Source organism: Artibeus jamaicensis, unplaced genomic scaffold (genome assembly GCF_021234435.1).
Source record: "Artibeus jamaicensis isolate MK-2021 breed Jamaican fruit bat unplaced genomic scaffold, CSHL_Jam_final contig_718, whole genome shotgun sequence".
NCBI classification, from domain to species: domain Eukaryota; kingdom Metazoa; phylum Chordata; class Mammalia; order Chiroptera; family Phyllostomidae; genus Artibeus; species Artibeus jamaicensis.
Genome location: NW_026521936.1, coordinates 2831603 through 2951261, shown reverse-complemented (window position 1 = coordinate 2951261; position 119659 = coordinate 2831603). Strand labels below are relative to the sequence as shown.

Here is a 119659-nt window from a genome sequence, read left to right as displayed (position 1 = left end):
TCTGGAAGGAGGAAGTCGAGCAGGTGACTTGGGGCTGCTAGTGATCATCTGCTGTGGGCCTTGAGTCCAGTCTTTCAGAAGGGTCTCAGTTCCTCATTCAGAAAGCACAGGACCCAGGTCTGGAGCCAAATGGGGTCTACCCCATTGGGAGGCACGGGGAAGGGAGGAAGGGGGTTTGGGGAAAAGTCCCTGTAACCACACAGCCCCTCTGGGTTTTCCATATGGACCTTGCCAGCTTGAACGTGCCCCAGGGTCTGACAAGTACGGATGCTCCCAGGGAGCAGATGCAATTCCCCTCCCACCCTTTCTGCCTTCCCCCACCCCAGGCCCAGATGGAGGCACCTGTCTGAGGTTCACCCAGCAGACAGATGCCACAGGCACTGGAACCCGTTTCCAGTGAGAGGCGGGCTGCCAGAGCTCTCACTGTGCACACGACATTCCAGTCGTCTGTTGTATCACCACTAAATATTGGTTTTTATTATATATTTTGGTTCAACACAATGAGCTTTTGATGGGTCAAATCTTAAGCTTTCGGGTAGGTACTAGGAGGACCAGATGTGTCAGGAAGTAAGGGACAGTAGGATGGCTGCCCGTGGAGGGAAGCAGCAAGATTTGGAAATGAGGGTCTTCATGACATGTCATTGGTCTGAAGTGTGAGACGAATTGTTGGAGCTAATGACTCAGGTCACCGTGAAGGGCCTGGTAACAGTTTCCTGACTTTCAACAGTGACACAGAGCAGGACCAGCTTTGACATTCGCCATGTCTGGCACAAAAGGAAGAAGCCACACCCTCTGTTCAAAAATCATGAAAAATTTCAAGAAGCATTGACAGTGCATCATCCCATGTGAGGGGCCCCTCTCAGCACAGGGCACTGAGCGGCCCCACAGGTCACTCCCCAGGGGGCTGACCCTGACCCAGCTGCACAGATGTCACTCAGCAGCACAGCCAGGACTGTGTCTCTTGCTCAAACTGTCTCCCCTTGGCCCAGTCTCAAGTCACTTTCCACGGTCCCTGAGTGAACCCTGTCCTGCAAGGAGCTACCTTGCATGTTTTCCTGGGGAACTCCTTGCTTCTGCAGGAGTGACACTCAGGTGCACAGTTCAGTCCCCCAAGGGAAGAGGGAAGAGGCTGAGAGAATCCACAGATGCCGCAGGGATGGGACACGGGTCTGGGATGGGAACAGCCTTGAGGTCATTGGTCTGGAGGAGCCCTTAGAACACGGCAGCCCCAACCTGACCCCGACACCAGGGGGATCCCCCTTTAGGAGACTGTGACAGAAGGAGGGTGGTTTCACCTCTACCCTGACCGTTCATGTGGCCAGGCTCCTCTTCATGAGGGGCTCCTGTCCACTTCCAGCTCTCCCTTGAGCTGCCTGTCCCCCTGCTGCTGGTCCCCACCTGTGACTCCTGAAGTTGGTGTCCCACTCCCTGGATGCTGCTCCTTCCCCACTGTCAGAGCAAGGACATGAGTGTGAGGAAAGCCGCAGCTTTTGTACGGTTTCCTTTATTCTTTTTCTGTTTATTATTTACATCATATGCACACACGAGTGGATGTATATGAATTTTTCAATGGTTGGGTTATGAAAAATCTTTTCTGCATGTTTTATCAGGGGCCACCTTGTGGAGGTCAGGTCATTTTAGCTGTTGTGATCTAGATGAATTCGAAGTTACAACCTACTACAGCATCGCAGAAATAACAACAGGAAGTGAAAGGAATGGCCGCTCCCACTGTCCTGACTCCTCCACAAATGAACAGTCAGCCTTAGTGTGTCTGTTGATGCCATAACAAAGTGCCAACAACCTAGTTGCCTAGGACAAAATGAATACATTCTCTTACAGCTCTGGGGGGCAGAAGCCTCAAATTAGTCTTACAGAGACAAAATGAAGGTGCCATCAGGGCTGGTCTCTCTGGAGGCTCCAGGGCAGACTCCCTCTCACCTCTCCCCCCTCTAGAAGCTGCCAGAATTCCTTGGCTTGTGACCACTTCACTCCAGTCTGGGCTGAGTCATCACATGGCTTCTTCCTCCTTAGATCGTCCTGCCTCCTCCTCTCAGGACCTTTGTGATTCCATGTGGGACCCACTCAGAGAGCCCAGGACAACCTCCCTGTCACCCCATCATGAATGAACCTCATCTGCAAAGACCCTTTAGCAATAAGGTAACATCCACAGGCTCTGGGGATGAGACACGGCTTTCTTGGGGGTGGGTGAGTTAACCTCTCTTAGCTCCCATTCCTGATGGTAAGATGAGGAATTTACTAGAGAGCACACTGACAGCCATCTGAAGTAGTGGTAGAGCCAAGTGGATGTTGGGATGGATGGATTGAACCAAAAATAAAAAAATAAGAAAAAACTCATGGATACAGACAATAATGTGGTGGTTTCCCAGGGGAGGGAGGAGGGGGACATGGAGGCAGGTACAGGGGGGATAAAAGGTGATGGATGGAGACCTGACTTGGGGGGTGATCACACAATACAGGGGACAGATGACACGTTGCAGAATTGTACACCTGACACCTGTATCCTTGTGGTTCCCATGTCACACACAATAAATTCAATAAAGGGACTGAAAACATAACAAAATGTGTGACAAGGAGCTTTTCCTTCAGTGGGTTGGTGTTGGTTCCAGGAAGTGGGCGCTGCTGTAAACAACACCCACCCTGTGGACTGGCTGTGGGGTTGGGGACCCACAGGCACTGGGGGACTCAGAGAAGCAAGGGAACAAAGGTGGAGGTGGCCTTGACTGTGCTGGGAACACGATTGTTAAAGGTGAGATCTCAGATGAGAGTGAGGACCCTGTCATTGGAGCCCTGAAGAAAGGGGGAGGGGTTCCATATGGGGGAGAGTCGGGGAGTCATGTCTGCTGTTGGAGGGGAGGAAAGGGGTTGTGAGCGATGGACTGGAGTGTTCAGCTGAGGGGTGTCCAAGCTCAGCGTGGTGGGGGGCTGCCTGGTTTTCCTTGTCAGAGGAGAAAGACAAGAGATCTGATCCTAGCAGCCTCCAGCTAAGGACTTCCAAGGGCTGCCAGATGCCATGAGAAACTGGGAACCAGCCAGCAAGGACCCTCCTCTGAGCCTTCAGAGCAAACAGGGTTCAGCCAACCTTATGATGTGAGACTCCTAGGACCAGAAGTTTCTGTGGCTTTCAGAGACACGATGTGTGGGACACTGTTTCAGCCGCCCTCGGACTCTGCAAAGACCCTTTAGCAATAAGGGTCTTTGCTAAGAAGACGCCTTCCTCCTCTCCTCCCCGTCTCTCCTGCCTCCCCTATTGTCCCTTCCTCAGCACAAGCACAGACCCCCTCCCTGTGTGAGTGCACTGTGACTCCAGGGTGGCCCTGCCAGTGGCACCCACACACCTGGACCAGGAAGTGCTGTTTTCTCAGAAAGACCATGAACTCTGCCTCACCCTGTGCTTTCCTCCCACATCCTCTGTATGTTTACCCTTTCAGATATGAGCCCCCACAGAGAAGTCTGTGGTTGTCCTCAAGTTATACAACTTGAAAGCAAAACCAAAAACAGTTTTGTTTCGTGAGAGACAGAGGAAGTGAGAGGCTCCTGAACCCTTAAGTGCATGGGCCACCAGCCAGGCTGCAGTGGGCTCAGCAGGTCCTGAGACCCCCTCTGGGTGACAGCAGCTCCAGGCCCACCAACCAGAAGAAGGAGTCACACAAAACCCCACAGACAGGGACACAGCGGGGTGCTCACAGGGGGAAGGAGGGGACTGTAAAGGATAAAGGGGGTCAAAGGTGAGGTGACAGAAGGAGAGCCGACTGTGGGTGGTGGGCACACAGTGCAATACACAGATGATGGGTCAGGGAATCGTACACTGGAAACTGTACAATGTTATTATACAATGTCACCCCAATAATCTTAATTTTTATAAGAAGAATAAAAGTTTTGTCTAAAACACAGAGAAGGCACTATCCCTTACAAAATAAGACAACACCAGTTTCCTGCATTGAAACACACAGGAGACCCCACCTCTACTGACCACAGGATGACCAAAGTGTCTGACATCGTGTCCCCTTCCCTTAGCCCAGTGACACTGTTTTGTTCCCTGGGCTTCACAGCCACCTGTCAGCACAACAGCTCAGTGTCTGCCATTAACCTGAAGTGCAGTCAGGAGAGGTAGGTGGCTCTGACCAGCCACTCTCAGGATCAGAGGCTTTGGGCACAACCACCCTCCTCTGAGCCCAGGTGACTTTACAGATGGAAGACAGGGGCTGTCAGATTACTGAGTCCCATGCCTCCCAGGGGGTGACATCACAGGACAATGTTGGGCCCTGCCCCATGAGGACAAGGGCACAGACCCTCCCAGGGGTGCGAATCCTGAGCCCTGGCCACACACCCCCACTTCTTCTCAGATGTTGGTTGGTTGTAGTGATAAACCTGAGACAACAAACAGTGTCCTCCAAGGGAGCCCACGTGGGGGGACCTGTCCTGGGAGTCTTGGCGTCAGGGGTCTGGTGTGAGGAAGCACTATTACTATGGGCCCCCTTCTCCCATGCTTTGAGTCCCCAGGGCCATCAGAGGAAGGGAAAGTTACAGTGACAGGTGTCAGTCACTGTCCATTCACCACTTGGCACCAGATGCCAACAAAGCAAGAAGCAGGGACGCAGGTGAGCTTCCCCTGGTTCCTGCCACTCTCAGCCCAGCCTCAGGCCCCTTCCTCTCTGATCAGCCAAGACTGGTCCATCCCCTCCCACCAGGACCCACAGGTCTGTGATCACCCGCCCTGAATCTTCGCCATCCCGAGGTACCAGGGGCAGAGGGAGAGGCTGAACAGGCACCAGGGAAGAATTCAGAGGTGGCCCGATCCCTCTGGTGGCATCAGGCCCTTGCCCTGTTTCTGGAATTTTCAGTTTGGTTTGCACAATTTCCGATGTAATCTACATTTCTTTCCATTTATTTTGACATCTTTTGTTCCTTCAATCCCAGCCTGTCATAAACTGATGTTATTTTCTGAAATTTTTACTTATTGATGTGAGAGGGGGAGAAACATTGTCCTGTTGTTCCACTTACCAATGCATCACTGGTTGATTCCTGCACGTGCCCTGACCTGGGATCAAACCCACAACCTCCGTGTATCTTGGTAATGCTCTAAACAACTGAGCTACCCTGCCAGGCCCAAAGAGAATATCTTCAGTACTTTATTACTAGTGGTAAATGCTGTAAATAGAATTGTATCAAGGAGCAAAAGGACAATTTTAATGTGTATCTCAGCAGGAAGCACAAAAAGTTTCGTTTTTCTTTCTCATAATCTCCTCATTTCAGAGAAACGAGCTACAGGATGTCTGCTTGTGAATTCATTTGTGCACAGGAAGGTGTCTGTCCTGCCTGAGCCACAGCCCTTTCCTGCCTCACGTCCTCTTGAGACCTGACACTTAGAGCTGTGGTCACAGCATAGGCTAGAGTTTGGTGACAGAACCCACATCCCTTATTTGTACCTGCTGTGTGTTCAGACAAGTGAGAGGAGACAGATTGGGCCAAGAAGATTCCTCCCTGTGGACACCACACTGACCTGTGCTCAGGACCCACCTGGATCCTCTCAGGCTGCAGCCCCCTGAGGATGGGGTGTGGGAGTTTTCCCGGGAGTATCCCACCCACACCAGGTCTACATGCAGGGCAGGGATGACCCAGAACACAACCCCGAGCACTTGGACTCTGAAGGGAGCCCCACAGCGTGCCCTCTGCCCCACGTTGGAGCAGGTGGGCCCAGGTGTTGCTGACCTTCAACCTCCAACAACACAGCTCTCACAGCTACATGGTGAATGAGCAGCTGAGCAGCCTCACAGTTTCCTAGTGTTGACAGTCACGAAGCAGCATCACTTGAAAATCAGAACAAAGGATGCATGTGTCCAAGCTGTGCACAAGCACAGAGGACTCTGTGAAAATGCGAGGAGACCCCAGCAAGTCTCTGATCCTCTGCAGGTCCCAGGTCTGCCTCAGGTGGAAAGCCAAGGGCTCCAGATGAGGAGGCAATCTGGAGGACAACGGCAGCTGTCCCCGAGGTTTCCACTTTGCAGTATTTCCTTGAACGCCAGGACAGCACAACTAGAAGGGGAAGCCAACCTGTCCCTGCGACCTGGCCCTCTCTGAGCTCTTTTTTTAAGCCAAATAACTGTCACTGCTTTTGCCTGGTTTCCACTGACTTCAAGCTGCCACCACATGTTATGGAATCTGACCCCAGCTCCCCACGGGACCAGGGTCAGGCCCCACCCAAACCCTCAGTTTATTCCCACTGGTTTCAGTTGACCATGAACTGAGTGAATAAATGCACTGGATGTTCACATCGTGTTGTCCGACATCAGTATTTGTAGACGTCAGTTCATCCTCCTGTTACACGCATTGAACAAAGGCACTGCTCTGTCATCCCCAACCCACCTACAAAACCACACTCACACCCAAGTGCAGGAAGACACACACACACTAGGGTGTGTGCCCACAGGAAGAGAAGACCCTGAAGAACTGTCCCTCAGTCACTGCAGGGGACATCTCCCCCGGGGAGTCTGTGTCGCTATCATACCCCTGGGCAGTTTGAATGCACAGGCTGCTGAAGCCCAAGGAAACTTGAACTAGAGACTCAAGTCCCTGGGTGTCACAGAGACTCTGAGGAGAGTTTACTTCCCCAGAGGACTTTCGTCACTGGCTGGCACACTCATTGGAGGGGTGTGCTTTTCCATTTAGGAGTAAAGCCAAAAAAATTAGGAGGGTTGGAAATTTGTATTCCAATCTCATAATAAAGGGCACACAGACCCTGGTGGGCTGAGCACTGGTGACACCATGGTGGGCAAAGCATCCATCCCACTGTGCCATGCAGATCCGGGAGGGTCAACTCTGGGCCCAGGTAAAATGAGCCAGGTTCACCAGGCTCATCTCTGCACCCACACTGGCTCTGCCCAGGGTCTCCACCCTCACACACAAACTCAAGCTCACCCCAGATCCTACTGGGTCCCTATGGTGTCCTCTGCCCGGTGCTTCACAGACAGAGAGTCCCAGGTCACTGATGCCCTCACATCACTGAAGAGACACATCAAAGGGAAAATAATCTGCAACAGCTGAGCACCCAGTGGAGAGAGAGGCCCACATCCCCCCCCCCCAACCACTGCCAACATGAATGGGAACCCAATGGCAAGGTGAAGACTTGGCACTTCCTCTGCTGCCAAGGTCACTCTGCTTCCAGGGTCATGCACAGTTCCCAGTAGGGGGCCTGATGAGGAATCTGGATCCTGGTCTTCTCCACTTTCAAAATCCTTTTCCAAGGAACAAACAGGAAAAGGCTACCATTGTCCCTTTGCTGAGATGGGAGATGGTCAGTGGTAAACAAATGAGAAAGAAAGAAAAGAAAAGCATCCAGTGGGAGCAACAAAACACGTGATTTTTGCCCTTTGGTTGGGAGGGAGGGAGGGAGCCCAGGGGTCCCCCAGGGACAGTGATGGAGCTTCTGGGATGTAGGGAGGAGCCCTCGGGGGTTTCGTTACTCAGCATACAGTCAGGTCTTGCCTTAAACCAAACCTGACTGTCTTATAAGGGGAGCATTTGATAATTTACTTCTAACACAATTATTGATATGGTTGGGTTTAAGTTCATGGTCTTGCTACTTTTGTCTGATTATCTCACCTGTCCTTTTTTCCCTTTTTCCTATCTTGGCTGACCCACAGAGGCTGCAGATTGTGGAGTGGGTGGTCCTACATTCACACACAAATAAACTGGGAGAAACAGCTAGAGAGCAGGTTGGTCTGTGCAACCCAGGGTCCCAGTGCGGGGAAATAAAGCCTCCAATCTCTGATTGAAAACACCTATGGGGATTGAGGAGGCACTGGGAAAAACTCCCAGCCTCATTGGAAAGCTCATTAGAGAGACCCACCCACATGGGAATCAGCACCAGAAGGACCCAATTAGCTTGGGAGAAGTGGGGAAAGTAACTGAAATCCGGCAGAGAGCAGAGCAAGTGCCATTGTTCCGCCTCAGGTCCCTCCCCCCACGTAGAATGCCGCAACCCCCTGAGGTTGGTTACCCCAGAGTGAACACCTAAAGGCTCTGCCCCTCACTATGTAACAGGTGAATCAAGACAAAAAAGAAATGGTCCAAATGAAAGAACACATCAAAGCTCCAGAAAAAATACAACTAAGCAACAAAGAGACAGACAACCTCTCAGATGCACAGTTCAAAACACTGGTAATCAAGATGCTTACAGAATCAGTGGAATTTGGTTGCAAATTAGATGCAAAAATGAAGGTTATGCTAAGTAAAATAAAGGAAAATGTACAGGGAATCCATAGTAATGGGAAGAAAACCGGGACTTATATCAACAGTTTCGATCAGAGGACTTCAGCCAAGATGGAGGCGTAGGTGGAAGCACTGTACCTTCTCACACAACCAAGTTTAAAAACAACACTTTTAGCACAAAAATGCAGCCAAACCACAGAAACTATACGGAAGTCTCACAACAATGAACCCTTCAGCCAAACCTGTAAGAGGGGCAGAGCCAGGAGCACAGCAGGGTCAGGCAGGAAAGATCCACCAGACAGACCCAAGTGGAAGATCCAGGCCCACAGGCAGGTGTGGGCAGATCGCAGGTGTGGAGTAGCAGCAGGCGGAGCCACTAAGGGCTGACCTCAGTCACACTTTTGCACATATAAACTGGCGAAGGACTGAGCAGGGAGACGGACTGCGCAGGCCCCAGCTGCGGGAAGCAGCAGAGGGGACCGCTATTGTCCCTCTCTGACCCCGCCCCCACATACAGTGTCACAAACCAGCAACCTGTGTGGCCCCTCTCTGACCCTGCCCCAACATACAGAGTCACAAACCAGCGACCTAGGTGGTTCCGCCCTGGTGAACACCTAAGGCACCTCTCCTCATACGTAACAGGCATGAACAGAGCAAAAAATTATGGCTCAAGAACAACTCAAAGACCCAGAGCCCATAACTCTAAGCAATGAAGAAATAGCCAAACTTTCAGATGCACAGTTCAAAACACTAGTGATCAGGATCCTCACAGCACTGGTTGATTTTAGTCACAAATTACAGGAACATATGAAGGCTAAACTAATTGAAATGAAGAAAAATGCACAGAAAACCAATAGTGATGGAAAGGAAACTGGGACTCAAATCAAGGGAGTGGACCAGAAGAAAGAAAAAAATGACCAAACAGAAAGGGATGAATAAACGAGAATTCAAAAAAATGAGGAGAGGCTTAGGAACCTCCAGGACATCTTTAAACATTCCAACATCCAAATTATAGGGGTACCAGAAGGGGAAGAAGAACAGTCGTGAGTGGAAACCTTATTTGAACAAATAATAAAAGAGAACTTCCCCAATCTGGCAAAGGAAATAGACTTCCAGGAAATCCAGGAACCTCAGAGAGTTCCAAAGAAGTTGGACCCAAGAAGGAACACACCAAGGCACGTCATCATTATATTAGCCAAGATTAAAATGAAGGAGAGAATTCTAGAAGCAGCAAGAGATAAGGGGACAGTCACCTACAAAGGAGTTCCCATCAGGCTGTCAGCTGATTTCTCAAAAGAGACCTTACAGGCAAGATGGGGCTGGAAAGAAGTATTCCAAGTCATGAAATCCAAAGACCTACATCCATATTGCTCTATCCAGCAAAGCTTTCATTTAGAATGGAAGGACAGATAAAGTGCTTCTCAGATAAGTCAAGTTCAAGGAGTTCATCATCGCCAAGCCGTTATTATATGAAATGTTAAAGGGACTTATCTAAGAAAAAGAAGATAAAAAAGATGAACAGGGAAAGGACAGCAAATTCACAGTTATTAACAACCATACCTAAAACAAAAGCAAACTGAGGACAGCTAGATCAGGAGTGAAAACATAGAAATGAAGATCACATGGAGGATTAGCAACAGGAGAGTGGGAGGAGGGGAAGGTGGGGAGAAGGTTCAGAGAATAAGTAGCATAGACGGTAGATAGAAAATAGATGAAGGGAGGGCAAGAATAGTAGTGGAAATATAGAATCTAAAGAACTTGACACACGAGGTCATAAACTAAAGGGGGGAATGGTAGGGGGTGGGCAGGGTGGAGGGGAATGAAGGGGGGAATAGGACAACTGTAATGGCATAATCAATAAAATATATTTTTAAAAAAAGAAATGTCATTTTTATCTACTATGGGACAGGATCTCATATACACAAACGAAAGTGCCTTAAAACTTAGAGGAAAGAAAGGGAAGAGCCGAAAGAAGAGAGGGATGAAAAGGTAAGAGGACATCTGTGCGCTGATTCTCATGATGTGCAGCATCTTCAGTGAAGTTTCTAAAACTAGAAGAAAACACTGAACATGAATAATTGGGCATAAACACCAGTTTAAAAACCGAGTAAAACTGCTGCACACTGGGCTCCAGAGTCCCGGGCTGAGGCAGAAACGTGCAGGATTTCCCAGGAAGGAGGAAACAAAAAAGGCTGAGGCCAGAGGACGGTGAGCCCCTAGAGGCAGCGGGGCGCTCTGACCTCTTCCACACTGTGCCCCCTCGGTTTGGACAGAACGTCACGAGGTTGTCAGGGAGAAGGAGACACTCACCTGACAGGTGACTGACAAATTTTAAATCGAGGGTGTGGGACATGTTGGAGATTGGGCTATAATTTTCTAAAATATATTTTATTCCTGGCTGGCATAGTTCAGTGGATTGAGCACAGGCCTGCAAACCACATGTTCGCCGTTCGATTCCCAGTCAGGGCACATGCCTGGGTTGCAGGCCAGTTTCCAGCAGGGGACTCATGAGAGGATACCACACATTGATGTTTCTCTCCTTCTCTCCTTCTCTTTCTCTCTAAAGTTAAATAAATAAAATCTTAAAAAAAAAATCTCGACTAAACAATCTAAAAAATAAATAAATAAAAAATAAAATAAAATATATTTTATTGATTATGCCATTATAGTTGTCCTATTCCCCCCTTCATTCCCCTCCACCCTGCACCTCGCCCACCATTCCCCCCTTTAGTTTATGTCCACATGTCTCAAGTTCTTTAGATTCTACATTTCCTCTACTATTCTTGCCCTCCCCCATTTATTTTCTACCTACCATCTATGCTACTTATTCTCTATACCTTCTCCCCACTTCTCCTCCTCCCACTCCCCTGTAGCTAACCCTCCATGTGATCTCCATTTCTATGGTTCTGTTCCTGATCTAGCTGTCCTCTTAGTTTGCTTTTGTTTTAGGTGTGGTTCTTAATAACTGTGATTTGCTGTCCTTTCACTGTTCATCTTTTTTATCTTCTTTTTCTTAGATAAGTCCCTTTAACATTTCATATAATAAGGGCTTGGAAATGATGAAATCCTTGAATTTGATCTTATCTGAGAAGCACTTTATCTGTCCTTCCATTCTAAATGAAAGCTTTGCTGGATAGAGCAATATGGATGTAGGTCTTTGGATTTCATGACTTGGAATACTTCTTTCCAGCCCCATCTTGCCTGTAAGGTCTCTTTTGAGAAATCAGCTGACAGCCTGATGGGAACTCCTTTGTAGGTGACTGTCCCCTTATCTCTTGCTGCTTCTAGAATTCTCTCCTTCATTTTAATCTTGGCTAATATAATGATGACATGCCTTGGTGTGTTCCTTCTTGGGTCCAACTTCTTTGGAACTCTCTGAGGTTCCTGGATTTCCTGGAAGTCTATTTCCTTTGCCAGATTGGGGAAGTTCTCTTTTATTATTTGTTCAAATAAGGTTTCCACTCACGACTGTTCTTCTTCCCCTTCTGGTACCCCTATAATTTGGATGTTGGAATGTTTAAAGATGTCCTGGAGGTTCCTAAGCCTCTCCTCATTTTTTTGAATTCTCGTTTATTCATCCCTTTCTGTTTGGTTATTTTTTTCTTTCTTCTGGTACACTCCCTTGATTTGAGTCCCAGTTTCCTTTCCATTACTATTGGTTTTCTGCGCATTTTTCTTCATTTCAATTAGTTTAGCCTTCATATGTTCCTGTAATTTGTGACTAAAATCAACCAGTGCTGTGAGGATCCTGATCACCAGTGTTTTGAACTGTGCATCTGAAAGTTTGGCTATCTCTTCATTGCTTAGAGTTATGGGCTCTGGGACTCTGAGTTGCTCTTGAGCCATGTTTTCATCTGTTTGTGCCTGTTACATATGAGGAGCAGAGCCTTAGTTGTTTACCAGGGCGGGGCCACCCAGGTCGCTGGTTTGTGACGCTGTGTGTGGGGGCTGGTCAGAGAGGGACAATGGCGGTCCTCTCCATTCGCCTGGTCCATCCCACAGCTCACCCCCACCTGTTTATGTGAGCGGAAATGTGCAAGCCCGCCGCCCTGCGCCGTGCAGTCTCAATGCTCACCTCTTCATCGGTTTATCTGCATGCAAATGCTCAACCGACTGCAGACAGCCAGCCACGCCTCTTCCTTGTGTCCACCCATAGCTACCCCGCACCTGGGATCCGTGCCTTCGGCTGCCTGAGCAGCACCCCAGTCAGGGATCTTGTTGGCCAACCCACTCCGCTGCTGGCTTTGTCCCTCTTACCGGTTTAGCTGAGCATTTCATTGTTTTCGGACTCTGTATTGTCGATTTTCTATGTGGCTTGGTTGCGTTTATTGTTGTTAAAACTTTATTGTTTTTAGATTTGGTTGTGCGAGGATGCAAGGTGTTTCCACCTACGCCTCCATCTTGGTGGAATTCCTCAGTAGAATTTTTTAATTACTAATTTAACCTCCTTACATCTTACAGGGATATTCAGATTTTATTTCTGCATGAGTCACTTTCAGTCCTTTGTGTCTCAGTAGGAATCTAACCTACAGCATTGAAAAGCAAAAGAAGATGACAAAGTGTGGCTTTCTGCACAGCAAGGGGACAGCCTGCAGCTGTGACGCTGTCACGACCCAGCTTAGATTCTGAGCAGAGCCCAGCCTTCCCAGGTGGAGCCTGGAGAAACACCTAGTGCAAACCCAACCCATGTGGCAATGGCTCCGCCTTTGCCCCACAATTCTCTGGGTTGTCCTGGGCTGTGTCAGAGCTGAGGATCTCTTTGTCCAACACAACAGTCTCTTCTCTTTCCAAACATCAGCTCCGCAGCAAGGTCCAAGTCTTCCTCTGTCCCACTCTGCTTCCGCCCCTGTCTGTAGCAGACACTACTCCACCCCTGCCCCCACCTCCAATAAACTTCTTGCATGCCTCAAGCTTTCTCAGCAAGTGCTTCTTGAAGGAACTAACATAACAGTATTGTCATCCCTACCCCAAGACTAGTCCTAAAGGATGGTGGAGATTTGCTACCTGGGAGAAGATGCCCACACATACCCAAACACACCAGCTCCTACGTGACATGCTTAGCCATGGGGGCACCCTGGGTGAGCTACCTGCCTGTAAACAGAAGGGAAGTTCCAGGAAGAAACACAATTGCCTCTAGACCTTGCCTCCCATGTACCTGGTTCTAATTTAGGTTACCCTTATTCATCCTCACTACAGTGAAGTGGGCAGAGTGGTACATTCCTGAGCTGGTGCCTAGCAAAGTGGCTGTCACCTGTGATCCAAGGCCCCAAGCACCAAAGATGCAAAAACTTGCCAGAGTTGAGGTATCTACTGCCTCTCTGAAGAGATATGCTCTTCCTCAAGACAGAAAACTAAATCAGGAGCACATGCATTCATGATATAGTTCATCTTTATTATTTCACAACTGAGCATACTGAAACACATATTCTCCAGAATTTATGACATAAAGGGTTATGCAAGGTACAAAAGTTAATAGTCATAGCTGGTACTCTTACAAATGGCTCAATCTTGAAGGTAAGCTGATACTTACAAAATCCACAGGACACGGATCCTGTCCCCAAAGCATCTATGGAGTGGTTATTATTGGAGTCGTCTGGCCCTTTAGCTGCTGGGAGAACATCCTGTAGTTCTCGTCTCACACAGCACCTCCAGCAGGCAGCGCTCACCCTTATCTGCTCACAGCTCAGTAGGACATCACCCACCCACCACCTGGGACAGAGAGGCAGCCTGGACTGCGGAGGCGTCACAAGAACAAGGCTGCACGGCTGGCTCCACACCTGCCTCAGCTGCGGGACCCCCGACAAGGGACACTGAAGCCCCTAGAGTGTTAGCTGTGACCATGTGAGTCCTCTGAGTTTTAACCTGATGCCGAACCCTCAGAAGGACAGAGAGAGAAAAGTGAGAGGGAGCCTTCTATACCCTTTGCTAGAGGAAATCTAGAATTATACTCAGAATCTTAAACCTTTGCCAGGTGGGCTAACCTTGGCAGTTCTACTGCACCTCTGAGTTTTGTTCCAGTCTGTTCACTCCATGTGATGACTTCACAGTACAATGTGTTCAAACCTCACAGAGTCATCCTCACACCCTCAGGGACAACAAAGACGGGGTGACTGGGTCCCTGTGCACTCAGCATTGAAAAGGAGGCAGCACCAGGGACAGCCACCTTGTGAGGAAAGGGCAGCTCAAGGGGCCAGCAGACCCAGCAGGCAGTGGGCCACCCAAGGAGCCCAGGTCCTCCTCCTGCCTCACGCTCCCATACCTGGAAGCCCTGGTTCCTGTGTAACTATATGTGTTCTGGCCACAGGCTGGCCTTGGCCTTGGTCCTGGTGTCTGTCCTGACTCCAATCTACCTACACAAGTAGGAGGAGGCTGGTGACTTGATTCAAACTGAACATCAGCCTCACCTCCGAAGCCATCTCCTTCCTCACTTCTCCTTGCTCCTTTATACTTCCTGCTGCTTGCCCCAGCCTGACAATGCATTTATATGGAGAGCTGATGCATCACAGGGTAAGGGCACTGACCCTCAGCCCCCAACATCAGGAACCCTCTTCCCACCCAGCAGTCCTCCCCTCTCCCACCCTCACCCCCACCCTCAGTGGGCCACTAATTGGAGACCCCAGGCATTTCACCCAGCTATGACCACCCTGTCTTTTCAATTCCTGAGCACTGGAAGGGAAAATTTATATTGCCAGCACCTTTGGCATTTTTTTGGCTGATGGTCCCCATGTACGAGAATATCCATCCCCTTTTTTATGGTTACCTATTAGCTCCCTGGCCATTTTCAAAAGGACTGCTACTTGGTCTTCCCTGGCCTGGCCAGTTGCATTGTTATTAAAAGCACAAACTCGCTCCGCTCCACACTTTCCAATTATCCCCTTCACAGCTCTGTCATCTGTGTTGGCACAGTAATAGTTGATGTCCTCGGCCCCCAGGTCTTCCTTCCGGGTGAAAAGCACAATCATGCGTTTCCTGACATCCTTTCCAAAGTGGTACTCCAGCATCTTCACCGCCTTTTCGTCCTCGTGAACGACCCGTCCCAGCTGGAGCACCAGGACCAGGACTGTATTCCCTCCACTGGTAGCCACATGGCGGCGGACCATCTCCAGCTGCAAAGCATCACGGGACATCAGGCAGAGCCCGGGGGTGTCCACCACCACGACGTCCTGCTCAGCCCCTATCCTCCTGGCCTTCTGGCACGTCTTGGTGACTGGCTGGGCTTGGAGCCGAGAGAGGAAGGCAGACCGCCCGAGGATGGTGTTCCCGGTGGCACTCTTCCCGGTCCCACTCCGCCCCACCAGGACGATGGTCAGAGCCCCTGTCACAGGAAAGCAGGAGAGAGCCATGACCTCAAGTGGATCCAGGTCCCCCCCTTCAAAGCCCTGCCACACACAGCTGCCGAGGATGCTCGGGAGCATCAGGGCCAACTCCCACCTGGCAGGACCAGCCCTGGCACAGGGATGGCTTCTTCCAGACACACACAAACTAGAAGCAGGACTTGGACCATAGTCCCTGTCTGGTGCTCACACACGGACATGCCACTGCTCCTCTCTCTCCATCTGCTGTTTTCTAGCAGCTTCCTTGACTCCCTGGCACCCTGTGGGTGCTTTGTTACTCTTCAGCAGTGCACCTGGGTCTAGACTGCTCACCTCACCTCTGTCTCCTGTTCCTGCTGTGACCGTGCGCCCCCACTGCCAACTAATGCTGACTGTACCATAGTCTCCAGGATGCGGTTCAGACATTACTTCACAGCATTACTTTTCGTGAAGAGGTGGCGACTCGTGCCCCCTGCCAGATGGAGCTAAAAGCCATTTCTCACTACATCCACTTTCAACTCCATCGGCCTTTCATTGGCATCCAAAGGCGCCTCGTGGTTATAGTGACAGTGCCCGCTGGCACTGTCCCGTGTGCCGTGAAAAGGTGGACCATAAGTTTCCCCACAGGTGGCGTCACAGGGGCCATATCATGTGTTTCCCGGTGGCGTCTCTCTGCCTTTGCCTGCAGAGTCCACGCGACCTTCTTCAAAGAGCATAGAACCTGCTTTCTGACGCGGCTTACCTTCCTCTGCAAAGCGGCAGGGCTGGTCTCCATTCTGCTGTGCCATGCACACCAGCCTCTGCAGGAGCTCGTCCACCTGGCTCTGCTCCTCCTCTTCTGTGGCCCTGCGGTGGAAGACGCTGAACCGGCCCCCACACTTCACCAGGAGCTCACGGAGGTCTGTGTTGCTGTTCAGAAACGTCTCTACTCCCTGGCCCCCTAGGTCTTCTTCCCTGGTGAGGAGAACGGTCATGTACTTAGTGACTTCGCCTGCAAAGCTGCTTTGGAGGGCGGCCAGCAGCTCCTTGTCTCTCTCCCCAAAGGAGCCCAGAGGGGTCACCAGCAGGAAGGCGTGGGGGCCCTCTGGGGTTTGTGTCCGAAGATCTGATATCAGGCCCTTTGAATAGGACAAGTCTGGACCATCGATGATCGTAATGTTCCTCTTCCTCCACATTCTGCTCTCGGACTTAAACTCTGTGGTTACCAGGAGGTCGCTGAACTTGGTCTCAAAGACATGCCTCCCCACCAGGCTGTTTCCGACTGTACTTTTCCCGGCACCATGCCTCCCAATGAGCAGGACCTTTAGTTCTGTCAGCCTGGGGCTCATCTCAGACCCCGTGGCCAGCGCCAGCTGCTCCCCTGGGCCTGTGGGATGAAAGGACACATTCTGAGTCTCTTCTTGCAGCTGGGCACAGAGATGGGGACTGTATGCTGGTCTCTCTTCCCTCTCAGTGTTTACAGAGAACAGTGTCAGTCCTGGGACTCAGCACAACCCTCGTCCTGGTCAGAGGCTGCCCTCCCACATGAAAGCTATGGAAGGGCCTGTGAACAGATTCACAGCTACGTCAAGAGTTGGAGATGGCCCAGGAAGATGCAAATGTGAAACTTGGCCTTCACTGGCCTTGGCCCTTACCATTCCTCTCATTTTGCAGCCAAAGATAAGTCCTGGGCATGCAGTCCCTAGGCTGAGGCAGGACCTGGGAGAATGTGCATTTACAATGAGCCTGAGCGGTAGACTCATTAAATCAGAGAATACAACTCAGAACTTAAAGGAAAATAGTGACCTACAGATACACAACTTGGCTGGATCTCCTGAACACGCTAAGTGAAAGAAGCCAGATACATAACCACTTGCTATATTAGCACATTACGTGAAGGTAAACTGATACCTTAAAAACACAAAGGACATAGGAAGTGTTCTAGCTGGTGTGCCTCAGTGGATTGAGCATGGGTCTGAGAACCAAAGGGTCGCTGGTTGCATCCCAGTCCAACCACATGCCTGGGTCGCATGCCAGGTCCCTAGCAGGGGGTGTGAGAGAGGCCAAGTCATATATATGATTTTCTTTCTCCTTCCCTTCCCTTCTTTCTAAAAAATTACCATTTTAAAGGGGAAAAAAGACAAATAACACGATCCTGTCCCCGAAGCATCTATGGAGTGGTTATTATTGGAGTCGTCTGGTTCTTCAGCTGCTGGGAGAACATCCTGTAGTTCTCGTCTCACACAGCACCTCCAGCAGGCAGCGCTCACCCTTATCTGCTCACAGCTCAGTAGGACATCACCCACCCACCACCTGGGACACAGAGGCAGCCTGGACTGCGGAGGCGTCACAAGAACAAGGCTGCACGGCTGGCACCACACCTGCCTCAGCTGCGGGACCCCCGACAAGGGACACTGAAGCCCCTAGAGTGTTAGCTGTGACCATGTGAGTCCTCTGAGTTTTAACCTGATGCCGAACCCTCAGAAGGACAGAGAGAGAAAAGTGAGAGGGAGCCGTCTATACCCTTTGCTAGAGGAAATCTAGAATTATACTCAGAATCTTAAACCTTTGCCAGGTGGGCTAACCTTGGCAGTTCTACTGCACCTCTGAGTTTTGTTCCAGTCTGTTCACTCCATGTGATGACTTCACAGTACAATGTGTTCAAACCTCACAGAGTCATCCTCACACCCTCAGGGACAACAAAGACGGGGTGACTGGGTCCCTGTGCACTCAGCATTGAAAAGGAGGCAGCACCAGGGACAGCCACCTTGTGAGGAAAGGGCAGCTCAAGGGGCCAGCAGACCCAGCAGGCAGTGGGCCACCCAAGGAGCCCAGGTCCTCCTCCTGCCTCACGCTCCCATACCTGGAAGCCCTGGTTCCTGTGTAACTATATGTGTTCTGGCCACAGGCTGGCCTTGGCCTTGGTCCTGGTGTCTGTCCTGACTCCAATCTACCTACACAAGTAGGAGGAGGCTGGTGACTTGATTCAAACTGAACATCAGCCTCACTTCTGAAGCCGTCTCCTTCCTCACTTCTCCTTGCTCCTTTATACTCCCTGCTGCTTGCCCCAGCCTGACAATGCATTTATATGGAGAGCTGATGCATCACAGGGTAAGGGCACTGACCCTCAGCCCCCAACATCAGGAACCCTCTTCCCACCCAGCAGTCCTCCCCTCTCCCACCCTCACCCCCCACCCTCAGTGGGCCACTAACTAGGAGACCCCAGGCATTTCACCCAGCTATGACCACCCTGTCTTTTCAATTCCTTAGCACTGGAAGGGAACATTTATATTGCCAGCACCTTCGGCATTTTTTTGGCTGATGGTCCCCATGTACGAGAATATTCATCCCCTTTTTTATGGTTACCTATTAGCTCCCTGGCCATTTTCAAAAGGACTGCTACTTGGTCTTCCCTGGCCTGGCCAGTTGCATTGTTATTAAAAGCACAAACTCGCTCTGCTCCACACTTTCCAATTATCCCCTTCACAGCTCTGTCATCTGTGTTGGCACAGTAATAGTTGATGTCCTCGGCCCCCAGGTCTTCCTTCCGGGTGAAAAGCACAATCATGCGTTTCCTGACATCCTTTCCAAAGTAGGACTCCAGCATCTTCACCGCCTTTTCGTCCTCGTGAACGACCCGTCCCAGCTGGAGCACCAGGACCAGGACTGTATTCCCTCCACTGGTAGCCACATGGCCGCGGACCATCTCCAGCTGCGAAGCATCACGGGACATCAGGCAGAGCCCGGGGGTGTCCACCACCACGACGTCCTGCTCAGCCACTATCCTCCTGGCCTCCTGGCACGTCTTGGTGACTGGCTGGGCTTGGAGCCGAGAGAGGAAGGCAGACCGCCCGAGGATGGTGTTCCCGGTGGCACTCTTCCCGGTCCCACTCCGCCCCACCAGGACGATGGTCAGAGCCCCTGTCACAGGAAAGCAGGAGAGAGCCATGACCTCAAGTGGATCCAGGTCCCCCCTTCAAAGCCCTGCCACACACAGCTGCCGAGGATGCTCGGGAGCATCAGGGCCAACTCCCACCTGGCAGGACCAGCCCTGGCACAGGGATGGCTTCTTCCAGACACACACAAACTAGAAGTAGGACTTGGACCATAGTCCCTGTCTGGTGCTCACACACGGACATGCCACTGCTCCTCTCTCTCCATCTGCTGTTTTCTAGCAGCTTCCTTGACTCCCTGGCACCCTGTGGGTGCTTTGTTACTCTCACCAGTGCACCTGGGTCTAGACTGCTCACCTCACCTCTGTCTCCTGTTCCTGCTGTGACTGTGCGCCCCCACTGCCAACTAATGCTGACTGTACCATAGTCTCCAGGATGCGGTTCAGACATTACTTCACAGCATTACTTTTCGTGAAGAGGTGGCGACTCGTGCCCCCCTGCCAGATGGAGCTAAAAGCCATTTCTCACTACATCCACTTTCAACTCCATCGGCCTTTCATTGGCATCCAAAGGCGCCTCGTGGTTATAGTGACAGTGCCCGCTGGCACTGTCCCGTGTGCCGTGAAAAGGTGGACCATAAGTTTCCCCACAGGTGGCGTCACAGGGGCCATACCATGTGTTTCCCGGTGGCGTCTCTCTGCCTTTGCCTGCAGAGTCCACGCGACCTTCTTCAAAGAGCATAGAACCTGCTTTCTGACGCGGCTTACCTTCCTCTGCGAAGCGGCAGGGCTGGTCTCCATTCTGCTGTGCCATGCACACCAGCCTCTGCAGGAGCTCGTCCACCTGGCTCTGCTCCTCCTCTTCTGTGGCCCTGCGGTGGAAGACGCTGAACCGGCCCCCACACTTCACCAGGAGCTCACGGAGGTCTGCGTTGCTGTTCAGAAACGTCTCTACTCCCTGGCCCCCTAGGTCTTCTTTCCTGGTGAGGAGAACGGTCATGTACTTAGTGACTTCGCCTGCAAAGCTGCTTTGGAGGGCGGCCAGCAGCTCCTTGTCTCTCTCCCCAAAGGAGCCCAGTGGGGTCACCAGCAGGAAGGCGTGGGGGCCCTCCGGGGTTTCTTTCCGAAGATCTGATATCAGGCCCTTTGAATAGGACAAGTCTGGACCATCGATGATCGTAATGTTCCTCTTCCTCCACATTCTGCTCTCGGACTTAAACTCTGTGGTTACCAGGAGGTCGCTGAACTTGGTCTCAAAGACATGCCTCCCCACCAGGCTGTTTCCGACTGTACTTTTCCCGGCACCATGCCTCCCAATGAGCAGGACCTTTAGTTCTGTCAGCCTGGGGCTCATCTCAGACCCCGTGGCCAGCGCCAGCTGCTCCCCTGGGCCTGTGGGATGAAAGAACACATTCTGAGTCTCTTCTTGCAGCTGGGCACAGAGATGGGGACTGTGTGCTGGTCTCTCTTCCCTCTCAGTGTTTACAGAGAACAGTGTCAGTCCTGGGACCCAGCACAACCCTCGTCCTGGTCAGGGGATGCCCTCCCACATGAAAGCTACAGAAGGGCCTGTGAAGAGATTCACAGCTACGTCAAGAGTTGGAGATGGCCCAGGAAGATGCAAATGTGAAACTTGGCCTTCACTGGCCTTGGCCCTTACCATTCCTCTCATTTTGCAGCCAAAGATAAGTCCTGGGCATGCAGTCCCTGGGCTGAGGCAGGACCAGGGAGAATGTGCATTTACAATGAGCCTGAGCGGTAGACTCATTAAATCAGAGAATACAACTCAGAACTTAAAGGAAAATAGTGACCTACAGATACACAACTCAGCTGGATCTCCAGAACATACTAAGTAAAATCCACTGGATGCAAAATCACATGCTATATGGGCACACTATGAAGTTCAAGAACAGACCAGATTACCTGATGCTGGTAGGAGTCTGGAGAGGTGATGGAAATGTTCCACGTCTTTACTAGGGGTGTCCAACCTGTGGCCATAGGCCACATGGGACCCAGGGTAGCTAGGAATGTGGCCCATCACCACACCATAAATTTACTTAAAACATTATGAGGGAGTGAACCTGCTCACTCCTCCTCTGCTTCCGAAGGGTCCAGGCAGGGGGCGACGGCTCAGTGAGCCTTGGGATGAGTGCAGTGTTATAATAATGTGGCCAAGATGGAGGCGTAGGTGGAAGCACTGCACCTTCTTGCACAACTAAGTTTAAAAACAACAAAGTTTTAACAACAAAAACGCAGCCAAAACACAGAAAATTGAACTTCACATAAGTCTGACAACAACGAACCCTTCAGGCAAACCAGTAGAGGGGCAGAGCCAGCAGCAGAGCAGGTTGGGCAGGAAAGATCCACCGGACCGACTAGATCGCGCAACCCAGGTGTGCCAGCAGCCGTGGGCAGATCCCAGGTGTGGAGAAGCAGGCGGACCCACTGAGGGCTGATTAAGGTCACATATTTGTACGCAGATAAACCAGTGAAGGAGCTAGCAGTGAGACGGACCGCGCAGGCCCCAGTAGCAGGAAGCGGCAGAGGGGACCGCCATTGTCCCTCTCTGACTCCACCCCCACCTAGAGCGTCACAAACCAGCGACCTGGGTGGCCCCGCCCTGGTGAACACCTAAGGCGCCTCTCCTCATACATAACAGGCATGAACAGATCAAAGCATGGCTCAAGAATAACTCAGAGCCCCAGAGCCAATAAATCTAAGCAATGAAGAAAGAGCCAAACTTTCAGATGCACAGTTCAAAACACTGGTGATCAGGATGCTCACAGAACTGGTTGATTTTAGTCACAAATTAGAGAACATAGGAAGGCTAAACTAATTGAAATGAATGGAAATACACAGGAAACCAATAGTAATGGAAAGGAAACTGGGACTCAAATCAAAGGAGTGGACCAGAAGGAGGAAAAAAAATGACCAAACAGAAAAGGATGAAGAAACAAGAATTCAAAAAAAATGAGGAGAGGCTTAGGAACCTCCAGGACATCTTTAAACACTCCAACATCCAAATTATAGGGGTACCAGAAGGGGAAGAGGAATAGCCAGGAGTGGAAAACTTATTTGAACAAATAATAAAGGAGAATTTCCCCAATCTGGCAAAGGAAATAGACTTCCAGGAAATCCAGGAAGCTCAGAGGGTCACAAAGAAGTTGGACCCAAGAAGGAACACACCAAGGCACATCATCATTACATTAGCCAAGATTAAAATGAAGGACAAAATACTAGAAGCAGCAAGAGATAAGGGGACAGTCACCTACAAAGGAGTTCCCATCAGACTGCCAGCAAATTTCTCAAAAGAGACCTTGCAGGCAAGATGGGGCTGGAAAGAAGTATTCCAAGTCATGAAATCCAAAGACCTACATTCAAGATTGCTCTATCCAGCAAAGCTTTCATTTAGAATGGAAGGGCAGATAAAGTGCTTCTCAGATAAGATCAAATTCAAGGAGTTCATCATTTCCAAGCCCTTATTATATGAAATATTAAAGGGACTTATCTAAGAAAAAGAAGATAAAAAAGATGAACAGTGAAAGGACAGCAGACTCACAGTTATTAAGAACCACACCTAAAACAAAAGCAAACTAAGAGGACAGCTAGATCAGGAACAGAACCATAGAAATGAAGATCACATGGAGGGTTAGCAACAGGGGAATGGGAGAAGGAGAAGGGGGGAGAAGGCACAGAAAATAAGTAGCATAGATGGTAGGTAGAAAATGGATAGGGGGGAGGGCCAGAATAGTAGGGAAAATACAGAATCTAAAGAACTTGAGACACATGGTCATAAACTAAAGGGGGGGATGGTGGGGGAGGGGGTGTGCAGGGTAGAGGGGAATGAAGGGGGGGAATAGAACAACTATAATGGCATAATTAATAAAATATATTTTAATAAATAAATTAAAAAAAACATTATGAGATGTTTTTGTGATTTTGTGTAGAATATATTTAACGTGTTGCCAAAGACAACTCTTCTTCTTCCAATGTGGCCCAGAGGCACTAAAAGATTGGACACCTTCTAGATGGTGGTTGTAGATACGCAGATGTGTATGAAGTCCCTCAGTTGTGTACTTAAGATTTGTACATTTTACTCTATGTAAATTCTACCTCAACAAATTGCAGTAAAAACCTGCACCCCAAAGCTGTCTCTCCACACATCCCCTGTTCCCACCTGTGACCCTAGGTCAATGCCAAAACTACACACTGTTGAAATGGCAGAGTCAGCAGCTTCAGGAATAGTCACTGGGTCTGCATCACCCGGAGCACGGTGTGGACCAGCTTTGCACCTTGTTTGCACAACAACTCTGGAAGGGGAGTGAACGCGGCATTTAAAGAAAGCAGCTGAACTCTGGCTGGTGTGGCTCAGTGGATTGAACACCAGTCTGCAAACCAGAGGGTTGCCGGTTTGATTCCCAGTCAGGGCACATACCTGGGTTGCAGGCCAGGTCCCCAGTAGGGGGCATGCAAGAGACAACCTCACACTGATGTTTCTCTCCCTCTCTATCTCCCTCCCTTCCCGTCTCTCTAAAAATAAATAAAATCTTTAAAATAATACAGATAGGAGCTTAAAGTTTTTTAAGGGTCATCTTACCATATGGACCATCCATCTTCTGCAACGTGCCTTCTTCCGCACAGTCCTAGAAAATAAAGAGGAAAGAGGACAGGTGATGGATGCAGATCTCAAATCTTCTCTTAGCTCTACATCAACTCCAGTTCAAGCGTAAGCTCTCCAGAGGCGAGAGCTTGCATTCCTTGGTTATGAATACAGTTTTCATTCACGTTTTTCAGTCACAGAAACCAGGGGTGTCCAACCTTTTTGTGTCCCTGGGCCACACGGAAGAAGAATTGTCTTGGGCCACACATTAAATACACAAACACTAACGAACACTGATGAAGAAAAACAAGGTCTGTACCTAGTTTTCGTGAGATCCATCACCACAGATGAGCAGAAAGTCCTCACATAATAACCATGATTATGCAGCGAGCGGCCCTTTCGATAATCTCTTAACATCACTGAGCAAGTCCCAAGTTTGTGGTCACTATTATAGAAAGTGCACATATCTAAGCAATGGAATGTCACTAATTTTTTTAAATGTTTTTTATTATCAAAGTACAAGAAGAGAGGACAACCTAAAACTAGCAGGATGTTTGACACTTTATTTGAGAAATACCGCGTCAGAATCTAGTTTGATAGACGTGGTTGCAATTCTCAGTAAGCTCTCAGGGTGCTCATCAGATATTTTGTTTCTTACTTTACAATTGTCGTGTTTCATTCTTGAAAATAGTTGCTCGCAATGTAGATGCTGCCCAATAGCGATGACACGAGTAAGGCATGGTGGGGCGAGCACTCGCGCAAGTAGCAAGAGCAAACATGTTTATTTTATGTGACATTTGTGACACACAATCACAAGAAAATCTCACAATGTTTTAAGTAAATGTACAATTTTGTGTTGGGCCGTATTCACAGCCATCCTGGGCCACATGCAGCCCTTGGGCCATGGGTTGGACACCCTTGCCACAAATTGTCACTCTGGCTACGTAAAATGGATAGCGGAGTAAGAATGAATGACTTTGGTAAACCAGTATATTCGAGAGAAGAGGCTGGCTGGGACCAGGTGGTGGCCGTGGGCATGGAGTCAAGCAGGTGGGTTCCAGGTGCGTGATCACGCAGACTTGAGGATTTCCCAGACAGCAGGTGCTGGCTGGGCAGGGGGGTGAGGGGGGTCACAGCCACACCCAGGTTTGGGTTCAAAGAGTGTGGTGAGCAGCACATCCATTCACGGAATTGAGAGGAAAACACAAGCCTCACTGATTAAGAGGGAAAACTAGCCCTGGCTAGTGTGGCTCAGTGAAATGAGCACTGGCCTGAGAACCGAAAGGTCGCTGGTTTGATTCCTGGTCAGGGCACATGCCTGGGTTGTGGGCCAGGTCCCCAGCTGGGTGCATGCAAGAAGCAACCCGTCAATATTTCTCTCACACATTGATGTTTCCCTTCTTCCCTTGCTGTCACTCTAAAACTAAATAAGACTTAAAAAAAAACAAGAGGGGGAAACCAGAAGTTTAGACACATGAAGTCTGAGGTCCTATATGAGAGCCTGGTAGAGAAGTCAAGTAGCCGTTGGGTAAAGGACTCAGAACTCAGAGGAGAGACTGGACTAGAGCTACTAATTCAGAAACTGCTGGCAGTAGATGGAGCTCAAAGCTGCACAACGTAGCATCACCAGAGGATAGACTAGAATCAAACTGGGTGGATGCCAACTTTTAGAGCTCGTTGCAGGAGAACGAGGCTACCCCCAGAGTGGCCAGAAGGGGACAGGGGGCGGGGAGGCTGAGGGGACAAGAAGAAGACAGTCCTATTGAAGCCAGGGGCGTCTAATGAGTCATTAGTATCCAGAAATATGAGGGGTAAAGTCCAACAAGGACGCCGAGGTATCCATTAATTTACCAATAAATGATTTGTCCAAAGGCTAATATTGCAAGTGACCTACCGTCTGGAGCCTCATCATTGTAGATCATGTATAAACAGTCCTTTAAATAAAACCTGTTAAACTGTTCCCTTGTCTGGGCCCAGCTCCTTCCCACTGGCTCTAACCACAGAGAGACCCTGGGAGACCTTAACGGGAATTCTCACCCGGAATCTGCCGCCTTTGTTTCTGCAGTTCCTGCAATAGGGTCCTCCGTTCGCCTCCACCAAACGCTTGACCATGTCAATGAGCTCCGCCACCTGGAGGGCCCGCTCAGCCTCCCCCACCTTGTTGTTGAAAGCGCAGTATCGGCTTCCGTGGATTTCAACCAACTCTCGGACCGAGCTGTTTTGGTCAAGGTAATCCTGCATGGAGACATTCCCCAGATCCTCCTTCCTAGTGAAGATGATAATGGTGTGTCTCCTGGCTTCCTCTCCAAACACCTTCCTGATGCCCTCAATGGCCTGTCTGTCTTCCTCCGCACAGTGGCCGATGGGGATCACCAGAAGCAGGGCGTGGAGGTTGGGGGCCGAGAGCTCCAGGCAGCATTTCACGTGTCGTTGCTTGTCTTCGGCACAAGCTGTGGAGGAGAAAAGGTCGGGGGTGTCGATGACCACCACCTTCTCGCCCATCACGTCCCCGCTCTCTCTCTGGCAGGCTTCCGTCACCATCCGTGCACTGAATCTGGACGTGAACACATCTTTGCCCAGAATGGTGTTTCCTGTGGCGCTTTTCCCTGCGCCCTTCTTCCCCAGGAGGAGGAGCCTCAGTGCCCCCGGGGAGCATCCCTGCTCCTGCTCGGAAGCTTCCTCTGGACACAGACTCCTGCTGCACCTGTGGGGGCAAAGGGCAGCAGGTCAGGGTTCGACTGACAAGCAGGGTGAACAGAGGAACTGCAAGAAAGTGTGCACACTCTCTTTTATTTTTAACCCTCCCACAAGGACTTTTTCTCATTACCTTTTTTATTTTTTATTTTTGAGAGAGAGGGGAGAGAGAAAAACCTTCAGTGTGAAAAAGAAACATCAACTAGTTGCCTCCCATATGCACCCTTGACCAGGGATTGAACCCACAACCTAGGCATGTGCCCTGACCTGGAATCAAACCCACAACCTTTCAGTCTGTAGGACGATGCTCCAACCAACCAAGCCAGGCTGGCCAGGACAAAGTGCATGCTCTTTTTGACTCAAGTTCCACCTCCCCACCCCCGAGGATTTAGGCTACTGAAGTCCTAGACTCAGACTCGACTGGAACAAGAAACACTGTTTGCCAGGGTTGTGCTCATTTGTGAAATAAGCCCATAGTGGTCACATGTCCTTGTGGACTTCACTAAACCAACAACCCCCTTCTCCACTCACCTGATCCCCACTTACCTGCTGGGAGAAACCTAGACACGCTCTGTGACAGAATAATACCCCCGCCCCCAACCACCAGATGTCCATGTGCGAATCCCGGAACCTGTGATGTCATCGCCTTTAGTAGTAAAAAGGACTTTGCCAATGTGATTGGGCTCTTCTGATGGACAGAGAATCTCGGATCAGCCAGCTGGGTTCCACGTAAGCACATCATAAGAGGCCTTAAAGATGGAGGCAGGGAAGTCGGAGTGAGGGAAAGGAGCATGAGAGCGTGAGTGCTCTGGGGAGTCAGACAGGGAGAGATTTGAAAAGGGCACCCTGCCGGCCTTGGCGATGGAGCAGACTCTACAAGCTGGAAAAGCCAAGGACTCAGGCTCCCCCACGGAGCCCCCAGAAGGATCACAGTCCTGTTCCACAACTCGGTGTTAGGAATTCTGACCCCCAGAACTGTAAAATAATAAATTCGGGGAGGGTTTTCACGACTGAGTTGTAGCAATGTGCTACAGCAGCACCAGGAAACGTATATGCTCTATCTCCCAGCCAACCTTCCAAACAGGAGTGTCCATGTGACCCACATCTAGTTGGTGACAGTTGAGGGGACATTTCCTTGGGCCTTCTATAAATACTATTGTGCTGTTGATGCCAGGGACCAGCTTCACCAAGAGCTCCTCTTCCCTTTCTTTTTGCATGGAATTTAAATGTGATGTCTGGAATTGCAGATGCCATCGTGGGGCAATGAGGTAACAAATAAGATAATAAAAAGTCAGGTGTGAGCCATTCCAGCCAAAGGAGGGCAGAGCAGAAGATAACAGGATCCCCAATGACATCACTGAGCTACCTTGAGCCACCTCTCTGTTAAAGAAACACCTACTATTCTTACAATTTAAGCTGTTGCATTGCCAAGTGCGAGTCACCAATTACCAATATTGCCAGCAGCTGGGTTCCAGAGAGAACTGCAGAATGTCAGACCTCCCTCAGCCCTGCTGAATCAACATCAGCAACTCAACAACTTCCAGGTGGTTCCCATGAACAGCAAGTTTGAGAGTCTACAGGGTCCAGTTTCCCAGCACCGTCCCACTGAGCAGCCCCTCCGTCAGAGGCCAAGCACCCACGTGTCCCTGAGTCTGTCCCCAGCTTCTCTGTTGTGCCCACTGGACTCTTGGTCTCTTCCTGAGCCACGGTGTCTTCATCACTGAAACCAATGCGACTTCATCATTTACCCGATTGGTCTCATTTACCTGATCAAGTGGGTGCCAACCCCTTGCTGCTGTTCAAAATTCCCTCGCTAGTCTTGGCTTTCTAATCTCTTAGAGGGCTTTTAACACCAGTTGTCACTTTTTTGGAGGAAATCTTGATGAAATTTTGCACGACATTGATTGAATTCGTACTTAAGTTTGAGAAGAACCGGCATCTTCATGGTGTTGCTACTCCCTTCATTCTCCTTGTTGATCAGTTTTCAGTATGTTCTGATCTCAGCTGTCATTTCTTGGCCCATGAATTAAGACAAGTGATGATCAAATTTAAAAATGTGTGGGGAGACTGGCCACCATTGATTTCCAATGTTACTGCGCTGTGGGCAGAGAATATCTGTGTAAAATATGTATTTGTCATTGGCTGAGATTTACTTGTTGGCCCAATAAAGTTTTTGTCAATGTTTCATGTGGGCTTGAAGAGAAGGTGTAGCCTGTAATTGTGGGTGCTTTTCCCAGTTGAGGACCCTACCTTGTGCCTGCCACCTTAGCTCCAGACACCCAGAATGTCAGCCCGCCCTCCCCTGAACTCCTCTTCCCCTGCCCACCTGGAACACTCCTTCCCACTCTTCACCACGCCACTTAAAAGTCACCTCCATGCCAAGCCTTTCCTGATTTTCCCAGATTGAATGGATCATCAGCTCTTTTTTGGACTTTGGTCTCCCTGCTTCTAACCTTCTCCCAGAGTCTCAAACAAAGGACGAATGATAGCACTCATCAGTCCAAAGTCCCGAAGGGCTTCCCGGGCTGTGTAGTGGTCCAAGACCCCACCCAATCCGAGCCCTGGATGCCTCCCCAACCTCCTCCTCCGCCCCTTCTCCACCTCAGTTTATCACATCAGCCTCCCTGCTGTTCCCCAAACATGCGACCTTGGGGCTTTGTGCTGGCTGTTCATCTGAACTCGAACATTCTTACCCCCCGGACTTGTGTGAGGCAGGTTCACTTGCGATGCATCCCTACTGTATCACCCCAGTGGCACACAAGTCCTTCAGTCCCCTCTATTGAAGAGCACCCTGAACCCCAGCACCCACTGCCGCCCCCTTTCACATCGTGTGCTAACTCGACTTTCATTTTTGTGCAACCCCGCCCGTAGAAGGTAAGTTCCGTGAAAACGGAGACTTGCCTGTTTTGTTCAGCCCCGTTCCTACCACAGACATAAAGAAAGCACCCGACCAGCACTTGCTCGGGACTGAGCACGTGGCGTTTGACTTGAAGGACAAAGAAATGCAGCTGAAGAAAGCGAGGGATGAGAAAGGCCCTTTTCTGAGTTGTTGATTGATAGCTCAGACCTTTTGGAGAACAGTGGCCTGTAAAGGACGTGGTTGTCTAACCACTATGCCGTCCGCCTGAAACTAATAGAAAAATAATACTGCACGAAAACTGCAATGGAAATATAAAGAATAATATATTAAGAAAGACCTAAAAAACTATTCTAAGCAGTCCAAAGGAGGGCACATGCCCAGTTGGTCTACTTGTGTTTCGTAAAGGCAAACATAAAATGCAACCATTTCATTTCGTCATTCTTGCTGAGAACACTTGTGTGCGGTAGAGGAAGGGTGTGTTAAAAAGGGACCCATGCCACTGTCCAACACCCTGAGTGTATCCCCTCTGATTTTAAGATATGATGATGTGAGTATAAAGGCTTCGTGGCCCCAAACAAGAAGCCACCGAACTACAGGCAACGGCCCACCACAGAGGAACCTCACTGGAAGCACGGAGACAGAAGAGGTGCTGACCCTCCTTCAAGAAGCCCCACCAGGAAGGACCCACACCAGGCAGAAGTGAGGACACGTTCACCAGGGCCAGAGACTCTTCTCCAATTTTCTTTTTAAAATGTTAATCCTCACCTGAGGATATGTTTATTATTATTATTATTATTATTATTATTATTATTATTGATTTTAGAGAGAGAAAAGAAGAGAGAGACATCGATGTGATTGAGAAACGTTCATCAGTCGCCCTCTGCACAAGCCACAACCAGCATCAAACCCACAACCTAGGTCTGTGCCCTGACTGGGGACTGAACCTGCAACCTTTTGGTGCAAGGGACGATGCTCCAACCAAGCCAGCCACTCGCCTGGGCTCTTCCCTGGTACCTTCTGGTCCTCTCTGACATGACTCAAGATGCACAGCCCATCCGCCTCAGCCCAAAAATCACACCTCAGAACCATGACTCCAGGAGGAAGAGTCTCCTTCGTGGCCTATGTCCAATCACTGTTGGGGGTCTTCTAAGAGCATCTTCTTGCTCTGACACTGCCATATGAAGACACCCTTACCCGAACAGGAACAGAATCACAGAAATGGAGATCGTGTGGAGGGTTATCAGCAGGGAGGGCAGTGGGGAGATTGGGGGGAAAGGTACAGGGAATAAAAAACATAACTGGTAAGTACAAAATAGGAGGAGTTAAAAATAATATGAGAAATGGAGAAGCCAAAGAACTTATACGTGTGACCCATGGACATGAACTACGGTGGGGGAATGCTGGTGGAAGGGGGTTGCAGGGTGGAGGAGAATAAAGGAGAGAAAAAAATGGGACAACTGTAATAGCATAATCAACAAAATATATTTTTTTAAAAAGAAGAAACTCTGTTTCGCATGTGTGCAACTGTTAACTTACTTTTGCCGCATCCACTCCATAAACGGAGCGAGATGAGGGGCGCTGAGCGGGGTGTGAGGAAGGCAAGAGAAACAGTCTGTACAAGTGCAGGGACACTGATGTCACTTTGAACAGTAAAAGAGAAGTGACTTCCTGCTGTATTCCAAACCAGGGAAGTGGTATTATTTCTGTACATTATGAAAAAAAAAATAAAAACACTAGCGGACCAAGAAACAGAGACTTCCCACAGGTGTGGAGAAGAAAGGACTTTCTTTCCCAAGTAAACGCCATTGTTTACTTGGTCCCCATCAGACTGTGACTAAACGACATGGGCCCCACTCTTTCCAGCAGAAGATGCCACACGGAATCAAGATTCTTTCTCTCTCCCTCCCTCTCCCTGTCTCTCTGTCTCTCATTTCTACACTGCCCAACCCATACCGTTTCCTCCCAGGCATATAGAAAACCCTTTTAAGGACAAAAGGAAACCCCCCCTCCCCCCTCCCTCCCTGTTTCCTTTACCAGCCCCCCTGAGATCACCCCAGGCCACTGGGGAGACTCCGGCAGAGCTCCGGAGAGAAAGAGAAAGCAGCTCCCTCTTAAGCTCTAGTCGCGACTCTCGACAGTCTCCACCTTCTCAGCCGGCAGCCCTCGCAAAGCTGGGGGCTTGGGGCGGGGGACGAGGGCGCAGGATTCCTCCCACCTCCGCAGTTCACCGGCACGGAAAAGGTGGTCGGGGGAGCTTCCAGAGCGCGGCCTGGGGAGGCCTGGGTCAGGCGTCGGGAAGAAGTGAAAGTGTGTGGGGGCAAGAGCCCAAGCGGCTTAGATGGGGGTGAGATCAGAACTATGATTTCTGGCAAACCTCGACCACTTTCAGGGTTCAGGTATGGGAACCTGAGAGAGCAAAGGTTCGAGAATATTCAAAAACTGATTGTGGGAAATCAGAGTCCGAACTGCCGCCTTCGTGGGGAGGGGGGAAGGCACGCTCGGGGCGAGGCGCAGCCCCGAAGTCAGGGGATCCCCGAGGATCAGGGGACCCCGTTCACGTTCCCTCCCCTGCCCCTCCCACTAGGCCTTCATCCCAGTCTTGGGGGAGCAACCCTCCCAGAGCCTCCCCCGCCCCAGGAAGGTGGGAGCCTCTGCCCCCACCCCGCGGGGCTGGGACAACGAGAGCTGAACAAGGAGGAACCATTTCGGAGGTCCTGAGAGCGCACCCTCCATGCGGCTCCTGTCCCCTCTCTGGGTCCAGGGCCCAGGGGGTGTCGGCACACCTCTGCTCGCATATACCTTGCTCCTGTCTGCTGGCCTGTCACAGTCTCAGAACTTGCTCCTGTCCCCTGGCCTGTCACAGTCTCGGAACCTTCACGCTCGGCTGGCTCCATTCTCGCTGGTTGAAGCAGCTGCCGGGTGCGCTCCCGCCCTCAGAACCCTAAAGCAGTGGTGGGAGGGGCGGGGCCAGTAAGGCGGGGGCGGGGCCTGGGGGCGGGGCGGGGTCAGAAGAGTGGGGCGGGGCCGGTGAGAGCGGGGGCGGGGTCAGAAATGCGGGGGCGGGGCCAGCCCTGCGGGCCCGGAATCTTTCTGATCACTAGGGTTTCTGAGAAGGAAGTTTCTAGACACGCGTTTCACCGAAACAGGAAACAATTGCAACCGACAGGAAGCTCAGATTTAGTACTAGGCCACAGATAGAACAACGTCTGGGGCGGCGGGGTTAGGGAAGGACAGGCGCACACCTTCCAGGGCGCCGGCCCCCTTGGGCGTTCTCACAACAGCACGGCCCCTTGTGCAGCTACAGCATGGACGGGTGGGGGACAAACGGGAGGGTCGCTGGAAATGGGCCATTATGCCCTGGGCACCGCGAGCTGTCTGGGAGGCTTCCTGCTGCTAGGAACAGAAACGACGGCACCTTTAGGGGCTGCAATGAAGACGTCGTTCCCACCAGCAGCTCCCTGGCCTCTGTCCACCCTGAAACAACCTTGACAGTCGGTAACAATTCCTCGCCTCCTCTTCCAGGAAGCCAAACCCCCGGCCTGAGGAACCCTCAGACTAACGCTGCTGCTTCCTAGGCCAAGAATTCTTTTCCTGAGCTAGTAAAGCGCTTGAAATGCTGACACGTCCATGCTTTCAAGTAGTTCATCCAACCAAAGTCCCTTGGTGAGAAGCCAAAGCGTCCCAAAGCCTCCCACGACAGAAAGAAGCGGAACACGGAGCAAGACCTTTTCACATTGTATTTCGAGTGGTAAAAACAACACAAGACAAAGCAGGATAAAGCACATTACATGGACCATCATAGCCATTTTCAGGTGTGCAGTCCAGCGGCCTGAAGCTCCAGGACTCGTCCTCCCTGCCACGCTGGGAGACGCGAATTCCCCTCCCCTCCCCTCCCCTCCCCCCTCCCTCAGCCCTGGGAACCCCCTTCCTGCTTCCACTCCTAAGACTTTGATGACTTGAGATACTTCATACTGGGGCGAAATCAGACCGGGTGTGCCCCGTGGAGACTGGCTTTTTTTTTCTTAATGTCATGGCTTTGGGGTTCATCCATGAGAGAAGACTTGTAACTGGGATGCAGTGAGAGACTGGCCATTCCGTGAACTTGACCTCACGCTTTCACACCAGGCTTGGTCTTTGAAATGCCCGAGGTGCTGAGCTGTCTGAGACGTGGTCCAGGAAGGAGGGGCAGGCTTTCAGCCGCCGCACTGTCCCCAGGGGGCACCTTCTCCTGGCCTGGTCTTGTCTGGATGCTGAAGGGATGCTGCCACTGCCCAGCAGGGGCTTCGGGCTATGGCTACCCCGAGGGGGGACACTGACAAGGCCTCTCCTGTCCCCCACCCCATCTACTACCCCATTCATAAGAAGGTCCCCCAAGGCTCCCACCCTGGGGCATTAGGTCCACTTGCATTGACTCCATTCTGTGAAAGATAAGACCCCTGCCACGGTGGCTCACCCGAGCTGTGTCACTCCCAAAAGCAGTCGGTTCTGGGGCAGAGCCACAGGCCTGACCGGCTAGCGTGTCCTCAAAACAGACAACAGAGTAAACTAAGAAAAAGCACACTTCACCTGAGGACATTTTTTCATTGCTTTTAGAAATCGAGGAAGAGAGAGAAACATCAATGTGAGAGAGATACGTAGGCGCCCAAGCACCAGGGAATTGAACCCACACACTTTTTTCACGGGAAAATGCTCCAACCAACGGAGACACACCAGCCAGGGCTTACACTTGTTCTTAAATAAAATACGAAATTTTGAGGAGCACGCTGGATAAAACCAAAGCTTCAGTGAACTCCGCAATGATTGAGCAGGTTTTCTGTCCGCTGAGCTGACGGTTTTACTAAATGATCCTCCTGCACACAGATTTTGGGAGAATTGATGTTCCCGCATAGAAAGGCTGCCTCAGGTCCCTGCTGTGCCCTGATCTGGGGAAGGATGGAGGCTGACTGCCCCCTAGTGGCTATGTGGCTAATGACAAGGACAGGGCAGGGCTGGGAGCGCTGGCTCTGCAGGGACCACACCCGTCCTCCCAGCCCCTCCCGGACTCTCTGGGCTTCCGCGCGTCCTAACGGCCAGGAAGACCCAGGTGCTGCCAGCCACGTGGAGGCTGCCAGGCGCCGCACTTGACGATTCACAGCACCAATCCCCGACGCAAGGCGCTCCTCCGATGATGAGAAGACACTAGACCTGGGGGGCTGAAACAGTGTGGCTGGCGCATGGTCCTGATGCGCTCCAGGTGCCCTGGGGACGGAGAGGAAGCTCCGCAAGCCCCGCGAGATAAAGAAACAACGGAGTGGAGACAGACTCAGAAACAAATCCGTGGACCGCCGGGGACTGTGGCAGGTCCCACAATGGCGGGGATGACAAGGAAGAAGACCCCCCCCCCCCCCCGCCAGCTCCCCACCAGCCGTGTCTGCCCGAAGGCTGGGAGGAAGTTCTCCGTGCAGGACCCGCGGCAGAGGGAGAAGGGCAAATGCCTGGGCATCCGGGGTGCTGAGAGCAGCTTGGCCGGGGGGTGTGGGGGGTACAGAATTGGGCTGGAGGTAGGAGGACGGTCCAAGCTACTGCAAGAGTCTAAGCTAGAAACTCGGACGTGGACTCATATCGCGACAGTGACCATGGGTGACGGGAAAGAGAACCAATCTGTGACCTATTTAGGGGAGGGAAACAATCGTTTTTAAAAGAGAAACTCAGTGCTGCTGTGGCAATGGTTCAGGCTGCTGTGACAATGGATGAAGGGCACGCTAGTCACAGCTAGACAGTGTCACTTCAGAAAAGCAATGTTATTACATGTTTTACTTCCAAGACAAAAAAAAATGTATTTCCCACAGTTTGGGCAGATGGCAGTAAAGTGTGTCCTATAACTAAATGTGTATATTTTGACAGTTTTCTGGTAGAATTAAATGTCTTATTCAAACAGAGTCCTTCTTTGTTACAATAATTAGTCTGAACAAATGATAGGTTTCTTTTAAACTTTTGCCCAGGCTGGATGGTTCAGTTAGTTAGAATGTCGTCCTAATACATCAAGGTTGCAGGTTCGATCCCCAGTCAGGGCACTTACAAGAATCAACCAATGAATGCACCAGGACTATTGATGATCTTGCAATTAGAACAAGTACAGACAGTAAAGAACACTGATGTAGGTTAGAGTTTTCAAAAAGATTATGTACAAAACATAGCAAACGGCACGATGAATTCTGTAAACGTGTAGAAACAGTTCGCTCAGATTCATGTCAAACCTGCTGCCCCCAGCAGGACCAAAGAGATGCACTCTCCATTCTTGTCCCCCTCGGGGATGAGGAGAATTTAGAGGGGGGGGAATGCAGTAGGGACTGAATGGGACATTCCGAGAAATGAAAGCTCAGGTAGTGCTCTTGGGGACAGTGGAAGTGAAGACGCAGGCCTTGACATGAGCAGACAAGTCCGCAGTTATCGCGAAGACGAGCGAGAAGATTGGGCGGAAGGAGACGAGGCACCTCCCCCTGGGCCAGCGCTCACTGAAGCTGTGAGTGCTGCTCGGCCCAACATGGCCAGTTTCGGGAGGGCCTTGCTCGCAGCTACCGTTGGTCTCCTGTGCCTGACTTGGCCCTTCCCGGGGCTGGGAGGGATGAGAGGCTCCGTCGATGTCTGCTGCCGGCCTCCGCCCGCGCTGCATGGCAGCCGGTGTTGGGTGAGATGACCTCGGAAGCTGTCGGGATCAGAGCGGATGTGACTACATGCCCTGTGCCGGTGGCCTGTAGCCGCAGACGAGGGACAGGTAATAAATGAGGGAAAAGGAAGTGTGGGCTTCCCGTCTGGTTTCCCATAGGCTTCATTCCACTCTTCAGCTTGATAAACATAGCTGGTCCCCAAATTTTGTACAGATGTGTGAGGTCTGCATTTGAGCACTCTGATAAGTGACTAAACTCTGTTTGGTGTGTGTCTCCACTGATTAGCTTCATCATTGTTTTCCTGAAAGGAGGTGTTATGAACTGAATGTGTTCCTCTAAAATCCAAGTGTGGGACCTCTGACCTGCAGGGTGATGGGATTTAGAGGCCTATTGGAGCTAATTAGGTCCTGAGGCTGGGGCCCTCATAAGGGGATTAGTGGCCTTCAAAGAAGAAGACAGAGCCCTGGCTAGTGTGGCTCAGTGGATCGAGCACAGGCTTGCGAACCAAAAGGTTGCCAGTTCGATTCCCAATCAGAGCACATGCCTGGGTTGTGGGCCAGGACCCAGTAAGGGTCGCTCAAGAGGCAACTACGCACTGATATTTCTCTCTGTCTTTCTCCCACCCTTCCCCTCTCTCTAAAAATACATACATAAAATCTTTAAACAAGAAAAAATCCAGTTCCAGCTCCCAGGGCCTGTGCTGCAGAGCAGAGGCAGTCCCAGCTGTCGGGAGGAGCGGGGCTGGTCACAGGGCCGGGTGGGAGCCGAGGAGGGGGACGCTGTCCGGGGTGTCCGGCTGCACACGGGAGCTGACATACATCTCCCCAACCCCCCTGGTCTCTGCTTGTCACCACCCAGAGGTGACAGCCACCTCCAATCTGCTAGTCTACTTACCTGAAAGCCCTTGGGTAACCAGCAGCACCCAGAACCACCAAGGAGAAGACTCTAGGCATGATCTCTTATATTTGCAAGACTCTTAGTTAGACTAGTGTAGCTCAGTGGATTGAACACTGGCTTATGAAGCAAAGGGTCACTGGTTTGATTCCCAGTCAGGGCACACGCCTGGGTTGCCAGGTGCTCAGTAGAAGGTGCGTGAGAGGCAACCACACATCCATGTTTCTCTCTCTCTTTCTCCCTTTCTTCCCCTCTCTCTAAAAATAAATAAAATATTTTTTTCAAGATGCTTTGAGGGCGTAACCCTCACACCTACTGCCTGGGGTCGGGATCCCTAGAAGCAGAGCTTGAGACGAGGATGCTGTTTCAGGGGACCGAGGATGTCTTCAGGAGGTGCTCTCTGCAGAAGGGGAGCACCAGCCGGCGAGGAAGGAGCCAGGCGGGTCATCTGGTCCCTGGGGGGTGGGGTGAGCTAGGGCAGGTGAGCCAGTAGCAGCCGACACTCAGCTTGGAAAGGGCACCAACAGCCTCCACAGCAGGCACCCCCCTACTTGGCACTGTTACTGTGAAAAAAGTGAGCTTGGCGGTGCTTCATGGGGGGTCACGGGAGGGCGGAGAGGGAATCGAGGGTAGAGGAACTGCTCTGGGGGAGCCGCCTGCATTTTCACCTGGGACAGGCCCTTTTCTGAGTCTTTCTCTCCTGCTCTCTGCTCAGTGGTGAGAATAAATTCAAGTAAAGCCAGCCTCATGATTTGTGCTCAGTCCCCAGGGTGGGCGGAGTGACCATGGCCAGGACCCTGGACCGGTGGAGACACCATCTTGTCTCTACCCCAGGCCTGCCAGGTTTCATTTCCCCCCGCTTTGGGCAGCAGGGTCGGAAAGGGAGGTGGACCAGTGCCCTTGGGCAGAGCGTGCGCCCACGCGGGCTGTCTGGGGCTCTTGCTGAAATGCAGTAGCCGTCCTGGGGTCAGGAGTGGGGCTGCACTGGGCATGGAGAACAAGTCCCCAAGAGGGCGGCGCTGCTGGTCAGTCAGGAGCAGGGCTGTTGGTCTCCCACCCGGCTTCCTCTCACCTCCTGCGGCCTCTGCTTTGCCCCTGGTGAACTGTCCCTTCCCCACTCTGGATCCACGGACTCCAGGAGGAGCTGACCCCATGGCAGTGGCATGTACCGAGGCCTCACCATTCACAGCGCTGCAGTCGCCTGGCCTGGCGCAGCCGCCCGTCTGGTCATGGGCATGGACCAGTTCAGACCAACCGGAGAGGGGCCCTGCAATTGTTCAGGCGGCGAGGGGAGGGACCGAGCCCAGGCAGGCAGGGGCTGAGCTGCTGCCCACTTCTTCCTGCCCCAAGAGCTGGGAGGCAGCCGCCAGGAGGAAGAGCTGAGCCAAAGAAGGGCTGCGTGCTGGGTGTCACCGTCAAGTCGCTGCCCTTCTCAGTGTTGTGAGCTCCCAGTTCTCCTTCTTGGTTGGTCGGTTTCAGCAGAGCCAGGGTCCTGCCTGATTCACCCCCAACAGCACCGGGTCTCCAAGGCCCTGTCCTGGAGGTGCACCCCTCCTTGGCAGATAGACACAATTAAGGCAGCCCCAAGTCTGGGTCAAAGAGCCAGGCACAGAGGAAAGGTTCTGGAAGGAGCCTCCGCCAGGATCAGGCCCAGCCCCCAAGCCACCAACAGGAGGGAGTCCCTCACCCAGGCCCCAGGACCCTGGCGGCGGGCCTGACACAATTGCCTCGTCCAGCACCTTCTGCCCCGGGAGCCTCGTGGGAGGCGAAGCGGGTGGTCAGCTCAGCTCCAGGTGCACCTCAGGCAGCAGGACGCTGGAGACACTGTTGCGCTTTGCAGCTCACACAGCTCGTGCTCACTCAAGACTCTCACAGCTCCGTGGGGTAGGCAGAGCGGGACTGTTTTGTGTCACAGTCGGGGAGGTTAAAGTCGGGACAGGCTTCCTGAGGCAAAGGGTCCTCTAGCCGGAACCCCTCCGTGGCCCACCTCTCAGGTGCCCATGGGGACCATCTCGGCCTCACTGTGGGCTGAGCAAGTGGCTGGCACTACTCCCAGGGGACCCCACCCCGTATCCATCACCCAACTCCACACCGCAGTCAGTAAGCCAGGGAGATGGGGGGGGGGAAGCGCTGAGCTTATCCACTGCTCTTTTGAGCTAGGCTTCCTACCGCCCTTCCACACCATGTGACCTTGAACGAGACCCCTCAAGCAATGATGGAGGTAGCTGGAGGCCCCCACCCTGCTCCAGCTGAGCCCCGAATGACCACTCCTCACACCAACTGATATCAGCAGAACATTTATTCCACTCGGTCATCGCATTGGGTGTCAGTGACCAACAGGAATATCCAGCCTGGATGATCATTGAGGCGCAGTCTTGCGCAGCCTTGGGGGGGCAGTCCCTCCCGTCCCACTGCCCCGACTATGGATGGGACCTTCGGCGTCCTATGGCCATTATTGCCCCAGGGCGGGGAAGCCCACAGCCCAATGAAACGCCCCCCACTCTGAACTCACATACCCTCTCCCCTCTCACACCTCCCATGGCGAGAGACCCTTACGGCCTCCAGCACTTGGCCCATGAGCCAGTCAGCAAGTACATGCCTAGTGCTGAGCCCAGCCCTGCGCTAGACCCTGCGGGGTTCAAGAAGAAATGACGTGCCCCTTGCCCTCAGAAAGCTCACAGTGTAGATTTAACACACCCTCACGCAGGCGCACGCGCGCATGCGCGCACACGCACAGGAAGCTGGAGTGTAAGGCTGCATGCAGTCCCCAAGGGGGCGCTGGTGAGTTAACACAGACACTGCAGAGCAGGAAGAGAATGTGGGCTGGGAGTCTCGGGGAGGTGGAGAAGAGGGCGTGGTGGGCGGTGGGTGGGAGCGGTACATTTCAGAGCGATCTCAAGAGGCAGGAAGGGGGGCGCACAGGTACAAGCTGGGGGAGGGGAGGGATGAACAAACTGACAATCAGCAGGGGTGAGTCTGTGGGGTTCCCTCCACGTTGAAGCATGTAGAAACTCCGGGAGTTTCCCGGAGCATCAGGAATGCCCGCTCTCTCTGATCTCCCCAGAACGGCTTGTCACCCGAGGACAAGGCACATGGCAGACAGGCTTCCCGACAACCCTGACCACACCCAGCCCATCCCTGAGACCCGCGCCCGTCACCTAAACCCAAGGCTTATGAGACCCCCACAACTCAAAGCCGTGGGCTTTGATCTCAATCAAAGGCTGTGACGAAAGGCCTCTCCCCACCCGCAAGGGTTTCCCTAAACGCAACCAGCTTCGTGAAGTCTGCCTGTCGCCAAAAACCCACCCAGCCCTGGTGAGTCACACCTCTTCTGACGGGCAGTTCATACTAGGGAGGCCAAGGAGCTAGCTCCGGGCCAACTGCTCAGGCACAAAAACTGAGGAGTCTGACCTGTGCTGGTGGACACCCGGGGCACACAGAAGCCCCTCTGCCAGCCTCTCTCCCTGCCTGCCTGGAGCTGGCCAGCACCAGGAGCAAGACTGTGTCTCCCTCCCCAGCCTTCCCCACGCCATGCTTGGCTGAGGCTGAACCCCTGGGCATGGCTGCCGGATGCAGGATTCCTTCTTCCTGGGGCTGACTCTGCCCAAACTGCTGCTTCACCCAGCGTCCACACAAGGTCCAGCTTTCTCTACCTTCACGGTGAGCCAGAGCCCGGGGCTGTGCCGGGAGGCCTGCAGCCTGGTCCACAGAGCCAGCACCCCCAACGGGGAAGAGCAAGGCCAGGCCAGGGTGCCTCCAGCAACATCTGGGGAGGGATGGAAGCTCCACAACCCGGAGGCCATTTCTTAGATCTGGAAGAATAGAGTCATTAAGAGGGTCCCCTCCTCAGAGTTCTTTATTCCCAAACAAGGGAAGGAGGACCGGCGGGGGAGGGAAGAATGCTACTGTATGGTGGTCCCTCTGGGTCGGGTAAGGACAGGGTGGCAGGTTGGGGCCTGGGGCTGAGGTGCCAGCCTGGAGTCCAGGAGCTCCTGGTGTTGCTGGTAGGTTCTTGCATCTCTGTGAGTATGTGCAGTTTCCTGGGGAGCAGGTCCATAACCTTTGTCTGCTCCTCAAAGGGCTTCATGCCCCGAGGGGTGGGAAGAACCTCTGCTGAAAGGCTGGTGGAGGCCGCTCCTGTGGTTCACACTGCGAAGGCTGTGCCCGGAGAGCCAGGTCTGCTAGCAGCGCGCTGTGCGCTGTCAGGCCGGCCACCTCCCAGCTCTGGAGGGCCAGGCACGGGCGGAGGAGCCAGCTCTCCACACAGGCATGGTACCTGCTGCCACAGGAGAGTGGACGTCTGTGGCCAGGCGGCCAGGCAGCCAGGACAAGCTCTTCCCTGGACTGGACTCCCGGCAGGCTCAGGGGGTCAGTCTTCCCACCAGGGAACAGAACCTGCCCCCAATTCTGGGCTCCACCAGTCCCCTTGCTGTCACTGTGGGGCACCTCTCGAGGTAGGTCTTCTTAGGATGCGTGTCCTCATGCCGGGGTGCAGGCCCCCAGGGTCCCCACTCCTGGTGTCTGTGCCCAGGTGTGCCTTGCACACTGCCCAGAGGTCCTGCCCACTCCGCATCTGTTCACAGAGACAGAGGCCAGGGTCAGGTTCAGGGCCATGACCCAGCCCTGCCTGGCCAACCCCCTGGGGCCAGGAGAGGGCAGTCAGGTGGGACACCTGTACCTGTCCCCAGGCACCAGGATTACTAATCTGTCTAACAGATCAGGTGGCTTCACTTCAGGACATTTTGGTGACCGGCCCTGGATGTTCCCAGGGTGGCAGACAGAGGGCGATGGATCCCAGAGAGAAGCCCTGAGGGAGGCCAGAGGGCAGGGCAGGGCCAGGCCTGCAGCACCGAGCTCGAGCTCGGCACCAGGCCTGAGACCCGGCTCTGTGAGCACAGGTCCTCTCCCAGCCCCCGAGTCCTTCCTCCCCACCCACCACTGAGGGCGACATGTCCCCTTCAGGGCTGCCCCTCCACCCCGTGACGCCCCTGCCCAGGCTCCCCACGCGGTCCCTGGTCACATCCCCACCAGTGGGAGCCTCCCTAAGGGCGGTGGGGTGGAGATGAGGGTCTGGGGGTCCAGAAGACAAAATAGGGCCCGGGTTTGCACCGCAGACCCACTAAGTGCCTTGGGGCCAGTTGGGATGAGCCTCAGTTTCCTCATCCTCCGAATGGCTGGGGAGGCCTTCGAATGTCTCGGAGTGCCACAGCAGGCTCAGAGGCCCCAGGGAAGGCTGGCTGTGCCCGTTCTCACGCCCTTGGCCCAGCCTCCCGGATGAGGCCCTCAGGGGCTCCGACCCTCAAGGCTCCTGCTCGTCCCACTGTGGCCCAGCCTCGCAGGGCCTCCAGTTCTTGAACTGGTCATCTGAGGTCACTGCACCCATTTTAGTGTCTCCTGGCCCTGGCCACAGAGTCCTTTGCAGGGCAGATGCGACCCTCTGCTATCAGGGGCGGAATAGCACCCCTGCTCTCCCTGGGACCTCTCTCTCCATTCCCAGGACCTAGTTCCAACTAATAAATGGCCTTGGGTGACACCAGTGACTACCCCCACCCCTGCACTTTATAGTCTGTCCCCTATGATGGCCCTCATCCCCCTGGGTGAGCACCAGGTGTGGCACCTCCGGGGACAAGGCCGTGTCCGCGCCCCCCTCCAGAGAGCCCAGCCCAGCCCCACACAGTGCCTGGCACACAGCAGTGTTCAAAACTGGCTCTGGTCCAGCCCCATCCCCCTCTCTGGTCCAGTAACAGTGATTACAACCCTCCCCACGCCCCTCAGGCTTAGCCCCCACTTACAGATGAGCAGACTGAGACACGAAGTGAAATGACTTCCCACGGGTGCCAGATGGTAAGTTCCGGGGCTGGGAGACCTGGGCCTGGGCGCTGGGGAGAGTGGCCACCTCCACCTGGCTTTCCGCCCCGACAGCTCTGGGAAGGAAGGTGTAGTAAGACGCTGGTCACAGAGACCTACAACAGACCAGCGAGCCCCCTCCCCGCGAGTCTGACAGCGACTTTGACCCCAGTCTCACCTGCTCTTTCCAGGCCTGGCCATCCTGAGGAGGAAAACCAGCGCAGGGGCCAGGAGCAGCCCTGTGCGGCCAGCCCCAGCGTCCGCGTCTGCGGGGAGGAGCAGAAGAAGGCCACAGAGCAGGGCGGCCCGCTCCTCCACGACCCCCAGCCAGCCCTCCCCATCTCCCGGGATCCCATCCAGAGGGGGGACCGCAGCCCAGTGCCACCTCCAGGGCTCACGGATGCGGCTCGGGGTCGGGAAACAGCCGGCCCCAGGCCAGGCGCGCATCAGAGCACGCGGCCTAAATGGGCCGCCGCCGGGCCCTCGGCCCCGTGGCCGTGGCTTCGCTGGTGGGTCTTGAGCGAGCCCTCGCGCGCGAAGCTCTTGCCGCAGCGGGCGCAGAAGTAGGGCCGCCGCTCCCCGAAGACGCCGGGGCGGCGCGGGTGCGGGGCCGGCATGCGCGCGTGGGTGCGTTGGTGGTTGAGCAGGAAGCGCGGCTCGCGGAAGCAGCGGCCACACTGCGCGCACTGATGCGGCTTCTCGCCGCTGTGGATGCGCTGGTGCGTGAGCAGGTTCTGCTTGAGGCTGAAGCAGCGCCCGCACTCGGGGCAGGGGAAGGGGCGCTCTCCCGTGTGGGTGCGCTGATGCACCTCGAGGTTGTGCTTGACGCTGAAGGCCTTGCCGCACTCCGGGCACACGAAGGAGGCCGCGCGGCCTGCCCCGGCGTGCGCCTTCTGGTGCCGCACCAAGCTGGGCTGCTGCGAGAAGGTCTGGCCACACAGCGGGCAGCGGTGGGACTGCTCCTCCGCGGGGTGGTGGATGACCAGGCCTCGCTCGTCCCCCAGACCTTCTTCCCCGTCCCCCGTAGGGGACCCGCCCCCTGAGGACGCCAGCTCGGTCATGGACACTCCCAGTTGCAATCACCAAGCCCTGGGGAGGCAGAAGCAGAAAGAGGAGTCAGGAGGGACCCCAGCCTCAGGACAGACACTCCTCTGTCTTCGCTCCTACAGCTTCCAGCATCCACCCCTTCACAGTCTTGTTCAAGCCAGCGTTCCTCTGCTAGATGCCCTTCCTTCTCCTCTACCCCTCCGTCACATCCTGCGCCTCCTTCAGGCCCTTCAGGAGTGCCGCCTCCTCCTGGAAGCCTTCCATGACCCCACGTGGCCCTGTCCTGTGCCCCTCACTGGTCACACTGCATTTGTGTCAGGCCACCTTGTCTTCTTGCCTGTGATCTCCTCAAGGACAGAGCTGCCTCCGCCTTCATCCCCAGCACCACGCACTGCGCCAGCGGTACAGGCATTGCACAGATGCTGATGGGTACTATCCAGGGGCTCCTCGAATTACAAGGTACCCTGCACCTGGGTGCATCTCATCTCTCCACCCCACTTCTCAAGGAGCAGGCAGGGAGGTGCACCCCAACCTGGAGGGAAGGGTAGGGAATGGTTTAAAGATTTTTTTTTTTTTTTGCAAAGCTCAAAGGAACAAAACAAAAGCTCTTGAACCTGAAAGTAGACTCAGTTAAACACTCAAGGCAGCAGCTCTTTGTTAGCAAAATGAGGCCTGGGAGAGGCCCGTTTGCAAGTCACGGAACCAGACTGTGAGCTCTGGGGGGGCATCTCAGATCCACTCCTCTCGTGTCCCCACAGCAAAGCCTGGCCCAGGCCGAGCAGTGCTGGGTACCCGACAAGCGCCCCCAAGAAGTGCAGCTCTGTCCGTCCACGCTGGTTCTCCTAAGGGTTCTCTACCCCACAGCTACCGTGTGGCTCTTAAATTATTCCCCACTGTCCTTGCAGCAGCCCCGAGGAAGGAGCAGGGCTCACTGAACCCCAGTGTACGGATGAGGTGGGGAAACTGAAGCTCATTGAGGTCCACTGACTTGCCCAAGGTGAGGCAGGACTAGGCCCTCATTGCTTGACTCACAGTCGAAAGCTCATCTCACTGCTGGCTGCTCACCAAAGACACTCCCCTCAAAACAGACAACAAGACCACAGCCAGCATCCCGGCCACGGTGGAGCCATCGACACCCACAGGGCCACTGCTCCCATAGGGCACTGTCTGCTGCCACCACCCCTGCGCCCCCAAATACCCTGAGCTCCTGCTCCTCCTGCAGAGCACCGAGGGGTGCTCCATCCAGAGGGCGGGAGCTGGCCACTCCCTGGCCCTCCCCCACCCCAGCGGGGAAGCTGGCTGGCCCTTCCCCTGGACCTGCCTGCAGCCTCTGCACACTTGCAGATCCCACTGCTTCCTGCGGCCCCAGCGCCCCTCCCCCCTGCACCCTCAGGCCTGGGTGGAGCACCCCTGAGAGGGGCACAGAGCTACTTGCTGTAGACCCACCCCACCCGCCAGGGTTTCCCCAGGCGGCTGCACTGACATATATGCAAAGGCAGATCATCACAGAGCCCTTGGCCAGTCTCCGCCCGGCCTTGTCACTGGGCAGCCTTCGCTCTCTCCCCAGTTACAGCCCTAACCAAGACCCGGCCCGCCCAGAGGGTCCAAGGCCGCGCCCCCCCACCCCCAAGTTTCTCCATCCTGTCCCACACTCACAGCCCAGGCTGCGCCCCTGTTCCTCCGGTCTCCACCGGTGACTCTTTCCTCTAGAGTCTGCGCTGCCCAACGCAAATACGGTAACTCGCCCGCAGCGACTCCCGCGCCCCTTCTCCCTCGCCCCCATAAAGACGGCCAGCCTCCCACACCGCTGTTCTTATCAAACAGCTGCATGAATCAGAAGAGCTGACCCCACCCACCCGACCCCGCTTTCCCAGCGCACAACCTTGCCAACTCCTGGGGCCAGAGTGACCCCGGAGGAATATGGTAAACTCTGCGTCGCAACCCCACCCCTCTGAAAATACGTAGGCCTCCCACCCAGCTGCCGCAACCCACCCCACCCCGCTGCAAGCCCCGGCTCCCTTAGGGGATGAATGCAACCCGCCCCCACCCCCCGCACCTCCCACTCCCGCAGCGCTCCGGGGGGGATCACGCAACCCTGGAAAAATACGTAATTAAGTCGCAGCGCTCCCCACTCCCGGAAAGGGCCTGCGCAGCTCCCAGCAAATACGGTAGCGCGCCCGCAGTGACCCGCCCCCAAGGGTCCGGCACTGGCCTAGATAAATACGGTAACCTCCCGCCGCGGCCCCAGCCCCGCTGGCCCGGGACTCACGTGGCGCCGCCTCCCGAGCCCTCCTCTCCGCCTCCGCACCGCGGTCGCCCCAGTCGCTGCAGCCGCACAGCAGCCCCGTGAGGCTGGGAGGTCTAACTCGCCCACAGCCCGGCTGGCAGAGAAAGGAGGGCTGCGAGTCCTGCGCCCGCCGCCCAGGAGAGGGAGCCAGGTGGGGGCTGGTTCCGGGAATGTCACCCCAAGTTCCCCAGCGCTGAGCCCCAGCCATTCCCACTTCAGGATTCCTGAGGCCCCAGTTCACAGGCAGCGCCTCGTCCTGAGGCGGGGCTCCCCTAGCGGGGCCCACCAACTGCCCCAGCGCCTGGGAAAGGAGTTTGGAGGCTGGAAATAGAAGCCTTCCCTGGCAGGAGAGTGAAGGGGGTGAAGGCAGCCTTTGGGGCGCGTGAGGGGGGCAGGCGGCAGCTTTGCCAAAGCCTACCCCCTGTGTGCCAGGTCGGAAGAAATCACACCCCTATTTTCACCCTCCTCCTCAGAAGTGGGCCCAGGGATAACTCATACAAGACCCGGCCTAACGCCCAGGGGTGGCAGCTGGTGTGGGTAGAGCCGGGCTGACCGGTTCCCAACTGTCGTTAAGTACTGTGGCGCCTTACCTATGCACCCCTTGTGTTTCTACAAAGCCGTTCCCGGCTGTTCTCCCGTGGGAGCTACCCAACACCGTGTGCCGTCTAGGTTATACAGGTGTTATTTTCCCATTTCATAGATGGGAAAATACAACCAAACAGAGGCACCCAGTGGCTTCCCCACGGCCCCCCACAGCCGGGACCCAGCGCCCTGACTGGCAGAGCCCAGCCGGGAAGTCAGGCCCACCCCCTGCCCCAGCAAACTGTCCCCAACCACGCTGGTACCGAGACCCCAGAACAGAAACCTGCTGTGACACCTGAGATCGGAGGTGATGATCTTGTCCCAAGTGAGAAAATGCCCCAGGATCTGCATGTCGTGATGAAGAAACCGAGCCCCGAAGGGGAAGAGACTGTTTAAAGTCAAAGGCACTAGAGGGACATGAACCAGCCTTCTGCTCCGTGGCCCCTCCGTAGCTGCCAGGTACGAGAGCAGTTGGGGGTTCCGAGGGGCCCAGGCAGTTGGGATTCCGCAGGGCAGGGCTCCCAACAGCAGGCGGTGGTGTGGCCGTCCAGGCGACATTCTCCCAACCTCACGAGGTCCCCCACCCCCCTGGGAGCCTGGGAGCTGAAAGTCAAGGTCAACAGGGCAGAACACCACACCCTACTCCCCACCCCAGACCAGAAGGTCAGCATTCACAGCTTGCCCTATGGATTGCCTCTCCCAGAAAGTCCACCCTGGTCACCCTGAGCCTCCCGAGGCCGGGGGCCACCTGTCCACACTGCTCCAAAGGCCCCTGACCCAGGCATGTGGGATTTCATGAGTCAGATGCCCCAGGGAGACTAGAATTTCAAATTGAGGCACCAGAGGGAATTCTGGGAGCCCAAGACTGAGTCCAGCAGGAGGGATGGTGACCAGGGCCAAGGGTGGAGTTTCCGTGACTTCGACAGCACGACCCCTAACCACGGGTGACACCCGGGCCTGTGAGCACGGGCCTGTGCCCGGGTGCTGGAGCTCTGCTCATGGGACAGCCACCCTCCCAGCTCCAGGTCACCTCTGCTGCAGGCTAAATGGGGACACTTATAAGTGACCAGGCTTTCAAAAGCAAAACCAATAATACACCTGAGGATGTCGCCCATATTTTTAGGAGTATTTTCTAGATAAGCTGTGCCGACATAGAAAGGAAAGGCACGCAGCTGGGCGGGGGCGGGCCGACAAGCCCACCTGAAACTCATCCCCGCCCCAGTGGGGAAGCCAGGCCTGGCCGAGGGCTTCAGGAGGCCTCCCCGCTCTGCTCTGCCTCAGTGTTTCCACTTCGTGTCTGCGGGTCATACCCAGGCCCCCTCCCACGTCTCCCCTCCGCCCGTCTCCCGTGCGTTGCTGAGCACAGTAGAATGGCCACGTGGGAACGCAGCCGCGCTTCTTCCTACAGGCAGGGCCAGTGGCCAGCGTGGCGGTCACCACTGTTCCACAAGGTTCATGGACCAGCCGGACTGGGGGTCCCTCACAAAGGGAACAGATGGCCCGAGGACCCCTGGTGGACAGAGGGACCCTGCACTGTATCCCTCACCCCAAATGTGGGGGCACACCAGAGGAACAGCCACTGCCCTGTGTGCTCCCCCAGAAAGCCACTCCCAGCTGCCCGGATTGGGCCTGGTCACTAACATCCCTCTCCTTGTGCCGACTTGAGACTGGGATCCAGTGCCCTCTTGTCTTACCGCCAGGCTGTGAGCTTCAAAGAGCATGAGCTGTTTGCAGCATCTCTGGATCCCAGATGCCCAGCATATCTAGGCCCTCCGTCCACGCCTGCCAAGTGAGCGCACGCACGCATGTCTGCAAGCAACCCCGAGGGCCGGCCAGGGCGCTGATGCCCGGAAGGAATGAGAAGCAGCAGGCAGAACTGCACCCCAGGTACAGCTTCAGGCTGGGAAACCTGCAAAGACCCGGGGACAGGTGTGGGGCTCTGAGTGTGAGGTCACATCTGCTCCTAAGTTCTTTCCTCTCAACTCAGACCCCAGACATGATCCACACATCCATTCAGCCAAGCCCTTCAGCTTGCAGCAGGCCTACGGACCCCTGGGGATGGGGGATGGTGTGTTCCCTCCAGGGACTGAGCTCTGTTTGGGGAACCCCTTTCCTTCTCTGTCCACAGTACAACTCTCGCTTCTGCCAATGCTGTGCAGGCAGCAATAGTGACAAGGATGTCATCACCACAATGACAATGGCCACCACGTATTGAGTTCATGCTGTGTGCCGGTCACTGTAGGACACACTTTAAGTAGGTTACGTGACTGAGTCTGACAGCTTCGATGGCAAAGCCAGAGTCCAGCCCCAGAACTCCCTGACTCCATCCGCCATCCCCACTGACAAAAGAAAGCTCTTTCTGCATTTGGGGGAGGGGGAGGGAGGGGGCAGGGAGAGACATTTCTGCTACTTCTCAGTAGGAGCATAATTCCTAGGCCTACACTGTCCAATAGCCTCATGAGGCTGTTTGAATTTAAATTAATTCAAAGCAAATAAAATTTAAAATTCAGTTCTTCAGCTAATTAGCTACTTTTTAAAAAAAATTTTTATTTTAGCCCTGGCTGGTGTAGCTCAGTGGATTGAGCACGGGCCTGTGAACCAGACAATCGCGGTTCAATTCCCAGTCAGGGCACATGCCTGGGTTGCAGGCCAGTTCCCAGTAGGGGACTCACAAAAGGCAACCATACATTGATGTTTCTCTCCCTCTCTCCTTCCCTTCCCCCCTAAAGATAAATAAATAAAATCTTTAAAAATTTTTTTTTATTTTAGAGAGAGAGAGAAACGTCAATTTGTTGTTCCACTTATTTATTTATTCATTGGTTTATTCTTGTATGTGCCCTGACCAGAGATCAAGCCCCACGGGTGACCGGAGGCCATGGTACTGGACAGCAAACAGAAGACACTTCCGTTGTGGCAGAAGGTTCCGCTGGACTAGCAGGTCTAGCACCTCCCCCTGTGGACCTGAGTGACCTAGCAGACACCTTCCTCTCTCACCCCAGGACACAAGCTACCACACACCATCCATTCCCCTCTCTTCTGCTCGGTGGCCCATGACCCGTGGTATGTGAGGACATACTATTTTCGGCCCCAGTGCCGCTCCTCCTGACAGAAGGTCAAGGATGTTTCTTGACCAGACCCGACTACTTAGGAAAGAAAAAGTCTCAGCAGCACCCCTCACTCAGCGCAGGCGCTCAAGGCCAAGTCTCTGCTGGTCCCACTGTCTCCAGGTTCAGGGTTCCCTGAGGTGCTGGGCAGCAGCCCCTGGTCTGGGCCTCCAAGCCCTCTCCCTGGGGCTGGGTGGTGGCGAACCAATCCCTCCCAAGGAGGCTGACTTGAACTTCATGGTGTTCGCTAGAGCACAGCCGTTTCCTGAGGACCTAAGTCATTTGTTCGGCTCCCAGCCTGCCCTTAACACTGAATACAAGGAGGACACTGGCGGCCCCAGAGCCCCAGCTCACCAGGCTCACGGGCCCCACCGTAGACCCGCACCCACCCGGCCACAGACAGGATATAGGTCCTTCAGATTTTGATTTCTTTACTTGCGGCGGCTTTCTGTTCCCCTCGGCCACCTCTAATCTCAGCGCGCTCCTGAGAATTTTGAATTATGATCCGCCAGGATAGGTCCGACCTTCTTGTCTTTGATTTTACAACGTGCCTCTTCCTGAATATTCTGTGACCTAGTTTCATTATTTTAAAGTAAAAGGAAGTTGATGAGGCCAGGGCTCCCTTGGAGGAGCCTGTGATGGAGACAGTGAACAAGGCGAAGGCTAACGGGAGGCTGGGACCCACCCATCCACTGGCAACATGGCCTGGTGGACAGGTGCCACCGTCCCCATCCCCCTCTCCTGTATCACTGCCGCTGAGCTTGCTGCCCTGTGGGGCAGCTAAAGAGATGAACATGCCAGCCTCGCTGAGAGGGCCAGGGCCAGGCCCACCTGTTCAGGACCTGACTGTATAGATTATTCCAATGCATGTGTGTATTGAAGCGATTTTTGGTGAGGGTCTGCAGGCTCCTCCAGGGAGGAGACTGTGATTGCTACTGATGGAATTGCACCCCCCCCAAAATCCATATTTTGAAGCCCTGCCCCCTACTGTGATGGCCATTTGGCGGTGGGGCCTTGGAGAGGCAGTTAGGTGTGCATGAAGCTGCTCCTGATGAGATCAGTGTCGCTGTAAGAAGAGAGACCACAGCACTGTGGCCCAGAGCTCTCTCCCGCACCCCGCCTCCATGTAAGGACACAGAAAAGGTGGTCATCCTCAAGGCAGAACAAGCCCTCACAGGACCCAAACCTGCCAGCACCTTGGTCTGCGACCTCCCAGCCTCCAGACTGCGGTTTGAGTCAGCCACCCGAGCCGACTACCCCAGGGGCTCACTCTTCACTGCGTCCCGGGAACCTGACGCAGTGCCTGTCACGCACCAGGCTCGGTTCGTGGTTCAGTGCCACGTCATCCCCAACCTGGTCAGAGGGGCATGCACCTCAGTAATGCTTCATCCTGATGGATGTGGCCGTGTCCTCACTGTGACCCAAAGCACCATTTGCAAGAGGATCAGTCACCTGGGGTCAGGGACCGATCTCTTGACTCTGCTCAGAGGGGAAAGCTGCAATTAGGCCTCATGAACCCGGAGTCCTACCAGCAGGGTTGTTTGACGACATGACACGATGGCTGAATGCAGGCCACTCGCGGAAGATGACACAAGCTATGGCACAGAAACTCCCCAGCCTGTCTCTGCAGGACCCGCCGGCCCAGCCTCTCAGGCACCCGGTTGCACAGGCTCCGGTGTTTTGCAGGTCCATTTTTGCAACTGTGGCTCTCTAGAGGCATGGTACTCCAGGATGCCTTCCTGGAGGAGGTGGGTTCGTTCAAGTCAGCAAAGCAGCAGCAAATGACTCTTGAGCCTTCACCAAGGCTAAAGTGGGTTTTGATGAGGCCCTTGGCCTCTCTGAGCACCACAGGTGGTGAGGGGAGGGGCCAGGCAGGCATGGCAGAGAGAGAGAGGCGCTTCTAGGGCCGCTGAGGGTCAGAGAGGGGGCCTAGGAAAACCCTTCTGATTTAGCTTCCAGCTGGTCCTGAGAGCTGACCTCTCCAGTGGGCCACTCTGCCCAGCTATAAGGTGTCGCACACATGGTGTGTGACCTGAGATGACCACAAGTCGGAGCCCTGGCTGAACGCTAACATCTACCAGTGCCGTGCTACCCAGGCACGCTGGATCAGCGCCTCCACGCGTCTTTCTGTGATGCTGCAGGTGGAGCCCCTGCCGGCTGAAAGGGGCTGCACAGACCCTGGACTGGGCGAGCAGAGCCAGGGTGAAGACAGCTGCTCCTGGAGGAGGCAGCTCGTCTCTGGAGTCACAGCCCCTCCCACCCGCCGCCCTGCAAGCCCGAGAGGCGGGCAGACGCAGTTCATCCTCCTACAGAATCGAGGAACCCCCTCTTCCTCCCACCCACCCAACTCTGGCACCCCAACTCGCACCCTTCTCCACAGTTCCCGCCCCTCCTGAGGGAAGACACTGAAGCCCTGGGTTCTTCTGTCAGCACCAGGGCCCCAGCCGCCCCTGCTTTGGAAAAGCCTGAGAGGCAGTGGGCGGAGGAGTGTGTGGGAAGAGATCGCGCTGTGCAGGAAGAGGGGAGAGCACTGGGCACGGGAGCTGCTGAGTTCACGGCCAACGCTCTCTGTCCCGGTCCTGGGCAAACAAACGGACCCCTCGGAGCCCTCGCAGGCCCGGAGTTCAGGAAGGGAAGCGTAAAAAAGGACAATGAGACCACGTGAGACCATTCATCCTTCATTTTTCCCTCTGCAACACGGCCACTGATGCCAGCCAGCCATCTGGCGCGCCCCGGCCCACGGGGCGGAGCAGCACACCAGCTCTTCCCAGCTGCAGGCCCCTCCCCAGGCCACTGAACCTCAGCTGAGACCACCCACCTTGTGCCCCAGGCCCTGACCATCACACACACCAGTCCAAGGGTCAGGGCCACAGCACAGTGGGGCACTCGGGGTTGAGAACCAGAGAACCCCTGGCTCCTGCCAAAGCTCCATGCTGAATGGCCCCGGGCCCCCCCCCCCAAGCCGTTTCCTGTACCGAGTCTGTTGAGTCCAGCCCAGACGCCCCGAGCCATGCTGGTGTTAGAGCTGGCAGTTCAGACCCAGGCCATGTCACACGGGGAAGCCTCTCCCGGAGCCCCCAGCAGGCCCTCACCCAGGGCCTGGGGGCTGGGGTCCCACCTAGGAAGTGTCAAGCTAGCCCTCCACCCACATCAGGGACAAATCTGGCTCCAGGGTGAGGGATCTGATCTGATCCCTCACTGCCGATCTCACTGCTCCCTTGGCCTACCGCACCTTTCAAGGTTCCCCTTTGGGATGCTTCTGGAATTCTGCTATCAGGCCCTTGGACCCTTTGATAGGGTCGCACTCCCTGGTGCTGTGGAAGCCACCATTCTGGCCATTGCCCACAGGCACCCCTGCTCACACCCTTCACAGGTCCCCTTGGGTCCAGGTGCACTAAAGCTCCTCCTCCTTGACGCTGGGAGTGGGCGCCAGGGTCCCTCGGTGCACGCGCTGGTGCTTGAGGAGGTGCTGTTTTTGGCTGAAGCCGCGGCCACAGGCAGCACACAGGTAAGGCCGCTCGCCGGTGTGATTGCGCCGGTGCCGCGTCAGGTTGGGCTTCTGGCTGAAGCGGCGGCCGCACTCGGGGCACGGGTAGGGCCGCTCACCCGTGTGGATGCGCTGGTGGATGGTGAGCGCCGACCACCATGAAAAGCTCTTGCCACACTCGCTGCAGATGAACGGGCGCTGCTCCCCGGGCCCGGGCAGGTCTGCACGCATGCCGCCCCACCGCACGTCCCCGGATCCCCGGGCCGCTGGAGAGCTGCACGGTGGCGTCGACCGGCCTGGGACGACCTGGGTCTGTGGCTCGTCGCCCAGCACGGCGGGCCCAGGGTACAGCAGCTGGGCAGTAGCGGTACCCTCGTGTACACGCTGGTGGGCCCGCAGCGCCGCGCGGCTGGCGCAGGTCTGGCCGCAGCTGGGGCAGCGAGCCGCCTGGGCGCCGGGCAGGTGCGTGCGCTGGTGCTTGAGCAGGTGTTGCTTCTGGCGGAAGCTGCGGCCGCAGTGCGGGCAGGGGTGCGGCCGCTCGCCTGTGTGGTTGCGAAGGTGCCGCGTCAAGTTGGGCTTCTGGCTGAAGCGGCGGCCGCACTCGGGGCACGGGTAGGGCCGCTCGCCCGTGTGGATGCGCCGGTGGATGTTCAGCGACGACCACCACGTGAAGCTCTTACCGCATTCGCTACAGATGAACTGGCGCTGCTCACCCTGCCCGGAAGTGGGGGTGGCTGCCGGGACGTCGGTCTGGGGCCCCACCTGGCGCCACCAGCCCTGGCAGAGCCCCAGCCACGCCCACTCCGGGCGCCCCCGCGGCGTCCCAGGGCGCAGGCGACAGCCCCGGCGGGCCGCGGCGTCCCGGAGCAGCTCGGGCAGCCTGGCGCGGGCGCCCTGGCGGTCCCGGGCATGAGCGCGCTGGTGGATGCGGAGGCCCACCTGGTGGCGGAAGCAGCGCTCGCACTCCGGGCACGAGTAGGTGGCGGGCCGGGAGTGGGTCTTCTGGTGCTTGAGCAGGTGCTGCTTCTGGCTGAAGCGCCGAGCGCACTCGGGGCAGCAGAAGGGCCGCTCGCCCAGGTGCTGCTGCTGGTGGCGCGCCAGGTTGGGCTTCTGGCTGAAGCTCTTGCCGCACTTGCCGCACGGGTACGGCTTCTCCCCCGTGTGCGTGCGCCGGTGGATCTTCAGGGACGACCACCAGCTGAACCTCTTCCCACAGTCCAGACACACGAAGTGGCCCTCGCCGGCAGAAAAGGCGGGGCTCAGGGGGCCGGGGGCTGCCCCTGGAACGCGGGCAGCCAACCCCACGTCCTGCTCAGTGGCAGGGGTCCACCTGGGACCCCCAGTCTCCTCCTGTCCCACCAAGGACCGGGTCTTCCCCGTGGTCTGGCATGGCCGGAGGCCCAGGGGCCGCTGGAAAATGTTCTCCTTATCCTTCTTGGAAGGCGCGGCCGGCGGCGCCAGGGTCTGCAGCAGCCGCTCGGGCTTCTCTTGCTTGATCTTCACCACCAGCCCTCCTGCTGCCAGACAAAGGGAGAGAGGACGGGGAGTCAGTCCCTGCTCACAGAGGTGGGGGAATGACTCACCGGGAGGGCAGAGCACAGCAGAAAATAAGACTTGGGTGGAGAAGAGGAAGCAGATGGGAAGGAGGGAGAGCGGGACAGGGGCAGGCTGGGGCCTGGGGGGCAGCAGAGCAGGCTGGCCCTGCTCTGCCTGAGGTTCGGTGGGGTCTTTCCGCCCGAGAGCAGGCCATGGCCACGTTCAAATGTCTTGTGCTTTTTCTGAGGACTCACCGCACTAAAGTGAGCCTATGCCCAGCTCCTCTGTGGCTGGCTGGCCGGGGCCCACATCCATACCAGGCCCTCCCCGGGGCAGCAGCGGCTACAGCACCAGAGCACCTCACCTGCTTGGACCGTGGCTGCTTGGTGACCTCACTCTTCCTCAACAAAACCAAGAACGAGAAAGTCTGCCGGAAAGGCCTCAGCACCCTGAACAGGTGCCGCCTCATCCTTGTACTAACCCAGGCCCCTTACTCCCCAGCACCCTGCATGCAAGCTGCTCTGGTCTGCAGGGGTGCTCTGTCCACTGGCTCATGGACGTCGGCCTGAAGGGACAGGTCTGCCGCAGACATGAAATACATACCAAGTGATTCCTTTTATGCCAAGTTCAACAGCTGGCAGAACTAATGGGTGGGTCAGGTGCCAGGGCCGTGGGCCCCTCCAAAGGGCACTGTGATGGAAGGGGGTGGCGGGGGGACTTCTGGGTTCCGGTAACCTGCTCACGCCGCCAGTTCATTTCCCAGTCAGGGCACGTGCCTGGTCCCCGGTAGGGGCTGCATGCAGAGGCGATGGATCGAAGTTTCTCTCACACCAATGTTTCTCTCCCTTTCTCCCTCCTTTCCCCTCTCTCTAAAGATAAATAAATAAAATCTTGACAAGGGAGTATTTACTCAGCACTAAAATGAAATGAACTATTAAAGCCATGAAAAGTCATGGAGGAAACTTCGATGCATTTCACCAGGTGAAAGCCGACCTGGAAGCCCACCTACGGTGTGACTCCAACTACGTGACACCTGGGGAAGGCGGCCCCGAGTGGCCGGGCTGTGTGAGGAGGCCCTGGAGCCTGGGGACGGTGTGTGGACCCTGTGAAGTGCGTGGGCCGGGGCTTCCACTGGCACCTTCCCTTGGGGATCAGGCCTCAGCTGCCCCCGGCAGGAGCGGGGAAACAAAGGCAGGGCCTGCATCGTCAGAGAGAGGATCAGTGTAAAGCCATTCTAAATGGTGCGGATAAAACAGCGAAGTTTTATATGGGGAGCCATTGCTCGCTGAGTCCAGGGTGTCTAGGATGATAAAAAAAAAGTTCTGGAAACAGGCCGTGGTGATGATGGTACAACAACAGTGTGAATGAGCCTAACGCTGCTGAACTGCACCCTTAACGGTGGTTAAAATGGTACGTTTCATGCCCGTGTGTGTTTCATGCTGTTTCACCACAATTTGCAAAAAAAACGTAACACTGACAAAAAAGGGAAAGGGTACTTAATAGAGGTTACCTCTCAGAGATCTCAAAACTGTGGCCGTCCAGGAAGAGCCACGCCCGGGCCCGGCCAGCCAGTGGCAGGAGCCGCGGCTGCAGCCCCAGGGCGGCCCAGCCCCTGGGAGCCTCCCTCGGTGCCTCCAGGGTCCAGGCTGGTGTGTGCCTCTCTCCCTTGAGACCAGCGGGCAGCCCGGAAGTGCTGCAGAGGGGGGAGGGGCCCTGGCAGACTCGCCTCTCACCTACAAATCAGGGTTCCGCTCGTGGGTTTGCCTGGGACAAAGGCTCCTTCTGCTACAACAGCTGGAACCGACCCGGGTTTTACTGTAATTATGGTGACATCAGCATCTCTCACTCACACTCACACACACACACACACACACTGGTGCTCTCAGCAGTCACAGTGACAGCCTGCAGGCCATGGGTGAGGGACAGACAGACTGGAAGCCCACACAGCACGCCGCCCCTCTGAGCCAGCTGCCTCGCTGCTTCCTCACCCTGGCCCCCATGTTGGTCTCTGTCTCAGGTCCACGGCAGTGATGACCGTGGGAGGGGAGGGGCTCCGGGGTACATGGGCCACGACTCCCCAAGAGGAGAGGGGATGTAAAGGGACCTGGTTAAGTCGCTGTGCCAAGTGCTGGGAGGCAGGGATCCCGAGGAAGGACCCTGCGCCCTCTCCTAGGCCAGCGCCGCTCGGCAGCTGGCCCCCCACCCCCGGGTGTCAGGGCAGCCATGCCCGCTGGGCTGTGACAGAGGCAGTGCCAGATGCAGTGACCACACGGGACACCTCCCACTCACAGCAGCGCACGCCTGGAAGAACCACACCTGAGACAGCTGTGCGCCCTCAAGACAGGCTCTAGGTGGACCCACGGGTCCTGGCTGTGACCCTTGAGTGGCCCCCGGGCCCCTGGCCTGTTCTAACCCCTCGTCCGGCCCAGAGCCCTGGCTCAGTGTTTGGCCGTCACGACCACCATGAACGACTTCCCAAACACCTCACTTTCCACCTCAGGGTGTGTGTGCACCTGTGCATGTGTGCGTGCGTGTGAATGTGTGTGTTCCCTTGCTGCCCTTTGCTGTTTTCACAGCTCCCCCCACCTGTCTTTGTCCCGTTCTTCGATGTGACCCTTCAGGGTCCTGCCATTCAGCACTCTCTCCGCTACCAGTGAGGGCAGTGACTCACGCTGGGCTTCGGAGGGACACACAAGGCGGGCCTGGGGAGGGGCTGCGGCGGCTCCTGCCCTTCCAGCTGCTCTCACCTGCACTGGCACCGGCCAGGCCACTCTCCATCCCAGAGGCCCCTCGGCATCAGCGCGGCGCCCCGGCTCCGTCTGCGGGTGACATGGGGACAAAGGAAACAGAGTTGGCCAGTGGGGAGAAGATGGAAGGGCCTCCGGGCCCTCACAGAGCCCGTTCCTCCTTTGTCAAGAGCTTCCACACCTGCGACCTCCAATGAAACGTGCGGGAATTTTTACATCGCACACGCGCCTGCTAGGCAGGTCCCACGGCCTGATTCCCACTTTCCGAAGAGGAACCTGAGGTCACACAGGGCTGTGGACCTGCCCCAGGTCGGAGGCTCAGTGGTGAGGCGGGGCAAGGTCCCGGGCCTCTGGCTCCCAGAGCCCGGCCCAGGCTCTGAGCACCTGCAGGCCAGATGTAAGGGGCGCTGAGCAGGAGAAACTCCAAGGAGCTAGTGGCCTCACAGGCCTGTGGACCCCCAGAAGGTAGGACTGTCCCTACAAAGCCACATCCCCCCCAAGTCCCTGTCTGTGACCAGGCGCCGCCCCCCCCCAGGGAGCTCCCCCAGCGAGCTGCGAGTCCGCCTGCCAGGGCTCGCCGTGTTCGTCAGCACACCATCGGCCCACTCCCTGATGGGCTCACTGCCTGCCTAGAGCAGACCCAGGACAGGCCGCGCAGCTGGGGCGCCTTGGACTCTGCACTGGCTGCCCCTCTGCCCGGGGTGTCCTGCCCAGATCTCTGCCGGGGACCCAACCGAGGGGCCCCTGCACCTCATCAAGTCCGTCCCCCTTGTCCCACTCTGCCTTCCAAAAGATGTTAGTACCTAAAAATCACCTCAGGTGGCAGAAAGGCTTCAATTCTGAGTGATAAATTGACAAGGAACGACCAGGGCAGCCCCTCCCGCGTCCCCGAGTCACACGTGGGCTCACGAGGGCTCGTGGTCTAAGACAGAAGTGGACACGGAAGGAAGGGGACCGTCATGTGTCCCAGGGGAAGAACTAAGAACGAGAGAGCAGGGGTTTGTGGACAGGAATGGGGGGCAGACAGGCCACATCCTGGGGGGGTCCCCTCCACCTGTGTGCTCAGGTGGGCTGTCTGGAAAACAGGCCAGCCAGTGTCCTGCACACAAACCCGGAGACGGCCAAGCCCGGGGCAGTCCGTCCTCGCAGCTGCACCTTGCCAGGCCAGCTGGGCCGCCAGCTACACCCGCCCTGAGCTGTGCCTTTCCCACCTTCCACGCCTGCTCTGCCACCCCCCAGCCTCACCCCACCTGACGCACCACTCGGCTGACCCGAGACGCCCGGGGACCCAGCCAGCAGCCCACCCAGCACAGTGCCCCAGCCAGGGGACAGGAGGCCACAGGGGCCGATCCACCACCCCCCGAACTGCCCAGACTGAGCCTCTGAAGGCCACCGGACCCCACTCGCCAGTGACCTTCCCCTGCCTGCCCTGCAAACTCCATGGAGAGCGGGTCTTAGGACAGGGCCCTGTCCACCACCCCCTTCGCAGCCCCTGGCCCTGGGCCAACCCTTCCCACGCGGGGTCAGAGTGTCCTGGGGATGAGAGCCCCCTGGCCCAGAAGGCCACTGCTGGGGCAGTTGTCGTGACGACTGCCAGACCACACAAAGCAGGGACTGTGGCCTGTGGCAGGTGGGGAGGTCTGGGGCGGGGGAAAGGGACAAAGGGGCTTTGGTCTTAGCAGAAACTCTGGGGCGGGAAGGCGGCGGACAGCAGCTGGGCCGAGGAGAAAGGCCACAGTGCGGGGCCGGGTCCAGGTCCCCTCCCCACGCCCTCCCAAGCCTGGCCCCCGGACCTTCTCCACCAGCCTCGCACATCTCTCTTCCCAGACTCAGACCCCAGGTGGGGAAGAAGTGGATGGCACCTACTAGTCCTTTGTCACCTGGGCGGCAGGGACTGGCCACATGCCCTCCGCCAGGAGCTGACACTTTGAGGGGCGGTATCTCCCTGCACCCCAGCCAAAGGCCCAGCTCCTAGGCCCTGCTCGGCCATGAGATGCCCCACCCCCCGCAGGGCTGCCCCAGGTGTCCACCGTCCCCCACTGCTCACTTGTACCAACAATGCTGCCCCCCCAGGGAAACCATGAGCAGGAGACAGTCTTCCCCAGGGACCCCCCCCCAATCTCACTGACCCCCCTCTGCCCCTCGGTCCCCCGCCCCATCCGGGTTGCCACACTTCACTACCACTACCCTTCTCTCAACTACACTTCTCCCAACCACTGACTGGTGCACGCCACCCAGCCCAGGCGCCTCGCCCACCCTCCCGTACCCTGCTGCCTGCCGCGTGCTCGGATCCAGCCGGCCCACCCTCTGCCCGTCTCCTCGGTGGTGCCGGCTCCCTTGCCGGCAGGCTCACTTCCTCCGTCCTGATCCGCCAGGTGAACCCACAGGTCAGACCCCAGGCTGCAGCCCAGACCTGCATGGGCAACCTGAGGGGTTTCAGCTGACCCCCAGCTGTGGGGGTTCTGCTCTCCTACCTCATTCGCCGAGGGGAGAGGGACGCTCCCCTGACACCTGGACGTTGGTCTGCCCAGACCCCAACAGGGTCAGGGCGGAGCCGCCAGTGGGGAGCGTTGACTGTGCAACAAGCAGGCAGCAAGCATCACCCCTCTCACCCCTCAGAGCCCTCTCGGTGAAGAGCCAGGCTGTTTGCTCAGGGAGCAGGGACTGAAGGGGACCCCCGGATCCCCACTTTCAGGAGTCTGGTTTCTACACTCACGAGTGGTTATTTGAACTGATACAAGTGAAACTAAAAATTCAGGCTCTTGGTCACACTGGTCACATTTCAGGTGCTCAACAGCCACATGGGGCTAAAGCTACACGTCCACGATCACCAAGTTCCGGGGGGCAACGGGGCACCCCACAGCGCCCTGGTGGACACAGAAACGTACATCCACGCTGACAAAGCGTCCCCACGCGGCCTTGACCATCCCAACCAGCCCGCTGCCTCAAGGAACAAACTCAGGGAGGCGGGAGGTGGGAATGGCAGCGAAGCGCCCACAGTGAGCCGGGAAGCGGCCGGCAGAGGTCATAGGTAGTGCGATGGGGACAGTCACCTGCTGGCTCACTTGAGCTGGGGCCACGGGGGTGGCATGAGGCCAGTGCTGGGGGGGAGCCGGGGCAGGGGCAGAAAGCCCTACCAGCTCGGAGCAGCAAGAGACCCTCCCCAGGCCAGACCCACAGGGGTCAGCCCCAGGGGCAGTAGCCATGAACCTGAGCCCCCCCAGGGCTGGCTCCTCAGCCCAGTCTCCCCTTGGAGGTCGAGCTCAAGTTCCAGAGGTCCAGCCCACCTGTCCTAGGCAAGTCACGCCACCTCCAGGCCTCGGTTCCGGATGGTGAGGCTGAATGAAAATACCTGCTCCGCAGGTTGGTGTGAGCACGCGGGGAGGGCAGCCTGTGCAAACACCACCCTTCCTGAACCCCATAAACGGTGTCTCTTCCCTCCCGTCATCATGGCCTGAGAACAGGCCACACCCACATCTTCTAGGTCTCCAAACGCCTCCACTGCCACTCACTCTCCCTAAACCACAATTCTTCAAGCAGTGTCAGGGTCTTCAAAGGCCCCAGCACCCACAGAGTAACCCCGAACCCTGCCACCAAGGTGGACTGCCCTTGTGGGAGGACGAGGGCGAGGACACAGCTTTCACCGTTCGCCAGCCTGGTGTGGTGGGAGGAGGGGCTCCTCTGGACCCGTGGGGGTGCTCGACCAAGTGGAGACGCTGTGGCAAGGAAAACGCTAAGCCCAGGCAGGGTGGCTGGACTTAGAAGCTTCTGATGGCCAGAGGCTCAAAGGCTCGGCTCAGAGGAGTCACCACAGACTTTGGTGGGGGGAGGGGACCAGTGTAGCCTAATCTCCCAGGCCCATTCCACAGCCCTCAGGCCTCCCCCCACCCCCACAGGACCAGTCCCACACAGGCCCACCAGCATGCGGCCTGTTGCCTGGCTGGCCTCTGGACAACTGGCTCCCTCTCCAACCATCAGTCTCCTGTCCCCGGCCCCAGAGACCTCGCAGCCTCCTGTCATCCAGCATGTAGGACCAAGAAGGCCGTGCAAGTCAGCTGCCAAGTGGCTTTAAAAGGTTCTGGGAAGCACAGGGCAACTGCTGCCTGGGCCACGCTCATGGACACACGAGTAGGCCCGGAGGTCCTGCCAGGACAGGTGAGCATCACCCCACACCTAAAGGCCAGCCTCCATCCCACACCCAGCATCGGTCCACAACTCCCACAGGGCTCCCCGGCCCCGGGGTCCCGCCCAATGTTCCTCTCTGCTCCTCAAGATCAACTCCCTCCTCTCCACCTTCCTCGCTCTCAGAAAGGGCCCAGGATGGGGTGGCGGTGCTGAGAGCTTCTGGCAAGCCATGTGACCCAAGGCCAGCTGCTTTCCTTCCCTGGGCCTCAGTTTCCCCATCTGCAAATGCAGAGAATGCTTGCTCCTGTGCACAGAATTGTAATATCAAATGGGAGGAACACTCTGAAAAGACTCAGAAATGGTCCCAAGGTGCGAGATAAATTCTTTTTCGGCTGTAGCCACTTCCCTCCCCACTCCCTGCCTTGTAGGAACTGTACCGCCGGGTCTCCCCAGTAGGAAGGGCCCTGTTTAGTGACCTCGGTTTGCACCTACCCACCTGCCCAGGGAACCAGGTCCACGGGCAGCCCGGTCATCCTGCCGGACCACCTCCTGGAGGTCCCTGACTGGACTGCAGGCCCATCGCTGTGCCACCTCCTTCCAGGACTTCTGCCTCCACTGGCTTTACATGCAAACTTTTGCTGGTACCGACCCACCCCCACCTCCCTGCCCCCACGTCAGCCCCACACCCACTCCTTGTCCCCTTTAGAGGAGAGAGCAGCACCCACATTCCTGCACCCCGAGTCCAGGCCTCAGGAGCCTGCTGGGGCCTAGGACCCCCATTGCCTGATCCCAAGGCCAGGGACAAAACCAACTGCTCCCAACACTAAGCTGGCATCACATTTTGATCTACAAATACTTTCTTAGTCTCTGCTTCATTCAAAGGAGCTCGGGAAACGGAGGAAGCGCTTCCTCCTTGTCAGATGAGGAAAGCTGCCGGGAGGTGACATTCTCTGCCTCAAAGAGCTAGACGTCAGGTCTCCGCCTTCTGCACACCCTGAGCCTGCTCTTCCCCCCAGGCCCCTCTGCCCCAGGAAACCTGGGATTCCTCGGCTTAACCTTTTCCAGGGCAGGTGCGTGGGCCAGACCACCTCCACTGTGCTCTGCACTTGGCCTTGGACCTCCCTTGCCTCCCCAGAGGGGACAATGGGTCTTCATCAGCCCATCACCTTCTCTACCCTGGAGTACAAAACCCACAAGGTAGAGGTCACTAAGTCACACCAGAGCCATTTTAATACCTCCAGACCCCCCACTGCCCCTGCCTCAGGTCAGGCCTCCCCCCTTCTCCCCTGCACACTCTGCCCCTTTCAAAGCTTAGCTTGCCCGTCCAACCAGAACTCAAAGCGATTTTCCTAAAACTACAACTTGGACATGTTTCTATTTCACTCAGAATACTTCGTTCAGTGGGTCCTCAACACCTTCAAGGTCAGCTAAAACTTTCTTCTCAAGACCATTAAAAGCCTGGCCTCTGCTCACCTCTACTCACTGCACCCCAACCTGCCCCACTGTCCCACTCTGTGGCTTTCTGACCTTGCCATGTGGTGACACACCTGTGTCCAGCTCTGCAATAGTCCTGTCCGACCCGGATCAGGGATCACTGCGGCCAGGAAGCTCTTTGGGTGTGTCAGGCTCAGTGAGGGGCCCATCTCTGGTTGACCTGTTCTCCCACCACCTGGCACCATCCACACGGCACAGTAGTAAGTTTGTCTGTCTCCACAATAAGACTGTAAACACCTTAACACAGGAAGTGTTTCTCTCTCCCCAACACCCAGCACAAGGCTCCAAGTGCTGTAAACCATGGCTGACCATTTTCATAAAGGAACATTTAAATAAAAGAAATGTAAGTCTAAAACAATTTACAGAATCGCGGCACCTTAGAGTTGAAAGGAGACTGATATCCTCTAATGTCTTCATTGACTGATGAACGCAGGGGCCCAGAGAGAACTGCCTGGATGTGTCCTGTCCCTCTGTCCCCAACCCCAGCCTCTAGGGCTTTGACCACACCCAACACCGGCTCTGGCTGACCAAGACCCAACTCCAGGCTAACTCCAGGCTCCGTCCCGAAAGGCTGCAGCACGCTTCATCTCTATATCCTCCACCTATACGGGGAAGAAGCCCCCAGCTTCTACCCGACCCCAATGGCGATCTTGACTCTTGTGCCCATTTTCATGGAATGGAGGTTTCAAGGAGACCCCTACACACACGCTTCCAATTTCTGTGGTACTTCCCTCTCATTGTTCTCACCCCCATCCTTATCCGCACTCGTTTGCTGATTTATTAGGCGCCCATGCGTCATTCTGCTGCGAGCACTGGGATTCCTGCCCTGCAGAAGCTCGGTCTTCCTGGGAGACCATTAGGACAGTGCCCCGGTTTACCACCAGGTTCCTCCCGCCCTCGCCGGCACCCTCCTGCTCTCAGCCCCGGCCTGCAGCCCCTCCCATGCACAACCCGGGCCATTGTCCCCACGGGCTGTGTGGGGGTGGAGAAAGTTCGGCCGGAGCACAGGGGATTCAGGGGACCCCCGAGGCCGCCTCCAGCCCGGGACTGGGTGGAGGCAGCGCGGGAGGAGCGGCCGGGCAGCAGCCCCACAGCACAGTCCGTCCCTCCGCACGCCCCTCCCCGCCCGGATTCTGAGGGACTCGGAGGGAGGGGACGGGATAAATACCTTTGACTTTGAGGCTAAGGTTAACGGGAACTGCCACCCGGGGAGACCTGGGCACTGGGCTCCCGGGCCCCGCCAGATGCGGGCAGGAGGGACAGGCGCACGCTCCTGATTGGCTGGAGGGCCTGGCCATCCCCAGGGCCGCCCCACCATCTGATTGGCCGCGCCGCTCAGATGACCAGCGGGGCCCTACCGTAGAAGCCCTCGGGGCGGCCCCTTTGTTCTCAGAGCCAATAGCCGGGGTAGGCGGGCTGACCTCCCCTCCCGCGGGGCCTCGCGAGGCCCGGTGTGCTGGTGATGTGTTGGCCGGTGGGCACTAGACCCGAGTCCTGGGCTTCAAGGGTAGGAGGGGCGGGGAGGAGCCCAGGCACACCCCCACTCGGAGATGGGGGGGGGGTTCGTCCCGGCCCCGCAGACCCGTGCTCTGCAACCCTTCCAGCCCGTCCCACGCTTGCCGGTGCCAGGATCGGGAGTAGAAGCAGGAACCCCGCTCTGATGCTCACTCGAGTGTGCATGTGACGTGATGGTGGTGTTCGGCACTAGGGCACACTAGGTGTTCAAGTGAGATGTACGTGTTTCGTGTGACAGGAGAGAAATCGCCCTCTGCCCCTGCGCGATCCTGCACTCGTGGGCGCGTGAGAAGTGATCCCAGAGTCTCTCTGAAATTCAGACATCGTCCAACCCAACCCTTGCCTCCTCGTGGGGGAAACAGCGATCTGGCTGGAGGTTGAGTTCCTGTATCGCATGTCACTGCTGATTTAGAGGCATGGTCCAGGTGGCCAAGGAGGGTCTTCTCTTCCCAGAAACCTTCAGGAAGAATTTTCTAACGGACCCCGATTGGAGGGAAGTGTTCCTTTGTGTCAACAAAATTCCTCACACTACCACCTCCAAGGGAGCCAGCTACGTCAGCTCCCACTGGCAGGATGCTCTCTGCAGCTGCTTAGAAACCACCGTTGGGACAGGAGGTTGATACAAACAGAAGCTCAGCTCTGAGACTGCCCACAAACCTCACGGTTCAGCCGGTGGAGCCCATCCTAATTAATGTCCGCAGCTGCCTAGGCAGCATTTGCCCGGGGCCCAGCTGCTGTTTAGCCTCTTCACACAGTAGAAATGGGTGACCGAGATTCCAGCGGTTTGACCACACACACTGTACACACTTCTGACAAAAGTTCCTTGCCGTCTCTGGGCTTTGACTTGTTCATCTGCAAGAGTTGCATAGACAGCTTACTGGATTTCAGTGGGACGCTAATTGGCTCTCTTGTCTGTGAAGCTTTTGTAAAAACACCCTACACAGAAGCCAGGCACCTCTAAGCCATCTGCTCTTTAAAAGTCTCACTCATCTCGTTACTATTCTACAGCACCTAGCTGATGGGTTGGTGGGTTTGTGTTCTGGTCCCGGATCTTCCACTGGCTTCAAGTGGGAAAGTCGCTATCACTCTCTGGACCTGTTCCTTCCTCTACGGAGTGAAAGGCTTCCTCTAGATTGCCATTTCACGGCCAAGGTCATCTCAAGGGTAGGAGGGATGAAGCCTCACTGGGATCCTATTTCCATAAAGTAAAAAAGGGGGAGGCTATATCTGCAAAAGCACAAAAAACATTTCTGAACGACACCACCCTCTGGTTCCCTATATGGAGTCAAGAGAAACGTGCAGGGGGGAGACGGAGAAATGAAGGACTCCCACATTAAAAAATACATCGAAGCCCTGACCGGTGTGGCTCAGTTGGGCATCATTCAACAAGGTGACGAGTCGCTGGTTGGGGCACATGCCTGGGTTGTGGGTTTGGGTCCCCAGTCAGGGAGTTTATGAGAGGCAACTGATCAATGTTTCTCTCGCACTATCAATGGTTCTTTCTCCCTTTCTTCCCCCCTCTCAAAAAAAAAAAAAAGTGTATCTGCTTTTTTTTAATCCTCACCCAAGGATATGTTTTTTATTGATTTTTAGACAGAGAGGAAGGGAGAGAGAGAAAAACATCAACGTGAGAGAGAAGCACTGATGGGCTGCATCCGGCACGCACTCCAACCGGGTATCAAACTCATAACTTAGGTATGTGCCCTGACCAGAGATAGAACCTGCAACCTTTTGATGTACAGCATGACGCACCAACCAACTGAGCCACCTGGCCAGGGCCGCCTGCAGGGTTTAATGTTGACAACATTACTTAATACTTCTGTAATCGTAGAAAAAAATAAAAGCCCAGGGCTCTTCAGAACCCAGGGGCAGCTGCTGTCAGCAGGGCGCTGACGCAGGCAACCCCCGCAGTTCCTCCTTCAAGTCTGCTGGAAGCAGGAGCTGTGCTGAGCGAGGGCTGGGCCCCCCTAGGTCCCCTGCAGGACTTGGAAACCATGAGCTATTTCGCTCTTCTGCCCCTTTCTCTGACCCTCCGCCCCCTCCCCACCATCTTGACCCAAAAGCAGCAGGCAGCATAGCACCACAAGACACTCCACACCTGCCTTCCCCACACACCTGGCACATCCTTCAAAGGTGGTTTTTCAAACAGGACCCGGGTCAGGTTCCCTCTCCCTCACCCTGTTCTCCAACGCCCACCCCCAGTAGTAACTTTAGATGCCTGTGGACGTGTCTCCTGCTCCCTGACCATCACCCCAACATCTACCTACTTTTCTGATGCTCCCCAGCCCCCATAAAGCAGTGCCCCCTTCTCCTGAGGCCCCCACTGGCTCCTGTAGACACGTTTAAGCAAAACTTTCTTGATACAAGGCCCCTGGGTTCTGAATGCGAATGTGCCGCCAACTGTGCAGGCTTTTCCGTGGCCCATGACCCCATAAGCCGATGGGAAGCTTTGAGGCTGCCTGCTTCCTTCCTGCACACTTGGAGCCCCCACGCACCCCCATCCCTCTCTCTCTACTCATTACGTATGTACTCACATATGTCCACCCCAGACTTAGGCCTCCCGAGGGGAAGGATGGGGTATATCTTTGCAATCCCCCAGTTTCCACCCCAGCATAAAACCCAGGAGGCACTGAATACTTATCTTCACCCAAAACAGCAGGGCACTCCACGGCCATGGTCAAAAAGCACAGGTTCCAGGAGTCAGACCGACCTTGGGCAATTACTAGTCACGTGACCTGGAGCCAATGCGTTCACCTGTAAAAGAAGAGTGGCTACCGCACAAGGGTTATGCAAGATAATTCAGGAAAATTTCTTTGCAAGGTGCCGCTCGAACAGTTTGTGGCTTATTTTTGTGCACCGGACCATGCCAGGTGTGGGTGACCTCTTCAGAAATTACTCAGACTGGCAGGAGAAGGGCCTATGGACACCTGTCAAAAATAGGCCCCCATCAGTATGAGACAACAGTGCCCAGAAGTGTCCAGTCAGAATCGATTCAGAACTTCTCCCCCCGACCTGACGGCACAAAAGGCTGAACCCCCGGAGAACTTGCCCCACTTGCTGGTCGTGCCCGGCCTTCCCTGGGGAAGGGCTGGAAGCAGGGACACAGAGGCTCCAGTCGGGGCACTTGGCCTGCTACCAAGTCCCCCACCCCGCACAGCACCCCCCCTTTCTCAGAGGGGACCGTGCTGCCCCTCCCTCCAGCGCCGCAGCCCTCTGGGGGAAAGGAACACGTCTCAGCCGCCAGCTCTAAAACCAAATCTTTATTCTCTAGTGTGAAAAGAAGGGTATGTGGTGGTTCTGTTTAGCCCCAGAAAACAGAACAAGGCCCAACAGGTAGAAATGACAGGAAAGCAGATTTCATTCATTATAAGGAAGAACCTCTAACAGTTAGAATTGTCCTACAATAGAACGAGGGCCTCAGGAGGTGGGGACTCCCTGTCACCTACCCCTCCCTTCCCAGCAGCTGACCCCGTCGTCAGTGGGCAGTCCCTGCCCACACGTGGGGTCTGGGAGGTGTGAGGCAGGGTTGGGGAGTTCAGACGAAGGCCTAGACAGGAGACTGCTGGCAGCGGGGCGATGCTCTAAGTGCGGGCAGGGGGTGGATGCAGCAAGTCTGACGGGCGGGGGACGCCCCTCCCTGGGCTGATCTGCAGGGAGGAAGGGGCAGCCACGCAGCAGACAGGTGTCTCCGGGACCGGGCGCCAGAGCAGCGGCCGGGCTGGGCAGCGCGGAGCGGCGCGGCTTCACCCCCAGGGCTGCTGAACTCGGCCAGCAGGTTCCCCCAGGTGCCCCCACTGGCCCGCTTTGCCTCCCGAGCGCTCTTCACTAAGGACTGTACCACACCTACTTCCAAAACTGAGCTGCAGGAGCTAGCTCACGACGGACGGACAGGGACATTAAGGCGTTACCACCAGAGAGGGGTCCTCTGTCCACGGTGACCCCTCTAGTGGAGGACAGACACGAAGGGGTGGGTGCAGGTTCTATTGCTACTTCTCCAGGGCACGGGACAGTGAGGACGGAACCGCAGCCACCACTGGCTGGAGGCTGGGCCCCCGCACTCCACAGCAGGTCCCCCTGTTTCTCACAGGGGCTGCTCACTCCCCACCCCCCAGCCCCCGTTTGGCCGGCAGCAGGCCGGCGGCCCGGCCCCACCGCCCCACCGCCCGCCCCACTGAACTACGCCCCTGCTCTCAGACATCGTGCTTCTTCTGATGGGCCAGGAGCTTCTCCTCGTCGTCAAAGGTCTGGCCGCAGATGGCACAACAGAAGGCGCCGTCCCGGATGTGGCTCTTGCGGTGGGTGATGAGGTTGGACTTCTGGCTGAAGCTCCTGTCGCAGTCGGGGCAGGCGTAGGGGCGCTCGCCGGTGTGGATGCGCCGGTGGGACACCAGGTTGGACTTCTGGCTGAAAGCTTTGCCGCAGTCGGGGCAGACGTAGGGCTTCTCGCCGGTGTGGATGCGCCGGTGGGCGGCCAGGTAGGGCTTGTGGCGGAAAGCCTTGCCACAGTCCGGGCAGACGAAGGGCCGCTCGGGCGCGTGGTCGCGCCGGTGGGCTGCCAGGTGGCTGCCCTGGGAGAAGCGGCGCCCGCACTCCTCGCAGGCGAAGGGCCGCTCCCCTGAGTGGACCCGTGAGTGGGCCACCAAATGGGTCTTCTTGGCGAAGTTCTTCCCACACTCGGGACAGGCGAAGGGCCGCTCGCCCGTGTGCTGCCGCTGGTGGGCCCGCAGGAAGCGCTCCAGCCGGAAGCTCCTGCCACAGTCCTCGCAGCTGTAGAGAGAGGCAGGGACACCCCCCTGGTTCCGGGGGGCCTCCGGCAGGGGCTCAGTGGAAGGCTCCTGCGCCGGTCTCAGTGGAGCCTCTGGGGTGGGCTCTGTCAAGGGCTCCGAGGGCCCCACTGAAAGCTGGGGGCTCCCTGAGCCAGGGGCCCCCTGGGCAGACCCCTCTGATCGCTTGTGGATCTTGCTGTGAGACAGGAGGTTGGGTTTGTGGCGGAAGCGGCGCCCACACTCGGTGCACGGGTAGGGCTTCTCGCCAGTGTGGATGCGCCGGTGTGAGGTCAGGTAGGGCTTGTTGGTGAAGCGCTTCCCGCACTCGGGGCACTGGTGGGGCCGCTCGCCCGTGTGCACGCGGCGGTGGGCAATCAGGTTGGGTTTGTGCCGGAAGCGCTTGCCACAGCAGGCACACTGGAAGGGCCGGTCCACGGCATCGCCGCCAGGCCGGGGCGCAGTCACTGCCGGGCGGCCCCTGGGCCGAGGCCCAAGGGCCTTGGCTGCTGCCTCCTCCAGGGCCTCGGCCACATGGACCCGCTTGTGAGAAACCAGCTGGTCCCACTGGGCAAAGCTCCGGCCGCAGTTGCCGCATATGAAGGGCCGGGCCTCAGGGGCAGGGGGGTGGCACCGCCGCACATGCGCTCGAAGCTGCTTTCGCCGCCAGAAGCGTCTCTCACACTCGGGGCAAGCAATGGGCCGCTTGGCAGCCGAGTGGGCCCGCAGATGCAGAACTAGGGGCACCCAGCCCCGGAAGCTCTGCCCGCAGAGGTGGCAGGCAAAGCCCAGGTCTGGGGTGGCAGCGGCATGCACCTGGCAGTGCAGGGCCAAGAAGGGGGCGTGTCGGAAGCGACGGCTGCATTCGGGGCAGGCCAGGGGCAGCCGGGCCTGGCAGTGCCGGGCGTGAAGCCAGAGGGCCACCCAGCCCGGGAAGTGCCTGTGACAGTGGGCACAGCGATGGACCCGACCTGGAGCTTGGCTGCCTGGCTGGGCCACCGAGGTGCCTTGTAACCCCAGCCCGCGGGGCTCCTTCTCCAGGGTCTGGGGCGACTCCTGGGAGGGCCCAGAAAGGAGCTGGGGCCGGGCCGGGCCCACGGCCAGAGGGCCCCGGCAGCGACGTTCCAGCATCGGTCCTTCCTCTGCTGCGGGTGGAAAAGCACAGTCACGCTAGAGGCCTACTCACCCTGCCCTGGTCCTCCCACCACCCCCGGCCCAAGGGCACTCGGCCCTCTGGGCTCCTAGAACCCTCGAGTCTAGGCTACTCTTCTAGACTAGCTCAACCTTGAGCTCCTAGACATACTTTTCAAGTGTGTTTGCCATGCGTCTTACTGACCGTGACGCTTCCTGGAATCCCCCCACCCACGGCAGCAATACATCTGGAGTGGAGCGAGCATTCCGGTGCTGATTACATAAACATTCCTGCCCCGCCAGAAAACACATCGCGTCTCCCCACGGAGCTTCTGCTTTCCCCAAGTGCGGCCCTGCCGCCCCTCCCCCGTCCCTACTGTTTCCTGTCCCCACACCTGAGTTTCAGGGCAAACTGTGAGGCCGGGTCAGCAAACATTAGCCTGATGGACAGATGAAGCCACCGCCAGGCACAAAAGGTGACAGGACTTGCAGTGGGCAGAGGGGGCGGGGACACAGTAAACCAACAGGACTAGGGAACTGTTCTTCTCAACTCCCAGGCCAGTGTTCCTTCCTCTAACACCTGGGTTTGTTGGGCTCTCAGAGAAACTTCTACAGCCTCCCATTGCTATTATCTTCCCTCTGGCACTAGCTGCAGCACGAGGGGAGGCTCTCTCGGCCCCCCCTGTCTCTTTCTGCCTCTCAGGGTAGAAGTCAGGAGAGCTGGTGAGAACAGCCATGCTGGGAACAGGACGGGAGCTGGCTGCTCCTCCCAGAACAAGGCCAGGCCACTGCCTGTCCAGACTGTGCCCACATTCTGCCCGCCTGCCCCCCCTCCACCCACCCACCCACACACATGATTAGGACATCGCAGGAAGGAAAGTTCTCCTGAATCTAAGAAACACGCACAGCTGCTGCCCTTGGGGCCCAGGGCTTTGGGGCGACCTCCCTGGGAGGGGGAGGAGAGATTATTGGGGCAAGAGAGGGGGCGGACAGAAGAGATTATTTCTCTGTCCCCTGCCTGGTCCTGCCCCAACCTCGCCAGGGGCCGCCCCATATTCTGCAACTCCAAAGCCCCGGGGAGCCCAGATTCCTGCAGGGGAGCTTCCTAAGCCCACTAATGTGGGGTGGGGGGTCTGGGTTAGACTCCTAAGGGACCCTCACTCCCTTCTGGAAACCTCCAGACACATCTTCCTAAGTTCCCTAGAGTCTGCCCTCCTCCAAGGCGCACAGACATGACTCATTCCCAACAGCCAGACTGAGCGTGGGGAAGGCTCCAGGATTTGAGAATGGGATCCTTCCCCCACAGCGCCTGCCTGCCTTGCCCTGGAGGGAGGCCTGGGCGCCGAGGCTGTGGGAACCCAACAAAGAAGGTCAGACTCTACCCTGGAGACCGTGGAGCTGGAGACGAGGCTTTTTCCAGCTCCTGCTGGGGACGCTCCTGGGGATACTTCTGCGGCTGTAGCGCCTGCTGCGGCCCAAGCTCTGGTAGCCCCCGGATGTCAGAGAAAACTGCAGAAGTAACGACACCCCTACCCCCATGGCAGAGCTCAGGCCTCCGGCGGCAGAGAGGCCAGCCTTACCTGCGGGGAGGGGAGAGAAAACATGCGTGAGGCTGTGCAGTCCTCCAGGGCAGTCATCTTTGTGTCCTCACCAGCCACAACCCCCTCCCCCAAACCGGCCCCACACCCGGCCAGCAAAGTGACCTTAATGGACAGTACATTAACAAATAAATTCGTCCCCTGCGCCAAGAAAGCACCCATCTGCGTTGGGGGGGTCACTTCCGCCACTGGTAAGGTCGCAGCACAAATTCTTCACGCTGGTGACCAAAGGCCGGACTATGGCAGCAACTCTGGAATCCCTGCTGGCTCCCCTCCCCCCACTCTCCTCCCCACGGGAATTCCAGGCCCGTTTCCCAGAGGGCTGGGCAGGCGAAGAAGTGTGACCAGGGCTGCGTCTGAAGCCCCTTGTGTCCTGGATGACGAAGGGCCGTGGAGACCCCCCCTCAACACCCTTTGTACTCGCGCCCCCACCCCCGGCCCCGTTGGCGGACGCACTGCCCGCGCTCCCAGAGTGGGCCCTCTCAGGTCCCGGTGCAGAGCGCACCTCGCGGAGCCTGTGCGCAGGTGCGCGGGCTCGCCCCCCACTTCGGTCGGCATGTGCCCCCCACACAGTGAGCACACGGTCACGCGCCCGGCAGGTAGGGCCGCCCCTGCCACCGGCCAGTGTGGAACCCCGCGTCCTCCCGGGACGAACCTCTCCGGTGGGGTGCGCGGAGGCGCTTCGCGCGTCCATGAAGCCGCAAAGCCGGTGCCGGCAGCCGCGCTCCCCGCCCCACCGCGGCGACAGCAGCAGGTTCGAGTTCACCACCGCCAGGCCCGTGCCCAGCCCCCCCGCCGGTTCCCAGCGCCACGTGACTACAGGAGCTGCCGAGGGTCAGTCGTGGGCTCCGGCCCGCAGCCACGGCCGGAGGGCGGGGTGGGCCGGGCAGTGGAGCCGGGCCGGCGGAGCGGCATCCCTGACCACCCCTAAAGCCCCCTCGCCGGCGGGGCTGGGGGCAACCACCAGGAGCCCGACTCGGTTGCCATGGCGACCACAGCCTGGCTCTTCCGGGACAGGCCCGGCTCAAGTTTCCCGACCCTTTGTCCCGGTGGAGGACGCACGTCCCTGGGCGACCGCGTGGTCAGGCTTGTCACTTGGCCAGACCCGGCTTCTTGGGCTCTCTAAAGGCTCCAGGCTCGCCGGAGCCTTCAGAGAGGACACTCCTGCCCCTGGGCCACCCTGGGCTGCGCTCCCCATTCCTCGCCACCTTGACCTTGGTCGTGCCAAGGAATCGCAGTGCCTGGGGGTCAAAGCCGCGCTGACACTCGTCGTCCGGGGGGAGGCGCGTTTGCCTGGAGTCTGGCTTCTGGTTTGTTCAAAAGTGGAGAAAGGCCCCATTGCGTGAACTTTGAAAAGGGAATGCCCTCCATTCCAGAAATTAGCCAAAAGTGGAGTTCTGGCGTCCGTGGCCGCGGGGTGTGGGGCCATTCTTGCTCGGGGCCATTTCGCTTGAAAATGCTCCGCAGCCGGTTGGCCAGTGCGGAGGCAAGTGGGAGCCTGTGCAGGTGACTCACCCGTTAGCAGGTGGCGTCTGATTTTCCAAACGGAACACTTCCTGGGCTTCCAGGCGAGTGCAATTTCATGTACTTTTATGCTTTCCAGCAAAGGCCATTTTTTAATTACACAAATATTTTAGAAATGCTTTCAAAATCTATTTCATCAGTAGGAAATAGAATATAAAATCTGTCATCCTCTTCCCTCCTAGAGTGAATTGCATTTAACATTTTGGTAAGTGTAGTCCAATGTTTCTTCTATGCATATCTGTGCGCAGTGGACGTAAACGGGATGTAATACCTCGCTAAGGTGTGTTCTGCCCTTTTCACTTACCACTACTGTGAACTTTCCCCCATTTTTTAGATACCCTTTTATAACGTGATTCTTAACGGCAGCATAAATGTACAAATAAATTACTCACGTTTCCTTTTCTGTATCATTAGAACGTCACCTTTCCTGTCTCCAGAAACCCTCTATGAAGAAGCCCACGTATAGTCTAGCAGCAGCCCATTATCTGCAAGAGGGAAAACTCCATCCACCTCTTGCAGATGGACTGTCTCAGGCCCCACTCATCCATCCAGCAAATATTTAATTGGTGTCGGCCATCTGCCGCTGTGCCAGGTGCTGCCTGATGACGAGCCAGGCAGAAATGGTCCCTGCTGTTTTTCCAGGATGCCTTATCCCCCCGGTTCTGCAATAGCAATAACCCTTCAGCTAGTGTTTAGGGTGAAATTAAACCAAAGGCTTGCTGGCAAATTTCCGAGTGGACGGCTGTTGAAAGCTGGAGGAGACTAGGGGGCAGAGAAAGGAAAACTCTTCACCCTCACGGAACTTACTTGATTGTGAACTCCTGCTGCAGACGGCATCCTGCAGACGGGGCCGGAAACTCACTGAGCTTCTTCCAAGTGTTTGTGGGCCGTGCGGGAAGGAGGCAGAAAGCACACGCCGCGCTCGCAGTGGTGGAGGCCACGTCTGCTGGAAGGGACTCACACTGGCACGGTCACCTCCATCCCAGGAGCCCTCTCGGCACTGGGACCTGGGGAGACAGGAGCCAAGGCCCACCCCGAGCGAGGCCCCGACTGCCCAATGCCAGCATCTCAGGTGAGAGCAGTCTTGCTAGGTCATGTGGAAACTCTTCAGGAAAAGATCAGCTGCTCCTGCTGCTGCAGTTCTAAAAATATCCTTAAAGGCACAACACATGCATGGTGCCTGGCAAGGACAGATGCTGTAACGGCAGCCTCAGTCTGGGATCAAATGTCACCCCTAACTCTGCAGCCCTGGACACTTGGCTGCTGCATATCTAGTCCCCAGAGTTTGTTTTTGTAAAAGAAAAAGAACAGAACAGGTCAGAAGGAAACTGGGGAGAGATCTCAGATTTCCTGCGCGGGGCGGGCTCCAGGCCTTGGGAGCACCAGGGCTGCGAAGTCCTCCAGCTCAGCACTTCTCACCTCTCCCTACAGGCACTGCTCCCTGGGCCAGGCCCAGGCCAGGCTCAGCAGCCAGGCTGACCAGCCCGCCGCCCTAGGTCCATGCCATCCGGGGTCCTGCTGGACTCTTGGCCCTGGCCACAGCGCCTCCTGCCACTCTGTGTGCCCAGGCTGCTCTTCCTCCGGAGCTTTTCAGAGTCGATCGTTCCCTCTATTCAGATTGGAGCCCAGGCACCCTCTCTTCAGAGCCCGCTTCCCAATGGACCTCTCTGTACGCCCCCACCTGTACACTCATCTACTCGTTCCTGTGGCTGCTGGGACTAATGTCCACACGCTTGGTCACTGAAGACAGCACACGTGTTCCCTTGCAGTTTGGAGGTCAGGCGTCCAGAATCAGGGTCACTGAGCCAAAATCAAGGTGTCGGCAGGGCCCGCTCACTCTGGAGTCTCCAATCGGCGGAGATGGCGTGCCTGCCTTTTCCAGCTCCTAGAGCTGAGTTCGTGGGTGATTTGTCGCCCCTCCCCCCCTTCAAAGCCAGCCATGTAGGGTGCCCTCGTCCCTGGTCACCAGTGCTTCTGTCTCTGCTGTGGTCAGATCTCCCGCTGCCTCCCTCTTATCGGGGTGCGTGTGATTACACCCAGGGCCGCCTGGGGAATCCAGGACAGTTGTGGGGCAAATACGAAGGAAACCTAAGAAGGACAAGTCTTCACTCTCCCCAGTGTCAAAGGGGAGGCACCTCCCCCACAGCCACCACCCTTTCCTCAGCAAACCCATAACTGTGAATTTTTCTGTCTCTGTGAGATTCATGTATAAAGAAGCCTTTTACCAGCTTCACAACCCAGAACGGTCTGGGAGCTGTCTCTTTGGACGGAAACAGCAAGGGGGATAGGGCCCTGGCCCCCAGTCCCCACTGGGGATGGAGCCCCACCTGGGGGCACACCTGGCCCCAAGCTGCAAACCTGCCTCCTGCCATAAAGATACGACGAGTGTGTTTTTCCTCTGAAGGCAATTTACAAGCACAGGTGGCTCCCCGACTGCCAGGTGGATTCAGGACAAACTCCGTGTGGCACGTGGTCCAGGCCTCTGGCCTGAGCACTAGGAACAGTCTATCTCGAGCACCTGTGTGTGACAGTGGCACCTGCAGGGTGGAGTAACAGGTGAGCTTCCTTTCTGCCTCTGCTGCTCTGGGCGGACAGCCTGTCGTTTGCGTCTTCTCCTGGTGTGAGTCTCACTCAGCAACGACACTGTCCCCTTTCCCTCCTACCTTTGTGGGCAGCTTTCTGCGGTTGGCAGGAGATTTTGTTTTTTTAGCTCTATCTCCCCAGTGTAATCTTCCCCCCCCAAAAATTCTTAGCTGAATCACATCTGCAGTACCTTTTGCCATATAAGGTAACATTCACAGGTACTTCATAGCACTTACCACCCACTTAAAGTCATTTAGGTATTTATTCACTTAGATGGTTTTTGTCTAGTTACCTACCATGACGTAAGTCACTTGAAGGCAGGGATTTGTCCTGTCTTTATGTTATTTATTTATTTTTAGAGAAGAGAGGGAGAGAGAAAGAGAGGGAGAGAAACATCAATGTGTGGTTGCCTCTCACATGCCCCCTACTGGGGACCTGGCCCACAACCCAGGCATGTGCCCTGACTGGGAGTCAAACCAGCGACCCTTTGGTTCGCAGGCTGGCACTCAGTCCACTGAGCCACACCAGCCAGGGCTGTCCTGTCTTTTTTTTTTTTAATTGATTATGCCATTACAGTTGTTCTGTTCCCCCCTTCATTCCCCTCCACCCTACCTCCCCATATCCCCACCATTACCCCCCCTTTAGTTTATGACCATGTTTCTCAAGTTCTTTGGATTCTATATTTCCCATACTATTCTTGCCCCCCATCTATTTTCTATCTACCGTCTATGCTACTTATTTTCTGTACCTTCTCCCCCCTTCTCCTCCTCCCACTCCCCTGTTGCTAACCCTCCTTGAGATCTTCATTTCTATGTTTCCACTCCTGATCTAGCTGTCCTTTTAGTTTGCTTTTGTTTTAGGTGTGGTTGTTAATAACTGTGAGTTTGCTGTCCTTTCACTGTTTATGTTTTTTTAACTTCTTTTTCTTAGATAAGTCCCTTTAACATTTCATATAATAAGGGCTTGGTGATGATGAACTCCTTGAATTTGATCTTATCTGAGAAGCACTTTATCTGCCCTTCCATTCTAAATGAAAGCTTTGCTGGATAGAGCAATCTTGGTTGTAGGTCTTTGGATTTCATGACTTGGAATACCTCTTTTCAGCCCCTTCTTGCCTGTAAGGTCTCTTTTGAGAAATCCGCTGACAGTCTGATGGGAACTCCTTTGTAGGTGACTGTCCCCTTAGCTCTTGCTGCTTCTAGGATTCTCTCCTTCATTTTAATTTTGGCTAATGTAATGATGATGTGCCTTGGTGTGTTTCTTCTTGGGTCCAACTTTTTTGGGACTCTCTGAGGTTCCTGGATTTCCTGGAAGTCTATTTCCTTTGCCAGATTGGGGAAATTCTCCTTTATTATTTGTTCAAATGAGTTCTCCACTGGTGGCTCTTCCTTTCCCCCTTCTGGTACCCCTATAATTCGGATGTTGGAGCGTTTAAAGATGTCCTGGAGGTTCCTAAGCCTCTCCTCATTTTTTTGAATTCTTGCTTCTTGACTCTTTTCTGTTTGGCCATTATTTGCTTTCTTCTGGTCCACTCCATTGATTTGAGTCCCAGTTTCCTTTTCATCGCTATTGGTTTCCTGTGCAATTCCATTCATTTCAATTAGTTTCGCTTTCATATGTTTCTCTAATTTGTGGCTATAATCAACCAGTTCTGTGAGGATCCTGATCACCAGTGTTTTAAACTGTGTGTCTGAGAGTTTTGCTATTTCTTCATCACTTAGATTTATAGGCTCTGGGGCTTTGAGATCTTCTTGAGCCATTTTTAGTCTGTTTGCGCCCATTAAGTCTGAGGAGCGGAGCCTTGGACTCCCAGGTCGCTGAGTTGTGATGCTGTATGTGGGGGCGGGGTCAGAGCGGGGAAATGGCGACCCCCTCGGCTGTTTCTTTCAGCTGAGTGAGGAGCAGAGCCTTAGGTGGTTCACCAGTGCAGGGCCACTTAGGTCACTGGGTTATGACGCTGTATGTGGAGGCGGGGTCAGAGCGGGGATGTGGCGGTGCCCTCTGCTGCCTTACGCCGCCGGGCCCGTCCAATCGCCCACTCCCTCGCCTGTCCACCCACACACAAATGCACGACCACAGTCAACCCGCAGCCCTGCTCCCTGGCTGTTTCCCCGCGGTTGCTTGCTGGTCACTCACCAGGTCCAACCCTGCGCCTGGATTCCGCACTCCCGAGTCCGTCTGACAGAGTTTTCCTGTGCAACCCCGCTCCGCCAGCTGCTGGTTTCGCCCCTCCTACAGGTCAGGCTGAAGAATTTGTTGTTATCAGACTTCCGAAAAGTTCAATGTTCTGTGTTCTGGCTGTGTTTTCTGTTGCTAATATTTTCTTGTCTCTAAACTTGGTGGTGTGAGAAAGCACGGCGTCTCCACCTATGCCGCCATCTTGGCGGAAGTTGTACTGTCTTTTTAATCACCACACAGCCGGCCCCTAGAATGGCGCCGGGCCCATAGTAGGTATTCAGTAAGTGTTTGTGGACCAAACGAATGAGGAAATGTAAGCACTCAACCCCCTGGTTAAGCGAATCCGATTAGACCACACCGAGCCGCTTAACTTCAAACTCTCGCCTTGGCTACTGCCTCTTGAGCAGGTGTTGGGAGCCCAGCAGAACTTTTAGTGAAAAAAAAAAATGACCACTTTTTCTTACAGAAAAATTCAAATCAGTATGTGAGTCAGGTCAAGAACAAGCAACTCAAAACTTGCGTCTGTAACACTCTCATCGAAGGACTCACTGTTGGAGGCAGTGCCCTGAACGTCTTCTCTTGCCTGGAACATGATTCCCAAATAACTGGAATGCAGGACCCTTCAGGGAAGCCGGGACCCCTCGGGGGCAGGAGGGCGCTCCTCTCCCTGGCCACCACGTTTACCACCCCGTGGTGATTTGATCGGAGGACCAGACATTGCCAGAACACGCTGGAATAAATCATCTTAGTGTCTCAGCCAGCAAATGAAGAACTTGACTTGACCCAGAAAGCTGCATTGGTACCCTTTCAGGGTTAAATCCTGTCTATCGCTAATATGCTGTATGTTTTCTACTCCAGACTGGGATCAGATGGTATCTTCTTCAACTTAATTCAAAAGACGAATCTGGACACCAGTGTGTGTCCTCCGAAAAGCCGAACGTGACTTGGGAACACGGGGACACTCTGGACAGGATCTCTGCGGTCTTCGCAGCCTGACAGGAGGAGCAGGCGTGTTTCCGAGTGTTTTGTTTCCTGTGAGCATGTGTGTTAACTGTTTGCAAAAGCCGTCTGTGCTTGCTCGCCAACCAAAACGCTGCCCGTCCCCTTGGCTCGGTCCTAGCCCAACTCCTCACCAGTACAACCGCTTGGTGACTTGGAGGAATCAGAATGTAAACCTGGCTTCAACTCCATGCCTTTCAACAGGTTCTTTCCTTTTTTTTTTAATACAATCTTTATTATATTTTTCCCATTACCATGTAGTCCCCTTATACTCCCACCCCCCCCCCCAGCGATCACCACCCTGTTATGTCCAGGAGTCCTTTTTCTTTTTTGCTCAATCTCTCCGCCCCCGAGCCGCCCCCGACCCCACCCCAAATAGCTGTTATCTGTTCTTCGTTTATGAGTCTGTCTCTCTGACAGGTTCTGAGAACAAACCTGGGCCACGGTTAAATTTGGCACCTTCAGAGTCGGCCAGTGACGTCTGTGTTCTCAGAACTGGTTTGCCTTCACCGTCTTAAAACAGGAATTCCTTCCTGACAGGGTTGAAGGTTCATTTGAGGGGATGTTATTAGAAATTACAACAAGATAGCATGTTGGCTACATACTAACAGTCTATTAAATTACTACACTCAACAAATAATATATTAATACTAAATCAAATTAATTTTTTAAAAAACTTGAAAAGTATGTCATTTCATAGCATCTAAAATACCCTCAGTGCTACCCTGGCCAGTGTGGCTCAGATGGTTAGAGCATCATCCTCTAAACCAAAAGGTCGTGGGTTCGATTCCCAGTCAGGGCACTTGCCAAGGCTGTGGGTTCAATCCCTGGTCATGGCATGTGCAGGAGGCAACCAACTGATATGTTTCTCTCGCATCGATACTTCACTCCCTCCCTTCACCCATCTAAAATTAATAAGCGTGTCCTCATATGAGAATAAAAACAAAAGATGAACTGCTCTCATTGGCTTCTCCCCCTGGCTGAGGTGCCCTCATCATCTGAGCCTGCGCTGGTTTTCAGTTCTATCCATCGTGCACCTGGGATGTAAAACCGTGACAACAAATTGACGTGATTCATGGGTCAGATGGAGTTAAAGGAAGTTCTTAGGGTTAAACCAGGAATCAAAACTTCATCACGGGCCACCACAAGTATGTAAGAAAAATAATTCCACAGCCTCGTCATTGGGGGAGGGGGGGAGTAGGGAGGTAAGAGAAAAGGGACTCTGAGTTTCAAGGACCTGACTCCTGCTCACTGTCTCCACCTAGTGGTAGGTCCTTGAGGGGGGGGTTACTCAGAGACTTTCAGCTTGGGTGTCTGCCTCCTGGTCACTTTGATTTGGGAAAATATTTTTCACTCACGGAAGTAAGTTTGTAAATGTACTTAATAAGTGTGCGTGTTTCTTTGATTTGCTGAATTTCCTTGAAAGAGTGATTACAAGGTTGTTTTTTTTTAAGGTTTTATTGATTTATTTTTAGAGGGGAAGGGAGGGAGAGAGGGAGAGAGAAACATCTATGTATGGTTGCCTCTCATGCGCCCTCTACTGGGGACCTGGCCCAAAACCCAAGCATGTGCTCTGACTGGGAATCGAACCTTTGACTCTTTGGTTCACAGGCCAGCGCTCAACCCACTGAGCCACGGCTAATGACAAGTTTTAAAAACTTAGTGGTATGCTGTCATTAAGGTGCATCTGCTATCCCAGTCTCAGTTCCTGCCACACTAACACATTAAAAATGGCATCCAGATTTCTTCGTGTTTTTGAAGATAAATGATGAAATTTATATGTTCATTCTCTCAATAAGGCCGTGTTGTTGGGGCTTAGTGTGAGTCACTTTAACCTTGTTCTTCTGCTCACAAAGCACCTGATTATTGTGTCCCATGGACAAAGACCCAGCTTTTCAAACAATCGGGTTGCGGGCAGAGCTCCAGGCGTTGGGAAAGATTCCATGTGTGTGTGTGTGTGTGTGTGTGTGTGTGTGAGTTTGCCAGGGCTGCCATGACAAAGGAGCACACACGGAATGGCTTCAACAACAGGGATTTCTTCTCTGCCGGTTCTGGAAACCTGAATTCTGAGATGAAGGTGTCAGCGGGGCTGGCTCTCTGGGGCCGCTCTCCTTGGCTTGCTGTGGTGGGTGGGGCTCTCCCTGGGACTGCTCAGGGCCCTCCCTCTGTGTCCAGATCCTGTCTTACAAGGCCACCAGTCACATCGGGTTGGGACCCATCCCCAGGACCTCATTTTCCCTTAATTGCCTTTTTTAAGTCCATAGCTCCAAAAACAGTCACATTCGGAGGTACTGGGAGTTAGGCTTCAACATAGGCAGCCTTCTTTTTCAGTAACTCACGGATTCTGGCGGAACACAGGTGAGTACCTCCATGTGTTTATCGTGTTGTAACCGTGCTTGAAGTAAACGTGATGTGCTAATCAGGCGGCAGTTACAGAACAGGCTGCACTCACAGACTCATCAGAGATTTCCTGTATTAAAAGTTTCCTTATGAGAGCTTTACAGACACCAGCGGTTACCGCAGCTGCTTCCCCAAGGAATGGCCCTGACCACACGAAGTTGGACAGGTGTCACCAATAGGTGTCAGCACAGCAGAGGCACTGCCTGCGCGTCCTGCTCCCAGATGCCAGCAGTGACCCTGCGGAGGGAGCCGTGGAACTGCAGGATGACGCTTGCAGATGACACTGAAACCACCAGGAGCAGGGCCGAGAGACTGCGCGTCACCAGGAGTTCCCTGGCTCCCCTCTCCCCGCAGGTCCCTGTACCAACTAGCCCGGTCGGAGATGAGGGAGGGCCCCTCGGAGGAGAGCTGCCATCTCCCAGGGGGCCGGCGCCGGAGTAAACCTTCCCTTCCATCAGCACCTGCCTCTCGGGGACCGGCCTCCGAACAGGTGGGCAGCCGGACCCGCGTTCGGTTACAATGTGGTTATTACCCCTACCTCCTTCCAGAACTCCATTAAACCGACGGTGAACAGAATGAGAGGCTTTCAATTCACAAGGAGAAAGAAGATGGGAGAGAAGACAACAGAGAATGAGACACACGACGTGTTTTACAAGACAGCGGGAGAGGCACCATGGTAACTGTGAACGGCCCCTCCCTGGGCAGGGCTGATGTGCGGGGCAAGAGGCTCACCTGGACCGGAAGGCACCATCTTTGCTGGAGACTGGGATGAGGCTGGGGCATTGGAGGACCCTCCCGGGCCTCCACCGTGCTGGAGACCGGCCAGGCTTTGCCTGGTGGAAGGGCCATAACCCAAATGAAGGCAGCAGGGGACGGTCAGGGTCCCCAAGTTAATATGGCTCTCAGCCTCTGACCCCACTTGGCACCCAGACAACAAGGGGCCACCTTCCACATATTTTCCGCACTTCCTCCTCACGACGACCTTGAAGTCTCTAATTTAATGGTCCACCTAATTTAACCAACTAAATTACTTTTTGTTAGAACCATTATGCATTGTTGGAAACCTTTGAAACGACTTCGAAATGAGCATCTTTCTTACAAAGCTTGTTTCAGGCTAACTCTTTTGTGTATCCAAAGGTAAGGGTTTTGGATCCCACGCTGCAGACGAGGAAGCGGGAGTTTGGGGGGATGAAGTCAGAGGGGATCCTCTATGTCCCATTACTAGGACAGGGCCTGGGAGCAGAGAGATGGTCACCCTGGTCACTGGCACACAGAGTCCCAGAGCTGCTCCAGATTTGCTCAGATGCGCAGGAGCTGAACCAGCATCCGAACGCTTTCCCGGACTCCCCACTCCCCACGCACGGGCCCTGGGAATCCTCCCCCCCCCCCCGCACCATCCCGCCAGGCTCCCGACACCCCGTGAGAGACCCCTGACTCTGTTGCCACTAAGGGTGGGACAGTCGGGCTCAGGACTGGCCTTGCAAGCTGGTGAGAGAGGCTTCAGACACCAGAGTCGTCTCAAAGGAAGCTGCCTCTCCATCCGAGTGTGGCCTCAGGGCCCGGGAGGCAGAAGAGGGAAGGAATGACTCCTGTGGGTCTCATCTCGTTTGAGGATGTCTGTGTTTCTGGGAAGAATGTCTGGAAGTGAGTGTGTCTTGGACACTGCGCACCCCAAGGGGCCTAAGAAAGGGGAGTCCCTACCTGGAGGCAGGGTGGGGGCAGGGCAGTCCCGCACCCCGAGGAGAGGCCTGGCCCAGACCTCCCAGAGCTCGGGCTCCTCGGCCCCACCTCACTTCTTCCCAGGCCCCCTGGACACCCTGCTCCCCAACCCTGCCTGGATAAGCAGCCAGGGTCAGGGTCAGGGTCAGGGTCAGGCGTTGGCGGGAGAGTGGGACGGGAAGGAGAGGCCCTGGGGGGCCTGCTGCCGGGGAGGCGGGTCCTAACAGGGTGGGGTGGAGCCTGGGGCGGCTCTGGGCGCTGGAGGGAGCCCAGGAGGTGGGGGTGGGAGGAGATGGGGCCAACCAAAGGAGGGAGGGCGGCGAGGGGGCCGGGGACCAGGGAGGGGCTGGCAGCCTGGCCAAGTCGCTGCGAGAAGTTAGGAGAGACCCCGAGGCACCAGAGAGGTGAGGAGGAGGGACAGCGGGCTCCAGGCAGCGGGAGAGAGGGCGGCATGGGGGGCGGTGTGGGGAGGACAGGGGCAGGCAGAGGGAGCCAGTCCAAGGGCCAGACTGGGCAACTTATCCAGGAGCCCTGGCTTCACACAACACTCCACTGTGCGGGAGACCCAGAAAGAACAGCAGGGGAAGGGGGGTGGTGCAGCCCAGGCGAGACCCCCTTTTTTCTGGCTTAGGCGTAGGGCCCATGGCAACAGGCGGCCCCAGCACAGGGAGGGTTAAGCATCCTCCCTGGTCCCCACCCTGCTCTGGCCCCTCCAAGTGTTTACATCCTTCCAGAAATATTCAGCTTCCTTTCTACACCCCAGTCTCTCCCCTGCAGTTACGGGGCTGCAGGGGGGCAGCTGGGGGAGGGGTGAGGACTACAGTAGCCCTGGGAACCAGCAGACCGGGGGAAGAGAGCAGAAGCGGAGAGGGTCTCTAGGGGCAACGGGGCAGTGGGGTGGGACAACAGGCCAGCAAAGGTGGGAAGGGCAGGAGGGAGGGGGCGACAGGAGTGTGTCCCTGGCTGCTGGCCAGGGACAAAAGCCGACTCAGCATCTGCCCAGGACAGGGCCAAACCTGGGCTGAGCTGGCTCCCGGAACAGTGGGAGGAGAACAGGGAGGGCGAAGGGTGAAGGGCAGGGAATACCAGGGGGATTTCCGCGAAGGGCCATGTCCTGTCCCTCCACCTCTGTCCAGAGCTCTGCGAGGCATGGCCCCCAAGTGCAGAGCCGGGGGTTGGCAGCTGGTATGAGGAGCTGAAGGTCACATGCAGGCTTTGCAGGACCAGGTGACTGAGGTGAAGCCATGTGGCGGCTGCTGACCCTGCTGGCCCTGGGGCTGGGCGCCGTGGGCCTGGGCAGGGCGGAGCTCTCGGCGGCCCAGCAGCAGGCCCTGCAGGTGGCCCTGGAGGAGTTCCACAGGCACCCACGCGTGCAGTGGGCCTTCCAGAAGACCAGCGTGGACAGCGCCACTGACACGGTGAGCAGCTTGACCCGAGGCGGGGGCAGGGCTGCACCCCGCAAGACCAGCTCATTCCTGGGGAGCAGGTGCGAGAGTGCTTGGGCCCTGTGCACACGAAGCCCTCAGGGGAAAGACCACCAACCCGGCCACCAACGCAGCCGTGCTATTCCACTGTGGGGAGGAGGGACAGTCCCATCCAGGAACTGTTCTGCCCGCCCAACTGGCTGCTGGCCTCCCTCTGTCTGTCTGTCTCTCTGTCTGTCTTGTCTGTCGGCAGCCCTACCCGGCGGGGACCTTTGTGAGGCTGGAATTTAAGCTCCAGCAGACCGGCTGCTGGAAGAAGGACTGGAAGAAACCCGGGTGCAAGGTCAAGCCCACCGGGGTGAGCGGAGACACGTGGCTGTGCCTGCGCGTGATGGGGCGCTTGCCTGGTGCAGTTGTGTGTAACTGGGTTTTGTTGTAGAGTCCCCCCCCCCTCCCATGGAGCCCGCGGTGGTGACAGCGTGGGTGGCCTGCGCCAGGCAGGGTAAGAGGAAGAGGTGGGCTACTGTGATGAGTTCACCTTCGTCCGGGTTCCTCCTGGGCCGTCAGGGCCCTGGCGGAGGCCCCTGGTGTGGGGCGGGGCTGGCCCCAGGCCTGGTGAATTCCACTTTCTGTGAGTCTTCAAGTGGAGACGGGCCAACCATCTGGGCTGATCCCTAACAGGGTTTGGCTGTAGTCCGACGCCTTGGGGGCGACCTTGGCCACAGGGGAGATGCTGGGCTGGGGGGCAGGCTGCGGGGCTCTAGCCCCGGCTCTGCGCAGCCCCAGCTGTGTGGTTTCTCAGGCTCTGCAAAGGCCTCAGTTCCCAGCAGCTGTTGGGGGGGTTATATCATGGTTTTCCAGACTTTGCGCCCAATCCTTGTGCTCAAAGCCAACCTTAAAAGAAAATGCAAATAAATGCACTAGCAGACAACAGGGTGGGTCTGGGGGAAGGCAGGGGGGACCCCCATCTGAGGCGGCTTCCTGCCTGCACACGCCCATGCACACTCACTCTCTAAAGTTTTGAAAACTGCAGCACAGTTTCACTAATTCCCCAGTCCCAGGCCCAGGGCAGGCTGTGCCTGAAGCCAACTGGAGGGCTGGACCCTTGCCCCTCTGCTCTAGGGCCTGCAGGGGACAGGACCCCGATGCAGGCAGCCTGCAGTCCCTAGCCTCCGCCCTCCTGAGGCCACAGGCCTCCCCTCACCCCTGGCCCCGTGCCCCTCTCCCCAGAGGAAGCGGACATGCCTGGCGTGCGTCAAGCTGGACCGGGAGTTTAAAGTCCTGGGCCGGATGGTCCACTGCCCCATGGAGATGCAGGCTCAACGGGTGAGAGTGGGCAGAGGACCAAGGGGAGAGGTTGGGGAAGGGGCCTGTGGGGCAGGTGAGAGGCAGAAGCCTCGACGGGGGAGTGGGAAGGGCGAGTGGAGGGGGAAGAGGGGTGAAGAGGGGGCGAGGAAAGTGAGGAGAGGGAGAAGGGGCCGGGACGGCGGGCCCACTCGGGGCTGAGCGGGCCGGCGCTGGCAGGGGCCCCAGGAGTACCAGGAGACCCGGTGCAGCAGCGTGGAGCAGATCGGCGAGGACCCCCACAGCTTCTACTTCCCGGGGCAATTTGCCTTCCTCAAGGCCTCTCCCCCGAGCTGAGGCCCTGACCGGTAGGTGGCCAGGAGGGCAGGAGGACGGTGGCATGGGGACAGCCCTGGGTGGGGTCTGGGAGGAGGACAAGGCTGGTGCTGAACTGCCAGAGGAGTGAGGACAGGGACTTGGGAGCCCGGGAGAAGTTGGGACCAGAACGGAAACAGCCTCCCTCACACCCGGATCTTGTCTCTGTCCTTTGCTCTAGCACTTCGTCCGCCTTCTGGACAGCGGTGGGAGGTAGCCGGTGGAAGCCAGCCCTCCCTCCCTGCGCCCTGGGAGGGCCATCCCGACCCCCAAGCTAATAAACTGCTCTCAGAGCCCTGTTCTCTCCTCCCCTCTGCTGACTGGTGGGGCCATGAGGGAGGCAGGGCTGGGGGACTCCTGCAGGAGAAAGCAAAGCTCCAGGAAAGCGGGACACCCAGGATGGGGACGGGGGCCTTGTGTGTGCCCCTCCTTCCTGCAGGAGAGACCAGAGGTGGTGGGGACCCCGTCTTGCTTTCAGAGCTCATGCCCATATGAAACGACAGACCACGATGCAAATTAAGACAGAACCTTTACTAGGCATCAGCGTGGGTGAAAGCGGCCAGGAAGGCTCCAGGGAGATACGGGCCTGGGGGCCAGGGCAGAGGGTTGTCTGGGCGGGCAGGCTGGGGGCGGGGGCACGCCAGCTCCCCGCCCCGTGCCCTGCTCACGCCCTGCTCTGGGACCACTGGGACGGGAAGCAGGCCACCCTGCTTCTGCCGCCTCCAACCCGAGGACGAAGCGGCTTTCTCCCACTAAGTCTTAGGCCCGAGCAGCCAGGAGTGGCAGACGAAGGCCTGGGGCCTCGAGCCCAGGCCCACGGCCCAGGGGGAAGGACAGCCTCACACGGTGCCACTGCCCAAGGAGGGCCCCACGCCTGCCCGAGGCACTGGGGGGGGCAAGTGCCTGGAGAACAGGGCAGAACTGTCCTGAGGTGGGAGTGGGGGGCAGGGGTCTGCCCTTAGGGGAAGGGGTGAATGAACGGCCCGGCTGCGGGGACGGTGAGGACGAGTGCAGAGGCAGGAGGGGAGATGCGGGCAGCTAGGCCACCCTGCCCAGGCCCCACGGCCACGCGCCAGGCTGTCCCAGGCCACGGGGCACATTCAGAAGACAAAGGACGAGGACGAGGCCGAGCCCGCAGAGCTGAGCGCCCGCTCGGCCCGAGCCAGGCTGTCCTCGGCCTGGCGGTCCAGGCCGTGGCACTCCTGCAGGGTGTCCTGGAACTGCCGGCAGGCCTCCTCCAGGATGGAGCTGCTGTGGGGGGGCTGGGGCTCCCAGTACCCTGGCCGCACCCAGGGCTGGGCCTCGGCGGTGCTGGGGCCCGGGCTGGAGCTGGGCCGCAAGGGGCCGTCCAGGTCCCGGCACAGCTGGTAGAATTCACTGCCGCGCCCGGTCACACGCTCACCGTCGATGACCTTCAGGCCCGGCAGCAGCTCTCGGACCGAGGCCGGGTAGGAGGGGCTGGCACAGAGCGGGTTGCTGAGCCGGGCCAAAGGGTCCCGGAGCCGAAGGCACTCGAGGCCCCGCAGCCCGGCCAGACACTGCAGCCGGCCCGGGGCGGCCAGCAGGTTGCCGGAGGCATCGAGCCTCTGCAGGTTCTCGCAGGCAGCCAGCGGCTCCAGCCCCGTCAGCTGGTTGTTGGCCACGTTGAGGACGGTCAGCTGGCTCAGGGAGGCCAGGGGGCCCAGCTGGGTGAGCGCGTTGCCCGACAGGTCCAGCCACTCGAGACCCAGGCACTCGCCCAGGCAGCCCAGGTCCACCAGCCCCAGGCCGCGCAGCCTCAGCAGCAGGATGGACTCCAGGGCAAACTCCCCCGAGCGTGACTTGAGCAGCTGGGGCGTGATGCGCGGCCCCTCGGCCTCTCCTGGCTTCTCCCCCTGAGGCTCCATGAGGCGAAGGCGGTCCAGGTGGCCTGGGCCTCCACAGTCTGTCACAGGGACACGGGCATCACTGGGGTCGGCCGGCTGTCCAACCCAAGAAAGGCACTCGCAGCCCCAACTGCGCTGGGGCCAGTGCCAGTTTCCGCCGCCCCTGCTCAAGGGCCAGCAGGTCCCTGAGGAGAGACAGTTAAACAGTAAGCAGGCCCCTCCTACATACCTCTTCGACTCTAAAGCAGGTGACAGTGCCAGCTACGCAGCCCCTACCACCAGGGCCAGAAAGCCCCGTGGCCCAGCAGGACCTGAGGACCCCAGGCCCAGCTGCCGGGGCACAACAGATCCCCTGAGGGAGGTGCGCCGGGCCCAGCCCCCACCCAAGGACCCCCTCACTCAGCTCCTGTGCCCTGCTGGTCTGTGTTCGGCCCAGTGTTCCCAATTCCTCCCTTCTCCAAACCTGCCCTGGGGCAAAAACCCATACTTCCATTTTTTCCATAACCACTCATGAACTCTCCTTAGTTTTGAGGGTTTTTTTTTACCCATTTAAATATATTTCTGAGTAGGTAACAGGTTCCCACCACCCCCCACTCCCACCAACCAAGAGCCTCGCATATGTAGCCACAAACAGGGATACCTGGGCCTGGCTTCACTCCCTCAAAAATGTTGACACAATGTAAAAAATGTTAAAGTTCAAAATGGTTCCCAGGTCATGCAGCCAATTTGCAGCCTCTGGTCCTTCAGAGGACCGGCCTTCGGTCCCAGGCAGGTGAGGACAGGGCAGCCTGGGGCTGAGAGGCAGCACCGCCGACTCCAGCTCCCCCAACCCCTGCAGGTCCCAACCTGCTCTCTCCTCTGCTGTCAACAGAACAGCATCCACCACTGTTCCAGCTGCAAACATGACATCATTTCCAGAGAAAGCAAGGGGGCTGGAGAGGCGGGGGCCACCCCTCGGGGGGGGCCTTTCAAGTCACCAGTGGCTGTGGGACCACAGGAGCCCAGATGTCAGTGCAGGACCAGCAGGAGGGAGGTGGCCTGGGGGAGGGACACTGCCACCACAAAGGGGCCGTTTCAGCAGAGGAAACACCAGAAGGGGCCTCTGCTCCAAGTGGCAGCTTCCCAGTTCTGCAGGCTCTGGTCAGGCCTGGCAGGGTGACGCCTGCAAAGAACTATGGGACCATTCACTGCTGTGGACAAAACCTGGGACTCCAGTGTCCGAGTCTGCGTTTCTGTGATCAAGGCCACTTTGTGTTTCTCCCTCTCCAAGGAGACCAGGCCCCGAGCTCCTCCCACACCCTTTGCCAGAGAGCTAGGGGACCTCCAAACAGAGCTGACACCCCCACCTCTGAGGAGGTCCCTTCATTTCTCTCTAGCCCCCCTCCAGCCAGCAACACTTCAGCAAGTTCTCATTTGGACCTCATTTCTTTCCGAAAGGGACGGAAGGCATCTGCTAAGTCTTGTTCACTCGCTGAGAACGGGACCTGCTGGGGTTGGTGAGCGGGGAGTGAGGGGGCCACCGTACATCTGGGGAAAACTGCTCCAGCCCAGCGGGTGGGACCTCAGGGGCACTAGACACCTACCAAAAAGGCACTAGCAACTAGCAAGACAAGGTCCCCACTGCAAGCGTGGAGGGAGGTACAGGGGGGAGGGCCCAGCACAACATGCAGGGACCTGTGCGCTGACTGGAAGGAGGGACTCCCGTCTCAAATGCTTGGGAAACAGGTGGGACAGCCTGGGGGCACAAAGACCTCGGGTTTAAGGTGACCATGTGGCATCAGGCCTAGGAGACAGTTGATGCTCTGGGCTGGAAGGATCTAGGCACGACCTGCAGAGGTGCCTGGCGCGAGTGTGTGGCACAGAGGCCGCCCTTCTGGGGGACAAAGGCCTATTTCATTACTCGTAGGCCTCCCTGCAGGAACACGAATGTCCTCCCAGACACGCTCTATTTGAGTGGTGCACAGTGGAGAGGTCAAGGGTAGAAATCAAAAGCAACCTTAGTGAGGGAGAGCGAAGACATGGCTGAGCAACCAGAGGGAGGGGAAACCGGGACTTTCAAGATCAAGACTACGTTTCAAAGCTAAGGCCACAGCAGCCCACAAGGGTGACGGCACGATGTCCCACGGAGCTCGGTGACTGCTTAGATGGACATGCTGGCTGCAAAGGGGGGAAGGATTGAGGGGAGTGGGCAGAGCAAGGCAGAGAGGAGGAGAGAACTGTGTGCCCCCAACCTTAAAGCGGGGAGGGGTGCTGTTCGCAGGGGAGGGAGCCGTGGAGCAGAGAGACCGCGCTGAGGCCAGAAACCCAGAAACGGGGCCTTCCACACTCCCGGGTCCTCTGCCCTCCAACGACAGTCACATGAACGATCACCTCTGCCATTCCAGTCCCATCTTACCGCAAACCTGCACTCCTCGCCCGGGCCCACCCACCCACGCAAGTCCACTGCTGTAAAGCACAGGCCGGCAGCAGGCTCTACGAGAGGGGCAATGGCCCGTTCTCACCCACAGGTCAACATTTCTCTGAATAACAGGAGTCACCCTAGTCCTGTTGTACGAATGAGCCAAGAGGCTCTAGGCCCAACACGTAAGGCTGCACCAATGGCTCGGTCACACAGATGAGACAGTGGCTAGGACACCCTTGACACTCAGCCCTGGGGGAGGCCCACCTGCCTGTGCAGTCAGCGTTTGCTGTCAGTCTACCTACCTGGGAACTGGGCCAGAAAATGATCCCCAGGAGTCAGCCAGGATGGGGCTCAGTGCCGGGGAGAAACGGTTCGGCCCCCAACAGCTGCGGTGGACAGTCACCTGGCCGTTATCAGTGGACTGGGGACCTTTCTTCTGCCCCAAGTCCTCCGGGTCCCAGTCTAGAGTAGGGCTCCTCAATCCTGAGCTACTGACACTTGGAGCTGGGTAAGCCTTGTTGTGGGGACCACCTTGTGCATCACAAGGGGTTGGGCAACATCCATTTCTACCCACAAGCTGTGACACCCAGCAAATCACCAGACATTGCTGTATGTGCCCCCACTGAAAACCACTGCTGCCCCCACACTTTCAGCTGCTATGCTTTTTTTTTAATTTGTTGAAAGTAATATTTTTTCCCTTTTTATTTTGTGGTTTATTTACACCAATTTTAAGTTGTGATTTTTTTGTTAAAGATTTTATTTATTTTGAGAGAGAGGGGGAGGGAGGGAGAAAGAGAGGGAGAGAAACGATGTGTGGGAGATACTTTAATTGATTGCCTCTCACACGCCCCCTCCTGGGGACCTGGCCCCCAACCCAGGCACATGCCCTGACTGGAAATCGAAGCACAGACCTTTCCATCTGCAGGCTGGAACTCAATCCACTGAGCCACAGCAGCCAGGGCTCGGCTGCTACGCTTCTGTCTCAGCCTCTTTCACCCCCTGCCCGGCTCCCACCCCCTGCCCCTCCACCCCAGCCTCCCCCTCTCCGAGAACACCAGAGCCAGTCCACTGATGCCAAACAGCACAGGACGGCGCGTCTCTGGAGAACAGCCTCAGGTAACGTGAACGCATGTCACAGTCCTGCCCGCCACCTGACCCACGGAACCACAACTTGGGAGGACCCAGGGTCTTAAGACACCCTCAGGGGGTTCTCATTAAAGGCTGAGCCACGCGAACATTTAAGGAACGGAGGGAGGCAGAGGTCAAGGGCTGGGTCCAAGGCCATGCCCTGACCTTACTACCCAAATGCCCTTGATGGAGTCAGCATTGTGAGGAGTGCGGCCACAGTCCCGGCGGCTCACCCAGACAGACCCCGGATCACGGAGAAGCCTGTGGGCACATGCCCCCAGCAGCTGGCAGGGAGCACACGGGGCCTAAGCATTTTGGGGGCCAGACTCTAATTCCAGTCATGTCACTGCAACCATTCAACGTGATCTTTACAAAGCTTTAGGAAGACGCCGTTACTACACTATTAAAATGAGAGAACATAGCCCAGAACAGGTGGCTCAGTTGCTTGGAGCGTTGTCCCACACACCAGAAGGTTGTGGGTTCAATTTCCAGGCAGCACGGACCTAGGCTGCAGGTTCTATTCCAGGTTGGGGCACGTAGAGGAGGCAACTGATCAAGGTCTCTAAGGTCGATGTTTCTCTTCCTCCCGCCCCCCTTCCCTTCCTCTCTCTAAAAGCAGTAAGAACAGATCCTGAGGTGAGAATTAAAAGAAAATTCAGCACACTAACTAGTCCAGCAGGTACAATCTCAAGATAAAGGAAGTGTGTCAATGTATTAACAGAGGCTGAATAAAAGGATTAAGAGTAGTTCCTCCTGCTTCCTGACATTCTCATGAACTTCCAAACGTCCTGTAGTGAATCGGTCTTATCGACACCTGACAACCCCTCCAGGGGACGTGGTAGGGACAGGTCTCCAGCCCAACAGCCACAGCGCAAGTCAGGCCTTGGGGGCCTCACCCGGCCTCCACCTCCTTGCCCCTCAGAGCCGCCCATCACAGCGGCCAAGCAGCTCGGGAGAGCCAGGTTCAGGTCCTGTGGGTGCAACAGGCCTTCTCCCACCCGAAGTCACCAGCCCGGACCCTGTGTGCTCTGTGCTACGGGAACTCTGGCAATCAGTGACTATGGGTCTGAGACACAGCCTCTTCCGCTTCCAGACAGGGGATTTGCCCTTTGAAAGCAGCCGGGGAGGAGGGGCGGTGTGGGCGTTGCAGGCACCCATACTCAGCCACCAAGAGCCTGGGGAGCGAGGGAGCTCTTTCCAAGACCGCTTTTGCTGTGGGAAGGAAGGCACCGGGCCGCCAGCAGTCTGGAAGCAAACTAGAGGTGAGAACAGGCTGCAGACTCCGTATCTCAGCGTCACTCTCCCTCGCTGGCAGCGCAGTCCTATCAACTGAGAGTTCTCCGGCCACTCCGGGACGGGGATCCAGAGAGAAGCACAGACCCTAAGAAGACTAATGTGCACCTGTGTGCTCGTGCAGACCCTTCCTCTCGAAATGGCTCCTCTAGCTTAGGGGTTCTCTCTTTCCACAGCGAAAACAACTTCAGAAAGAGCTTTCATAGCTCACCCAAGTTCTTGGTTGCTGAGTATGCACCCCACTGAGTACATGTGCCGGTAGCCATCCCGCTTATAAAACTTTACAGCACAAATCACAGTCACTTATGAGCAAGATAAACCTTTTCTATGCACATAGTGCTAGAGATAAATTAAGCAGCCCTGGCCAGGCAGCTCAGTTTTTAAGAGCATCGTCCCATTACGCCAAGGTTACAGGCTCAGTGCCCGGTTAGAACACATGCATGAAGCAACCAATGAATGCATGAACAAGTAGAACAACAAATCAGTGTTTCTCTAAAACCAGTTAAAAATAAATTCAAAATACTTTTTTTAAAATAAATTAAGTATTGGGTAGATGGAAAATGCCACCTCCCTGGAAAAATAAGGCAAACTCCTAAGAGTTGAGAAACTGTCCCCATTCTTCCAAAAAAGGTCTAAGATTCTGGCCACCTCCTGTCTGGTACCCCCGGTGCGACACTCTGCTCTCTCCTTTCACCTACGGCAAAGTCCCTCCAGGAAGATGTGAGGGCGTCAGACCCTAGGGCCAGGCTCCCTGGTCTGCTCCCCGTGGGCCATGTCTCCACCAGGGAGTGTGAGGGGAGAGGGGGTGTAGTTGGGGAAATTTTCCAGGTTGGTCTTCAAGAAGAGGAGATTCTCAACTGTTGCAACTGGGAGAGGGGAGCTGTTCTCCACAATGGTGGGGCTACCCAGGGAGGCCAAGACACTCCCAGAAGAGGCGCTGGTAGCGGGACAGGACAGATAGATGGTGGCCAGTCTTGCCAGGGCTGGCCAGACCTCCTGTCTCTTCTCCCAGTACGCCAGGGGGTCCTCCTGGGCACTGACTGGCTTGTTCTCACGCAGGTACTTCCTGACGATGACTGTGGCCAGGTGGTTCTCAGTGGAGAGCGAGGCTCCGCTCCTCTGGGACGCCAGCAGCCCTACGCTCTCCAGCTGCTCCAGCAAGCTCTTCTCCCTCTGGGCTAGCAGCAAACACCCGGGGCTGCTGCTTCTCTGCACAGGATCCTTGTAGCCCCTCCCCTTAGCCCTGGGGCCCTGGGCTATTCTGCCACTCTGGGTGGTGTCCACACTCATAGCCTTGGGGCTCTGCAGGAAGGGTGAGGGAGGCAAGGAGTATTCGGACACCATAATCTCCTTCACCTTGTAAACGAGAACTTGCATCCAGTGGTCAATGTCGGCCCCCACGGGCAGGATGGCCTCCAGCTGGCCCTTAAATCGGGGGTCCAGCAGAGTTGCGAGCACGAACTCCTCGTGGTGGAAAAGCTCACTGAGCTGGCCGTCTGTGGAGAGCTGCAGAGCCAAGCCCCTGGCAAGCCGGACAGCTGCACCGGTCTCCCCACCACCCTGCCCCTCAAAGTGAGCAGGAACCTGCTCCAGGAAGATGTGCAGGTAGCGCAGCTGTGGTAGCACCTGGCTTAAAGAAGCCTTAGGGGCACTTGCCTCCTGGACTACCATCTGGAAGGGCCGTAGGAGCGTGACCAGGCTGCTTGTCAGGCTCCAAAACGTGGCCGACAGGCCCATCCCAGCCTTCCCCAGCTGGTGCTTCTCGTCATACTCCCTCAGTGGCTGCTGCTGCTCCACCAGCCACTCCATCAGGTGGTAGGCAGACACCCAGTGGTCTGAGAGCTCCCAGAAGGGCTGCTGGGCCGGGAGGCTGCACCGCCGCTGCAACTGGGCAAGGAGCCGCCGGGCCTCCGCGGAGCCTCGGAAATGGCTGCAGATGGCCCTGACTGTGCTCAGGATGATCTGGACGCTGTGATGGTGACACAGAAAGTTTCTCACCACAGAGTTGAGGCAGTGGGCAAAGCAAGGGATGTGGGTGTAGCCCTGCGATGTCACTGCGGGCTCCAGGCTGGGGCAGCCGCTGGACACCAGGAAGCCCGGTCGCAGAGAGCCATGGCCCAGCCACAGTCTGACCTGCTCCCGCAGCTCCCGCTGCCTGTTCTCCACGGTGCTCTCCAGGGGTAGGCCTCGGACCCAGAGCACTGCTTGCTTCCTTACACGCCCTGATACCACCTGGCAGCTACCACGCTGTATCACCCCCCAGTGGGCAGTGATGGCCACATAGTCCTCTGTGACCACCTCCTGGGCCGCCATGCACATGGTGAGGTGGACACGGCTGCCCTCGGCCCGCTGCATCTCCTGCCGTACCTGCTCGCCCATCACCTCGTGGAGCAGAGGCACGGCTTCATCGGAGAAGGCAGCTGGAGACGGCAGACAGTAGTCAGGGTCAGCCTGGGCCATAAACCTTCTGAAGGGCGGGGACGAAAGGAAGGAGAGCGGCAATGCCAAACTGCAGAGTAACTCTGCAATGCTCCGGTTCCAGGCCTGGGAGCGGTGCTGGCTGGGAGCACAGGGGCCCTCTTGATCCCTCGTGACAGCCGCTGGGGGAGCAGTGGGTTCCTCTTTGATGGGAGCAGGCGGAGGTGGTGGAGCCAGTAACAGCTGCTCAGCCCTTCCCAGGGCCAAGTGCCTGTCATTATCTTCTGATGGCGAGCCACTTGGGCAGTGTCCTGAAGATGAGACGCCCTCCTGGACAAGGCTGGGGGCACCTGTGGGCATGCGCTTATGCGTCCCCACTGCCCCTGCCCTGCCTGAGCTGGCTGTAACTGGCCTTCTTTCCCTCGCCAGCCCATGCTTGACGCTGGTGTGACACAGAGTGCAGGTGACATGGCACATGTTCTCACAGCCAGTGGTAAAGAACCGCCTGACATCCAGCGTGAGCTTCTGAGCTCTGGTGTCCTGAGCGCCTGGGGAACACCCTCGAGAAGCCCAGCCCTCGGTCTCTTTTATAGTTCTGACCAGCTTCTTCACGCCGGGTGGCTTCTGGGAGCTCAGCAGCGATGACTTCTTCCCCACACGAGGAAGCAAATGCCTCTTCTTCCACCTTTTGAGGCGTTGCATCTCTCTGTCCAGACAGGCTATGAGGATGTCAGCTTGCCTCATCTCCTCACCCTCACTAGGCTGGCCCACCTCTGACCTGTCCAGACTGGTTGCCTGCACCAGCACTGGGGTGGGAGGGGCCAGGCCAGAGCTGAGCACCGGGTCTCTCGACTTCTTTCCTGCTGGCTGCCTCACCCCTCTCCGTCCACGTGCCTTCTGCTTGGACACCTTCTTCTCAGGCTGCACAGAGGGCTCCTGCCCAAGCACAGACTTCAGGACACATGGTTCAGCATCTCCCTTTGGCTTATTCTGCCCTGAGCTGGCCTGGCTCTTTGCACAGGAGGTAGCTGAATAAAAACCAGGCTTCCACAAGGAGCAGGCTCTTCTCTTCCTGCTACAGATGCGTACGTCCAGGGTACGTTCCTCCTCCTCCAGGAAAAGCTGGTCAGGTGAGGGGATGGAAGAGCCCCTGGGGGGAAGGTGAGGTCTCTTCCTTCGAGGGAGCAGATCCCTCTCATTCCCCTTTTGGGAGCCAGAGCGTGTGATCTTCCTGTGGTCACTGCTGGCCTTCTCCTCTATGTCTACAAACTTAACTTTGACCTCAGTCTCTGGCAGGTCTCCCTGGGCACCCCTGCCACGTCCACAAGAAGTACTGGTAGCTCTGGTGTTGAAGTTGGAGCCAGGAGAAGTCACTGTGGCAGCTGGGCTCTGGGGTCTGGTCATGGGGGAGACAGAGCGTGAGGCTGCACGTCTCTTGGGGAGCTTTTTGATTTTTTCTACTTCCAACATGCTTGGGAACTTGGGGCAATGAGAAGATGGGCCCAGGCTGCAAAGCAAGATAAAAAAAATGTCTCTCAGCTGCCCTACTTGACTTTGGGGTATACTGAGGGGGAAGGCGAGGCCCAGAGGGGAGAGAAGACAGTAGAGGACAAAAGGAGCAGATACTTTATATGAAACTGTCCGAAGACAAAATTCTCAAGACTTCCTTGGCGAGGTCTGCCGTCAACCCCCAGACCCAAAGGAGCAGCCCTCAGCAGAAATCCCCAAAGCCCTGCGCACATCTGCACTTTCTGTGTCCATCTTCTTTGCCAAATTGACTGGTTTCTCTTTTTCCTCTCAATGTTTATTGAGAAGCTAGTGCACACTTGGCAATTCTTCTGAGTGGTAGATAAAGTACACAGCAGGCAAGGCCCATGAGTGCATGCGGATTCCAGGCTGGTAGGAGGGACAGACGTGAATTAAGTGTCACTCAGACGGGTAGAACCAGAGCAGCGGTGAAGGTATGAAAGAGCCGGTGCAAGGCTGGGAGACCCCGGGGGAGGGGACTGACCTCACCAAGGAGTCAGGCGGGTTGCCTCTGGAAGACCTGCAGGCACTAGGCACTGTAAGCACAAGCCAGGAGGGGGCAGAGCCTGCCGTCCTGCATCCACAACACCTGGCTGTACCTGGCACACTGTGGGGGACCAGGAACAGGTCGCATAGCTCAGTGTTCAGAAGTGAGGCAGCCTGAGGCTTCCTGGGTCATCAGATGCCTGGCTCAGACCCCTAGACTTTCCTTCTCTAAAAGTCAATCTCAGGAAGAGAATACAGGATGGGGTAGCTTCTACTGCCAGTGACTCCAGCCCCCCAGTGTCCCTTTGTTCTCCTCTCTGTCACAGAAGCTCCTAAAGGGCTAGTTATACTTTGTCATCCCCCATTCCCCTCAAAACCCTCTCTTCTCTGGCTCTGGCTTCCAACACTTCCAGTCGCTGCTCTTACCAAGGCCCCCAGAGACCCCAGTGGAGTTCTGGGCCACACCTGAAGCACCTGCCCATGGCCTCCATTTGGAAGGCCGTTTCCCTGTGGCCCTGGGAACATTTTCTTGGTTTTCCTTTCACCTGCGCCTCCTCTCCAGTCTGTCAGGTCCATGTTCCTCGGCCTGTCCCTTAATGACATTCCCTGGGGCTCCTTCGTGATGTCTCCTCTCGCTCTGCACCATCTCCCAGGACGGCTGCACCTCCTCCCCGACTGGGACTGCGCTCACGCCAGCTAACTGCCTGGCCTCTCTCTGGCTCCCTGTTCTGCCTACAGCCAACTCAAATGGACATCTGTTCGCCCAGATGCTCAGACCCCTAACCCAGGCATAATCCTTAATTCATTCAGCTCCCTGGGTATTAGGTCAAATTCAGGACTCTCACAAAAAGAGACGTAAGGAAGTAAGAGAAGGACACAGAGAGAAGCAAATGAAAGGGTCCAGTGACCCCAGATGTGTTTCCTTAGGAATCAGAAGGTTCCAAAAAAGAGGGCTTAGGAATCCCACCACAGACTTCAGGAAGGGAGTGGTCTTCCTCTCTTCAGACCAGAACGAGATGTTGGCTAGACGAGACTGTAAATTGCAACCAGTACGCTTGGACACTGAGTGACATTCAATGTTAAGAACCACCGCCAGGGATGGCAGGACTGCCCCTGCAGGTGAAAAGCCCTGAGGAGGCTCGCGTGAGACTCTGCCCGGGGAAGAGTGTGGGCAGCACAACACCGACGGCTCCTTCCTCGGAAGGGCCGAGTGGCAGTGACCTCACACCCATCTTTTGAGAACTCAGTCGGTCCCCGGCACGCTATAGAGGGTCTGAATAAAGATGGAAACAAAACGTAGGACACTGTCCCGGTCCCAGAAGAAGTGCTTTATGATATCAGAACCAGAAGGGACTTACCTCAGTTCTTACTTTAGGACCGAACAAACAGAAACCCAGAGCGGTGACGTGACAGTCAGTGGCAAAGCGGAAGACCAGAGCTGGTGGCACCAGGTCTACAAAAGCAGCCGCAGGCGTCCTTGCTACCAAGAAGGCAGAACCAAGTACTGAAGCCAGGCCCGCACAACCTGCCTTCACTGACGATGGGAGAGAAAAGGGAAGAACCCGGGTGTTAGGGCCACACCAATCCTGCTCTGTTCCCCCATTAGCTGTGTCCTCGCAGTGCGTGTGTATTCTGCAGATACGCTTGACCTATTTGACCAGTTAAGAAACACTCATCAAGTACCTGCCACGAGTCAGCACTGTGCCCTAGGGATGCGGATGGAGAGTAACTGCCTGGCCAGCACGCAGGGCTCAGGATGAGAAGACGCCCTGGCGACAGGCTTATGGCACTGGAGCAAGGCAGGCAGTGGGAGGCACTGTGGATGCCAGGCCTCGGGTTGACCTGGAGGCCACGTGTCTATGACAGTGGAGTTTGGTTTCTGTTTCGTAAGGGGTCACTTACCTGAGGCCACTGCTCTAGGGTCCTTAAAGACTGCCGACAGACTGTCGGATGGGTCTGGCCCCTTGTACGGTCACGGGCTCTGGCAGTGATGGCCCTTCTCTCCCAGTGAAGCACATCAGGAATGGCCACGAGGCTGATGCTGCGGAAAACCAGTGTTGACTTTCAGTGAATATAAAATACAAAACAGAGCCGTGGCTGGACAGCCCAGTGGGTTGGGGCACCGCCCCTTGCACTAAAAGGATGCAGGTTTGATCCCGTCAGAGCACACGCCTGGGACGCGTCTGATGCACGGTCGGAGTGTGTGTAGGAGGTAACCTATCACCGCTCCTCCCTCACATCGACCTTTCTCTCTCCCTGTCTTTCCTTTCCCTCTTTTTTCAAAGTCGATAAACATCTTCTGGTGAAGATTAAATAAACATATATGTAAAATTTAAGAGAAGATCATCCACAAATTCCCATACTTTATTAGTAAGAAGTTACTGTGATATTTCTCCAAACAGATGACAAATGCACATCTGAGGACAACTACAAGACGGAGACTCACAGGCTGCACACGCGCAACCATCAGAGGGCGCTGCACAAGCCCAGCCAGCAGGCTCCACCCTGAGAAGCAGGAGCAGGTAATGGCTCAGGGACAGGACGGGAGGGGCAGCTGTTCAGGAGGCAGTTCTGCTTGGGTTGAGTTGTGGAGGACAAGGAAGGGACACAGAGGGATGCCCTAGTGATCCCCCTTCCTAATGGAGTTCAGTTCTACAGATGTTGACTTTAAGGTTCTTCTGCAACGAATCTTCAGATGTGACAGACACACGGGTCAGGGGATAGAGGTCCGAGCCAAAGACACAGACCCAGGTAAAAGTGTCCTTAGAAACAGGGGAAATGCCGGAGGGAGGAGAGTGGAGGGCGGCTGCCCAGGCAACACCAACACTCTGGGGAGGGTGGAGGATGAGCTAACTTCCAAGATGGCTGACAAGCAAAGGAGGGAGACAGAAAAACATGAAGTGATGTTAGGAAAGCCCAGAGGTTTTTGCAGAAAGGATAGGCAGGGTAAAAGTTCACTTCAGTGGATGAAGAAAGTGAAGCCCAGGGCTGTGCCATGAAAAATGGGAGAGGCAGGTACTTTCAATGTCAGGGGTAGGTGGGGAGGGAGGGTGGGGCTTTGGGATGGGAGGGAAAAGTCTCAGCTGTGTCTCTGAACAGAGAAACTGTGCCCGTGGGAAGAGAGGAGACAGGAAGAACCATAGCAGGAGCTTCCCCAGGGAAGGGATCCCAAGCACCAGTGGTGGGTGGGTTCACCCTGGAGGCAAGAGTCTACTTCTTCTGGCAGAGCAAAGATGGAAAGACGGCCATGGTGGCAGCAAGTCCTTGAGTGTGGATAGGAAAAGGCACAGAGGCAGCGTAGGTTCAGGAGCCTAGATCCCCAAGGGGAAGCCATGTTCTCGGGGAAGCAACGACCTGCGGGCAAGCCTGGGATTGGCGGGGTGTAGGGGGAGGCTCCTCGGATTAGAGACTCTCCTGACCACGCTTACAGGCCTGTTCCCACTTGCGCGGTCAGAAGGAAAGGGGCCGCTTTTCCTTTCCTCTTGTGCCTGCTGCACCCCAGCGTCTTGTGCAGAGCTCCGCCCACCGTAGGCATCTGGTAAATATGCTAGAATTTTCCCTGAGCTTTGACCCTGCCCAGTCTCAAGGGCCCCCCTCCCATCAGCTCCTGCACTGGGGGAGAGGCGGGTGTCTACCCCCAGCTCCAGGATTTCAAAGCACTTACTGGGCCCTAGAGTCCTCGGTCTCTCATCTCCCAGCCGCGCACCTGTGAGGCAATGAACAGGTGGTGAGCAAAAGGATGGGAGGTGAGTGTGGAAGGCAGACTAGAACAAGCCACCGTGTTTTTGCGAGTCTGTCCCACACGCGAATTTGGCTACCGTGCAAATCCTTAGAATGTTCTAAATAATAATCGTGCATCATTCGATTTCACATTATGCAAAACTGACATACGAGATCCGTTTTAAACTACACACCATTCTCACCGGCCGGAAGTAGCATCCTTTGAGCGGATAAAGTCCAGAGCCGGTCTAGGTGGGCCTAAGGCCACCAGCTGTGACCGTTGCGCTAGTAAGCTTCGGGCTCGTCGACAACACAAGAGGGACAACAGCACCCACCTCACAGGCCTGTTAAGGCCTGAATTAACGATATACAGTAACAGAGTAAGTGATGGATACGGGCCGCTGTCCTGTACATCTCACCTGGCGTGTTTTAGTCACCGGAAAAGGAAGGAAGCCCCGGAGGGGGCAGCCCGGTGGGCGGGGCAGGTCTGGGCAAGCTGCCCCCGCCCCTTCGCCCGCCTCCACGTCTTTCTGTTAAGTGGGATCACGGCGCCCTGCCCCCGGCTTACCTCGGGCCAGGGGTTCGGGACGTGGCCAGCCGCACGCTGAGACCGGGCTGGTGAAACTGTGGAACCGGGCGCAGCCCCCGAGGCTGCCGGCAACGCCCCCGCAGCCTGCAACGAAGACCTGTCGCCCGCGCCCACCCACCCCTTGACCGCGGAAAAAGCCACTGGAATGGCCCGGCAAAGCTGGAGGGGCTGCAGCTTCCGGGGCACGCTAGGGGCTACTTCCGGGAGTGACCGACCCCCCCCCCCCAACACCTCCTCCCGCGGAGGGTCCTTTTCCAAGCCGACAGCCAATACCAAGTGCGCAAGTGCGGGCAGCTACGGCCGGAAGTGAAGGCGTCGCACTGTCTCCTCGCCGGAAGTCGCGCCCCGATCTCACCGTTACCAGAATTTCTATTGTACTGTACTGTTGCTAGTTAGTGGTGTGGCCTTGAAGAACGCAGTCACGCGCGTTCCTGGCCGACGGTGGCCTAGTCTTCTTCCTCCACTAATGGGTCCCCAAGGTTCCTTCCACTCAGAGCTCTGCGCCATGAGCGTCTTCCCGAGTGCGACTCAGGTCTCATGCGCACGTGCTGGCAAGAAATGAATCCACTTGGGAGTTCTTCCTGGCTGCAGGACTCACCCAGCATTTCAGCAAACTGGCTCAGGTTGTTTCCAGGGATAAATTTCCACCACCCGGTGTCGCCCCGAAGGTCGGACATTCATGAACGTCTGTGACCGTGTCCACTGCGCGCTCCGGCACCTACCCCCACAAATATCCACGATGCCAAAGGGGCCGCGTCCCCTGAGCTGAGCGGGAAGTGCCTCCCTCTCCCACGGTGGTCCCACCTGGACCCGACTCTGGTCTCACAGGTTACCCTGAGCTTCCTGCCATTCCCAGGGGTGGTCTGTTGTTTCCATCTCCTTCCAGCGCACCCCCCCACCCCCCGCCTCAAGCAAATCGACTCGGGGTCCAATTCATCAGCTTGGGCTAAAACTGGAAGTCCTGCAACAAAAGTATACCATCTTTACACTTTGTCAACGTTATTTTAAATCTCCATTACACAGATGAGGACACAGACTTAGCTGCACAGCGTGTTAAAGGAGTTGAGAGAAGCCGCAGATGATTTCAAGTTGGATTGATACATAGGGGTCCCTGTATAGTGTGGACTCAGAGCTGGTCTCTTCGTACTGCTAACCCAGAGGGATTCTAGATCCAGAGGTGATTTGATTGCAAAACTAGGAGACACGAGATAATAAACAGAAAAAAAACATTGTAGAAGAAGAAAATTCAGTAAAGTAGCTGAGATTAATATTAATATGTAGAAATCAAAATCCTCCACATATGCAAACAACCACCATTTAGCAATATAAAGGGAGAAAACTACATTTTACTAGAAATAGAAAAGATTAAACATCATGGGAAAAGCTTTATAAAAAAATGTACAAAATCAATGTTAAAAAAATGTAAACCTTTACACATCACTAAGGACTACAAAAAGAATACCTGAACAAATAAAAAGGCTTTAACAAATATCATGTTCAGGGTTAGGAAGACTTAATATCTTAAAGATATTAGTTATCTCTAAAGTAATATACAATTTTAATTAAAGTCCAATAACAATTCTAATAAGCTTTTTCCGAATGGAAGTTCAGAAAGAATAATAAGCAAGAATAACTTAGAAAATTTGAACAAAGAGTAGTAATGGTTAGAGGTAGACAGGAACAAATCCTGTAAGATATAAAAATATATGTAGAGCTACTACAGTTGAAACACTGTATACAGGTGCACTGTATTAAAGACTAGATTAGCTCTGGCTGGTGTAGCTCAGTAGAATGAGTGTGGGCCTACAAACCCAAAGGTTGCTGGTTTGATTCCCAGTCAGGGCACATGCCTGGGATGCAGGCCAGGTCCCTAGCAGGGGATGTACGATAGGCAACCACACGTTGATGCTTCTCTCCCTCTCCTTCCCTTCTCTCTAAAAAAAATAAATAAAATCTTAAAAATAAAAGAAAACCCTCTTAATAAATAAATATAAAGACTAAATTAATGTAATGTAATAAGAGGCATAAAAACAAGCCCAGTGTATTTATTTATTTTTTTGAAGATTTTATTTATCTTTAGAGGGGAAGGGAAGTAGAGAGGGAGAGAAACATCAATGTATGGTTGCCTTTCGTGCGTCCCCTGCAGGGAACTGGCCTGCAGGGAACTGGCCTGCAACCCAGGAATGTGCCCTGACTGGGAATCGAACTGCGATTGTCTCCAGTGTATTTTTTTAAAAAATCATGCTAATCCATAGGACACAATAATATGGATAATGAACTTAACGTACCGGTATGAACTGATTTTTCAAGATGTAAAATTCAGTACAAAAAAAAAGGTAAAGAGCAGTGCAGGTTTTATGTGTTTTTAAAAAAGAATACACCTCTATGTAAGTATATGTGAGAATAACTAGTATCTGTTGATTTAAATTATGTATGAGAATGTACATGCTTACTCCTGTTTCTGATGGAGGAATGTTGACGTCTCCAACTATGCGGTCGATCATTGCTCTTTGCAGTTTTTTCCTCACATGTTTTGCTGCACTGTTGCTGGGCACATACATGATAAGGATGGTTACGTCTTCTTGGAGAAGTGGCCCCTTAGCGCGTTTGCTTCTACACACCCAGAACTTCCCTGGAAAGACAAGGACGGTAGCAGTGACTCTGGGAAGGAGCTGGCCTGTTGAGGGGTCCAAGAGGAGACTTTTCATTGTCAACTCGTGTATACCCTTTGAGTTTTATTTCACAGGAATGTCCAACTCTACCCAAACTGCAATTTCAAAATTCTTCCACGTTTACTTTACCTTGAGAACTTGAGAACCAGCATATCTATTCTAGTGCCCAGCCCCCCCTACCCAAAGCTTAGTGTTTTTTACTATAGATTATGTTAGGAACCTTGCCGGGGTCCAGTCTCAGCAGGGTTCAAGGTCCCCAAAGGATGGCCGGCGCAGGCAACAAATGATGAGTCAGACACCCAATTGGATGCCGGAGAACAGCCAGCCTCTGTGGGTCTAACCGAACTCATAGAGTTTGATTTAGGCTTTATTTTTATAGAGATTGTTACATAACATTAAAGGAACAGGTTCATGGCATGATCAGTTAAGCAGAAACAAACAATACAAAGTTAACCAAGAAAAGTACAAGAATTTCCCTAGTTTCAGTTATGTTAAACAAAAGTTGTTTTGACCAGGGGAGCCATTAATCAGACAATTTGAAATAGCTCTATGTACAGAGTTTGAATGTCTTATTGTTTATTAAAGTTCTTAGAATTTGACATGGGGCAAAAGGGTACGCTAGACCGGGCAGAGGTTAAGAAATTCATTATAAGTCCTTTGTGATGTCTAATTTAGCTATCTATCTTTCTGTCTAAAATGTTTCTTTATGTAATATGGATTTTAACTCCTTGGTAATTGTATCTACGTGCTTAGTTTGTAATAGTTAACCAGCTTCTCCTGTTTCTTTGCCTGTCTAATTCTAGTTAACATATATTCCTGTCCAGGGTAGAGGAGGGGCTGTTACTCCATCAACTTTTAGATATTCAGGGGCTACTTCATTAAGGGGGAACTTTGTTCTTTGGCCAAGAAATCATCTTGTACAACTTCATTGGAATTCTGCAGATCATTGGACCTGAAATGCAGGTGTCTAAAAATCCCACCACCTATTAATCTCAACAACAAACGTGTAAAGGGAAGATAGACAGGAAGTCCGGCCACAGTTGCCTCTGCTGTGCAGATGCATCTCATCCGTCCCGACTGTGGCAAGGGATGGCTTGTTGGTCGGCTCCTGACAGAACGTCTGACACCAAACAGAAATACAGATACATAAATAGGCCCCCAGCGTCTTCCATGGCACTTATTTCCCAGGTCCTGTTGCAAATATCAAAGCACTCAGGGTGGTCGTCTTTCTCTTTAGCAAGCTGGACAGGCGTGGTGTCCGTGGTGGGGACAAGAAAAGGCAAAGGACGCCGAGATCCTAGCAGGACAAAACAGGGCATGCGGCTGAAGAGTTAATCTGTAAAAGGAATGTGATTAATAGCAGGCCTTTATTGGCAAGCCAGGCAATTGAGTCCGTGCTCTCAGCTCATATTCACAACATCTGTAAGGCCCACATTATTATTATTATTATTTTATACCAACTTAGCAATAAAACTGAAGCTCGGAAAGATTAGGTAACTTTCACTCAACTGCTAATCAACAGAGCTGAACTTGAACCCAGGCAGCCCAGTTCTCGAGTCTTCACTCCCAACCTGGCAGCTGAGCTGAGCTGCTCTGATCAGGGGAATGATCAGGGAGAGAGACAAAAAAGACAAATGTGCCCTGGCTGGTGTAGCTCAGTGGATTGAGCACGGGCCTGCGAACCAGAGTATCGCGGTTCAATTCCCAGTCAGGGCACGTGCCTGGGTTGCAGGCCAGTTCCCAGCAGGGGACTCAAGAGAGGCAACCACACATTGATGTTTCTCTCCCACTCTTTCTCCTTCCCTTCCCCTCTCTCTAAAAATAAATAAATAAAATATTTTTTTAAAAAAAGCAGTCAGTACCTCAAACTTTAAAAAAAAAAAAAAAGACAAATATGACCCGGGCAGAAAGCAAAAACAGAAATATGTTTGCTGAATCAATGGCTGTGGACCAAGAGCGCAGCTGTTGCTCTCGGTATCGCAATGGATCAAGGTTGCAGCCTCTTCAGTGGACCTTTGGGGCCACACACCCACCCGTTGCCTGAGGCAGAGAACAGGCAGGTAGAGAAATCCACTCTCTACCCTGGCTGGTGTGGCTCAGTGGATTGAGTGCCAGCCTGCAAACCATAGGGTCGCTGGTTTGATTCCCACCTGGGGCCTGGGTTGTGGGCCAGGTTCCCAGTAGGGGGCGTGAGAGAGACAACCATACATTGATGTTTCTCTTCCTCTCTTGCTCACTCCTTTTCCTTCTCTAAAATAAAAAAATTAAATCTATAAAAAGGGAAAAGAAACCACCACCTTCGTGCCCACTCCTCATGCCTGCCAGGTCTTTGTCGGGGTGGGGGGGGGGGCATGCAGAAGGCTGACCTTTTCAGTAGGAAAAAGCTTTGTTGCCATCGTGACCCTTGATCCTGACTGAGGGTAGACAGGGAGCTGGGGGTGGGGGGGTGGGGGTGGTTCTGTGGATTTCTGAGAATATCCATCCCAACCATATCCACCGCCCCCATAGATGATACCTAGAGGATGAGCTCAAGGTTCTACCCGGCTCGGTGTGACGCCAGCGCTCCCTCCCTCACCTGGCAGTCAGCGATCCCCTAAACCTGGGGTGCTTCCATCTCCCCAGGGCATGGTCCAGGTCAGAACTCCAGGCCTGCTGGGAAAGGCACACAGGGCACCTGGCACGCAGGATACCAGCTTCCGCCAGGGTTTCCCAGCCTCTTTTGCAGGGGGTCTGGGTTGATAAACCGATTAAGTTTTTAGCAATCGAGGGGTCAAATCTAGAGTCGTGGTTCCCCATATTGGGGGGACCTGGCCCACCAGGGGACATTTTTCAATGGGCAGAGACCTAAATGGTTGTCACAACTGGGAGCAGGGAGAAGGGTTCCATGAGCACCTGGTGGGTAGAGCTCAGGGTGCTGCCAAGTATCCTGCAATGCTCAGGACAGCGCTCCTGGCCTCCCCTGCCCCCACGAAGAATTATCCAGCGCCGACTGTCAGTGGTGCCGAGGCTGGGAAACTCTGCCTGGGGGGCTTCAAACAGCACAGGAACTTTTGGGAGACATGTTTAAATGCAAAACCTCGGGCCCAGACTGTGACATTCTAGTCCATAGGGTCTGGAGTGGGCACCACGAATCTGCATTTTCCAGCAGCCCAGGTAATTCTAGTACAGGTGGGCCATACCCCACCCTGAGAAATGCCACTGCCTAACCCCAGAAGGCTGATCCCTGGGCAGGGTGGGCCTAATGACCCCCCGACCTCAGGGTGCCTAGGTCCAGCCTGAGATTCTTCCTCAACCCCCGGAGGAGATTCTGTCCTCATCGACCTGGTCCCAGCATTCAATTGGCTTGTTTTGTTCTAAGTGATTCTCATGCAGGTTTGTTCACTTGCAGCGTGGGCTGTGAGCGTAGACTTTGGTCATCTGCCCTCACTATTCTGGTGTCACAAGTCAAGCACAACTGTGGGGGGTTGTCAACTGACTTCCTGGAAACCACGAGGTTTATAAACAAAGGTCGCTTCCAGCACACAGAGGTCATTATCAGAGTGACAGTAACCACCCCCACCAATTTCACCCCCCTCCACAGCCCCACTGTTATCAATGACCCTATTTCTGATCCAAAATTCATCAAGGGGCCTTGGTCAGGTGCTTCACAAGGAGGGCTATGCTGTGCCATAATCTGTACGTATGTACCCATCGCCATTGAGAATCCGGGCTGGCGGGTGTCCCTGATACAGATGGGGACTTGTCAGATCTATCAGAACGCTGAGGTGGGAAGAAAGGTCAGAGAAGGCTGTTGGGAAGCCTGGCCTCAGAGCACCAAGCTGGCAAGACGCCTGGCTCTCTGCCCTTTGGCTTCCACAGGCAGTGCCCGACACCTCTCTGCTGCTCCATGAGCAGTAGCCGTGGTTGCTGTTGTTACATATCCTTGAAGGAAATTTCATCCAGGCTGTGGAACTGTCCCTGCTCCCCGAGAACAGCCGTGTCTGAGGTCACAAAGGCATATGCTTCCCTGGTGGCAAGAACTGGTCTCTGGAGGTTTCCATTCTGCGTGCAGGTGCTGCCCTCTGTCGGCCACCCTGTGTGTGCGCAGCTTAGCTTACATGGGTGGCCAGTCGTCTCCAGGGTCCATCCCTCCTCCAGGCCTCCTCTCCCGAAGCCAACACACTGGTCACCTTAACTCCTAAGCAGACCTTGAATCTGCACACTCATCCCCACCATCTGTCCCCTGGGGCCCTATCGCCAGGCTCCTGTATATTATGCACCGTGCAAAGATTAACCTAGAAATCAAATTAGGGTATGTCCCTCCCTCAGGCTTGCAAACCTTTTTGTGGCTTCATATTGCCCTGGTCCCTCCTCTGTGCATCTCTCCAAACTTCATGCAGCTGGCTCCTCCCGGGCCTTGAAGTGCCAGTCCCTTCTGCTCGCTGTCCCCTGCCCCAAGCAGGCCATGGGCCCTCGCCAAGTCTAGGCGCAGACCAGGCAGACTCGGGCCCTCGGGTACTTGGGAATGAGGCAGGCTGTGCTACAGAGGTTGGGAACCTGCTTTATTGCCCAGCCCAGGAGCTGTTCACTCTGTAATTGGGAACAGGTGAGTGGCGGTCGAAGCTCCACCTGAGCCAGTCCTCCGCCTCCTCTTCCTCCTGGTTCTGGTAGAATCCTCGATGGCTGCCCCTTCCTTCGGGTCTCAGGAAAGTGTGGGTTCATGTCCATGTCCCAGGGCTGCAGCTCTGAGCAGCTGCCAGTCCCCCGTTCATGTCCCCAGCCTTTACACTACAGAATCAGGTGGGCAAGGAGAGGCGGCCAGCAAACTTGGCCTCAGCCAGGAGTCTGCCACCGAGCAGTGATTTCCTGCCACTGCAGAGTCGCTAGACATGCAGTGGGTTTCCTGTGCAACCCCACACAACACCCCCACTCCAGCAGGGCCAGGGAGGCCAGGACAGGCAGGAAGTCCAAAAGGGAGATGGTGGGATGTCGAGGGGAGGCCCCGGCCTGAGCTCTGAGCAACAGGCCAGACCAAGAAGTCCAGGTGAGACACCTTGCACTCTAGCACCAGTCCAAAAACAGTGCCCACTAAGTGGGAGGAAGGCCAATCAAATAAATAGTCAATAAATAGGTGAGATTGGGTTCTTCCTCCAGGGAGGCCGCGTGGCAGAGAGGGGACCCCAATTAGCTCTGGGACAAAGGGCAAGCATCTGAGACCTCAGCCTCTGCTCCCCTTAGAGGCCAGGGCATGGGCCGGTGGTCTCAGGATCCCTCTGGCCTGCTGCTGGCACAGCCAGCCTGGTGCTGGTCCCAGGAGCCCACAGAGCTGCCCAAACCTTGCCCGCACCTGTCTCCCTTCACTCTCCCCAGCTCAGATGATCTACATGCTGCTGTGAGGGGCCCAGAAACCTGCCTTCATGCAGCCTCATGGAGTCCAGACCATGCGTGGGAGCTGCCTTGGGCGGGGGGCCAGGGCGCAGCAGCAGCCACGGGAGGAGAGCGGGACAGGAAAGTCTGAGGGGGAACGACGTTCTGAGAAGGCCGGTGACTGTAGGACTATAAAGGGTACTAAACATACGAGTTTCTATCTGGACCCATATTAGCATGTTTTTTGGTGTGAATGTTTTCCCATTACTTCAACATTTTCAGGAAATTAAATTCCAAAGGCCTTTGCCACACCCGGAAGGAGCTCTGCCCTCCACTTCCCAGGTGAGGAGGCCCTGGAGGCAGAGGGGCTTCCCACCTGGGGCCACGCAGCAGAAAAAGGCAGAGCTGGCGACTGCGCCCTGACCCCCATGCAGGGCTTCCACTCGTCCTGGTAGCCTTCTCTGAGGGACACAGGTCCTTCCCTGGACAGATCTCCCTTGTCAACTCCTGGCCAGGTCTCGTGTAGGAAGGGGCTGTGGGAGTGTGAGGGCGGGATCTCTCTGCTCCAGCCAAATACAGCTCAGGCCGGACTGGCTGGGGACAGGGGCACTTGCGGGAGCCAGGCAGGCCCTGGGGAGGGAGCACAGAGGGGCCAGGACACAGCTGCGGGGGTGGGGACAAAGGGGTATTCAGGGACGGTCCAGCCGAGGTCATCCAGAGAGCTGGGCCACCTGAAAAGCACATCACATGAAAGGGTCATCTTCTTGCCGCCGTAGAGACCCCCTCTGTACCCCTCCACCAACCTCTGCCCCAGCCCCCCTCCGCCATTCCTCATCAGAGTCACTGCCTCCACACTCCTGGGCCCAGGCCTTCCTCTCCCGGGACAGGCTCTGCACCTGCCACACCCTCTGGACCCTTTGGGGACGCACCTGGAGGCCTTGGTTTGCCGTCCATCCTGGTGCCCAGCACAGCACCAGGCAGGCAGGCAGTGGGTGCTCAGCAGTTTGGGGTGTTTTTTCCTGAATAAATGAATACCTGAATCCAAATGCAAACTCTTACCACAGCCCTGCCTGTTCCCTGCCTCCTTGCCAGGCCCTGGCCCCACACCTGGCCCGGCCCCAGCCCCCCACCCCCTCTCCCGGCCCCGTACCTGGGCTGAAGCGGCAGCGGTCACTCCCAGAGGAAGCGCACGTACCAGATGGTCTCGTTCTTCAGCTGCGGCCCGAACAGGGGGTTCAGCTGGGCCAGGATGGCGATGAGCCAGCTGCCAAGGACAGCACAGTGAGGGTGAGCCTGCACACAGCAGGAACCTACCAGGCGTGACTCAGGCGAGGCGTGTGGCCATGTGACCAACCCCCCTGCCCTCCCCCAGCCAGCAGATGGGCTGAGTCTGGGGGTTGCGGGTTTTGGTTTAGGGAGGTCTGACCGGGTGTTCTGTAAGATCCCTGAATGGAGGCCGGACCCTGGGATGAGAGAAGAGGGGAGACAGACTCCGGGGCCCATTGGGAGTGACCCCCAGCTGGGCCCAAATACATCCCTGGTCTGGGCCGCCCCAGTCTCCATCTGGGAGCAGGACAGCGCTGGTCTGAGACACGCACACCAGAATCACCCCCTTTCGGGCAAGATGAAGGAACTACCCCAGTAGGAAGATCTGATGACCAGAATGCCCCACTCCCACGCCTGCTGGGGACAGGACAGGGCCATCCCTCAGGCCAGTGAGCTCCCTGGGGACCACCGGCAGGCTGTACACCTGGGGGGGGGGTGTCAGGCCCTGTCATCATGACTTTGCCCACAGAGCAGACCCCCGTACCCTGGAGGGGCATGGCTTTGCATGCCGCCGATGCTGGTACCAACCGTGCCTGGTGTGGTTTGGCAGAAGGGATCCGGCTCCCCTGCCTCCGAATCCCCAGACCAGCCAGTCCCCGGCTTGACGCCTGGGACACCACCCGAAACCACTGCCTACTGATCACCGGCCTTAACCCATGTTTATGTTCTGTAATTATAACTTCTAGGCGTGGCATTTGCTTAAACCACCCCACCTTTCTGCCTGTGTGCCTCTGGTCTGCGGCCCAGGTTCCCTTCCCATATGCTGAGCTGGTGTTTGTAATCACCCGCACCCTGCTCTGTCTCCCCGCTGGCCCCAGACACCACCCTCTGTCCCGTCTGTCTCTGGGCCCTCCAACTATAGCCCCTCTCAGCCCCTCCCTGGGAGAAACGAGGTCGTCTGTCGAGGCCTGAAAGACCAAGACAGCACAGAGAAAGGGCTCTGAAGATGCTCTGTCCAGGGGGAATTCTGAGTCATCCTTGTTTTTATCAAGGTTTTTTTGTTGTTGTTAACAGGAGGTAGAACTATCGCACATTATAGAAAGTAAAATTGGAATTGACTAATAGGAATAAATAGCTCCTGATCCAATTAAGTAAAACAGGTATTAACTACATAACAGGCACCAAATCTGAAATCAGTCATGAATTTTTTAAAATGTGGGTATTAGCCTACGTATTTGAAAAATTTGGCAGCCCTGAGAATTATCCCAGTTACTTTCAAAAGACTCTATCACTTTTTAAAATATCAGCATTTCGCCCTGGCTGGTGTGGCTCAGTGGAATGAGCACTGGCCTGCCAACCCAAAGGCCGCTGGTTCAATTCCGGGTCAGGGCATATGCATCGGTTGCGGGTCCCCTCTCTCACACATTGGTGTTTCTCTCCCTTTCTTTCTCCCTCACTTCCCCTCTCTCTAAATAAAATCTTCTTTAAAAACATCATCATTCCATCACGTTACCTGTCCTATGTTGATTGTTCTGAGTTCAGAACACCCACTGAGACCAAAGTTAACCCATAAAAATGGCGCCCGAGACCCAGGAAGATTCGAAGCCAGACAGACCTCACTTGGGCTCAAATGACCAGGAGGGAGGCCTCCCTAACACCAGGACGAGGACCTGCTCCTCGGTTTGGCGGCAGGATGATTCCAACCTGGAGACGAAACACAGGACTGGGGGTGGACGGAAGGCTGGCTGCCTTCCTCTGTAAAGGGGCAGGGGCTATCCCGAATGGCGGTTTTGGAAAACAGACCATCTAGACGCTGAGGACCTGGAAATGGATTCCCTCGCCTTGTCCAGGTCCTCAAATCCCTCAGAACGCTCTGCGGTGTCCCCGGAGTCCCTTTTCAAGTTTAAAGACCGCCCATCTGGCAGCTCTCACTGGCGTGTGTGATAAACACAGATTCCCAAGCACACAGTGATTTAGTGGGTGGAGGGCGCAGCCCTCAGAGATGTATCTCGGTCCCTCCAGGTGATTCTGATGCCAAGTCTGGCGTGAAAAGCACTGAGCCGGCTGAACTCACTCATTTCACAGAGGAGCAAGTGGCAGCCTGTGGACCACACGCAGCTCGTCCAGGGACTCAGAACCCGGAGTTGCTGACTTCCAGCCCACCACTCTCTCCCACTCCAAACCATCTCCTCTCTTGTGTTTTACAGATTCAGCCTTTCAGGCATGGAACTTGTCACGATGCGGACAGGGGCGAGGGCAGGGCAAGGGAGCGGAGGGAGGAAGGGAGGAGAAGACAGGCACTGGCTGATTTTGAGCTGGGAGAGAGGTACTTACAAGAGGTAGCAGCACACGGCAGTGGCTACCAGCATGGTGATGATCACCCTGCAATGAGAGAGGGTGTCAGGTCAGGGTCACGGATAGAAGTGGTACGCTCAGGAGGCCGGGCCAGGGCTGCAGAAGGAGCTCTCGGGGCTGGCCCCTTTCCCGTTGGCCTTCCCAGAGCCATCGGAGCACAGGAGGCCAAGTTGTCCTCGGATGGAAAATAAAAATGCTCAGTGTCACCTCATGGGGAGGCCGACCTTGACCACATCCAAGTCACACTACAATCCACTCCCTCCATCTCCTTCCTCTATCACTCACTGGGTCTCCATCTAAGGCAGGCACGTGGGGAAAAGACACTCGCAGAAATGCATTTGCCGCAGCCCGCCGAGGAGGGGTCTCTGGAATTCAAAATTCACTGGACAGGGGGAAGGAACACAGAGGCCCAGAACGCTGGGCAAGAGCAGGAGACTGTGAGCCATTTCCAAGGCAGAGCGAGTGGCTGGAAAGAGCATGGGGACTGGCTACCTTGTGTCCACTCAGGCCACTGGAGACAAACGCTTACAATGCAGCAGGGGAGACTTCAGTTAGACAGAATGAAGAACTCGCCAAAGTTTGCAGGAGAGCTGAGACACTAACATGGTTTACAAGGTGAAGCCAGCGTCCTGGGCCCTGCAGATCTTGAAGGGCTCCAGCTGCAACGTGCACGTTTGTGAGAGGCCTGCAGCCAGAGCTACACTGAACCCGAACCAGGCCCTAGGACTTCTGACCCACACTGCACAGAGACTGCGCTGGAGAAATGAGCACCTGATCCACTCTTTCGACATTACCAAGCTCGGTGGGCCCGTCCCGTGCTGGGCACTGGGGTCTATAACAAACCCCTCTGGGGCCTGGAGGAACTTGCAAACAAGGGTAAACAGTACTTTACAACTGCGGATAACGCGAAGCGCAAACTGGTCCAGGGTGCAGCAGGCGTAGGAATCTGCTCCGGGACCGCCACAGGCCAGCGACACCGCCTAGAACACGACCCAACACCTAAGACGAGTCCCTCACCGTTAAGAGTTTTATATGCGTTATTTCGAGTAATCCTCACAGCAGCCTGAAAGGCGGCCATCATCATCATCTCCCCGTTTTCTCTGTGAAGAAAGGGAGGCTGGAATGGGGTCACATTCTCTCTAGGTCACAGCTGGTGCGGTGTGAACCAATTGCACCGAGTGGCTAGCCACAGCCGTGATTGGCCGGAGGGGATGACCCTGGACCGTTGCCCGCATCGGTCAGCTCTCGGCCTTTCTAAAGAAGGCCTCCCTGCCTTTGGCCCCTACCGCCGGCCAGTTTCCAGCCGAACAGGAGGAGTGGGCGCTGGCCATCTCTTGCGCTCCGCCCGGGAGGGGTCCGCAGGGAAGCTGGGCCTGCGCGCGTCCCTTACCCGCGGTTGGGTCCTTTCGGCACGAACCAGGGCCCGGCGATGCCGATGAGGCCCCAGAACGTGGTGAAGATGATGACCGGGAGGGCAAAGGAGTGCGCTGTCATGGCGGGGCGCGGGACGCCCAGACCTGGGTGCAGGACCAGAGGCAGATGCTTGGAGATGCGCGAGTCCAGGCCGGGCAGTGGGCGCCGAGCATGCGCAGCAGAACGGGGCGGCCTTGGGGAGCGCGCTCCGCCAGCCCGATCGGCTCAGGCACGCGCGCGCAAGCGCGCCTGTCCTCTGGGGCGAGGGCCAAGGGCCAGGGGCTAAGGACAAGCTTTCCCGGCAGCCAGACGTAGTTATCTTCGGTGAGCTGCTCCAGTTTCCCACTTTGGGCTAAAATAATTTACAGGACAGAGGCGTGTGTCGAAATAAAATCTGCTTTATTCAAATAGCAAAATGCTGAGTGTCCATTGTGGTTTTGTAAACTGATTTGCACATCTTTGAAACCAGAAGTGGAGAGGACATCCTGGGCCACCCCTCCCCTCTTCCCGAGTGTCCTCAGCTGACAGACACCTGGAGAAGGTACCTGAACAATCTTAACACTGTCCTGCTAAACACGCAGGCCAGGAGCTCAACCTGAGCTTGAGAGAGAAGCAGGAGCTCTGGAGTGTCATAGCTCTCTAGCTTGCCTGGCGGTGTTGGGGGTGAGCTGAGATCCCTCGCTCCTCCTGCCTGGCCTCTATGGCTGTCTCCAACCTGCCTGGCCTCTATGGCTGTCACCAACGTGCCGCTCCCAATGCTGGTTGCTCCGAAGGTCAGTCATGGGGCATGCTGAGTGGAAGGAATACCAGGACTGGGGACACGGAGGCGCCCTGAAGATTACAGGTAGGGAAGGAGTGTGGAGGCTTGACCAGGCCTCTGGGCAAAGGCAGAGCGCTTGCTCCTATTCCTCATGCACTTCAGCTTGTTTTCTTGTGAGGCAAAAAGAGGAAGCTCCTCCAATGAGGGAGCAGCCAGGCCCTTGGGTCTGAACCCTAGCTGCTCTCCTGAAGTGAAACAATGTGGGGGTGCCGGGTAACAGGCCTCCTGGAATGGCCTGAAGGCGCTCACCGCATTTCAGCCCTGGGGTGCTGCACGAAACATCAGTTGTCCTCTTTACTGTGAGCTTATACAGGGAGCCAGAGCACATGGGTAGTGTGTGATAAACAGCATTTCCCAGGGGCCTGGCTCTCTCACAAGCTGGCATTGGAGGCTTGCTCAGAGCACAGATGTGGCAAGGCAGGCTGTGCGCCCCTACCTGGCCTCCGCCCCAGCACCTGGAGAGCTGCATCAGGACGTGTGTGCATGGGAACCCCCCTGCCCCAGCAATGCCCGAAGGACTAGACTCAGAGGCTGCATCTCCCAGCAGGAGCTGGAAGCACCACAGATTCCACAGCGGAGGCCCCCGCATCTGCCTCCCTCACACCCACCACCTTCTTTTTCCTTGGGAGCAAGTCAAACTGTGCTTGTTCCCGTTGCCCAGAACTTGGCCGTCTCCTATCAGCGAAGACACCTGTCCGCAGAAGCAGCCCTGGTGCGACGTGGAGGTGATGGATGTGACCCCCCCCTTTCCAGAAATAATCAGTGGCTTCCCCATTACTGTATGTGGAAGTCCATCCGGCTCCCTAGGAGCTGTTGGCTAATCCCTGTGGGTTGTTCAGCCAGCTGCCTCCTCTCTACCTGCACAGCACCCTGGGGTCATGTGACACCGGCTACTCATAAGCTCAGTTAACCACCTTGGCCGTAGATGCTATTGGACAAAGCAGTAGCTTTAATCCTCTTCTGAAGCACCACACTGAAATGAGGTTAAACATCCATTGGTGCTTGTGGGCCTCGGAAAGAAGGGAGGCCCAGAAGTACAAGCAGTAAGTACTGACCAAGCCAACAGGTTACTGCCAGAGATAGGCAAAGTAACTAACTCTCACAGGCCAGCGGTGCCAAATGCCGGAGGAGGAGGGCAGCAGGGAGCAGAGGCCCACAGGCCTGTGGGTCACATGGTCCCTCAGAGCCAGTGTCCCCCACATCGCTCCTCCAAGCAGCGGGACCACAGGTTGTGTTTACTTTGTAGGTTGTTTGATCCGGAAAATGCATCACTGTAGCCTGTGGAGGGGAAGGTGTAGGGAAGAGAAGCTTACACAAGGAATAACTTCTCTAACTCCGCGTCCTTCTCAGTCTTTCCAGGGAAAACCCGCAGCGTCCACATATCCTCATTGTCCTTTTTCTCTCTTTTGTCTGAGGGGCAAACCCTCCAGGCTTGTCCAAGTGACTGAAGTGAAAATCGCAGGAGAGCTCCAGAGGAAAGAGGTCCTTCCACATGTGTGCTCGTACTTCCAGTCTGTTGTTCAACAAAAATCACAGATCACAAATGTTAAAGGAACAACAGAATGCTTTTTTAAAGGAAGGACTCGGCACTCGAAACGTTTGTTCAGGGTGTTCCCTCCTGTGCCAAAGAAGAAACAATCCTCAAGACCTGGAAGCAACCAAAGAAAAAACAAAAGAACTTAAGCCAGAAAGATCTATTGCCAGGCGGCTGCCGTGGTCTCGGGGTCAAGTGCCTACAACCTCGCTGGTCTTTGCTGTCATTGCCTCGGAGCTCTAGCAACCCTGTCGAATCCACTGAACTCTACCTTCAAGCACTTTTTCCACCTTTTCTTCCAACGCGTAGCCTCTTGCCCAAAGCCTGAAGCAGGCGTATGGAATATGATTCCGAGGAATGCTCAGACACTCCATGAAAGATACAAGCTACACACAGGAGTTGGTGAGAAATATGCCAGACGCCTTTTCTTCTTTTCAGCCCTTTCTTGGGAAGAGGGATCTAGGCAGGTCCGAGCCCCCAGGCTGCCTCCCTACCCCTTGGTTCCCACTGGCGTCTTAACCAGCCTCAAAGTCTTAGAACAAACTGGGCCAAGTTGTGGGAAAACAGGACATTTTCCCATCACTGCCCTAGGTCACCCACCCCAACATCCGAGAGGCCGCTTGGCAGGGGTGGTTTGGCCAGAGGAGACGGAGGGGACCCTGGGGGCCGCGTGGAGCTCTAGGAGGCCCTGTCGGCGATCCCTGCGCGGTCTACCCAGAGGCAGCCGCCCTGCTGCAGAGGAAGAGGCGGCGGGCGGGCCAGCAGATGAGTACCCCGCTGCAAGGCAGGCTTATCTGCAGGGACTCTGCCCTTCCCACCCGCCTCACCGGAGCCCAGGTCAGGGATCTACCGGAGGGGCGTGGACGGACCCAGCGCCGTTCCAGACCAATCTTCCCCGACTCCTTGGGCTTCATGACCCCTGCTTTCGTTGGCCTGCGCTGACCCTGCCACTGGCTCCAAGCCGCCCCCTCCCCTGGCTGGCAGGAGAAACCGCCCCCCGCGACCACCCGGGCAACCGGGGCCCCGAGAGGGAGGGCTCCCCGGCGGGGATGGAGTGCGCGCCTCTCCCACATCTGGGGGCGTTAGCTTTCTAGGATCCTGGGGACGGATGCATCACTTCACGGCAGCCGCTTAGCCCGAGGGATGCATCACTTCACGGCAGCCGCTTAGCCCGAGGCGCCGCGGCATCACTGGACGCTAGTCCTGATTCAGTCTGCGGCTCTTAGAGCTGCTATTGGCTCCCCCAATGCGGGATCCTGATTGGACGTGGAACCGCTCGCTCTCTGCTCTTCCCGCCTTCCTCTAGCGAGGTGGTTACTAGGTAACGTCCGGGAGACCTGCTCCGAGACTCTGCAGTAAGGGCAAAGCGCTCTGGATGGGCTAGGAGATTTCCTGTTCCTGCGCCCGTTTCCTTTGCATTTTTAGGGCCAGTGTCAACCTTGAAGTTTCCAGGTTTTATTTAGCCAAGGAGGGCAATACTTTTTCTTACATTCATTCAAAAACCATCCTCAGTTGCCTACCATGTGCCCGGTTTGGGAGTACATAGTCGAATGACAAAAACCTCATTGTCTATTGGGGAAGCAGGCCAGAAACAGATAATTACAAAATAAAGAGACGAATGCAATGAAAAAGGTAAGCTTCGACACCTTAGAGTGTGGTGGTGAGGGCCTGTGGTGTGGTTAATCACGAATGCCTGAGGAAGTGGTGGCTGCTGGGAATTAAAACACGTAGGAACTAGCCGAGTAAAAGAGGTGCTATGGACGGCTTTGTCTCCTTCCCCATGGATATGTTGAAGCCCTAACCCCAATGTGATGGTGTGTAGATGTGGGACTCGTGGGAACTCATTAAATGTAAACAGGTCGTGAGGGTGGGGCTATAATGATGGGATTAGCATCCCTCAAAGAAGAGACACAGAGAGCTTGCTCTTTGTCACGTGACAAAATAGTGAGAAGACAGCTGTCTGTGAGCC

At 55.7% G+C, this 119659-nt stretch overlaps 7 protein-coding genes across 33 annotated transcripts; 1 reads left to right on the top strand and 6 right to left on the bottom strand.

Moving 5' to 3' along the window:
- Nucleotides 1-14820: 14820 nt before the first annotated feature.
- Nucleotides 14821-32493, bottom strand: GIMAP8 (GTPase, IMAP family member 8). Of its 3 annotated transcripts, none has more exons than XM_053671900.1 (7): nucleotides 32367-32493; nucleotides 26051-26717; nucleotides 24011-24056; nucleotides 20182-20805; nucleotides 18888-19442; nucleotides 16285-16908; nucleotides 14821-15544 (listed from the first exon to the last, which is right to left on the bottom strand). In XM_053671900.1, the coding sequence occupies exons 1-7, from the start codon at nucleotides 32459-32461 to the stop codon at nucleotides 14910-14912; spliced, it is 3246 nt and encodes a 1081-aa protein (XP_053527875.1). In that variant the 5' UTR covers nucleotides 32462-32493; the 3' UTR covers nucleotides 14821-14909. The 3 variants fall into 3 exon arrangements, with proteins under 3 accessions (XP_053527875.1, XP_053527877.1, XP_053527876.1); XM_053671901.1 differs by having other exon boundaries at nucleotides 15021-15335; XM_053671902.1 differs by lacking the exon at nucleotides 18888-19442.
- Nucleotides 32494-39392: 6899 nt separating this feature from the next.
- On the bottom strand, nucleotides 39393-47340 carry LOC119035865 (zinc finger and SCAN domain-containing protein 2). 6 transcript variants are annotated; one of them, XM_053671822.1, is made up of 5 exons: nucleotides 45659-45834; nucleotides 44340-44534; nucleotides 43134-44044; nucleotides 42901-43032; nucleotides 39393-41681 (listed from the first exon to the last, which is right to left on the bottom strand). In XM_053671822.1, exon 3 carries the CDS (start codon nucleotides 44014-44016, stop codon nucleotides 43402-43404), a length of 615 nt encoding a protein of 204 aa, XP_053527797.1. In that variant the 5' UTR covers nucleotides 44017-44044; nucleotides 44340-44534; nucleotides 45659-45834; the 3' UTR covers nucleotides 39393-41681; nucleotides 42901-43032; nucleotides 43134-43401. The 6 variants fall into 6 exon arrangements, with proteins under 6 accessions (XP_053527797.1, XP_036983277.2, XP_053527798.1 ...); XM_037127382.2 differs by lacking the exons at nucleotides 44340-44534; nucleotides 45659-45834 and adding an exon at nucleotides 47167-47340; XM_053671823.1 differs by lacking the exons at nucleotides 44340-44534; nucleotides 45659-45834 and adding an exon at nucleotides 46272-46289.
- Nucleotides 47341-52981: 5641 nt separating this feature from the next.
- Nucleotides 52982-64622, bottom strand: ZNF775 (zinc finger protein 775). 2 transcript variants are annotated; one of them, XM_037127377.2, is made up of 3 exons: nucleotides 64533-64622; nucleotides 57746-57817; nucleotides 52982-54979 (listed from the first exon to the last, which is right to left on the bottom strand). In XM_037127377.2, the coding sequence occupies exons 2-3, from the start codon at nucleotides 57774-57776 to the stop codon at nucleotides 53370-53372; spliced, it is 1641 nt and encodes a 546-aa protein (XP_036983272.2). In that variant the 5' UTR covers nucleotides 57777-57817; nucleotides 64533-64622; the 3' UTR covers nucleotides 52982-53369. The 2 variants fall into 2 exon arrangements, with proteins under 2 accessions (XP_036983272.2, XP_036983273.2); XM_037127378.2 differs by having other exon boundaries at nucleotides 52982-54976.
- A 3502-nt stretch (nucleotides 64623-68124) lies between these two features.
- REPIN1 (replication initiator 1) lies at nucleotides 68125-75213 on the bottom strand. Of its 11 annotated transcripts, XM_037127349.2 has the most exons (4): nucleotides 74703-75213; nucleotides 74288-74380; nucleotides 72156-72353; nucleotides 68125-70787 (listed from the first exon to the last, which is right to left on the bottom strand). In XM_037127349.2, the coding sequence occupies exons 2-4, from the start codon at nucleotides 74304-74306 to the stop codon at nucleotides 69070-69072; spliced, it is 1935 nt and encodes a 644-aa protein (XP_036983244.2). In that variant the 5' UTR covers nucleotides 74307-74380; nucleotides 74703-75213; the 3' UTR covers nucleotides 68125-69069. The 11 variants fall into 11 exon arrangements, with proteins under 11 accessions (XP_036983244.2, XP_036983253.2, XP_036983249.2 ...); XM_037127358.2 differs by lacking the exon at nucleotides 74288-74380 and having other exon boundaries at nucleotides 72156-72282; XM_037127354.2 differs by lacking the exon at nucleotides 74288-74380 and having other exon boundaries at nucleotides 74703-75210.
- An 8863-nt stretch (nucleotides 75214-84076) lies between these two features.
- Nucleotides 84077-87163, top strand: RARRES2 (retinoic acid receptor responder 2). The gene is made up of 6 exons (XM_037127346.2): nucleotides 84077-84178; nucleotides 84996-85192; nucleotides 85452-85556; nucleotides 86429-86524; nucleotides 86723-86850; nucleotides 87039-87163. The coding sequence occupies exons 2-5, from the start codon at nucleotides 85019-85021 to the stop codon at nucleotides 86837-86839; spliced, it is 492 nt and encodes a 163-aa protein (XP_036983241.1). The 5' UTR covers nucleotides 84077-84178; nucleotides 84996-85018; the 3' UTR covers nucleotides 86840-86850; nucleotides 87039-87163.
- A 206-nt stretch (nucleotides 87164-87369) lies between these two features.
- Nucleotides 87370-103333, bottom strand: LRRC61 (leucine rich repeat containing 61). 9 transcript variants are annotated; one of them, XM_053671857.1, is made up of 5 exons: nucleotides 102264-103320; nucleotides 101640-101681; nucleotides 99878-100016; nucleotides 99334-99509; nucleotides 87370-88907 (listed from the first exon to the last, which is right to left on the bottom strand). In XM_053671857.1, the coding sequence occupies exon 5, from the start codon at nucleotides 88741-88743 to the stop codon at nucleotides 87958-87960; it is 786 nt and encodes a 261-aa protein (XP_053527832.1). In that variant the 5' UTR covers nucleotides 88744-88907; nucleotides 99334-99509; nucleotides 99878-100016; nucleotides 101640-101681; nucleotides 102264-103320; the 3' UTR covers nucleotides 87370-87957. The 9 variants fall into 9 exon arrangements, 8 of the variants coding, with proteins under 8 accessions (XP_053527832.1, XP_036983240.2, XP_053527826.1 ...); XM_053671851.1 differs by lacking the exon at nucleotides 87370-88907 and adding an exon at nucleotides 92945-97469 and having other exon boundaries at nucleotides 102264-103315; XM_053671854.1 differs by lacking the exons at nucleotides 87370-88907; nucleotides 102264-103320 and adding exons at nucleotides 92945-97469; nucleotides 102115-102133.
- A 6143-nt stretch (nucleotides 103334-109476) lies between these two features.
- Nucleotides 109477-115537, bottom strand: ATP6V0E2 (ATPase H+ transporting V0 subunit e2). Its single transcript, XM_037127385.2, has 4 exons — nucleotides 115314-115537; nucleotides 113903-113950; nucleotides 111453-111566; nucleotides 109477-111033 (listed from the first exon to the last, which is right to left on the bottom strand). Exons 1-3 carry the CDS (start codon nucleotides 115415-115417, stop codon nucleotides 111473-111475), a joined length of 246 nt encoding a protein of 81 aa, XP_036983280.1. The 5' UTR covers nucleotides 115418-115537; the 3' UTR covers nucleotides 109477-111033; nucleotides 111453-111472.
- Nucleotides 115538-119659: the final 4122 nt, after the last annotated feature.

Excerpts from the sequence above, each read along its gene's own strand:
- GIMAP8 (XM_053671900.1), bottom strand. The coding sequence starts at position 32,461 with ATGGAGCCAGCCGAGCGTGAAGGTTCCGAGACTGTGACAGGCCAGGGG. Across the intron at positions 20,806-24,010 it reads GAAGATGGATGGTCCATATG|GCCCAGGGGAGCAGCTGGCG; the intron begins GTAAGATGACCC and ends TTCATCCCACAG. Across the intron at positions 16,909-18,887 it reads AATGGCCAGGGAGCTAATAG|GCCCAGGGGAGCAGCTGGCG; the intron begins GTAACCATAAAA and ends TTCATCCCACAG.
- RARRES2 (XM_037127346.2), top strand. The coding sequence starts at position 85,019 with ATGTGGCGGCTGCTGACCCTGCTGGCCCTGGGGCTGGGCGCCGTGGGC. Across the intron at positions 85,193-85,451 it reads TGGACAGCGCCACTGACACG|CCCTACCCGGCGGGGACCTT; the intron begins GTGAGCAGCTTG and ends GTCTGTCGGCAG. Across the intron at positions 85,557-86,428 it reads GCAAGGTCAAGCCCACCGGG|AGGAAGCGGACATGCCTGGC; the intron begins GTGAGCGGAGAC and ends CCCTCTCCCCAG.
- REPIN1 (XM_053671897.1), bottom strand. The coding sequence starts at position 72,929 with ATGCCGACCGAAGTGGGGGGCGAGCCCGCGCACCTGCGCACAGGCTCC. Across the intron at positions 72,283-72,827 it reads CCACTCTGGGAGCGCGGGCA|TTTTCTCTGACATCCGGGGG; the intron begins GTGCGTCCGCCA and ends TTACTTCTGCAG. Across the intron at positions 70,788-72,155 it reads CCAGCTCCACGGTCTCCAGG|CAGAGGAAGGACCGATGCTG; the intron begins GTAGAGTCTGAC and ends TTCCACCCGCAG.
- LOC119035865 (XM_037127382.2), bottom strand. The coding sequence starts at position 44,016 with ATGACCGAGCTGGCGTCCTCAGGGGGCGGGTCCCCTACGGGGGACGGG.
- LRRC61 (XM_053671851.1), bottom strand. The coding sequence starts at position 97,432 with ATGTTGGAAGTAGAAAAAATCAAAAAGCTCCCCAAGAGACGTGCAGCC.
- ATP6V0E2 (XM_037127385.2), bottom strand. The coding sequence starts at position 115,417 with ATGACAGCGCACTCCTTTGCCCTCCCGGTCATCATCTTCACCACGTTC. Across the intron at positions 113,951-115,313 it reads CCGAAAGGACCCAACCGCGG|GGTGATCATCACCATGCTGG; the intron begins GTAAGGGACGCG and ends CTCTCATTGCAG. Across the intron at positions 111,567-113,902 it reads GCCGTGTGCTGCTACCTCTT|CTGGCTCATCGCCATCCTGG; the intron begins GTAAGTACCTCT and ends TGTCCTTGGCAG.
- ZNF775 (XM_037127377.2), bottom strand. The coding sequence starts at position 57,776 with ATGGAGAGTGGCCTGGCCGGTGCCAGTGCAG. Across the intron at positions 54,980-57,745 it reads CCTGGCCGGTGCCAGTGCAG|CAGGAGGGCTGGTGGTGAAG; the intron begins GTGAGAGCAGCT and ends TTTGTCTGGCAG.